We start from the raw sequence: 144,179 nt of genomic DNA on the forward strand, positions 1-144,179 counted from the left end.
CCAACGTGGAACAAAATATAGCTCGTGGGAATTTGTCTTTTAACGTTTACCAAATTCCTGCAGTGGTTTGGAATCCTCTATTTTAAGCAAAAAAAAAAAAAAAAAAAAAGAGGGAAAGTTGAGAAAGAAGGAAGAGAGAAAAATAAGAAAGCTAATCGAATGACTTGGAAATAAAACAAATTGGCTGAAGAGCTGGACTGTAGGTATGGAGAAAAGAAGACTGGATCAAGGGGTGAAGAGCTACGAGCAAGCCTTGGAGGTGCCACTTGGAGATGGTGGTGATTGGCAGCCGTTACGAATTTCCATGGACTACAGGTAAGAAGAAACGCGTTTGTGCGGCTAGAGGACCTCAGCTGGATATCAGGAAGAATTTCCTGACCGTAAATGTCAAGAGCTCTGGTTTACAGGATCAAAGGGAGGCTTCTGGGATGTGCCTATCCTAGGACTACTTTGTAGCCTCAAGCGAGAGACTGGGTGGTTTCCTGCAGCCCCGAGGATGGGCTGGATGGCCTCCCCACAATCCATCAGTCTCAGGTTGCTGAGAGGCGTGCCATACACACTGCTGCTTTCTTAGCCTCCTTGCCAGCTACCCACTCCCAGCTCAGAGGCTGTGGCGTTTTCGCCACAGAAAGAAACAACTAAGTCTTTCACTCCCTATTCCTCACTTGGACCAGTCCTTAGGTGCACACTGGTTTTTCAGCTCTTCAGCACTTAAGCCCTTTCCTTCTGAGCCAAGGGCCTCCTGGGAACAATGTAGCATCTGTGTGTTGACAGTCATAGCCTGGGGGCCAGCGATGCTTGGCCAAACTCTCCCCGTTTCCCATAGGCTGCGTTGCACACCCCACCTGCACCGGTCCACCCTTAGTCAGCCCCAGCCGGCCCCAGCACCAAGTGGCCCCCTCCTTACCTATTCCCCGACCTTTTACCTAATTCGATTCCTAGCTCTTTGGCCACATTTATACCGATCCTCTTGCGGGGTGGTCTCTACCCACCTCCCATCCCACCCACAGAGTTAACAATAATACATTAGTGGCTCGTGGCTGGACACTAAACAGTGGGCACCCAAGGGGGAGTACCCACTGCTGAACCGGGGAGCTGGGTATTTACAGAAGGTTCGGCCCGCGAAGAGATGCCAGCCCTTTCCTATAACATTACGGCTCTTTATTTACTGTGCGTTTGTTGATTTAGGCGGGAGTTAGGAACGCTAAACAAGCATGGGCTTTTCACATAGTCTGTTTCGGCTGAGTTTGGAGACTTGGAAACATCTTTTGACCCTGGCAAAAAGACAATTCAGAAAGGTGTTTAAAGCCTTCTTTTTGTACCTGGCCCTGAGTTCGAGAGGGACATGTGCTTGTGAAGAAAGCAGAGTTTCCAACGCCTTCGTAACGACAAAAGAGCAGAAGCTCTGGTGTGCCTAAGTCCTGTGCGGCGTACAGATGTTACAGCAAATGACAACCCAGAACATCCTCCTTCCAGGGGTGTCTCCCTGTCAAAGGGACATCACAGGACTTCTCTTAAAGGCGTCCTCCGTGGTGTGTGTTGCAGTGTATGGGACTACGCAGTATGAATGCGGAGAAGAAGAGTGGATGGATAGTGAGAGAGCACAGACAATTTAAAAGGAAGGATAAGGAGAGTAAATGAGATTTTAAGGAACAAAATGGAGAGCTGTGTGTGTGTGTATGTGTGTGTGTGTGTGTGTGTGTGTGTGTGTGTGTGTGTGTGTGTGTGTAAGGCCCGGCAATCCTGTTGCTTGGTGTCTCTGAGGTTCGAGTTGCCCTTTTCTCATTTCATGTAAATACTTAGTAGTCTGCAGAAGTATCAGGGAGAGATCAGAGTTCCACCTTTGGAGTCTTTTCTTCTGATTCATGATTTTCTCTCTGAAAAACACCATGACACTGTTGCTTAGATTGCGAGCCCACACTTGGTTTTGAGCTCCGAGATTAGCAAACTGAGCTATTTAACAACTCCCGGAAGTCCTAAATGCACCCTTATTTTTATCTCATGAACTCTTATATCAAGGAATTTGGGCTGTTTCCCATTAATAATGTCAACAACACAGTAAAACTCCCAATTCAGCTCCTTTGAATATGCGCGACGTTTGCAAAGACGCACGTGTACTTCTATTCTCACGACTCTATCCTAGTAAGCATCCCGATCCTCTCCACCGTGGATCCTCATGTACCTTTGCTCTTAATCAAATCCAGTAGAGCTCAAAGACTTTTAAAGGGAAATAAGAGGACACAGAAAGGAAAACTCCACTTGCCGACCCTGGGGTCTCCCACTCACCAGCCGCTTCCCTTGGAGGAATCCGTCACAGAAGTTTTGCACACGCTCCACAGAAACTTCTGCTCCGGCCAGTGTATCCCACGCCTCATCTAGAGTCTGGTAAATTGCCAAGGCGGGCAGTTGAGACTCCTTTAGTTTGAAGAAGGAGATCACTTTCCCATTGGCCTGCACCCCACTGTCCACCAGAATAAAAAGAACCTGCAGTTGGAGAGGTTTGAAAGGGGAAAAAAAAAATCTATCTAAGGTCCGCAGGAGAGACAACGCATGATTGTTGCCATTTGCACTGAGTCAACTTGTGGTCTGTGCCCTATAATGGAATGAATTTCTTCTTCTCTTTCTCTGTATTTTATCCCTTCGATCAGGTTTATTTCATTTTAAGAACATAGAATTGGAGGCAGCTTTAGTGATTAGCTAAATGCGTAAGAATAGCAGATAATACATTTTAAATTCTGTTTCTGGTACTCTCGAGCTGTGTGACTTTGGCACATTACTCAGCCTCTCTGAGACTCGGTTTTCTCATTGGCAAAATAGACTTTTGTTGGAGAGATTAAATGAGAGGATCCATTTAATATGTCCAGTACGGTTTTTAGCATATGGTGAATGCTTGATAAATGTCAACTATTTGATATTATTAAATCAAACCTTCAACCCAAAGTAGAAACCTTTAGAATGTTCTTGTTAGAGCATCACTTACATTCAGAAACACTGAAAACTTCCAGTGTTAGGGAAAGAGCCGCCAGAAAGCTGGCTTATGTTACTACCAGACAGTTGTCAACACTGGAAAGGTCTAGTTTAATGCAGTAGCCTTGAAGTGGTTGAAGATTTACTATTTCAGTGATACCAAACAGAGCTGCACAAGGTAGAGAAGGAACAGAACTAAATAGTTATTGGACATCTGTAGACACCAGGTACATGATGGGTGCTTTATATGAGAAAGAAGTCCCGAGTCTAAAACTTGAACAGGTTATGGCCAAGAATAAATACACTGTGACTAATAGAGGATTTTTATTTTCAGCATCTTTGGGTCTCTATTTTTCTCTCCACTTCTCAATGCAGGAAAAAAAAATAGACTTCCCACTAAGGGAAGATATGGTTATATAGGTCCTTTAACAGTATAAAATAGATCTTTAATTTTAAATCAGAGTAATGTGATTCATTATGTCCCAGTTCTTACTTTGTTATCGCTTAACCATACTCACTTTCCTTATTTATCCTATCTCCCTGGACTCATCTCCTCTATTTTAGTGTCCTGTGTCCTGGTACTGAGTGGTCAGAAGGGTGTCTCCCATTTCAGACTTACCTTTCCCTGGAAGAGCTTGGCTGCCTCCCTGTATCTGTGTAGGCTTTCTTCATATTCTGGGGAGGCCTTGTTCAGTATCAGTAGAAGATGAATCTGGATCATGCTATCAAATAGGCCAATCGCTGTCTGGCAAACGGAAGTGTGTTATAGTGGAAAGAAAGACACAAGGAGAAAAAAAAACACATTAGTGGCAACCCAGGAAATAAGTAGGCTGAAATATAAAAGAGTCCATCCATAACACAAATGGTAACTAGCCTCCCACGTGGCCCTCAAAAGTCTCACCCTCTGGCCGTCATGCAACTGTGTAGATCCCACCTGCTCATGCCGGCTAAGGCTGAGCGGAGTAACCACTGGGATATTGCAGAAATGAGAGAGCGTGACTTCCAAGGTTAAGTCACACGTGACAAGTGGCCTCTGCTTTGCTGTCTCTTCTATCACGCACTCTGGGGAAAGCCAGTCCCCGTGTGGGGCACTCAAGCAGCCTTACGAAGAGATTCACACAGACAGAGCTAACAGCCGGCACTAACTCCCCAGCCACGTGAAGAGGATCCTGCAGCTCGAGCGAAACCTGCAGGTGACTGATGCCAAGAGCCTCCAGATCAGAAGTGCCAGCCCAGCCACTCCCAAACGGTTAACCCACCGAAGCTGTGGGACAGAATCAATTTTTACTATTCTAAGCGGATACATTTGGGGGCGATCTGTTGCACCTCAATGGACGAGGAATACACCATGTAACATATCAGTTACTTTTTTCAGTCCCTCTTCCTGTCCCAAGAGCAGTCAGACACACCTTTGAATGCTTCTCATGTGCTGGGCACTGTTTCCAGGTCTTTACTATAGCTAATTGAATCCTTGAAGTTTCAGTTTTATTTTTTTTCCTTTTTTTCCCTTTTTAAAGATTTCATTCATTTATTCGACAGAGATAGAGACAGCCAGTGAGAGAGGGAACACAAGCAGGGGGAGTGGGAGAGGAAGAAGCAGGCTTATAGCAGAGGAGCCTGATGTGGGGCTCGATCCCATAACGCTGGGATCACGCCCTGAGCCGAAGGCAGACGCTTAACCGCTGTGCCACCCAGGCACCCCCGAAATTTCAGTTTTATTAATGAGGATATGGAGGCACAAACTCTCCCAAAGTCACAGAAGTGGCGGACTGGGAGTCGCACCAGGCGGTCTGGTTCCAGAGGCCAGGCTCGCAATCATCAGGAGATGCTGCCTTACGCATAGCTCATTGCAAAACCCCGTCTAAACCGGCTCAGCCAGAAGCCGTCTACCAAACCTCAGCAATAAGATAAGCTCTTCGGGAGACCGGAAGCATTGGCCCTTTATTTGCTGATGAGAGATGGTGATTTCCCATGAATTTGTCCGTGATGGAGGGGGGTGGGACAGCCATGAGCCAGAGGACAGGAGAGAGTGGGAAACTATGGCATTGGCTCACTTCATTTCTTTTTCCTGAGTGTTCCAAGTGTCTCTGTTTTAAATATATCCCATCCCTTTTCACTTCTCCCTCCTAAATACAGAAAGCACTGCTGTAAAACCAGCGTGTGTACAGGAAGAGAAGAGTGCGGAGGAATAATGAACCATCAGGGCAGACTCCCAGGATGGTGGGAAGGGCAGCAGCTAGGTAGACTTCTGGAAGCTACGCACTGCTCTGTAGAGATTCTCCAGCTCTATCGGCCATCAGTTAGTTCTTTCCCAAGACTTTCTCCCTGGAGTTTAAAGCCAGTTCTTAGATTTTAAATTTGGGAGATTGGATGTTAAACAACCATCTCTTGTTCCACTAAATCCTGCTACTTAAATGTACAGCATGCATCTATCCTCCCATAGCAGAGATGGAGGATGATTTGGGGGAAGGCAAGAAATCAAACCTAAGGAGTCAAAAGGTACAGCTGTCTTAGCATAGAAGGGATTGGGCATCTCGGAAGTGATTAATTTAATCTTAATAGACACAGCCTGATTTTTCACCTTGAAGGCAAGTACTAAGTGTGTGCATTAAAAGTATGCAGCTGGGGGGAGGGTGATGCCTGGGTGGTGCATCATTTGAGTTTTTGGCTTTTCATTTTAACTCAGGTCATGATCTCAGGGTTGTGAGATCAAGCCCTACATCGGGCTCCACGCTCAGTGCAGAGTCTGCTTAAGACTCTCTCTCCCTCTCTCTCTGCCCCTGCCTCCCTGTAAAATAAATAAATAAGCCTTTAAAAAAAGGTAGTATACAGCTGGCCTAATACACGGTTGTGGGTTTCTGCCTCCTCGTTGTCACTGTGCAAACCTCTTCATCAACAGCAGGTGAGAAACAGCTATAGTAGTGGGGGCAGGCCTCCAAGTGAAAAATGTCATTTATAGGAAATGAAAAAAGTCACAATAAAAGTGGGACTTGCTTCTCTAAAGAAATTCTTACCTGATTTCTTCTTGATGTGATTTACCTTCACTACTGAAGTGGAACTTAAAAATAGCATCAGTATTTTGTAAAAGACGAGACGGCCAGGCCTAAGAACTCAGGAAGGCCGGCCCTCACCCCTACCTTCATTCACCTGCAGAACTCCAGGACCCCGGGGCCATAAACCCAGGGACTCTCAGATCATCTCTTCTGCCCCCATGCACTCCTGACCTCTGTAGACATAATCATGAGAATGACGACAGTCTGGGAGAAAAATGCCTGTTTGATTATTGCTGCCAACCCCCCTGGGGTGCCTGTGTTTGGAATCTTAGCAAAAGTAGAAATGGAGTCACCGTTCCGTGAAGACAAGCGCGGTGTGAAAGGTGGAGAGGAATTTAGTCAACAGGAAAAGGGGTGTTTCCTATTGAAAGCTGTGTGGGGCCATGGAATAAACCACAGGATTCAGTCAGGCAGACGAGTCATTGAAAAAGCAGGGACAAGTGCAAAGGGCTGTGTCTGGAGCTCAAATTGCTAGTCATATGGCCTTGAGGAAGTTAGTCCACTTTTCTGAGCTCTCTTTTCTTCTCCTGCAAAACGGAAATAGGCAATATAAACGAATGCATCGTCAGCTAAACTTCCTGCCTTCCATTATGCCTTTCCTGCTTACCATGGGATCCCGAATAAATCACTTGCATCTTAAATGTGCTCCTCCATAAAATGGGTGTAATAATTTTCTCTTTCCTACCTCAAAATGTCAGCGCGAAGATTACATGAGAAATGGTTTGTGAGTTCTAAAACTCGAGATGTGCCTCTCAAGTCGTGTTATTAGAGGATGGACAGCATTTCTGAACTGAGGAAGTCACTGGAAATTCATACAGTATCAGTTTAAGGTCTACATCAGGGAAAATAAAAGACAAGGCATAGAAGGCACCTGTAGCGGCTGTCGAGTGAGACGCGCAGAAGATTACAGAACAGGTGGATCATAACCTTCACCCGGCTTGCGTGCAGCACGCAACACTGAAAGAAGACTAATCTAGAAAGAAAGCTGACCACCGTGAAGGTCTAGGCCTGCGCCGGGAGTGCCAGACCAGGAATTGTTAGTTACTGGTCCACAAGGAGCTAGGGAGAGGTTTTAAAAGCTTTTATAGAAATTTTACTTTGCTGTAACATCCAAATATGTGAGTAGGGGGCCTTATTTTTTAATATGTCGTTTGTCTTTGAATTTACTTTCATTGTATTTGCAAAAGTATTGGTCACGAAGACGCTTGGGGAAAAAATGGACCTTTAGCAGAGATTGTGATTTTGTTTGACAAGTGTGGTCTAGAGGGTTGCTCGGATGGGTTGCCTTTAGCGAACCCTCCCAGGCAGCAAACCTCAGAAGTTTTTGACCAGTTATCTTGGCTTTGCATTCTGGCTCTCTTTCTCACTAGTCGTCTAGTAAGTCTCTCTTTTTTAAAAAAGATTTATTTATTTATTTGAGAGAAAGAGAAAGCACAAGTGGGAAGGGCAGAGAGAGAGAGGGAGAGAGAATCCCAAGCAGACTCCATGCTGAGTGCAGAGCCTGATGTGGGGCTCGATCCCAGAACCCATGAGATCAGGACCTGAGCCAAAACCAAGAGTTGGATACTCAACTGAATGAGACACCCAGGTGCCCCCAATGGGTATTTAAGTTTTATAACTTTGTTTCTTTCTTTGTTGAATAGGGACAAGTCTATCAAACCTAAAGGGGTGTAATAAGGACAGCAACATAAACAACAATAATGACAGTTAACAGGTCAAAAGATGAGAACTCCTGGAGGAAGGGATCTCTGCTATGGAGACAAGTACCCTCTCTGACACAGGGACTTAAGGGTCTAGAAACAAGGTCTATTGTTTACCGCAGGGTTGTACTCTGTCACCAAGTGGAGGCTGTTGATCTCAATGAAGCGGCTTAATTTGGTGGCATCAATGCTTTCGATGTCTTTGCTTTCTAAAGCCAGTTTTTCATTGTCCACCTGGGTAACGCAAAAAGGATAAAATTGTCACTGTTCTGTTTTTATTCATTTATTGAGAAATGTTTCTGGACTATTTACCACATGTCAAACACTGACTAAGGCTCAAAAGACATAAAGGTAAACAGGAAATATGCTCTGCTTTCAAAGAACACACTGTCCTGTGGGATACAGAGAAGTGAACAGAAATGTCATCACAGGGGAATAGCAGGCCCATATGTCACCTGAAGGAAGAGCAGAAATCTTCCAGAAAGAAGCAACTCTTGAAAAGTAGCTAAAACTTGGTCAGGTGAATGAGGACGGGGATGGAGTTGTAAATTAAAACACAGTATTTGCAAGGCAAAAAAAAAGGCAAAAAGATGTGAGATGCCATGTTCTGGAAGCTGCCGCTGGTTTGCTATGACTATAACAGTGATGTTAAGAGTTAGTAGGAGACAAACTGAGGGCTTCAGAGGGGAGGGGGTGGGGGATTGGGATAGGCCGGTGATGGGTATTAAGGAGGGCACATATTGCATGGTGCACTGGGTGTTATATGCAAATAATGAATCATGGAACATTGCATCAAAAACTGGAGATGTACTGTATGGTGACTAATATAACAAAATGAAAATTAAAACAAAACAAACAAAAAAAGAGTTAGTAGGAGAGAGACAAGGTTAGCGGGGTGGGCTGGGGCAAGCTTCCAAAGGGCCTTGAAGCTGAAGTAAATGGATTAAACTCTAACCAGATGGCATTTCCGTGAGTAACAACTTGCGTGTCCTCTTTTATGAAGTGCCTACACAAATCACTTGCCTGTTTTTCTGTTGTCTATCTTTTTCTTGCTGGTTCGAAGATATTTTTATACATTCTATACATGAGCCCTTTGTTGCTTCTATATTGCATTATCTTCCCTCACTGGGACCTTCCCTCTTATTAGTTATTGCTCATAAACAGAAGGTGATTTCAATGTAGTTGTGGTTATTAATCATTTCCCTTACAGCTGGTGTGTGTTTTTGTTTTATTTAAAACTCTTTGACTACACCAAGGTCATGAAGATATTCTCTTATATTATCTTCTAGAAACATTACTATTTTATCTTTCACAATAGATTGGAAATCTAACTGGAACTCATTTTTCTCACTTTAAAATGGATGCATTATCCTTTTCTAAAATATACATTAAGATCTACACGTTTCCCTCTTACAGGGCTATAAAGGCATTCAGAAATTTTTTATGTAGATTTCTTATCATTCAGTCCAAAATGTTTTCCAATTTCTGTTCTTATTTCTTCTCTAACCTACTGGCTATCTAGAAGTGTGTTTCTTAATTTATCTTATTAATTTCTAACTTAATTTCTACATTTTATTTATATCATTTGTCAACTTCTAGATATGTTATACGTATCCTTAAAATTATGTATACTCTGCAGTTTTCAAATACAATATTCTGTATATACTAACAGCTCACTTGGTTCATTTCGTGGTTCAAATTTTCTATATCTTATTGATTTATTTAATCAGTTTATTCTATCAAGAGACTAGTATTAAAATCTTCCACTGTGATTGTGCATTTAATCATTTTTTTTACAATTCTGTCACTTTCTGCTTACACGTTTTCAGGCCATTTATTAGATGAATGCAAATTTAGAATTGTTACATCTTCTGGCCAAATTGAAATATGTATCATTATAAAGCATCATTCTTTATCTCTTGTTGCCTAAAAGACTACTTTGTCTGACATTAATATGTTTGTATCAACTTTCTTTTGGAAGTACTTGCATGGTATAGCTCTATCCTTTTACTTTTTTTTCTTTAGGTAGGAATTACTTTAAAAAAATTTTTAATTTAAATTTTAGCTAGTTAATATACAGTGCAATATTGGTTTTGGAATTCAGTGATTCATCTCTTACATATAATACCCAGGGCTCATCACAAGTGCCCTCCTTAATACCCATCACCCATTTAGCCCATCTCCTACCTCCCTCCCTCCCTCCATCAACCCTCAGTTTGTACTCTTATGTTTTTTTTTCCCTCTCTCTTTCTCTTTTTCCCCCCTTCCCCCGTCCGTGTGTTCATCTCTTTTGTTTCTTAAATTCCACATATGAGTGAAATCATATGGTTTGTCTTTCTCTGACTGTCTTAATTTGCTTAGCATAATACACTCTAGCTCCATCCTCGTCATTGCAAATGGCAAGATTTCATTCTTTTTTTTTTTTAAGACTTTACTTATTGATTTGTCAGAGGTAGAGAAAGAGAGAGAGAGAGAGAGAGAACACAAGCAGGAGGAGAGGCAGACAGAGGGAGAAGCAGGCTCCCCTCTGAGCAAGGAGCCTTATTCGGGACTCGATCCTAGGACCCTGGGATCATGACCTGAGCCGAAGGCAGACGCTTAACCAACTGAGCCACCCAGGAGTCCCAAGATTTCACTCTTTTTGATGGCTGAGTAATATTCCATTGTATATATACATCACTTCTTTATCCATTCATCAGTCCATGGACATTGGGGCTCTCTCCATAGTTTGGCTATTGTTGATAATGCTGCTGTAAACATCAGGGTGCATGTGCCCCTTCAAGTCTGTAGTTTTGTATCTTTTGGGTAAATACCTAGTAGTGCAATTGCTGCATCATAGGATTTATCCCTTTATTTTTAACCTATTTTTATATTTTACATGGGCCCCTGTGTTTTAAAATGATATGTCTTTTGTAAAAAGCACAAAGTCGTATTTTTTAATCCAGTCTGCTATCTTTGTCTTGTGATTGCATTATTTTATATAATGTAAACACAAATACATTTAATTCCATGTGCATTTCCTATTGGTTCAGCCTGTTCCAAATCCCACTTTCTTTCATTTCTGGACAACTTTGAATTGATTGAGCACTTTTTATTATTCCTTCTTTCCCTTGATTGGCTTAGAAGTTATACGTGCTACTGTCATTCTCTTGAGGATTACCAGCATGCATTACACAACATGCATTCTTTAATTATCTGAATCTAACTTTAACTGGCAATTTTGTCTCTTCTTGGACAATGCAGACATTAGAACACTCTAATAGTTTTCCTCCTTCCGACTCCATTCCTTGACCCGACAGTGAAGACTTACAGGTGATTATTATTGTGTATTTTAATTCTGAATCTCACAAGGTTGAGTCTGAATTCTGAATCTCACAAGTCACATATGACTGTCATATAGTCAATATCCATTTACACTTATGCACATTCCTATAGTTTAGCTTCTTTTCCTTTCTTCCTGCACTTTTGAGCTTCCAACGGGGATGTTTTGCCTTTTGCCTAGAGAATAACTTTTAGTGTATGTAAGATCCGTTGGGCGCCATGCCTAAAATATCTTCATTTCAGCTTTACTTTGGAAGGCTATTTTTGCTGGAGGTAGAATTCTAAGTTGACATTTATTTTCTTTCAGTTTTTGAAAGATATAATTCTTTATATGTAGCATTCCTCTCTTTCTACTAAGAAGTCATCTGTGAAACTTAGTATTAACCCCTTTGAAATTACTTTGAGGGTAATCTCTGATTTAAAATTTTTCTCTTTTTCTTTGAGTTCCAGCTATTATACTATGGCACAGCAAAGGGTAGATTACATCTATGATACATGTGTATAATTATGTATGTGTAGTGGTGTATGTGTGTTGGTATATATGCATGTATGCATGGGTATATATATATTTATATATTCATATATAATCATCTTAATCCAATTACAGGGATTGAGATGATTTAAATCTGTTGCAGTCCTTGGGAGGGCGGATCTACTTATGGTACATCCTCGTTCTTAGGGTACTGTTCTTTAGGGTCGAAAGAGGGGCAAATGGTGTTTTACTAAATCTACCTCCTAGTTCTGCTTCTGGGCCTTGAATTTCGATGTTTACTTTTCTGGCTTCTCGAGGGTCTTAAAAAAGCTAGTGAACTTCTCAACCTCTTGACTGCTTCAAGAACTGGCAGGAAAAGCTCCCCAGACAAAAAAACAGTCCCAATGCAGCATTTTCTTTTTGGATTTTCATCTTTTCCTGATCTTAGTTTAGACTTTTCTCCCTCTTTTGCTTGTTCTCCAAAGCCTTCCTCCCTCCTTTTCTGCTTGCCTGGCTTTTAAAATAAATTGGTTTTGGTGGAAGGGTTATCTAGTCCATTATCCCATATTTGCATTTAGAGCATTCAGATATATTAAAACATAGGACTTCATACTGTCCATCACTGTTCCAGAGTTTTCCATTCCCCTTCCCCAATCTACTCATGCCCATAAAGGCATAAGATTATGCTTCTATCACCCATAGCAGCTATGTCTATAGACAAATGTTAGCTCCTGAACGGTTCTGTTTCCTAAAATAGTTTGAGATCCTTGGGCCACCAACCCTTGGACATCTCAACCCCTTTCCCTTGTACCTGCTATCTCATATAGGTCCTACCCGATCTGATCTTGCACTGGATCGGAACCATTGTTTTGGCCCCAAGATACTTTCTCTCATTCTACCCAGAAACGTCAGAGGTAAGTCTCCTTTTAGTTTATGCAGGAGGGAATTCAGACAAAGATAAAGTCACTAAACTGTAGGAATCTGAGATTGTTCCTTATCGTCATTTCCATGATGACTCCCATTGCCTATTTTTCTCTTCTTTTGTTCAAGGTGGTCTCCCATCGGGTTAGTTAAAAGCAATATGCACCTTTAAGAAGCCCAATGCACTCTATGGTTAATAATATTAATTCTGAATATACCCAGTCATTCTCTTGTAGCACCTTGCGAATGAATTATTTGTCCAGTGCCTGCTGTATGTTAGGCACCGAGGCACAGGAGTGCTTGACATTCACTCAGTTAGCAATTTAACCACTTTATTTTATGCTGGTGCTCACAACTCAAATTTATGAAACAAATAAACGCTGAAGTGCATAAAAATGTATTTCAAAATAAGAGTTTTGAAAAAACATCACCGAAACCATAGGATATTTTAAAATGTGAACTCCCTCTGTATATTTAATTGTTTTAATATTCACAAAGTTCTGAGCAGAAGGCTTGGGGCAGAAATAGCAAAGCAAGAGAAAAAGTCTTCCTAGGGGAGAGTCCTTGCCTGGCGGCCCCTCCCATCCTACTCTGAGAGTCAATGAGAGTCAGGAGAGAAAGAAAATGAGCACACAGGGGCGCCTGGGTGGCACAGCGGTTAAGCGTCTGCCTTCGGCTCAGGGTGTGATCCTGACGTTATGGGATCGAGCCCCACATCGGGCTCCTCCACTATGAGCCTGCTTCTTCTCCCACTCCCCCTGCTTGTGTTCCCTCTCTCGCTGGCTGTCTCTATCTGTCAAATAAATAAATAAAATATTAAAAAAAAAAAAGAAAAGAAAATGAGCACAGTCTCTGAGCTGCGGCTTTGCCAGCTGGCATGTCTCCTTCACACTTAAGGCTTTGCTAATTGCAAACATCAGAATCATCATTATTATAATCACAACCGGGGCCCTTTTAATATTTCATGTGTCTAAATACTTCCTGATTATTTGTCTAGGAACTTGCAGGCCTGGTGGCCGCGCCTCAGCTAACAGAGCTGCGCTGTGGCCAGCAGCCCCTCCCTCGCTGCTCTTTTCCAGGCAGTCCCTCACCATTTCCCAGAACAGGGAGAACAGGAAGTGCCGGTTACTCCAGGTGTTTCTGGACGTCAGGAATGCAGTATACTGGAGGCAGAGGATGTTAAGGGGTGATAACATTCTCTAAGTAGCAAAGAGTTTTAATAGAATCCGCTCTCCTGAAGTCTCTCCAGTGTGTAGTGCTTCTTTTAAACAAAACATGGCAGATTAGTTCACCATGTCTAATAAACTCTGGAACATTCATGTGTAGGGTTTCTGAAAACATTTGAACAGGAAATCTCCCTTCTGTAAAGGGAATGATTTGCATAATGCACTGGACAGAAAATCCGACCCTGAAACCAAGAGTTGGGGAAAAATTTTTTATATATTTTTCCAGGTTTTGGAAAGAATTTTACTTGAGATATCATATTTTTTTTTCTCCCCAAGAAAAGAGGCACCAGAAGAAAAACAGAAACAGTAAGCCAGAAGGGTTGCCACCTTAAAATATAATTTTGAGTCTTCCCAAGAATATTTGAAGTGGATTGTTTTATGTTTTAGACACTGTATCATACCAACCGATTAGTTTTTTTCCTGTTCGTTAGTACTTCAACAATATTCCTTTGAATTCCTGTGTATTTCTCTAATTAAGAACCTAGTTTTTCATAAAGTGTGTCAAAGTCGTCTTGGTTTACGCCATAGTTATAGTATTAAGTGTCTTGAATAGCACTGAGAAATCATTTGTGAAACAAATACCCTCACGCTCCTGCGTTGGTTTTCATAAAGTGCTTAGCTCGCCATGTATTCGGTAAATATATACTTTACAAAAAAAATACTTCATAATTTGACATATCTCACTTTTTGCATTTATTAGCTTATTTTTACGCACTAGTTCCTTTTGATTCTCTTTGTTTGGCAAGGTGCATTTCTTATAATAGGAATCCAGCACACAACCGTCCAAGGAATGAAAGAATGCCTTCACTGTGTTTCCATGACTATCCCACTGGGTCAAAGTTAGGCTAAGTATAGTTCTTAAAATAGAGGTGATTGAGGAAACCCAAAGCAGGGTAAACATTCAAATAATATCTGAAATTCCATTTTAGAACAGGCTCATGGTTTATTCAACCCAGGATTCCGTCTCCGTTAGGGCAACAAGGAGGGTGCTGTCAGAGAGGGTGGAGGGCCTGCCTGCAGTCATACTCACAAAAGACAAGCTGTCATACACACCAAACAGGTTGTCATACACAACTTTTTATTGTTTCACTGACTTGAATTCTTTCTGATCACGTTTATGTAGTTGGCCGGCACTGTTTCTGGAGAGCGATGTGTTCCATGCATATATAGCATTTGCTGGCTTTGGATCGCTCTAACATTTCAAAGCATCCAGCAATGTCCACTCCTTACAGTCTTCCTGTTTTTCCCCTTACCATTATGCCAGCTCGTCTCTAAATATGCTCTTACAATTGAAAATTCTCTATGTCTACATTCTGAGATTTCTTTGCCAAAATATGTAATGCCTCGATTAAATCTCGAGAAGTAATCTTAGTGTTTAAGTAGTTCCGGGGGATAGAGAAATGGTTTAGGAGAAGGTTTAAACAAGTAGGCTTGAGAATGAGGAGCCTGATAGAATCTAGGAGTAGAAACAAATGTTTTCGTCAGGCATAAGTACTTCAGAAAGTCACCATAGTATCACAGAAATGGCATGTTTTGGAGATAGCAACGCTGGGTATGAATCAGACGTCTGTTTATTCTACAGCTGTGAGACTATGCAGCATGGAGCTTTAGTGTCCTTATTGATAATGCAGGGATAATAATAATTATTTCATCAGATTCTTTTGAGAATTAAATGGTAAAACACTGACAAACACCTAGCATCGTGTCTATCAGAAGTTAGGCACTAAAGACAAACAAACAAAATGGATAGAATGAACTATACATTTAAGATGAAGGCAGGTACCCCAAATTTCACAACAGGTTCACTTTTCCCAATTTATAAAAGAATAGTCTTGATTGATGTTCTTAAAAAAAAAAAAAAAGAAAGAAAACGTCATCCCAAACTCCTAAATAATAATTCTATTAAAATACAGACTAAACTTTTGAAAGTATAAACTGAGAAAAACATGTTTCTCTAAAAGCTGGCATGGCACAGGTGGAACTTCTCCCGGACCTGCCAGTGGAGTAGGGCCGGAACCAGGCTGTTTGCTCTTGGTATGGCATATCAATAATCTCACGCACAGGTTCCCAGGAGTTCAGTCAGAGGAGGTCTGCCACTAGTGCTAAAGAAACGTGAACTGCCCTGGGAAGTCCTCAACAGGGCTTTATAAAGAACACATTGCGAGCTAGGCTAATGCACCCATTAGAGGTCGGAAAGCCTGTAGAGACCTTGGAAGCAACAGCACTGCCTTTTCTTCCCCACATGTGTATCTTGGTAGTACTATTTATTTGTTTGTTTGTTTATTGAATTTTTAAATATTTTGAGTGCTAAGACTTTTAAATCAGGCCTTTGTGAGATTTAGAAACACCGAACTGGGAAAGAAGTACTTGTGGACATGTAGCTGATGAGCATGTCTATGGAAGGGTTACTCCCCGTGGTTCCTCAGTCACATAAAAGGCATTAGCTTAACCTTCCGTACCTGTCTTACCAAAGCTTTTCATGGAGGAGCTCAGTTTAATCCTATTTCACAATGGTGAAACTAACAACCTGCAGCTGCTGTCCAGGTAGACCGAGGATTAGGGACTCAGATGGTCTTTGGGATGAGTCAGTTTCTCGGGCACTTCTGAGTGTCCTCGTGACCAGAGGCATATTGTGCAGCTTTGGAATAAAATGTGCATAAGTCGTGGTTCCCGCCCTTGAATAGTTCATGGTCTAATGTCACTATTAGGTGAGACAGACACTGAGATACATGACATGCACTCTAAGGCGGTAAATGTAAATAAAGATATGGAACTATAGAAGCATAGGTAGGCCGATTTGAAGATTCCATGGAGGTTTTGTGAAGGAGACATCCTGAACTGACTCACGGGGATAGGAGTTCGCTGGGTGAGGCTAAGTGACAGGGGCCATTGAGGGCGGTGGCATTCTAGTCGGGGGCCTGTGTGAAGTCATGGAATTGTATACTTGCTTAGCGAGCAGGTAAAGCCTACCTTGGGAATGTGCTAGAAAAGGGATTAGAGAAGCAGGTAGTGGCCAGGTCACAAAGACTATATGTACCATTAAATATCTTGGTTTTTATCTTGTAAGAAATGGAGAATACTGAAGAGTTTTTAGGAAGGGAGTGTCACAGTCAACTTTCCATTTTAAATATATCATTGTGATACCAGTCTAGAAATTGAATATGAAATAGCAAACGGAGACTAATTAAGAAGCTATTGAAATGGTTTCTGCCATAGACGCTAGGAGCCTAAATGAGGAATGAAGTAGAAAGAGTGAAGGAGAATATAGATTCAATCAGATTTGAGGTACATTTGGTAAAAATTAGACTAAATGAACATAGCTGATCAATAAAAGTGTTTTAGAGGAAAGAGCATAATTTAACAGGTGCAGATGATAAATTCAGTTTTGAACATATTGGGACGGTAACGCTTAATGAAAGTATCCCAAATAGTTATATACAGCAAGCATTTGAATCATGAGAGAGGTCCAGGCTAGAGATAAAACATTTCAGATCCTCAGCAGACACATAATAGTCAAAAAGAATTGCATTACCTAAGGAAAAGATAGTCATTAATTCATTGATTCACTCAACAAACACTTAATGGGCACCTGCTCCATGACTGACACTTTTCTAGCCTCTGTAGTTGAAGTGGTGAACAAAATAGTCTCTGCTTCTACAGAAGGCAAATTCTATTACCCAGATTGGGAAGAGCATTGGGGTGAGGAAGCAGTGTACATGGAGCCAGAGGCCTCAAGGAGACTAAGAAAAGAAGAAGAGGACCAGAAGTAGGTTCCTAGGAGTTAAGGAAAGAAAGAATGTTAAAGAGACAGTCAACCATGTCAAATATGGCAGAGATGTTCACTTAAATAAGACCTAAAGCACATTCATTGGGTTTGGAAATATGGAAGCCATGCTGACCGGGAAGAAATAAGTTTTAATGGAGTGTGGGGCATAGATTAGATAGCAGGGTATGTAAGAGCTTGAAGAAAATTGGAGACACTGAATATAAAATACATTTAAAAGAGATTTGGATGGGAAATGAAATATATAGGATGGAAGCTCGAGGGGGAAGGCCATGTAGTGCAGAAATCTTGAAAACTTTATCTTTTGTCCTGATTTTGCATTTCCAGTAGATTCCATCCATCTTTATCTTGATATTCCACCAACAATACTAACTTAACTAACTAAAGCATCAGAAATCCCTAGTTTTGTGTAGGACCCTCATTATTCCTACATACTCTGGCTTTAAACTTTGCCTCCTTTCCAGAAATTTTATGTTTAATCATCAGCAGGACCTGTCTTTTCTTCACTTTTTTCTTTTTCTTTAAATTTTAAAAAAGATTTTATTTATTGATTTGAGAGAGAGAGCCTGAGTGCATGAGCAGGGGGGAAGAGGGAAGAGAAGGATGAAGGGGAGGAGGAAGGAGTAGGGAGGAGGAGGGAAAGGGGAGGAGGGAGGGGGGAGAGGAAGGGGGGGGAGGGACAACCTGACTTCCCACTGAGCAGGGAGCCTGATGCGGGCCTTGATCCCAGGACCCTGAGATCATGACCTGAGCCTAAGGCAGACGCTTAAGCGACTGAGCCACCCCTTGTCTTCATTTTCTTTTGTCCCTTCTCTACTGCAGACCCTTCTCTGCTACAGACCCTTAGTGCATGGTTGATTTTGTCAGCCTAACAAAAGTCCTCTCTACTCTTGTGTTTTTGCTTAACAATTCATTCTAGACATCGCTGCCAAAATAATTTTCAAAAACACATTCCTGTTCATGCTATTCCCGGATCTAGAGTCTTTAAGGGCTTTGCAGTCCAACCAAGTTAAATGCAAACCCACTAACCCTCAAGTTCTCCATAATATGGTTTCAATCAAACTTCTCATACATTTTTTTTTCTCCAGACATGTGCCCTGACATCCAGTCAAATTGGCGTCATCACTGTTTCCTAAGCTTGACATTACTCCCACCTTGGAAATGAATTCTCCTCTACTTTGTCCAAATGTTACCTATCCTTTTAAATCCCAGTTCAGTTGTTTCCTTCATCATTTTTTTTTTTTGCCAGAATCTCTACTTTGCATTTATCCTTTTAACAACTGTCATACTTTATCCATAGTGATGCTCTTTGGATTGTAGATATTTGTAAACTGTGTTTACATTCTCGACTATATTTTAAGACCATGAGGGCAGAGAACATATTTAACATGTTTTTATTATCAGCATCTTGCAGAGGGCAGAGTGATTGTTTAATACATGTTTGGTGAATGTAGGGGAGCTCCCAAGGATATAAAAATAAAAAATTTTGGAGCTCAAAATGAACTTAGACATGATATGGTCAAGCTCTTTTATTTTACAGATGAAGGAATTGAAGCTAACAATGTCAAGTGACTTGGCAAGTCGCACAGCTGGTCAGAGACAAAGCAATGCTACAATCCTACCTCTTGACTCTCAGTCTAGTCCCCCTTCCATCTCACGGCAACACCTGTTTGGGAAGCTTGAGCGGAGCCTCCATCTTTGTCATCATTGTCTCTGACTCCTTGGTCCCTGGTACTATCACTAGTATTAAAGACATAGAGCACTTTCTAGGCTCACAAGTTCGTGAATCCATAACCTAAGGAAAAACTGGAAGAAGGCTCGAGCAGCCCACCCAACTTACCAGGCGAAAGAGGGAAATGGTGTTTCCGGTGATGTTGTAATGGGCCAGAACCTCAGAATCAGTGCTGATTCCAAATGACACGTCTTGGAATTTTTGCACCATGCTATGAAATAGGGACACTGCTGGTACTTCTAAATCCTAAAAACAAGAGGAAAAAAACCCCACAGGGATTATATTGGAAAGGAGAGACATAGACAGAGAATAGGGAATAGAAATATGCTCACTCATATAAAAAAATCATAGACGTGATTTAGTGTCCGGTGAAGCAACATTTACCTCTCAGAATGCAGGCTCAATTTGCAGTGAGATTGTTGAATGTTCCAGGCTGGGTGGGCTAATAGGTAACTACAAAATTGTAGCTCAGCCTGAAACTCCTGTCTGGCCTTACCATAAAGCTTATAGTTTATTAGCAGAGAGGAGCCCCTAAACCACAGAGGCCTGCAGAGTGTGGCTGCACTGTCATTCATCTACCCAAGGAAGCAAATGTTTTGGGAACAATTTGTGGAGGAAAGAAGAAATACAAAAGTAAGAAATAGGTGCTGTCAAAGGGCCAAAAAGGAAAAAAAAAATTAGAATAAAGGAAATTAAAATGGAAGCTCAGAAGTTTTATTAACAGAGCTTTGTGCAGGATGTGGAAGAATGGTCTTCCTCCCCTGCATTAAGCCTGAGGTATTGCCTGTGAAGATACTGTTCCTGTGTTGTTCCAGCTGTAGAACTCAGGCCTTCAGGAGGAAGCAGGGAAGCCATGTCTAAGTAAGGATTCCAGTCCTTCCATAACAAGCTGGCTTCATTTTCCCTGTCGTCACAGGACCTTTGCCTGGAAGCTCCAGGCAATAAACAGGAGGGAGCATGTCCTTTTCTGACATCTTTCTGGGCTGGAGGGGGAGAAGTACAAAAAGAAAAGAAGCTGACTAGCCTTGCCTCTGGGGTCAAGCCGAGGGAGTTGGTATCTTGCTCATTGGAAAGGGTGTGTGGGGCTCACTCGAGGCTATGAACAATTGCTAATCTAGGCTTCCCCTTTTAATTCTCCTTAGCATGGAATTACTCATGGATCAAATGACGGACGGCATCTCGTGGCTGCTTAAGTTATTGCAAATCCCTCCATTCCCACTTTCGTTGCCTTCCCGAGGGTGGCCGTTGTGGTCTCCAGCTCAGATTTCTCATCCTGGAGAATTGCCACCCCCCCCCCCCCAGTCTTCCTTCCCCACTTGCACCTCATTGCAGCCATTTGAAGCTGTGTACACAGAATTGCCAGAGTGATAGCGAGTTGCAACTAACTAATGGAAATGATTAAGAAGGCCTGCAATAAAAGTAGGGGCTTGATCTGTGAGAATAACCAGATGTTTCTTCAAAGAAAGATAAAAATGCCAGAGCGGTGCCCTTTCATGTATGGCTGCTTTCCCTGGCCAGGCAGTCAACCCGGAAGATGGTGGCTAACACCTTCAATATTCAAAAGGTCATCCTTTTTTCAACATTTCACAACAAACGAAGAGACAGAAGGATGAAGGACTCCCTATTTGGTAAGGCTTTAGAGAGAGATTAACCCTTGGCTACTGTGTTGCCTGGATGATAGAAGTTGGGTTTGCTCTGGCCCCATCCTCAGCAGTCCAGATACAGATTTAAGTTTCAAAGCAGTCCTAGATGAAGAGCCTCAGAGCTCTTGAAGCAAGTATGAGAAACACATAATTCAGAGACTGGGAACGTCTTTGAATTGAGAAGTCTTGACCGAGAAGCTGAAAGCAGACTCTGTGCCCCTTGACTTCTAGTGCAGTATCATCCGGCCAGCAGGTGACTGTCATGGCTGCTCTGAGCTAGGATGTTCCTGGTTCTTTGGGGGTAACAGAAATGGGGTATCTGGACAAACCTGGAAGAAACCTATGACAGCCACCTCAGCAGCAGCAATGAATTCCATGGTCGCTGGGACATCTGTGAGTGACACAGGATTCTGGGAAGCAGCAGAACCATCTAGAGAGAGAAAGAAGCAGAAGGTGTTGGGGTATCAAGTGGAGGGGAGGAGTTCTAAATGCTGAGGGCATCTATACTTTTTCTCTCTATACTGTGGCCAAAGAGATCACGGTTTCTAGAGGCACTGTCATCATCCCGAGGCCTTATTGTTTTACTAACATATGGAGGGTTGACTCCACCTTATGGTTTCTCTCTGAAGGACAACACTTCTCTTTTCTCCACCGGGCAACACAGGCCTTTATCCATTTTCCATTTCCTAGAAATGTTTTGGAGGAAAAGTACCCAGAGGCCTCCCATGTCCCCTTCCCTTCCCCTAACAACACTTTCACCATATGGTCACCCAAGTGCTTTTTTCTTTTACCTGAAGATTCCTGAACTTCTGCAGCAACTTCTGGGGACAGTCGCCATGTGAGAAGAAATAATAGAAACAGAAGTCTGGATTGGTCAGCTTCCATTGTTCTTTCCCTGCTCCTTCTCCACGCCCTGGACTTTGTGTTTTGGGATATCAATTCAGGACAGCCCACTCCTGGTAATTGGCTGTGGTGGTGTTAGTGTTCTGGGAACTGTGCAGCTGACTCTATGGGAACCTTCAACTTCTGAGATAAAAGACCAAGTTCTGTGACAGGATCTCAGAACATAACCAACCAGAATAAAGTTAAGTCTGTTCACTTTGAATTTTTTTTAAAAAAAGGAAATATTCTTTGCAGGTATTGATCTAAGCACTAGCACACATACAAAGGTAAATATGATCCAATCCAGCCTTTCCCAGCTTAGATTGTTAGTGTGAGAGATGGACAAACAGATCATTTAAATATAAAACGGGAAGTGATTAAAATTGAGAAACTCATAAGATATTATGAGAATACAGACTTAAGGGCATGTAGGACAGTGGCGGGGTTCAGGGAAGGTTTTCTTCCTACAGTGGATGCCTAAGCAGAGTCCTCTGTAAATAGGATGTTGCCAGGCAACAAAGGGGGAAAGAGAGTTTCATGTAAAGAGCCAAACATGGAGATGCAAATGTAATGTGTGAGAGAATTATTAGTAATTGAATTTAGGCCAGATTGTAGGGGCATTATACAATAAGCATAGGATCTTATTCTCTAGGTGATGATGGGATTACGTTGAAAAATCATACGCAGGAAAGAGGCAGGGTCTGACTTGGCCCACGGGTGCCCTGGGAAATCCAAGATGGGATTCCCATAGACAGTGGGCTATAAAGGTCTCAAGCTCAGAAGAAAGTTCCATATGGTACTACTATAAAGTAAAATAACTCAAGATTTCTACTACTCATATTCTGAATATCCATTGCTCATTGCATTGGAACAGGGAGACCAAACTCTTCCCAATGATGTAAATACCTTCTCTACGGTGTCCTGCCCACACGCTCTCTGAGGAAACTCATGAATGTAAATGATTTAATTATCATATTTGTTTGAAGGAAGAAAGCAGGGAAATGAGGGTCTCAGTCAGATCATATATTGTTTTATTTACTCTCTTGTGTTGTTTACAGTCTCCCAGAAAAGAAGAACCTCAACGGGTAGGGAATGTGATTGGGGACTTTCACTGAGCCAGCAGCAACCACAGAAGAATCCAGGGATGGGAATGAGCTACTGGAACCCAAGGCAAAAGGACTGTTAGTGATGGTTTGCCTATTTCCTGGCCTCTAGTTGCTCAAATGGGGAACATAGAAGGAAATATTAAATGACGGTACTGAAATGAAGAATTTTGAGGATCTGGCCATGATGGGGGACCAGAAGGAAGGGGTGGGATTAAAGCCTGGGTTTTAAGCATCTTGTGCTAGGGAACACTTTGAGAGATGCTGCGGGAGAAGATGTGTCGATAACACAATGTGGGGAGCATTGAGGAAGGGGTCCAGCTGTGAACAGGGGGGAGGGACAGGGTGGTGAACATGACTGAGAGGGTACTTCTGGGTGGCAAGGTAGGGAAAGGGACGGGCAGATGCCCTCATTCTGTCCACTCCTTCTTAATGGACAGGTTCCACTCCCAGGTAAGGTGGTCGTGCTTGTCATCATCGGTGAAGAAGGACTTGTTGTGGTAAGTGCCTCGGGCCAGCATGCCCTTGGGGGCCTCCTCAGTCGGAGTCAGAAACTCATACTCCTCTGGCCGAGGCCCATAGCTGCCAACCATAAATGTTGCTTTGTCCACTAGGAAGAAAACAAGTTCATTAGGGTAAGTGTCTGGCAGAGGAAAAGCAAACACAGAAAACTGGAAAATTTGGAGCACGGCCTACAGTGATCAAAACCAAAAGCCATAGTTTCCAAGCCTACCTCAACATCAGATTTACATGGAGCACCTTTCTTTTTTTGTTTTTTGTTTTTTTTTATTTTTTTTTAATTTAAAAACAGGTTTTTATTTATGTTTTAAATATGTTGTAAGGCCTTAAAAGACCAGCAGTTTTCCTCCACAGGTGTATCTGTGTCTATATTTCTCTCAGAATTTCTTTTTTTTTTTTATAATGATTTTTATTATATTATGTTAGTCACCATACAGTACATCCCCGGTTTTCGATGCAAGGCTCGATGATTCATTAGTTGTGTATAACACCCAGTGCACCATGCAATATGTGCCCTCCTTACTACCCATCACCGGCCTATCTTGTTTTTTTTTTTACTTTAAAATATATATATTTTTAAATTGGAGTGCCTTTTAATAATACCGTTTCACGCTCAGAGACTATGGGTCAGTAATCTGCTATGGGCAGTGCCAAGAATCAGTGTTTTTATATTTATTTATTTATTTATTTATTTATTTATTTATTTAGTATGTATGTATGCATTTATTTATTAAAGATTTTATTTATTTGAGAGAGAAAGAGTGCAAGCGAGAAAAATCACAAGCAGGGGGAGCAGCAGAGGGAGAGGGAGAAGCAGACTCCCCACTGAGCAGAGAGCCGGACACATAGGGGGCTTGATCCCAGGGCCCCGGGGATCATGACCTGAGCTGAAGGCAGGCCCTTAACCCACTGGGCCATCCAGGCGCCCCAAGAATCAGTGCTTTTAAAAAGCCTCACAGCTGATGCTAGTGGGAAAGTTGGGAAATCAGTGCCTCGAATCTATGGGGATCAAGACTCTTCTTTTATGGAGATGTAGCAGGTTATACTATTAAAAAATTTCTCATTAATTGAGACCTGAGTTCCAGTCTTGGCTCTGCAACCACTTATGTCACATAATATTTCTGGGTCTCTATTTCTTTCTCGATATGATGAACTTCAAGGACTTCCTATCTGCAAACTATCATTCAATGAACATATCCATTGGGGGAGGTAAGGTAATAGCTGGTGATCAGAATGAACAGAACTCATGGATGGAAGAATTGGATGGAAAGGGAAAATCAATAATTTGGTTAAAAAGAAGTGAAGAACTGGGACAAATGTTGAAAATAGACAACCAAAGTTATTAATAGGTGAATAACTGGGACATATATTAAGAAAAATAGGGCTTTAGAAAAGATAACTAAAGGTAGGTGGGGAGATAGGCACGTAATGTGTAGTTAGCTGTTAAATGTTACGAATAAGTTTGGAGAAACAGCTATAGACATATCAACATCCTTGCCTGAGTGAGGGAACATAGTCTCTATATCCCAAGGAAAACAGGAAGTTGAACTATTTTTTTCATGAGACTTGGTACTGGAAAGACCAGTTAAGATCTTCCAGGTCAACAACCTTCTGTGGGATTTGAGTAATTGAGTGGTAGTCCAAGTCATGCAAATTTGTCAAACAATTTCCCCTCAAGTCCTTTGTTTATTAATTTGGGGGAACTGACCTGCCTTACTGTTTCCCACACCTGGAAGAAGAGAGCCCCCATCACCTTTCCAAGTTTCATTTCTCCCTGCCCGTAATAATGGAAGGAAACTGAAAGCAGTTCCCCAAGGCATATAGTTTAGGTACAACTTGTCAAGAGAAACTGCAGCTCAAATAATGTTGTATTATGTCTCAATCATTGCTTTTCTTAATTCTAGAAAGAATTCTATTTCTTTGTTTTTAAAAATTAAGTGCTACTCCATGTTCCCCCACTCCCACTCCACACCTGCCCACATACTACTTCCAGCTCCCCTTCCCAAAAAACACACATGCCACTGGATAGAACCTTCCAGTCTTGGATTTCTCTGACACTTAGGTTTATACCCGTGAACTGCTATTTTTTTTTTTTTTTTTTACTTTTGGGAGTATTTTAATAGACTCCATTTTTATTCAAACTTATCTTGGTTACTCTTTCCCTTTATGCATAATAAACTTAAATCACAGAAGCCAAGTGCTGAAGGTTAGTGGTTGACCGAGTCTAAACTAGATCTCTGAATGTAGGCCTTGCCACTAATGTCTAGGTCAGAGGTATAAGTGTGCTCTTTCCTGGAGGGAGTGTTCACAGCTTTTTGTCAGATTCTTAAATGACTCTATGACTAAAATTGTTAATAAGCAGAAGTTTAAGTATCAGTGGGGAGCCGAGTTTGGGACTGTAATGTGTGGGTCCCTTACCTTTCACCCCAGTCCGGTAGGTATGCTGAACATATTTCAGGCCCGACACAATATCCCTGTTCACCTGTAGGTGGGAAGGATCCAAGCAATTGAGATTAAAAACGGTCTTTCCTTTTCCCTTATCTTTCATGATTATCCTAGCTAGCTGAGTCTTCTTTGAGGATGAAAGAAGGTTAAGATTTAGTTCAGAATAAGTGTTGCTATTATCATTTAGTGTGGGTGGCGAGGCAGAGATTGGAGAGAGGTCACAAGACTCAACATTGCCAATCTGTGCTGTTTGGTTTGGGGGGGATGCTTAATTAAAACGTTGCCTCAATGTTCTTCATTACATCTCTCCTTCCTCTAAAGGTCTAAAGAATGGTCTTGAGCCCCCCTTCCCTGATACTACTGGCCAGAACACCGTCCTTGTCTTAGGAAAGGCTACAAAGGTACCAGTGGAAAATGTTATGTGAGTACCTGAAAACCCTAACCTCAGAAATGACCCACCTAGCATGAAAAACAAACAACAAGGAGAAAAACTGTAATGGAAAATCAGGTCTAGAAGAGGGTTGTGCCCGTAATGTCGCTGAGATTGGAGTCTAAAGATGAGGAGTTTCTGACCCCCAGAAACATCCTCCCCGCCTATAAATAATGGGAGAAATCCACTTGTGTGTGGCAAGCATTTTGGATGTCTGTTCTTTTCAGATGTTGTCTGAGATGTCACCACTTCCCCAAGCCTTTCAAAGAAAGGTCACTACAGTGGGATGAAAATACACCCAGCCCAAGCACTTTGTTTTTCCATGATTCATTCTACCTAGGACTGGACTGGGTTGTCCGTTAATTTCATACAGCGCTCGTGTTTATACGAACACAGCGGACGTTGCGTCAGTAGCTGGAGAGCCTGGTGAATTGTTGGCCAAGATGAAGAATGAAAGCACCTTCACATAATTTCTCCCCACAGTAATTATGGCTGCCTTTTTGTTTTGGACAGAGTAATTAAGCCGATTTATCAGGGCTACATTTTGCTTCATTGGCAGTAAACACGGCCAGCTTAGATTTTAGAAGGTCACTCAGGAAAATCTATGGTTCAAATCTATCAAAAGCAGACAGAATGAAAACAGCTTCATTGAAGAAATTGTGCTAAAAATGACACCCAAACTTTCTGATTACTGTACCAGATGTGGCTCATGCAAATAGAAAAAAGTGAATGCATTTTTCTAGAAGTCTCTAAGCTCGTCCTTTGGGCCTCATGGGAGATGTGGTCTGGTGGCACAAATATCTCAAAAACAGGAATGGTGATTGCTACCCAGCAAAAAGGCTTAAAAACAGAGACCCTGTTTTTTCTACTGCTCCACGGAGGGTTCATTCTATTTATTTATGTATTTTTTAGAGAGGGGGGAGGGGCAGAGGGAGAGGGAGAGAAGCTTAAGCAGGCTCCTTGCCCGGCCTGGGGCCTGACATGGGGCTGGATCTCATGAGCCTGAGATCCTGACTTGAGCCAAAATCAAGAGTTGGATGCTTAACTGACTGAGCCATCCAGGTGCCCCGAGGGTTCATTTAATATAAATATGTTTGAGATGGATAAGAGAAAAATATGAATATTCATAGTATTCTCTTCCTCCATCAGCATGCCTCTCCCCATTGCTCCCCTTCCCACCAGGAGAAAGCAGCCTTGGTGACATATGAGAGTTCTGGAAGTCAAAATTTCCTTGGGAGACAGAAGGAAAAGGCGAAGAAACTAAAAGGACCATCGCAGGCCAGGATTTGGAGAGAGCCATGAAGCTTGTGCGGGAGAAAGAGAAGAACATGGAGGGCAAATAAGAGAGAGATAACGCAAGAGAGTTTTAGGATGTGTTGCTGGTGTTAAACATGCAAACTGTCTTGGGTATTTTTCAACAGATGTCAGTAGAGATTTAAATTGCTTCTCAATTATTTCCAGTTTTGAGCTGGCTTTTCTGCTAACGGTAGCTCCATGCTGGGACCGGACACAGGTTGGTTAAACTTTGCGTGGGTTATACCGAGAGAGTGGTTTTTCTCTTGTTTGAGAAAATACTAAGCCTCTGCAGCAGATGGGACTTGAAAACCCCTTTCTGTGCCCCCTCCTCCAACACCCTAATGCATAATACTGACCACTACATTCTCTTTGGCCTTTCCACACATAGCTGAACCCAGGCCCCAGACCTTTCCTTCTGATCTTATTCTCATCCATATTTACCTCTCCTGTTTCATTTGGTACAAACCAGCTTACTAAAATGATAAATTAAGGTAGGAGCATTAATGATTAAAAACTCAGCTGGTGTATAACCCATTCTAAGCATATTTGGATACAATGCCTTGGATAGAATTCGAGGCATATTTGGATGTAATATTAAACTCTCAGGTGCTTCAATACTAACTAATACCATAGGAAACAAGCAAGTGAACCATAGTTCAGTGCGTATTATAGAGTAAGCAGCAACACATATTTTCAGAATGAGATTATTTTGAGGCATATTTATATGTGGTACACAGTGATCCTGAATCAATCCTGCACCGGGGGGAAGGAAGAGCCCACTGTGCAAACACAGAGGGCAGATGGGGTCTTCCTTGGTGGCCCTGAAGGGCCCTGAAGGATATGGTTGAGAAGGGCAACCAAGGCAAATATAAGCAAATAAGAACAAACAGCACATTTCTGACTTACTTGGTTTCAACCAAGATTATTTTTCTTTTTGCCCTTGGCCGTTCATTGGCGTAGGTGTCTATTCATTATATGCCAATTTATCTCCTGGTTAGGTTTTGCTCTTACCTATTTACTTGCTCCACAACTATAATTGTGATTTCTGGTTATTGACCAAGGTCCACACTCCCTGGATTTATATAATCATTGAGCAATTAGGACTGAGCCTCTATTTGTTCTATTTTTTACTATTAATTCATTCATTCATGTATCGATTTCTCAATACATATTCACTAAATATCACTTACAAAGTTTTGTGTAAAATGTTGGAAAGAAGAGATACATCATCTCTCCCTTTCTCAGGGTACTTGGGCTGTACAGGGAAGAAATGGCAAAAACGGTACAACATAAAACAGGCTGCGCTTCGCGATGGGGAGCTTGCGGTGTTCATAGCGACAGGGGTCCTGTCGGTTAAGTGATCAACGGAGAGTTCAAGGAGAGGGTCCTGGCAGGGAAAAGGCATGAAGCAGGGGTGGGCCTCCAAAGGTAGAGCTCAGAGCTGGGGAGAGGACAGTCCAGATCCAGGGGGAAAAAAAGAAACAAAAACTATGACAACAAGATAATGCAAGACATTTGATTTTTTCTTTCTCTGATTGTAGGAAGAATGTAGACTTATAAAAACTTACAGGGCAAGCAAGATACTTACTTTGAAGTGAATTTTGACTCTGTATTCAACACCTTCCTTTAGCACAAAAGTTTCTTTTTTGAGGGCTTCAAGATCCCCTGTAGAAGTAGATTTAGAGAGAGTTTATTCTCCTCAGAAGGAGAAATACAAGGAGACGAATGGAGTTTAAACTCCAGAGCTGTTTGTTGGGCCCATCAGAACAACGTGGTCTACATGGTCCTCAATTTGAAGAATGTTTGAGATTACACACACACACACAAACACACACACACACACACTTGAAATGCCTGAAATCTTACAGCTTAGATATGAAAAAGATGTGATAGCTCTCCCTCCCCCAAATTTGATGATAACCCTAAAATATAGAGGTATTATCAGTAATGAGTTATGTATGACAGTGTCTTTTTTTTTTTTTAAGTAGGCTCCATGCCCAACATGGGGCTTGAACTCATGACCTCATGATCGAGGGATGTATGCTCTACCAACTGAGCCAACCAGCCACCCTGACAATGTCCTTTCTAATTGTCAATAATAAAATTGTCAATAATAAAAAAAAATTAATCAGCCATCCTCGAGGGAAATCTGAATTATCTTCCATTTTCTCTATTGAAAATGATATTACATAAGTGGCCTAACAAAAAGATGATTAAAGACTGTGTCCCTACCCCTCAAATAATAAATAAGAAAAATATTATGTAAGAGCACAGCTATTTGTTTTTGTAGATTTGGTGATGTTTGTGGCATTTTCTAGCTTTAAAAAATTTACTTGTTTTGGCTCCCTTTTATCATTCTAAATATAAATTCACTTTTGTATTTAATTTTGCATTTGCATTTGTTATCTCATATTATTTTTTTTTAAGGAAAGTCACGTTAGTGATAAAAACTTTTGGCCCCATGAAACCAGGATCTGACTCTAATTCCTATACTCCGGTTAGAGGGGTAATCACTCTCTGTTCTTCTCCCAGTGTGGTCCTGTATCCGCTGACATTCAGGGATGAATGTGTGTCTGTGTGTGCTTTGTATAGCTCTGTGCATGTGTTTTATACCGTAAATATGTGTGTGCAAGTATATTTATACACACACACACACACTATGTGTATATAGTATGTAAATAATATACTATGTATTTTGTATATATACTATATAGTATGTGTATTATGTATGTATATATACTGTATATATGTATATGCATACACACTATGTATATGTGCGTATAATATATGTACATAGTGTGTACGTATATTATATGTATATAATATATACTATATATTTTGTATATATACTGTATATTATGTATATATGATGTATACATAATGTATATATGTATATATACACACTATGTATATAGTACATATGTATATTAAATGTATATAATATATACCATATATTTTGTATGTATTATGTGTATTATATATACGTGTGTGTCTGTGTGTGTAGTGGGATTCACCTCAGTAGCTTCTTGGTGACAGAAAACCAAATTTGGGCATCCTGATACTAGGAAAGTGAAAGAGACTGAGTTTTCCCTGCAATGTGGTCAGGCCCTTAGATTTCCTTAGCGCTAATTCAGACCTCATCTCACGAACTGACGGTTGTACCTGCTAGCATTACACAATTTCACACAGGAAGAGGCCTGAGTCCTGGTAAGAGAAAGAGAGAGAGAGCTATTCTCCCAGAGAGATGCTAGAATGTGGGGGTAGGTGAATTTGTGTCTGCTGTAATGATTTCAATTGAAGAGGAAGTGTGTCTTCTCAGCCTCTGATTTCCTCCTTCAGAAATAAGGCCATATAAGGTAAAGAGTGGATGTGTCCTGTGAGAGGGGAATCACCTAGCTGCCGAGCCTACCATTCTGGAGTCATGCTTTGCTCTGTCTCACGAGTCCACCTGTTGAATCTGGGGATAATTTTTTCGCCCTGAAGATCTGCCTTGGATGCCCCCAACCTCCGGGCCCTGTGGCCCTTCCTTCATTCCTCTCAGATGCACATTTCCCCCATAATACCCACCTTCTCAGCCTCTCTCTATCTCCTCAAGATTTAAGTGCCAGGAAAGAACTTGACCATTGTCACAATAAGTGGAAAGGAAATAACGTCTTAATGTGTACACCTTTAGTGGGGAAGTTGCTTATATAAGAATCAGAGCTTTAAGCTAAAATAGTACGTATGTAACAGTGGAATTGCCAGCACTAATTAAAAGATTTTGGATGGCTTCTTGCCTTCATGGAAGTTCTCCAGTTGATATAAGATCAATATTCTCTGATGTTTAGATTGTATAAACATTACATTTCAGAAGCATACAGCTTGCTTCTTAATATTTCCATCACCAGTCTTTTTACATGAGTAGTAATTCCCCTGCTGCTGCGTGGAGATAAATATGATAATACAAGTAAATATATCCAATACTTATGACTGCGCTGTTTTCATTTAAATAGAGACAGCGATTGGGCTTTTCCTTAAGTGTGAACTAGTCCCAGCATACATGCGTCCGGGAGTTCACCTTACCGGTGGTTCTTTTTGCTGGGAGAGGAGACAGAGACTAATTTCCCCCCATCATATCACCAGGCCCCTGGGAACAGAACAGATGTGTCCACTTACCAGTGAGGTCCATGGTGATTGGTCCCGGGGCACTCTCACAAACCAGGGTAAGCCGGGTGACTGTGACATTGGGGGCTGTTGGGTCTGCAGGATTCAAAAAAGAATGTAAGCCTAGGGGAGAGTCATGTGTGCACAGTGTATGTGTACATTTCAAGTTGGAGAGAGAGAACATAAGAAGAAAAGTGCTATCTCTGTCTGGAGTGGAAATAGAAAGGGAAGCGACAGATTCACCATGTCGGTCTCAGTGGCCCTTATAAATGAGAGCAGTGCTATTTCTGCTTCAGACCCTTGGAGGCCGACCTTAGTTATCAACAGCAAACATCTCCTGGGTGGCTATGGGCAAGTTCCTCTGCTAGATGGGCACTGCCCCTCTCTATCTTACTCTGCTGCTGTGTTCGCGGAAGAGATGAACAGTTAGTGGGGAAGGAGTGAGAAAGAGAAGGAGGAGAAGGAGAGAAAATGTGAGAGCATGGAGAGAATACAATTCTAGGTCGTCATCCGGGGTTCTTTCTAAATCCTCCCTGTGTGTAATTTTTGCCTATTTCCATGCTGACTTGCACTTTATCTCCAAAAAAGACTTCATCCTACAGTCCATAGCTTTATGCGGCACATAGAGATTGTGTCTCACTCGCTTAGCTCTGGCAACACTTGGTAGTCTGTCTTCTGCACCTGCTCCTGAATTGCTGAAATATATGCCTTATCGGGCACCTTGCACCTGCCCCCCATCCCCCTCCACACACGCACCTGCCACCACAGGGCCGTCCCCCAGGAGTGTTTTCTTGTACTTGATTAGACTTTCGTCATCTTTGTCCATCTCCTGTAGCTCTTTCAGGGACTTCTGAGGTGGAGGCTTGTAATTGAGTTTGCTGTCCAGCTCATCGACATCCTCCTCCAGGTGTGTTTCTGGGTCCTTTTCAGTCATTTTGATCTATTTCAGAGAGTGTCTATTTCAAAGAGAGAGAAAGAGAGAGGATGATAGTCCATTAGCCAAAAGTCAGTGGATATGACTAAGTTTGTGAGGCTGCTGGTAACACCATTCTTGCCCTAATGGACTTCTGTAAGCATCAGTGATTTTCCAGGACATTTTTTTCCCAATTTAATCTCACTATTTTTTTATGCAACGAGCATATAATGCATTTGGTCTTTTCGCTGACCTTCCTCAATTTCTCTGTACTGGGACAAATGTCTCCTATTCACTGAATAAAACCGACCAGAAAGAAAATGCTTGTTTGTGAATAATGGACAAGTGAAACAACGTAACACAAGCGGTCCCACATAACGAGCAGATAGCCCCAGTTCAACAATTATAGCAATAACCACAGTCCGCTAAATCCAGCCACTCCTCTAGTGTCCAAGCTCTTCGCATTGTACAATCCCTGTTGTGATAGTTTCAAAACACAGGGAGCCAAAGAAATGGTTGGCTTCTTCCCATTAATTGAATCTTTCCCTACTTCTGCAATACTTCAAAGGTAAGTCAAGCAACATTTTAGACCCCCATGACACCTGCCTGAGGTGTCTGAATGGTTCCCATCCAACACTGCTAATAACTCCCTGAGGGCAGGTACCAGGTTCTGTGCTGCTCTTGAATCTCCCATAATAATTGAATAGTTTAGACATTTTATAAACCCCCATGGTTTGATTTATTTGGCTCTATACCTAAAGATCTTCTGTTTTTTTTTTTTTTGAAATGACACAAAATAACAAAAGACTCTTGAAATTCCTACAGACAAAATGGGAAAGATTAGCATGTCTTTATTTTATTTTTACCTCCCATTGATCTCCCTTTTCTGGATCCCCTTCCCTTTTAGTATCTCCCTCCCCTTGCCAGAAGATTAGGGACTTTATGCTCTAAGGCCTCACCTGGGCATACCCTGGAGTCTGTCTTCTTCCCTCATCATCTACATTTACTTGCTATGTGTTAAAATATTGAGGGGAGATTCTAATAAAATGATTTGCACTTAATTGTTGAGTGACAATAATAGATTTAAAAGATTATTCATTTTAGGCCATGTATAGTCAAGAGGTTTTCAGAGCAGAAAGGAACCCTAGAGGTGAGACATTCCAACCCGTCATGTAATCATCGAGAAAACTAAAACTCAGAGGTTAAGAGAAATGCCCAAATTTCCATAGCTGGGTGAACTTCAGTGTCCTTATAAAGAGGAAGAAGTCTCTACTGGAAGAATTTCAGGCCCGTGGCTGGCAGCAGTGGAGCTATTTGGGGAAACACGGGAGGTATTTGGGCAAGGAGAAAATTTCCTGATTTCCTGCACTCCTCCCCCAAGAGTGTCCTCCCTGCCTGTGGTTAAAGACTACATTGTTCCTAAGGGCACAACTCTGAGCAGTATCTAGCACATCTCATCCTGAGTGACTCTGCAAAACTCTCTCAAGTCCCCCAGGGGGTGAAGCTATCTTTGCCCAAAATCAGCTGTGGTTTTGAGTTGCAATGTCTCCATCACTGGCATCAGAAAGGAAAATAATTTGGAAGTGAAGTCAAACAAAAACAGTTTTAACAGAAAAAGAAGGAAAAAACAGAGAATAAAAAGAAATGACATCTCTTGGCGCACCCATCTTCTACCAAAATGACAAGCCAAACACCATGAGCTTGATCAAGGCTGCAAAAAGCGTTGCAGTGCCCAAGTCCACTTTCTGTGCAGGAAGGAAGCATGCAGGCTTGTTCCTATGGCAACTCTTGCCTCAGCTGAAGACTCAGCACCACTCTTAGTTGAGCCTCTCGAGAACAGCATAATAAACATCGTGACCAGCTCCACTCGTCTTCCAAACAACACTCAGGGAAAGTGAATGAACTGGTTGGAAAAATAATGAAGGGTGCAAGAGGTGGAGATTGTAGGTTGTGGGCAGCTTGAGGACAATCATTAAGGAGCAGATGAAGAGCAACCCAGATGAGATTAATCAGAAGAGAGAGGTTCTCTTCTGGTGACATCCAGGAACCTGACCAGATACCCAGAGTGGAAGTCACATAACATACATGTGGACAAGGCCTGAGTGATGCAGTCAGTTAAGTGTCTGACTCTTGGTTTGGGCTCAGGTTATGATCTCAGGGTCCTGGGATCAATCCCTGCGTCCGGCTCCATACTCACTGCAGTCTCCTTGTCTCTCTTCCTCCCTCCTCCTCTGTTCCTCTTCCCACTCTCTCGCTCAAATAAATAAACAAAATCTTTTAAAAAGCACGTAAATTTGGACAGATCATTAGGAAGCCTATCTACAGATGAAGATGTCTTGGCCTTCTTGGACAGGACTCTCTGGAATATATCTCTTGGTTCTAACAAGTCATCTGCTTGAAGTCTGACCATCAAAGGATAACATCACACCGACCCACTACTTAACTCGAGGTGATTTCCATAACCTGAAGGAAACTCTTATTCTGCACGCTGAAATCTCAATTTTGAAAGGAGAATGAGAGAGGCGGAGAGAGAGAGAGAAAGGGAGAAAAAAAGGCGAAGACATGATCTAGGACAGGATTTGACAACATCTGTGTGATCATTGGCAAGTCAATTTCCCAGTCATCTAGATCTTGATATTCTTATTAATAAATCTGCGACTTATGTCAATTCTAAATTGCCTTGATCCACTGCAAACAGATATACAATAATTGCTTCATAAAAATGAAACAAATTTATTTAAAAGACAAGAGTGGAAGATAACATGAGATTCTGTATAAAATTGCTGCAGTAAAGAGGAGGAAATTCAGGACCACATTAAAAATAATTTGGTTTAATTATATAACATATGAAAAAGAAACATGAAACCAGATGACCCCAAAGCAGCTCAATCTGGAAAGAGATTAGAAAAAGATGAAAAGATAAAAATACAGCAAATAAAGAACGGGAAAAGCAATTCTCAAGGAAAGCTTCTTTAAAGCATATTTGGTGAGCACCTACTGTTTATAAGATACAGTACTTTACCACATACTGGTGTTTAAGTTACTCTCCGAAGTGGAGAAGGCGCGGGGGATGGATAACCACCATGGTTTGATTGATAGTTCTTAATCTTCTTGAAAATTACAGGTCCTTTTAAAAATCTGATGAAAGTCACAATCCTCATAAAAGGAAAAAAGGAATATGCCCATGAGATGTTGCATGCAACTGAGAGGCTCATAGACTTTACTGGAGTCCAAAATTAGAAACATGACCTTGAAACTGTGACTTCTTGGAAACATGAAGCACAGAGTTGAGTGTTACGGTGCAAGCTTGCTTCTTTTGGAGGCCTGGCGGCATCAGTGACCCAACCTAGCTTCCAGCCAAGGATCATGTCTATCAAACCCCAGACGTTGGATATGTAAAAGCAGAAGGACATATCAGGTAACATCTGTATCTGAGAGAATGAGTACCCAGCCTGGCAGAGGAGCAAAGGTGCATAGGGCGCAGCTCTTAAGGAGAAGAGTTCTGAGGGCAATCTACTTGATTTTGGATAATTATCTCTTCATTGAACTAGGTCTCATCGTGCATGGGGGTTGGTTCTGGCTTTGCTACTCATCAGTTGTCCCACCCTGAGCAAATGGTTCACCCACTGTGGATCTTATTCCCCTTCTCTTGAGGTTTGGGGGGTTGGAGCAGACCACCTCTCTGTGCTTTCCCTTTCTACGCTCTCCATCTGTAGATTTGTCCTGCCCTGAGGTCATGTGTCAGCTGAGTTGAAGACATTCAGTTACCTTATTTCACTTGTGTACGGAAGAGACTTATCCAATCTCCTTTTATTATCCCAAATTTGTGTGAAGTCCCAAAAGAAATGGCATTTTTAATTTCACAGTTCATCTCTGGGGAACCTCAGATTCTGCCAAAGCCTCAACCACCATGGCTTATAGAGTTTGACAAGGATTTCCCAAACTCTATGTGTGTGCATATTCAACCACACGTATCAGTCTTCTCTCTTTATCCCCCCCTTTTCTGGTGGGCTATGCCTGCGAAAGGGAGACTAGGCATTTTACGGAAATTCTACAGACTACCTTCGGGTATCCTCTAAAGAACAACTGGCTTTATTATTGATGATGATTATAATAGTTATCATACATAATGCTAAATGCTGTCGTGAGGATTAGCTCATCAGTCCTCACTACAGCTTTGAGGCCAGGCATTGTCATCATTCTCTTCTATAGATTGGGAAACTAAAGCTCAGATGAGTAGCTTGCTGAAGATGACCTATTGTGTAAGGGGCCGAATTAGTGTCTGTGCCAGGTTGTCCGGCTTGCAGGCGCTATGCTCTGTTGCTCTAGCTGTCTTTAGCGAGAAGTAAAAATGAAATTACAGAACCCATTAGTCATCTTGGGAATCTATCCTGAGGGTGCACAGGCAGTGGGAAATGCGCTTATTGCAAAACTCTGCAGGCTTTAGCGAGGCAGGGAGGCATCACATAAAGAGGGTTTCAGGGCCACTCTGCCCCGTGTCCCCTTGCACAAGTCCCTGAACCTCTCTGCGCTCCAGTTTTGTCCTCTGCAAAATGAAATCATTGCATTAGAAGGAGCTCTGAGGCCTCTTCCTAATTCAATGACTCGAATGCTCCTTAATTTAAAAAAGCCTCTGAAATGAAAAAAGAAAAGAGGAAGTGGAGGTGGGGTTGGGGAGAACCCAGTCCATCTGTGTAGAACATTCTGGCTGGCCTTTTCTCACCTTCCTCTGCAGCTCACCCACTGTTCCACAAAGAGCAGAGTTGTTTTGTTTGCTTGGAGGTCGTTTTGACGTCGTTTTTTTTTTTTTTTTACACAGTAAAAGTGAGATGCAGACTCAAGAATTATATGTTTAACAAGGTTAGTGTGCACTCCATCAGGACCCAAAGCACATACTGGTGTGTGTGTGTGTGTGTGTGTGTGTGCGTGTGTGTGTGTGTGTGATTATTATCTTTATCTTTTGCTTCACAGATGCCTCCACAGATGACTTTTCACAGTGAGCCCCTCACACCCTCACGTTTGCTATGCAGCGAAGCAGTGTAAGCATGGGGCGTGCTGAGATAGAAACTTAATCCTCTCCAGCTCAATTAAAATGCCACATTGAATTAGGACGCTTACTCATGGCGTGACTACGCCGTAGCACAAATTGGTGGTTTTGCTTGCAAATCCAATGAATTGTCCAAGATCCTGAAAGTGAAATACACTTAAGAATTTTCACCAATCTCAGGGTAGAACACCCTTGTCTGGTTCATTAATGTAGTTCCAAAGAAGCAGAGGGCAGGAAAAGGTGAAACTCTTGAGTTCAGATGAAACAGATTACCTGGTTAATTCATAGAAAGGTGATCTTCAAGGCCTACTAGGATCTGGAATTTGAGTCCGCTGGGCCAGAGATTCAAAATGTGATTCTGCATTGCCTTATTGCAGGACCTAAATAAGCAAATGATCGACCTCGCTGAGCCCCAGATTTTCCACCAGTAGTGTGGAAATAATGATCTTTCTTTATGGGGTTGAAGAGTTGGAGAAAACACATGAAAAGTCCTCTGACGATCCTGGCCGATAGTAGATGTTCAATGAACTACCCGTTCTCTTCCTCGGCTCCCTGTCCTGTGGGGCTGTCTGTCGTGTTGCACAGCCTCTGTGAAGTGAGGTAACTGGCTGCCTAGGCACCAAATGCTTTCCCTTGGCTCTGCAGTGTTGACAATGCCCATTCCTTCCATCTCAAAAATAGATTTTGTTTCTTTGAGGAGTACGGAAGACACGAAAAGTTCTGGGAATTGCGAGAACTGTTTATTAACTGAATCAAGCTTAAAATGGGAATGTCACTGTTATATTTCTTTAAAAAGCTTCCTCATGAACAATTTAATTTTAGATTCTATTTATTGCTCCCTTTCCTAATTGAAGCCAGAGTTCACTCAGTGAATGATGAGAAATGACAAAAGACAACAGGCACAGCCAGGGGAGAGAACTTCCTTTGGCTTTGGAGCAAAATACGGTGGAGACTGAACTCATGTTCCAAAGTTGCCAGATCGTGCATCTCGATGCACAGGTCATGAATATGAAATAGAAGAGGTGGGGATGACAGAGGGACAGAGAAACATGGAAGTACCAGAGGTAGGGGGATTTCCGTCAGAGAAGCACTGATGCAAGCATTGGCACTCTCTGTCACTCTGTCACGTCCTCTCCGTGATGATCAAGATACGGCTCACTTTCACCAAACCTGGGGCTACCGCTGTAGAGTGGGTCGTGGAGAGTTGGGCCATCCCTGAAGGATGGCCGACATGTCCGAGCCAGTCAAGGATTTGGGTCTGCTTTGCTGCCTGCCTGGTGATTGGGCTTATTTGGGTAATCCAAGTTGATCCCTCAGGACACCAGAAGCTGTCTTGGCTGTGGAGTCCTCTGAGTTTTCTCAATGTTCCTTAGCAACATGGAGGGATTGGTGCCTCAGTCTCCTCAGGGCTGCTCCCTACCATCTTAGCTCTGTGAGGAACATCTGGAATAGCAAAGTTGGATGAGGAGAACCAACCCAGTGCCTGAGAGGGCAGTGTCTTGTTAGATACAATAAACCTTAAAATCAATCCAGAGAAGGATTCAGATGACCAGAAGCAGAATTCTTTAACATTTCCCTGGGTGAGAGAAACCATACATTCTTCCTTCCCTGTGTGTTCACCATACACTCTTCTAACTCGGATTCCTATGCAAAAGGAGACAGAACTCAGTGGACCATTCAGCTTTGCTGAGTGTCTGCTGTGTGAAGTTACCCTGCTCGGTATTTTCACACATATTTACGTCAAATAATCCTTGACGAAAACTGCATCAAGGAAGCCATTATTAAGCAAAAGACTAGACTTCCTAACTCGATACGGTCACAGAAGTTTTAAACGAAGCATGAAAAGAAGTAAAGACGTGATCTGTAACCACGGGTGCTGAGAATATCAGCCCCTTTAAGAAAGCTCAGGTGCATTTGTACCAGCTCTGGCTGTGGACACCAGAGTATGACACAGCCCAGAGTGATTCGGGAAGTGCTTACAGAAGCGATAAACGTTGAAGTTGCAGGAGTAACATGAGAGCCATCCTTGAGTATGCCAGGGCAGACTTTGATCCAGGGCCCCCAACAGCATGACACTGCCTACGAATAAGGATGCCCAGAATGTGGGACTAGAGAAAATTTCCCCCATGGGACATTTCCTAAAATGTCCTTCTAAGGCACTGTAGCTGTTGGTTCTCCCCCCCCCTTTTTCTTTGTGACTTTAGTCAAATAATTACACACTTCTGAGCCTTACTGTCCTCTCAGGATTCAAATTTGTCAGTTTCTACCATCGGGCTTGACATACAGAAGGCACTCAACAGATGTTGGTTCTCTTTCTCTCTCTGCTTTGTTTCTAGTCCCTGGGGCTTCTCTCTTCCTGCTAGCTGAAATTTGTACTGTACTGTGCTCCCCTAAATTGGCCCAGGCCGATCTTCTGGGCAGAGTGACTTCGCTGTGCTGAGCTTCCACTGAACACAGAACCTCAGTGCTGCTCCCAGCGTACTTCCCTAGGGACAAATGCATGCTCTCCCAACCAAGGAAGGACTAAATCCCTGTCCCTCGGAATGTGCCAGTCAGCTTTGGTTCAGCTGTAACACGGTTATTCCTCACGTGCTGGGTCTGGGCAGCAGGAATGGAGAATGAACTCTTCTCTCAGAACTCTGCACATCTCACAAAAGAGTAAGATGATCTTATTACTACGCTTGTGTCATATTTGGATTTGGGAGGGACATTTTCTTGCATACTTAGTAAAACAAAGCAATGGCAAAGATCAGTGATGTCTGCCTGTGGCCGAACCTGCTGGGCCAGCACAGACCTCTGATTTCCCTTGTTCGATCATTCCTGCAGTGAGGCTCCAACATGCTAAGCCTGATTTCAGTGGCTCTTGGTTTCCAATGTGAGGGGGTGACTATGGGTCGGACCTCTCTGGGAGAGCAGTCTGCCTTCCCAGACCTTGCATGGAAGAACAGCCCGGGGTTGATCAGACCCAGGCCACAAGTAACCCTAAGTCTAGAGTTTAATAACAGACTACGTTTGTAAAACATGCTGACTGGGGCATCCTCTAAAGGGAAGAATTTCAGATTATGCCTAAAGCCAAATTCAGTCCTTGACATCTGAAGGCTCGCGGATCAGGTATCCTAGCGGGGCTAATTGGATTTTTGTAGAACCTCTCTCTTAATAAATTATTTGGTGCCTTCCCTGTTTGCTTTTAGTCCTCTCAGATGTAAAGAGCTATTTTTTTTTTTTTTTAGCAAAAACAGCAATGAACTTTCCGCCCATCTGACTGCAGGAATTTTTAAAGATTTTTATTTATTTATTTATTTGTCAGAGAGGGAGAGAGAGAGAGAGAGAGAGAGAGACAGCACAAGCAGGGGGAGCAGCAGGCAGAGGGAGAAGCAGATTCTCCACTGAGCACAAAGCCCGATGCTGGGACTCGAACCCAGGACCCTGAGATCGTGACCCGAACTGAAGGTAGATGCTTAACCCACTGAGCCACCCAGGCGTCCCTGACTGCAGGAATTTAGTAAGTGGTCTTTGTTAGCAGGAGAAATGGATCCCTCTGTGACCGATGAGTAAATAACAATGTGTTCTACCATGCCTCCTCCTTGATTTTTAAATCCCATAGTACTTGAAGGGAGACTTTCATTATGCATTTCTCTTATATCACCAGAAAAATTCTTTAGGGGAAAACAGTTTAATGTTTGACAGCTTTGAGTCTTTATCTTTTTTCTTTTCAATCAGTCTCTTTACATCTACTTAAAAACAGGAAACCACATATCTCCACCCCAGCAGCAACCCCGCATCTACAAGCATGTTCCACACCAGTTTGGGGGGCAGCCTTTTTGCTTCTGAACTTGGCTGGATGCCCACTCCTACCTTGCAGGAAACCCCTCCGGGCACTCCCCAGGAGTTACACCCAGAGCGCTTTTCCCAGACACTCAGGATCTCATCTCTGGGCACACCCCCCCTCCCTCCCTGAGCTCTCTCCCCTGAGTCATTGCTAAGATTCCCTGCTCTGACTTCCCCTTCTCTGCAAACTGTTCCTGCTGCCTTCTTAGTACTTTCTTATCTGTTTCAAAGATAATCTAAAAAAAATCAACTGGAGAGGGTCCTCGCCTAGTTGAGAGATCGCCTCCATTTCCCTGTGCCCACCTATAGCCTCCCCTACCCCGAGGTATTTCAACTTACATTCAGTGGCTCACAGCTCTCTGGGGTGCCTCTGTCTCTCACTCCGACTTCTGAGTACTGGCAGTTAGAACAGGAAGGAAGTTAGTGAGGAAAAAAAATGTTTTAAACCTACTAGAAGAGGAAACCCTGGGCTGTCTCAAATCCTGTTCCTTTGCACTGCATATCTCTCGATCAGTCAACTGAACAGTGTTCTTGTCAATTTAATGGCAAGGTGGGAGCATGACTGCCCGTGTGAGTGTGAACACGGATATGAATGAGTGTTTGTGCAAGGGCATCGAGGCCATAGCCTTTGAGTTCTATGGATCATCGTGCAGATATGTCTAAAAATCAAGTCATCGCAGTGCATAAGCTTACTGAGGCAAGTAGCCGAAAACCAGTAGCAAAAAATTCGCATCAGCTTTACTTCGTATCACTGACTTCTGTTCCTATGTGGTCTCTGCCAGCTTTCTTATCTGCTAGATATCTTGAAAGTTTGCTGGCCGCGAATGCAGACTGCTAAGGAATTATAAATGTTAACTGCCTATACTTGGCCCTAAACTTAAAAGATTTGCCCTCCAACAGGTTTTTGGAGTTTTGTTGGTTGTAATTTCAAAATGTAGCTTTGCACTGTAGCACAATCAAGTGTTACTTGTTGTAGTTTTCGCTAATTTTTTAATTAAAAAAAAAAAAGCACTGCTTTCTAGTAAACCTAGGAATGAGGATTACAAAATAGCGTAAAACTTCATTAATTCATAGTCTCGTAACTCAGAATTTGTGGTAACTTAACAAGTACTAAGGCTGACTTCGTACCATATTTAAGGAACTGGTTTGTGAAGTAATTTAAATGGGAACAAGTTGCAGAGGCCATATTTAAACGCTTGAAAGGAACAGTTTTCAAGCAGTCAAGCCACATTTATTCCATACATTTCCGAAGCTGCTGTCAATAAAAACTGCTTATTTATACAGACATTTCAATATTCAACAATACACATTGTTTCAATATGTGTGGAGCTGACTAATTAAGCAAATATATTTGGAGAAACTGACATTTATTTCCCTGTCATTTAAACGTGCTGCATTTTATTCCCTTTATTTTGTAAATTGATGCCACCAAATCCATCTTGTCTTTAGTCACTGGAAATGAAACAGTCGAGATGATGGTTATTTGGTGGGAGAAAAGAGATTAATCTAGGAAAATATAAAAAGGAAAACAGTATATAATTAAAATTAGCAAAAGTCCTGCAAACTCAATACAGACTTAGTTTGTAAATTTCAAAATGATACAGATAGAAGGCAGCCCTCAAAAGTATCCGGCTGTCTTATAAATTGAAGCAAATATTAATTCACATGGAAGAGAGTAAATTTTGTAGCTTAGTACTTGCAAGCTGGGACACATTTCTTCTTTCAGTAATATTTGTGGAGCATCTTTATTTTCCCAGCTACTGTTCTAGGCACCAGTGAAACAGCCATAGACAATAGACAAACTCTCCGCTCTCTTGTGGAAATTATGTTCTAGGTGAGACGGAGAATGAAAAAATAACATAGGTAGAAGAAATTATTTAGAACAAGGAGGATTTAACAATTGGGAATGGTAGATTCATAGTTCACAGGCCACTCCCCATTTTTCATGCTATTAGAGAAGATGTCACTAGTCAAACAGGGCTTTTTTTTTTTTTCCTATCAAGCCCAACGTGTCTCCGCAATTTTTCTTAATGCACTTCATTGGGTATGGACACTGGAAGGTAGGGGAGCCCCTAGAAAGTGTCTGTAACTTCACTGTGCATGTGTGCAGTGTGTGTGTATTTATTGGGGGAGGAGAGAGCATTCATAACTTTCAGCAAATTCTCAAAGGAGTCCATGGCCTCAAAAGGATTAAGAATTGCTCATTTAAAGGCACTTCTTGATGATACAGCAATGGGCTTTCAGTAAGTTGGAGGACACCTGCCATGTTCTCCTAAAATACCTCCCAACATCACAGTCAGGGCAGAGATCTTGGCAAAATTCCCATTTCTCATTTTTCTTTGTCACCGTTCACTGTTACCTGCATTTATCAGCTGGGAAAACAGACGAAGAGACTCTTTGAAGAGGCCTAGGATGGGAGACACTCTGCTTCTAGTCCATGCTGACACAGATGTGTTATGCACCCAGACTCCCTTCCCAGTATCTAAGCTTTTCCAGATGCAGGATAATGCCTGTCATGACAGTAAGGGTGCTCTTACTCCAAGGATCTTAGCCCTGTGCTGCCAAATGAAATCAACAGAACTTGGAAACCTGCACGGGAGTTTCCAGAACAAAGATCAAACAAATTTTCCAGCATTTCTTTGTTGTTACAAGCATACGACTGAAAGGTAAATTCGAGACAACTCTTCCGTGGGGTGGTGCCTTTGCCATGAACCTCAAAAAGTGACAGACTGTGGCAGACTGCTAAGACTTCCCCTTTTTGCACAGACATATTTCTTTGAGGCTACAAGTTGAAACAATAAACTCTCAGAAAAGGCTTTCAGCCCTGAAAGCTGTCCATTCTGAAATGCGTCCACGAGGCACCAATAGCAGGCTGGGGACAGGGGAGGGGGGAGCTACAGTTAGACAGATGTCTCTGTGTCTTCCCATCAGTGTATCTGTAGGCCATGGTTTCATTTCTCTGAGCCTCGGTTTGCCTGTCTGTAAAACAGGAATGATATTAACCTTCAGCATTGCTGGAAGGGTTGGAAATAATGTGTGAGAAAGCATCCAGCAGGGTTCCTACCTTAGAGTAAGTGCTCAATACTCAATAAATGATCAAGCCCTTGCCATCGTCAATTCCACAGGACGCTTCAATGCTTATTTTTGCAGACCACATAATGAGATTGACTAGGAGACAGTCATTTTCATCTAAGGTCTCACAATCAGCCCACACACATTTCACATATATATATATATATATATATATATATATATATATATATATACACACACACACATATATATAGCTTAGATATTACCTTCTTATTCTTTTTAAAAGATTTTGTTTATTTATTTGACAGAGAGAGAGCACAAACAGGGGGAGCGGCAGAGAGAGAGGCAGACTCCCCACTGAGCAGGGAGCCTGATGTGGGGCTCGATCCCAGGACCCTGGGATCATGACCTGAGCGGAAGGCAGATGCTTAACCAACTGAGCCATTCAGCACCTATCTTCTTCTTCTTTGAAGCTTTCCAGCATTGATCCAGGACAAGTGTGTTATATTCTTTTTTTCTGAACTAGAGTGTGCAGTGTTTATACAATATAATGTAGGACTTTAGTAGGCACTTCTTTGTGTTAAGTGATTCTTTTCTGAATAGCAGAGTTATTTCTCCATCCAAATATAAAACGTGTGAGGAAAGGGCTGTGTCTTACGTGCCTTGTATTCCTTGGAGCAGTTAGTGCAATACTTGCCTGAATCATGCAAGAAATTGAGTGAAGTTCTTTAGTAGATATGTATCTGTCTAAATTACATAGAACAAATGCCTACATTCTGCACCCCCACTCCATCTCTTTCCTCTGGTTAGAGTGTTGCCTTGGGGAAGAAGGAATAAGAATATGAGTATAGTCATGTGTCATTAGGGGTCACTGAGACCAATTTTTCTTTTTCTTCCTTCATATATATATGTTTATGACATATGGAACTACATTCTGAAGGGGTTCACAGCCTTGGCATAAAGGTTCATTTCCAAATTCAACAAGCCCTTAAGAATTCTCAGCTGTATTCCAGGACCTGTGCACAAGGCCAGAGATAAACCCACTTCTAAGGCACAGTCTTAGACCTCATGTTGCTACCAATGTAATGAGGAAGACAGAAATAAGTTAAACTTTTTGTGTGTGCTTAGGAAAAGAAATGTACGTTGGGTACTATGAGAGAAGCTAGTAAGGACATCAAGAAAGTCTTCTTGGAGGAAGTGATTACAGCGCAAAGTCTACACAGGAGAGTAGACTTTGGCTACTTGACATGGGAAGGGATGGAAGTGGAGGAGAAGGCATTTGAGGAAAGCGAAACCATGAGCAAAGGCGTGGCATCTTAAAGTGGTGTGGCATGTGCAGGGACTTGTAAAGAAGCAGTTCAAGGTTGCTGGACTTCAAAGTGAACATTCTATAAGGATAATAAATGTGCTGGAGCAGGGCAGGCGCAGGGTCCGCATCACAGCGACCTCTCATGCTATGTGAATAAGGAACTTGGTCTTGACCCTGTCAGCGATGGAGAGCCGTTGAAAATAAAGGAGGCGCAGGAACAGCTTTGTGCTTTACTCTATAGTTTAGTCCGTTTCCTCTGGTAGTTGTGTTGATGGGTTTGCTGGAACGAAACCCATTTGGAGACTGTTCAGGCCTGAAGTAGAGCCCTCATAGGCGGGATAGGCAGAGGTGGTCAGCTCAAGAAATACTTAGGTGAAGTTGGCATGACTTGGTGATTGGAGTGATGTGAAGGACGAAGGTGAGGAGTCATGGGGGAGGAGTGAGGACTTATGGGTTTCTTGCAAGAATGACAGGGTCTGGGGCGCCTGGGTGGTGCAGTCGTTAAGCGTCTGCCTTCGGCTCAGGGTGTGATCCCGGCATTCTGGGATCGAGCCCCACATCAGGCTCCTCCGCTGTGAGCCTGCTTCTTCCTCTCCCACTCCCCCTGCTTGTGTTCCCTCTCTCGCTGGCTGTCTCTCTGTCAAATAAATAAATAAAATCTTAAAAAAAAAAAAAGAATGACAGGGTCCTTGGTGGTATCATCAACTAATACAGAAAATACAAACGAAAGGCAGATGTATTGGGGGAGATTATGACTTGAGTTTGGACATGTTGAGTTTGAAAACAACTGTGTCATTTCTAGGAGGTGATTTTGGACAGAAAGATATATAAGCTTGGATTTCAATTCTAACCTCGTGATTCGTACTTCATCAGGCTCTGGATAGTAGTTTCAACCAGGCTACCCGAAGTGTGGTCTGTGGATCCGCAGATGGGCATCACCCAGGAATTTGTTAGAAATGCAAATTATCAGGCCAACTCCAGACCCATGATATCAGAATCTCTAAGGTGGAAGTCAGGAATCTGTTTTTAAAACACTCTGCAGGCAAGTTGTGACATTTGAGAAACACTGTTTTAACCCATATAAATGGATGAGACCACCCTGAGAGAGTATAAAAAGAGAAGTTGGCCACATTTAGGAAAATCCTGTTTTACGCAAGCTCTACTTTCAATATATAACCTGCTGACTACTTCTCATCTCCTCCTCTGTAGCAGCCTAGCCCTAGCATCACCATGCCTCCAGAGACTTTTATAACCGCCTCCTTGTATGTTTTCCACTTCCACAATAGCCTCACAATTTATTCTCCTCAAAGTAGTCCAAGTAAGAAGCACACTCATGACCAGATCATTCCTTCCATCTGAAACTTCTAGGGACATTTTACCCATTTACAATAAAATGGAAGCATTTGCCATGGTCTGCCGGTGTGCTCATTGTGGTAACCAGCCTCCAAGATGGCCCCCACGATCCTGGTGTCCACAATGATCACATTGTGTCAGGCTTGGTCTGTGGGACCAATACAGCATGGCCGAAGTGATGCGATGTCAGTTCTGAAGCTATGTTTTAAAAGACCTCATGCCTTCTCTCCTGATTTCTTGGATCAGTTGTTCTGTGGAAAGCTAGGTGCCATGTCATAAGGACACTGAAGTGACATATGAGCGACATGCAGAGTCGTCTACACGGTGAGAAATGAGGATTTCTGCCCACAGCCGTGCGAGTGAGCTACGTAGAAGGTGAATCCTCCAGCTCCACATGACTGTGGTCCCAGCAGCCTGACTGTCACCTCATGAAAGATGGAACCACCCAGCTATACTACTCCTGAACAGACCTCAGAAACTGTGGGATATAACAGATGTTTATTGTTATGAGCTGCCCAATTTTGAGGTAATTTTTATGTTATTCAACAACTAATGCACTCATGATCTGGCCCCTCCCTTGCACCACTCCAGACTCCTCGCCCTACTCTTTTGTTCTCTCCATTCTACCCTGCTCCCTGCTAATCCTTACAAGAGAAGTAGGTTCCTGTTTCAGGAGTTATTCTCTCTGAGAATATTCTCTCCTCCCAGAGAGCCATACTTGATTCATTTCCTCATTGTGGTTTTAATTTGTGTTTCCCTATTGAAGGAGTATGGCAAACATCTATTTATGTGCTTATTGCCATCTCTATGTTCTCTTCAGTGAAATGTTTCTTTGTATTTTTTCGTGCATTATCTAATTGGCATGTTTGCCTTTTGAATATTGAGTTTTGAGAGATCTTTGTATATTCTAGAGGCAAATCCCTTGTTGGGTGTGTAATTTGCAAATATTTGCTCCCAGCATGTAGTTGGTCTTTTTATTCTCTTAACGGGGATTTTCACAGAGCAAAAGTTTTAATTTTGATGAGGTCAAATATATCAGATTTCCCTGTGAAGTACTTTTGCTGGCAAGTCCAAGACCTCTTTGCTTAGTCCAAGGCCCTGAAGATTTTCTCCTATTTTTTTCCTTAATCTTTCTAGATTTACATGGTACATTTACGTCTGTGATACACATTGAGCTAGTTTTCATACAAGGTGTGGCGGTTAGGTGTGGAATTTTAGGTGCATAAAGTCTGAGATTTAAGATCCACTTTTGTTTTGTTTTGTTTTGTTTTATGATGTCCTTGGAAAAAAGTCAATACCCAGCACCATTTGTCCAGGCTTTACATGTTCAGTCTCCAGCACCATTTGTTGAACAAGCTACTCCCTCCATTTAATTGCTTTTGTACCTTTGTCAAAAGTTAATCGGGCATATTTGTGTGGGTCTGCACCTGGGTTCTTTACTTTGTTTCCCTGATCTGGGAGTCTGTCCCTCTGTCCATACCACACTGTTTTGACTACCGTAGCTATGAAGTAAGCTTTAGCATTAGGAAGAGTGATTTCTTCCTACCCTACTTTTTTCTCTTTCAAAATTTGTTTTGGCTCTACATTTTAGAATAAACTTATCTACGTCCACAGAAAACCTTGCTGGAATGTTGATAGGAATTGCAATAATCATAGATCAATTTAGTGAGAATTGACATCTTTACTATATTGAGTCTTTTAAGCTATAAGCATGGTATGTTTTTTCGACTATTTAGGTCTGCTTTGATTTCTTTTAAATTAGATTTTGTAGGGTGCCTAGGTGGCTCAGTCAGTTAAGCGTCTGCCTTTGGCTCAGGTCATCATCCCGGGGTCTTGGGATCCAATCCCGAATCAGGGCTCGCTGCTCAGCGGGGAGCCTGCTTCTTCCTGTGCCTTCCTATCCCCCTGCTCATGCTTGCACGCTCTCTTTTTAAAAATCTTTTAAAAAATGGGATTTTGTAGTTTTTAATCACACAAATCTCGTCCATGCTAAGTATTTCATTTTCTTTAGAGCAATTATGAATGACATTACTTTTTAAGTTTCCATTTCCATTTATTCATTGTTATGTATAAATGCAATTGATTTTTCTGTAATTAGTCTAGTATGCTTCAACCTTGCTGAACGCACTTATTAGTTATAGGATAGTTTTAAAATGCAGATTCCTTAGGATTTTTCTATGTAGACCATCATGTCATCTGTAAATAGAAACAGCTTCATTTCTTCATTTCCAAACTATATGGTTTCTATTTTTTTCATGCCTATTGCATTGGCCAGAACTTTCAGTACCATGTTGAATAAGAGTGAGGAGAGCACACATCCTTGACTTGTCCCTGGTCTTAGAGAACAAGCATTCAGACTCTCACAATTAACTATGAGGTTAACTGAGGGTTTTTTTGTTTGTTTGGTGGGCTGGGTTTTTTTGAAGATGCTCTTGATGAGTTCCCTTCTATTTCTAGTTACCTGAGAGTTATCATAAATGGGCACTGGGTTTTGCTAAATGCATTTTCTGTGCATTTCTATGTCAATTGATACGATCATATGATCTTTCTTCTTTAGACTGTTGATATTGTGCATTATGTTAATTAGTTAGGCTTTAAATAGTCTTGCATACATGGAATAAATCTCACTTGATCATGGTATATTATTATTTTTGTATATTCCTGTGTTTGATTTGCTAATATTTTGTTAAGGATTTTTACATTTGAATTCAAGAGAGAGATTGGTCAGTATTTTTCCTTTTTACTGTCTTTGGTTTTAGTGTTAAAAAATTTTATGAGGCGAAAACTGGCCTTATGAAATGAGTTGAGAACGGTTCCCTTTTCCCTATTTTCTGAAAGGAGTATTGTATTTTAATTAATACGTTATTTTTTTCAAGATTAGCCATGTTGTTCTGGAAAATGCATAAATATCACGGGATATGAAGAGAAGTTGGGGACAGCCTTCTACCTTCCTTCTTCGCATTTAGGGTGTTCCTCTCTGAAGTCCACTGTGTACTAATGAGAGTGGGAATCTCAGTTTAGTAGAATCCAAATGGAGAGGAAATGTGTCTTTGATGTGTGTCTTCCTACTCAAAGGTATTTTAAGAAACACTAAAGAAGGATTAGAGATTAGCGCTCGTTTAAGGAGCTTATAGGACGGCTAAAATTGTAATTACTTTCTAATTACTTAGTACCTGCCCTTTAACTCTCTTTCTGTATGTGATTAATAATACTTTCCCATCTGTCAGAAAGTATCCAGAACCAAGGATTACAGAGCTATGAAACATAATTTTTAAAAGTATTTTTATGATGTTTCGTTTTTAAATTTGCATGCAGTAAAACTCCTTCTCTATGTGTTTTGACAAACGCGTGGAGTTGTATATCCGCCACTACAATCAAGATACCAAATAATTCCACCACCCTTTAAAACCCCTTGCCTTGTCCCTTTACGTGCAATCGACTTCTCTCAACCCCTGGCCGCCACCGATCAGTTCTCTAACCTCGTAGTAGTTTCGCCTTTTCTGAATGTCATCAATGAAATCAGATACAATAGGGCCTGTCAACTCTGGATTCTTTCACTTAGTAAAATGTGTTTCATATTTATTGATGTCATTACATACACCAATGATTCTTTTTCTTTTCCCAGTAAGTTTTCTGCTGGCTTGATTTCTTATGTCTTTGAAATCTTAGAGTGTCCAGCACAACCAAGGTTCATCCAGAGAAATTTTTTGGTCATCAGTCACCTTGTTTAGAGCCATGTGACTCCATGACCTGGTTGATAAGGTCAGAGATAGACAACTGATCAAAGGTTAGCCCTGATGCGGTTAGCCAATGACCAACGAAGTAACCTGGTAGAATTGTTCTGTCTCACAGAGGCAATGTGTACTTAACTAATTAGCCAGGCTACTCAAATTCTCTTAAGACTCAGTGGCAGCAGGAGTTGTAGAGGAACAGGTAGAAAGAATAGCCACTTGGAACGGGGAACAATGGGTACCGTCCCTGAAGATACAAACTGACCAGATCTTTAGAACTTGACAGTGTCTCCAACAGTGTTTCAGTCTCCACAAGGCCCTGCTGAATGTGGTTGAGTTTCCTGTCTTGCACACATCCCCTTGTATCCCATGTTTTCTCATTTTTCAGTGTTTTTTCTTTCTAGATGTTCAAAATTTTCGTTTTCAAAAATTGTTATTTCCTTTCTGTTTAAAGAACTTCCTTTGTCATTCTTCCAGTGTAGTTCTTCTGGGAGTAGATTGTCTTAGTCTTTGTTTATTAGGGTGTTTTTATTTCCCTTCATTCCTGAAGGATAAATTCACACACAGAGGTGACAGTTCTATTTTTATCAGGACTTGAAAAATGTTGTGCTTTCTTCTGGCCCCATGGTTTCTGATGAGAAATCCTCCATCATTCCATTTTTTCACCTCTAGGTAAGGTGCTATATGTATATTTTTTAATTGCTTTCAAAATTTGTTTTGTCTTTATTTTTGCCATTTGATTATGATGTGCTTTGGCATAGATTTCTTTGGGTTTATCCCATTGGGGTTTGATAGCTTCTTGATTCCATAAGCTTATGTCTTTCATCAAATTTAAGAAATTTTCAGTCATTATTTTTTCAAGTACCTGTGTTAGCCTCATCCTTTTCTTCTTTCCTGGAACTCTGATGACATGCATGTTAAATCTTTTAGTTTCTGAGGTCTCTGAGGTTGCTGTTGTTGTTGTTTTTCTTCTTTTTTTTCTTTTTCTCCTCCTCCTCCTCCTTCTTCTTTTCTTTTTATTTTCTCTTTTTTGATCAGACAGGGTAATTTCTATTGTTCTAGTTTCAGGTTCACTGATTCTTTCTTTTGTCTTCTTTCTGTTGTCAAGCCCATCGGTTGACTCTTTTGTGCTGGTTACTGTAGTTTTCAGTTCTACAATTTTCATTTTGTTTTTCTTTAGGTACCTTGTTATTGCTGAAGAGTGGTGAAAATTCCCCACTTGGCCTCCTCTGACACCATTCTGGTAGGAAAGAAGAGGGTGCCTCGCTATCACCGCTTGGAGATGGAAGTCTAAGATCCCCATGTGGCCTTCTGTGAGACTACTCAGGTTGGGGTGGGGTAGGTTTACCTAGTTATAGCAGGGCCAGATGGAAGTCTAGTTACTCAACCTGTGCTGATGGGGTTGATATTGGCCTTCCCCCCCCCGCCCCACCATGATGTTGGATTTGTTTCCATGGCACAGGCTGATTTTTGTTTAATTGTTTTCTGCCTTACTAGATTACATCTTTCCTGGTCATTTGTCTAGAAAAAGTAGGCTTTTTTTTTTTTTAATATTTTATTTATTTATTTGACAGCCAGCGAGAGAGGGAACACAAGCAGGGGGAATGGGAGAGAAAGAAGCAGGCTCCCAGCGGAGGAGCCTGATGTGGGACTCGATCCCAGAACGCCAGGCTCATGCCCTGAGCCGAAGGCAGACGCTTAACGACTGAGCCACCCAGGCGCCTCAAAAAGTAGGCTTTTTGAGAGGATTTTTTAATCTGCTCCTGTTTGTGTTTCTGGGTTGCTGCCTCTCTTGCCTCTAGTTCAGGACACACAAAACTAAAAGAGAACTCAAGGAATGTACTGCCACATTATTCCTAGGGTGCTGAATTCCCTATTTGGTCTTTCTTCTTCTCTTGACCTTTTAAAATACTCTTATGTTTGTTCTATATATAATATCTAGGAATTTCAGCTGCTTAGCAGAGGAATGGGAAGAAATCTCTACTCCATCTTGGTTCAGAACTAGATGGAAAATCAATTTTTAAGTCTTTAAAGCAATTAAAGAATTTTCTAATCATAAATCCTTGAGAGCTAAATTAGAATCACTTCAGAAGAGTTTTTCAAACTATATACGTGGTCATACATCCACTCCTTACATTCCATTCTTCTGGTTCTCCCTGGGAGGGAGAAGAGTTTTGGTACAACACCCTCCCCCTTCTTCCAACATTGAGAATCACTGGTTACAAAGCCTGTTATTGATCAGGGTGGTTTATCTTTCTCAAGTGTGTTGAGATGGAAAACATTGAGAAGTTGGCACATTATGACATAAGACATGAAGAAACTGAGACTTGAAGAGGTGGCAATCTTGTCACATAGCAGAGATGTGGTGAAATAAAGCCTGCCCATGGGTCTACAAATAATACTAAGCAAACAAATCACCTTGATACCTTGTTAAAAATGCAGCTTCTGGTTTAGAAAGTCTGGAGCTGGGCCTAAGGTCCTGCCTTTCTAACAAATGCTCACGTGGTGTGGATGCTGTTACACTTCGAGCAGCAACACTCTAGAACATTCAGCTTATTGCACTTTTCACTGCCTCTATGAATTGCAGTCCTTCAACAAAGAAATAGAGAATGGGTGAATCTCAATATCTATGCTCCTGGTGTGTAAGAGGGAAGGCCTGAACGGTAATGGAGACACAGAGGTGGGAGTGGAAAGACTCATCCAGACACCGGACACTCTGCTGGCTCTGCAATGCATTTGCTGCTTCAAAACTCCTCTCATTTTGGTGAGGACCAAAAGAAAGCCTATAAAAAAAAACAAACCCATAAACTGTGTAGCTGCCCGTGTAATCTGCTTGGGGCTGTCAGTTAAGACTCTTTCCCTGCCTGGGAAGGATAAATTGACCTTCTTTCTCTGTAATCTTATGGAGTGCCATTCTCTAACAAGTGACAATTCGGGAAAGGCACATTACAATTCACTGGCAAGGCATGAGAGAGACCAGCAACACATGCATCTTGGTCTATTCGGCTTTACTGTAGTATAATAGAAAGATAGCAGAGTGTGCAAGGTGTTCCCAGATTTGGGCCTTGATCCTAGCACCACTACTAACTTTATATGCAGCCTTGAATAAATCACTTTATTTCCCTAAGATAAATCTGTCAAAAGAGCTTAATGACACTAGCATATAGACTAAGGTCTATACAAAGTGATGTACAAATGAATACTACTGGCTCAATGTAATGGAAAGCCTGAAGCCAAGTGTACCGATGGATTGAATTGTAGCTTGAGCCCTCTACCCCGAAGCCTTTGATATGGAAGATCCAGCAATCAGTTTTCAAATAAATGCCAGCAGCTAATAGTTATCTCCGATAAGCTGGGCTCCTTCTCTATCAAGTACCACTGAATTTTGTGTCATTTTTGATTTGTGGTTCCATCTTACTGAGGAAATATATACAGAACCTCTTAGGGAGAGATATTGTATACTTTTCAATGTCATTGCTCACACAATCAGCATCCCAGTGTCCCTACTGCATCAGGGGACACGTTGATTCACTCTCTTCTTTCCAGTAATGTAGAGTCCCATAAGAATTATGACATGAAGTGTGTGTGGTGGGGATTGACTTATGATTGAGGGTGTGTGTGTCAGGGAAAGGGAAGGAATGAGAGACAGCAAGGACTAATGGTGGGAATGGAGGAAGACGAGAGATATTGAATCACCAAGTACGAATATACCCCTGGATATCAACACTTGGTGTGCATTTGTGCTTTCAATAGCTATTTATTGACAGGAGAGAGCACAAGTCAGTTTTGTGAGAGTATTCAATTATCAGAAAACTCCTAAGCCTGTCCCAGTCTCACCTCTTATTCTTCTAACTTCTTTGCACCTGGGTTGGTGCTCTAAGCTCATAACAGTGGGATTACAAAGCATGTGGTATTACAGGGAGATAAATCAGGATGCAAAGATCCTTTATTCATCTGCTTTGAAGAGGGCAACTGGGCAGTTTATGGGAGCAACATTCAACGCTGTGAGTATTTCTCAACTTCTGGTGTTTAAGTAGGCTGTAATTGAAAGGCTTTGTGGGTGGTGGAGGGTTGATCTGGCTCTAAAATAAAGAAATGGAAGAAAACACACTGAACCAGTGGGCCTGGACTGGGGCAGGGAATGAAACTAGGAGAACACATGAAGGAAATACACCCAAATTGCCTTATAATGTCATGCAGCCAACTAATAAGCGAAACTTCATTATTACATTATTATTACTGCAAAACTTGATTACTAAACTTATTTTGAAAGAACCCCGAACTGACTCCTTCTTTTTTGTGGCTCCCAGTTTTCTGGGAAAGGAGGGATCTGGGTCACTAAATGACCACAGAGCAAACAGTCTGTACTCCCACGGTGTGCTTGAAAAAGACCAAAATATAAGAGGGGGGACATGAGAGTGTGAGAATAAGGAGAAAGAGAGTCAAGAGCCAGCCAGGCATGACCCCAGTGCAGTGTGGGTGGCTTAGCCTTCTTCTGAGGTCGAAATTTTTGCTTTTTCCAATCTGAAGGAAGGTACTTACTGTACTTTTGTTTTTGTCTTTTCATGGCTTTGGTTTGGGTCTTCCTTGGCTCTCAGCAGGACCCTGGGGACATTTATGGGCCCAACCCCATCAGTGCAGGGAGACCACTCCTGCTCCTATCTCCTCCCCACCCCCTTTCTTGGCCCCTCAACAATAGAATTGTCTATTTGCCTATATCTTTGCTGAGAAGGAGAGATCTGGAAGTCTGGGGTGATAATAGCAGCATCAGAGATCCTGACTCGGGACCTCTGAAACTCTCTTCCTTAGCTGGGATTAATAGATAATCACACTCTGTCGCTTCCTCCAGCTGAATTCCATTGCCTTGGGTCCAAGGTGACACTAACTCTGGTTCCCTACAAAACTACGTCTTGACGGATTACTTTGTTGCATCCACTTCCTTCTGCAGAACAACAGTTCAGACTCTTCAAAAGGGGAAGGGCTAACATTGCTTTAAAAATAGAAAGCCATTCTGCCTCACAAAGGAATGAACTCCTTGACACTTTTGGGAGGCAAAAATGTGAAACATCTTCTTAGAGCTAAAATCAAGTCTGACACTAGATCGAGGATTATTTAGCCTGAGGGATGCCCTTTTAATTCCTGGGAAAGCATGACCAGGATAAATTTAGCCTTTGGTGATATGTGTGGTGGACAAAAGTGACTTCCAGGGCAGGAAAAGGTCATATTTGTTCTGCTCTTCCCCACGGTTTTACAGGGAGAACTGGAGGGCAACTGCAAGTCAGTTGATTGTCCTACATACTCAAAAATGAAATATTATACATGAAATGCACGACAAACATAAAATTCTTACCCACAGCGCAAAGTCTGAGTTTCATGAGGATCCAGGGATTAACCAGGCCACTGTTATGTAACACTTTCTTTTTTTTTTAATTTTTTTTTAATTTTTTATTTTTTTAAAGATTTTATTTATTTATTTGACAGAGATAGAGACAGCCAACGAGAGAGGGAACACAAGCAGGGGGAGTGGGAGAGGAAGAAGCAGGCTCCTAGCGGAGAAGCCTGATGTGGGGCTCGATCCCAGAACACCGGGATCACGCCCTGAGCCGAAGGCAGACGCTTAATGACTGCGCCACCCAGGCGCCCCTATGTAACACTTTCTGAAGAGAATTCCTTTACATAACTCATCACACCTAGACAGGAACTCCGTCTGAGCCTAGAGGTGCAATTTCACAATTAAATATGTAAATACGCAAAAGAAATTTACAAGAAAAAAGGGGAAGTATAATCAAGGAAAGATGCAAGTCAAGTGTGATTTTTAAGTTCTTTGGGGCTGCTTTTGAGGATGTCAAAGGAATCCAAGGAAAGCTTAAGACAGAATTTCAAGACCAGGCATAAATTAGTAGGGTGTTGGAGGAATGCAAAAGATTACCCAGCGAGTGCTGATGACAGTCACCTCTCTGGTACATGACAAGGGCTCTTCAACAGTTGGCCCAGGAGAAAGGGTGTAGGGAGGGCAGGTGAACCTGTGTCCCAGTCATAGATTTGTTTGCCTGGCTTCCTTGACTCCTAGAAGGTCTATTACATAGTTACTGCTTTTTTGAGCACTTTGCACTGAGCACTTATTTACATTATGCCCTTTGCTTTTCCCCGTAACTCTAAAAGGAATGTATATTTGATCCATTTTATAAATGGAATGAGGTGCAGATAAGTTATGCAATTTATCCAAGGTCACATAGACAATTTTTGTGGAGCAGGGATTTGAAACTATGTTTATTTGATTCTAAAGCACATAGTCTTTACATTGCATTGCCCCCAAAGGGTAATTTGATTAGTTTACCTTAGGCCCTCATGTTATAGACTCTGGATCTAACGTAGTAGGATCCTTGATAGAACTGCCAGATAAAAATAGAAGATACCCAGTAAAGTGAGAATTTCAGATAAACAACAAATAATTTTTTGTATAGGTATGTACCATGAAATATTTGGGATATACTTATAACAAAAACCCCATTCGTTATTTATCTGAAATTAAAATTTAACTGGGTGTCCTGAATTCTTATTTGTTAAATCTGGTAATCCTAATCCTAGTAAGCTCTCCAGATGAGAGAAAGGAAAATGTGTGCTCTCTTACTACTTTGAAAGAATTAAGAAGTCCAAAAATCTTGATCTGAGAGAAATTCTCTAGTTTTCCTCTGTGGCTTTGTCCCAGCTGGGATGTGTCAGTTACTGATGGTAAACTCCGAGAATAATGCTGCTCTTGGCTGCCCACCAGCAGTTTCCATGGTCCCAACCACACTTGGAAGAGACACAAACTTTGCCTGTTTACCAGGGCAAGAGAGGGTCCACAGCACAAGAACTGGATTCAGTGAACAGGTGAGCTGGCAGCCCATTTCCTAAAGTCACGGAGAGCTTTGTGAGGTGAAGACCAACTGATGCCTTCTCTGTGGTTTGGTGGAGAAGTCCCAGGGTCAGGATCTCATGACCCAATGTTCAAGGTCTTAGTTCAACTTCTCCACTTATTTGTTCACCCATTTGACAAATATAGATGGCATAACTGCTATGGGCCAGGCACTGTTCTAGGTTTCGAGGCCACAGAAATGAACAAAAATGGAAAAACAAGCCCACTGGAACACATTCCAGTGGGGAATTAACCCAAGATCCATGGCATGAGCAAGTGATCCAGAACCCTGGCCAGGTTCACCATCCCTGGTACCCACTCACAGATGAGACAATGCGTTTCTGTTGAAGAAGTTGAGAACTAGCAGGGAAAATGAAAATACTACTTGGGGAAAAGAAGATAAGGAAAAAAATATCTTTTAGGCAAGGATAATAATTTAAACTGATTCTGAAAGTAATAAGAAAGGTTGATGAAATTGAAGTCATACAATAGAAGATTTGAGGCATGTTCAATGCGGTAGGGAAAGAGAAAGATGGTTAGCATAGGCCAAACATGGTCAGGGAGAGGTGAAGCTAAGAATATTAGCATAAATCTATAATGTATAGATTATATAAATAAATAAGCCTTCCAGGTATCAGAGCACAGAAGGTTTTATCTCAGGGAAAGAGATTAAGGCTACTTAGAAGGTCTTCGGAGTTTTTAGAATCTTCCTTCCCAGGAGAAGTGTTATCAACTTTTGTGATAGAAAAGGAGAAAGAAACAACATCATCCTTTAGCTTAGCGTACTTACTTTCATTTTTTATTTTTATTTTTTGAAGATTTTATTTATTTATTTGACAGAGAGAGAGACAGCCAGCAAGAGAGGGAACACAAGCAGGGGGAGTGGGAGAGGAAGAAGCAGGCTCCCAGGGGAGGAGCCCGATGCGGGTTTGATCCCAGGACTCCAGGATCACGCCCTGAGCCAAAGGCAGACGCTTAACGACTGAGCCACCCAGGCGCCCCAGCATATTTACTTTTAAAATTTATCTTGTTAATGCATCTGTATTTGCACTCAAAGAATGACAATGTATATTTCTATAGCTGAAATCAAAGTCTGTGAAACTCATATGGGTTAAGTCCATGATTTGGATAGGAAGAAATGTTGAACATTTCAGAGAAATGGGTTCCTAAAGAACTTCGTGTCTGACTATGGAGTGAAAGCACAAACTTACTGCGTAATCACCCTCCCTTGATCATTGATTTCCCTATTTGTGTGTGTGTGTGTGTGTGTGCGTGCATGTGTGTGTGCGTGTGTGTGTGTGTGTGTGTGTGTACTGGGATGTATCACATACTACATGGGTGTTACTGTCTCTGGTTCAGAGCTCCCCCTGTTCAGATGACTCCATTGTTATCCCCCAGAACGAGGAGAGAGGTATCTTGATTACATGAGGTTTAAACAAAATAAGGATTTACTTTACGGTAAAGTAAAAAGCCCATAAAATGTGAGGCAATAAACACTAAGAGTCAGGTTATTGTGTAGCTGGTTGGAAAAATATCTAAAGCGTAAAGAACATATCAGTGCTGTAACGACTGTAATAGCATTGAGTCCGTTTCTCTGTGTTCACAGATGGTGGAACTGGTCCTCACAGGAGGGAAGTACATATCATAATAATTTCACATAGAAAGCTAGGGACGATTGAAATAACGCATCTACCTAGATTTTTGATTTGTAAATCTGTCTGTTGTCAGTCTACATCCCACTACATTGAGTGCCTCCACTGATTTATACCATATTTTCTTGAAAATGTCTTTAAAAGATGATAAGTTCTTCCCTTTTGTGCCAACACAAAGTCCTGAGCTTTTCTGCTGTTTCCAGTGAGAGTCTAAGAAGCAACGGTCCCTGTACCCTGAAGGGCCTTTTTTTCCCTCTCACCATCTAAGGAATCTGACAGAGAACCATCAGACACCCAAGGACATCAGAATGAGTGACAACACTACTTTGGCTCCTCCAGCTTCAAACCAGGGTCCCACTACCCCACGCAAGGGGCCCCCCAAGTTCAAGCAGAGACAGACTCGCCAGTTCAAGAGCAAACCTCCTAAGAAAGGTGTGAAAGGGTAAGACCAAAATGAAAAAGAAGACTTTCTATTTTTTTGAGAAATTAATGCTCCCAATATTAAATACACTTACAAAGATTTCCACCCCATTCTCTATTTCCCTCTCTACCACAATCTTTGCTGAATCACGTTGTTAGCCCTAGAATGCTTTCTTTCTCACCCCCCAGGTCTGTGGTCACATTTAACATGGCAAATGGAGCCTGTCACAGCAACCTTTGACTTGACCTTCCAGACTTTTCTGGACTGCTCCTCTTCACCAGCACACCCTGCAGTTTAATTTGGAGTACTAAAACACTGGCCATTGCCAGAACACAGAGTTTATTTTTATGGCTTCAAACATTAAGTCTTCAGTTTTTATTTTTCTCTTTCTCTTCTTGGCAAAATCCTATTTACTCTTTAACGTACACTCATATGTTAATTTCTCTTTTGAAGCCATTACTGACTCTTTTAGACAAATGTGATCATGACTTCCATATTTGCATTTCGTACGTTCAGCTGTCATAACTTGTACTGTTTTACATTACATTTGTTTATTTACATCTGTTCTCTGAGATTGAAGTTCCTCAGAGAAAATTAGTTTTTTCCTAAATTCCCTATGCTTAATACAATGCCTGGCACATAGTAAATGCTTGATAAATGCTTTTGGGTAGCTAACCAAACGGATGAATTAATCATTTTAATGTCTTTCGTACTGTGTTTTCATTCCAATTTCTTCTGTTTTTAAAGATTTTATTTATTTCTTTATTTGACAGAGAGAGAGGGAGAGCACAAGCAGGGGGAGCAGCAGAGGGAGAGGGAGAAACACCAGGGAGCCTGATGTGGGGCTCGATCTCAGGACCCTGGGATCATGACCCGAGTGGAAGGCAGACGCAGACCCCACTGAAACACCCCGGAGCCACCACCCCACCCCGTTCCAGTTTCTATTTTTAGAAGTGGAGCTTGACTAAATTGCCCCAGGGATAGTTCTATCTGGCTCTCAGTTGTCTTAGGCTAAATTTTTACAGGGGAAAATCTCTCTCCATTGGGACACACCGTCTGAAACCAGCCTGAGTGACCTTGTCTTTGCCCCAGGTCAATGCAAATAAAAGATATTTCTCAAAGACAAAACCTTAAACCTCTTCTTCCCTCTTAGTCAGAAAGCTCTCTATATGCATCATTTCAAGATCCTTCCACTCTGATAACAGCTAATTTTTCTTTTTTTCCTATAGATTTGGAGATGACATTCCAGGCATGGAGGGTCTGGGAACAGGTGAGCCACCCAAGGCTGTGGACTTTCACTTGGAAATTTCACCACTATCCATACTTCAGGCCTCAAAGGGCCATGAAAAATTACAGAAAATAGTTAAGGCAGCAGTTCCTTGAAGACATAAAAGTGTGGGGCTTAGTTTACCCTCCTAAGTACATGTGTGCCCAGAGGCAAAAACTCTAACAGCAACCAAGCTATGGCCCAAAGATACTAAATCCTCTTGTTCTGTTAAACCACGCTTGAGGACATCTAATGGTGAGTTGTAGACTTTCATGGTAGAAAGATTCTCAGGGTTTGTCTATCCCAACTTCATCGTTTCTTCGGAAGAGAATTCTGAGACAGAGAGGAGTTAAGTGACAATCTGAGGCCACAGAGCGAGGTATTGGAAACAAGGGAGGGGCCTGGAGAAATTTTTCACTCTACCAGACAAACCACTCCCTAACCAACTTCCTCTTTTTACATAGTCTCCGGCACCCAGAACAGGGCCTACACACTGAATGTATCCAACACAATATTTTTTAGTTGGCTAGAATAATTTGATTCATTGGATAATGAATGAAAATGACTGGATCTTTCTTTTAAAAATACTAAACTTTATTTTTTAGAGCCATTTTGGGTTTACAGAAAGCTTAAGCAGAAAGCATGGAGCTCCTATATACATCTGTACATAGTTTCCCCTATTCTTAGCATCTTTTTTTTTTTTTTTTAAGATTTTATTTATTTATTTGACAGAGAGAGAGACGGCCAGTGAGAGAGGGAACACAAGCAGGGGGAGTGGGAGAGGAAGAAGCAGGCTTCCAGCGGAGGAGCCTGACATGGGGCTCGATCCCAGAACGCCGGGATCACGCCCTGAGCCGAAGGCAGACGCTTAACCGCTGTGCCACCCAGGCGCCCCTCCCCTCTTCTTAGCATCTTGCATTAGTGTGGCACATTTGTCACAAATGATGAACCAGTATTGGGACCATTACTATTAACCAGCATTCATAGCTTTTATTAGGATTCATTCCTTGTGTCGTCCGGGTTTTGACAAATGCACGGTGTTGGGTACCCGCCATTGCAGGTATATACTAGAATAGATGTCCTAAAAATCCCCTGTGTTCCATCTGTTCATCCCTTCTCCGGCCCTGCACAAACTCCTGACAACACGAATCTTTTTACTCTCAGAAGTTTTGCCTTTTCCAGATTGCCACAGAGTTAGAATCATGCAGTATATAGATTTTCCAGTCTGGCTTCTTTCACTTAGCAATATTTATTCATTTAAGCTTCCTCTATGTCCTCTATGGCTTGATAGTTCATTTCTTTTTTAACCACAGAATAATATTTCATTCTATGGCTGTATCACAATTTGCTTATCCTACTAAAAGACATTTTGTTGCTTCCAAATTTTCACGATTATGACTAACATGGCTATAAACATTATTGTGAGATTTTTGTTTGTTTTTTTTTTAATTTTTTTATTGTTATGTTAGTCACCATACAGTACATCATTAGTTTTTGATGTCGTGTTCCATGATTCATTATTTGCGTATAACACCCAGTGTGAGGTTTGTTGTTTTTTTTTTAAAGATTTTTATGTATTTATTTGAGAGAAAGATAGTGAGAGAGCATGAGCCGGGGGAGTGGAGGAGAAGGAGAAAGAGGCTCCTGGATGAGCAGGGAGCCCGATGTAGGACTTCATCCCAGGATCCCGGGATCACGACCTGAGCCGAAAGCAGATGCTTAACCGACTGAGCCACCCAGGTGCCCCATTGGGCAGGTTTTTGAGTGGACATGTTTTCAACTCTTGCAATACAGTTTTGATAAACAGTGTAATCAGTAATCAGTGTCCTTCCAGGCAATTTTCAGTGTATTTGCTTTTTACAGTCAAATGCCACTCCTGGGATCTCAGATACATTTTCCAGCTACTTTATAAAGCTCATTTGCTATTCTCCTAAATCAACTGCTTCTGTCGTTTGGCCAGATGTATATAAGACCAGCAGATATATAAGACAGCCAACATATTCGGAATACTGGAAAGCACTTTATGCTGGGGGGAGATCTGAGATCTTTGACTTGGTTTTAGTCCCATCTCTATAACTCTGATTTTTTTGTAGGTATTTAATCTCTTTGGGTTCCAGTCAGCTTCTCTGTAATTCAGGGATAATAATATTTTATTGCCTGAAGCAAGAAATTGGATCAGTAGATGCCTGGAGATTACTTCTCAGTATGCGACTGGATATAGTAGGCATTTCAAAATATAAAGGAACTAAAGATTGAGTCAGAGAAGCCCCAAGGAATGCATCTGAATGGGTAGGAAATAAGAAGGCAGTGAATTTCCAGATCATGGGAATTTGAAATGCCTCTATTTCTCATTCTAACCCTTGGCCTGACTAGAATTCCACTTGTGTTCCTTCCATAGTGGTTGTACTTTGAGGAGACCCCGTTTGATCAGTGACCCGCACCCCCTCAGGCTAGTTCCAGTCAAAAGCCTTGGGTCACCTCCCCAAAAAGGTACAGAACGAAACCAATGAAGATGCCTACCTAGGGGGGCCTGTCCTGGGGCATCAGAACCCTGCAAGGGATTAATTAAGCAATTGGTCTAATCCTTCCTGGGTGGCAGGGCCATTCTAGATAACTTCCTGGTTTCTGAGACAACAAACAGGAGAGAGGAGTGAGGTCTGCGCCGAAAGGATGTCTTCTTGAGCAGAAGACGCTCTGGGGCCCCAGGGGAGTGAGGTTGGCTTACAAGTTCTTCTTCCCTCTCTTGCAGATATCACGGTGATTTGTCCCTGGGAGGCATTCAGCCACCTGGAATTGCACGAGCTCGCTCAGTTTGGGATCATCTGATGACCAAGTTTCTTTGCCATTCTCAATATCATCAGCTGTAGTTTTGATTACTTTTGCCCTATTGAGCTGCCAGAGTCTTGAAATTCAGCTGTTCGGAAGTGGTTTCTTAGCTTACACAGTCATTTCCCCTAAATTGCTATGAAGAGTTCTCTTAATGTCAGACTCTCTCTTGCTATATAGTTCAGCTCAGAATAGTGGATGCAAATTGACTTTCGTTAGGGTCTTTCAAACTTGACCACCTTTTCCTATCAGCCAGTTAGAATTCGTTGATAGTTCTCTAAATTTTATTTGTTAAGTCCTTCAAATCTATTTGTACTAGGCATTCCCTGTAATTAGTAGTAGCTTTTTAAGATAACACTTACGTCACTCCCTTCCCCTACTCATTTAATAAAGGAGATACTTACCTTGAATCTGATGGCGCGGTTGTGTTAATATCTGACGCCCTGTTCTGAGAGCCAATTAAGCGAAGAAGGCACAGTCCTCCAGGAAACAAGCACAGGACATGTGAAAGAGCATAGGAATTAAGAGTCAAGCCCTGATTCTGCTCTGCAACTTTGTAAGTCATGCACGTTCCAGGTGTAAATTGTATTGAACTGGGTTATCCCTGAGGTCCCATGCAGCTGTACAAATTGGACAGCCTTATGTTGATGGAAGACTGGCAATTTAAACTCAGGAATCTGATAATGTGAGCCTTCCATTCAGTGTCTTGGCTCAGTTGATTGAAAAGATTTAGATGCTATTAAGTTTAGACTCAGATGCAAAGGACAGGTAGTTGAACCCTCTAAATAAAATGATGGGTTGCTTCACCCTTGAGGTTGTGTCAAATGTAATGTGCACATAGTATCTTTCCCCAGTACTTTCAAGGCAATTGTGCAATTCAAAGGCTGCCTCTGTCTGACTTGGATGCTTTGGGTACTAGCTGCATTAATTTCTTCATTTCAGTTTTGTAATCTGTGGTAAAAGAATGGAGTAAATTAACTGAAAAGAGAGGCAGGATTATAGAGAGGAAAGAGATCTGGGTTCTAATCCTAGCTCCACCAGTAAATTACTCTGTAATTTGGGGCTAGCGACAATGTTGGGACTACGTTTCCAACCCTACACCTGACGGAACCCCAGAAGGTCTTCTCTATAAGAAAGGCCCCCAAGAGGGCTGTCGAAGGACGCAGCCACCCCACAGTGATCCTGTGTGTAATCAGGAGGGGGTGGGGTGAGGCTTATCACTAACCCAATGTTACTCTCCTCCCATTCTCTACTCTCCTGTTGATGCCTCCCATTGGATAAACCCCATTGGAAGTCAGAAGACAAAGGAGCCCATTGATGTGGTCTGAGGTTCACTTCCAACAGCAGGGATCAGGTGGAGAAGGGTGGAGAGCGGATGTGAAGGGGGAAATGGGAACTATCCAGCAGGTATGAAAGAACAGAAATCATGTCCACCAGCAATTGTTAGCTGGAGTTGGGAAATAAGGCTGGGTATGTTAAAACCTGCGAAAGTAGAGGAAGGACAACGTCAAATAGAAGAACACAGTAGACAAAAGAGAACACTTGTAAGCGGAAGTTATAGGATTTTAGGGTTTGAAGAATTTCTGGAAATGTTCTGACACGTTCCCGATAATAATAACCACTAAGGATTTCTTGTGAAAAGCACAAAATTTGGGCCCCATTCCAGATTTTCTGAATAAAGGTCTCCAGGGGTGAGATCTCAGAATCTTTTATTTTCAAGAGGGGCTCAAGGGGATTCTTATAATTGTCTTGGTTTGAAAACACTGACGTGGTCCAAGCCTACATTGTGAACGTTAGAAATTAGAGAATTCTCTTTACCACCCAGGTGACTGATTTAGCTGGGTCCACGTGCCCCTTATAACATATGTAATAGACGTGAGAACAAGAGCTAACATCCAGGTGTCCTGACTCTTGGATTGATAAAATAGACATGCCTTGCGACTTCAGACCTAACCCAGTGAAATGCTTCTCAGATTACACAGAACGTCAGAGAGTTTGGAAGATTAAGTGTTAGACTGAAGCAGTTCCAAGAACTATAGGGCCAAACAGGCACCACGACTCTCAGGGTGAACCTCTTGCCATTGTCTCACGTGGTGGTCACCCTTACTCTGCAGCCTATGTCTCTCCCTGTCCTCATCTTCCTCCTCTGACTGGAGTAAGAGGGACCCGGCAGGGAGAGAGCTTTGTCTCAGCAGGTGGAGGCAGTGACCTTCACTTATCCTCTACCCCTTTTCTGTTTGTTCACATTATCGGGTAGAAGTTGGGGTTGATGGTGCCGGTGATGTAGCCTCCTTCTGGAGCTCAACAGCGTTACTTCGGAGCAGAAAATAATGTATAAGGAGAAAATGCTCCTCTGGAGTGCCCCACCGTGGGCAAAAAACCACAGTTCTTATTAAACAATTAAAACTGTGCGCTTGACCTCTAACTTCTTTCTTTGTGCGATGAGAAAAACAAGAATCACCGTAAACTGAGAAAAGGAGGGAAAGTAATTTCTCTACAACTAACAAAGTGAGGGGACAGCACACATAGACAACGATGATCAGTAAGACTAATATTTTGCACAAGAAAAAAAAACAATCACTTGAGACTGACCAACACAACAACTAATATTATGACAACCAAGCAAATATGACACTGAACTCTCTTAAAGAGAGAAACAGAAAAGGACTTACATTTTAGAAAAGCCTAGAGGGAAAGACTTAGGCCACAGAAATTGTGTGCTTGTATAAACGAGCGGTGCTTTCTGCAACTCTAAATGAGTTATTTGCCTCTCCTTTTACTTTTTAAGGGCAGAGGCAGACTGATGAACACGGATTTAAAACAAGAATCATAAACTGATGACCCACGTTAATCTTACCATGCCCTTACTGCCAAACACTCGGGAGGCGTGGGTTCCGCCTGGCGGGGCTGCCTAGGATCTGCGGGATATCTTCTTGGGCTCAGTGTTTGAGAATAAAGCAAAGACGTTGGACTAAATAACGGTCGAGGTCCCTTGCAATATAAAATTCTAAAAACCAAGTAATAAATCTGAGCATATTTCAAACATAACAAGCCATTCTCTTTCTGGCCACAAGTCCCTCGTTCCCAGCTCTTTTCATGTGTAACACTGCCACCTTGCGGTAATGAATGAGCACTTCAGGTACGCTTGGAGGACCGTTTCTACTGGAAAACTTGTAAATCCACGGAGCTGGTTCGGAACGTGTTCCCAGTCACTGACCAATTTCAGTTGTGGCGCTCCTTGGCTATTCATGAGTATCAAGTGCATGCTTATTCATGCCTAAGATACATTAAAGGAGTATACACAGGAGCAAGGGAAGTCTCCCTCTGTCTCCTGCCCATTCTCAGGCTATCCCCGATACTAGTTTGTTGTGAACACTTCCAGAGACAATCTTAACGTGCATCCATCTTTTCCTTTGCACGATGATCACATACTAAAGTCACTGTTCTATACCTGGTTGGTCATCTAGCTTATCTTGGGGATTTCTCCATGTCTGTACATTTTCATGTACCTCATAGATTCCATTTATCTGACTGAAGTCTAATTCACTTCTCCAGTCTTCTATTGAGGAACATTTGGGATGTTTTTATTTATTTATTTTTTTCTCCTCGATTATTTATAATTTGGTGGTGAGCCTGTGAAACAATGACACTGAAAGAATATGCATTCATTGGGATGTTTTTAGACTCATACACCTTTCTTTAATTATCTGCACGTGTCTGACACTTTTGCACAGGCTTATCTCTACAGTAAATTCTTAGTAGTAGAATGGATGGAGTTTAAAGGAAAGAGATTGCCAAATTAGCCTCCAAATAATTTGTGATCATTGACGCAAAGTACACAATGATATACACTTTCCCTAACACTCTCGTCTACATAGAATATTAACAAATTTTTATTTTGTCTGAGATTGAGCAGGTTTTCGTGTTTAAAAATCACTTTTACATCTTTATGAATTGTCTTCTTATGTGCTTTGCCTGTTTTCCGATAAGATGATTGAGCTTTGTACTGAATCTTAATAGATTCGTCTTTATTTGACTGTCAATCTTTCTATCTGAAAGGAAGTATTTGTCTTTTATGTGTAGCAGATTATTTTTCCTATTTGGTTTCTTAGTTTTTAATTTTCATTTATATTGTTTTTTTTTACCATGTAGATGTTTTAGATTTTAGATAGTCCTATTTATAAGTTTTAATGACTTCTGTGTATTTTTGTTTTACTTAGGTCTTTCCCATTCCAAATTTGAAAAAAAAATATTTTCTCCAAATTTTTCTTTCATTTTTTTTTTTACTTTAAATCTTAGATTCATCTGAAAGTTCTTATTGCAGAGAATATTTTTCCCAGGTAAAGAGCCATATAACCTAATGGAATTTATTTATTTCATAATCCATGTTCCCACTACTTTATTGAATTGCCATGTTTATCACAGAGGCTCTATTTCTGTTACTTTACACTGGTCCGTCCATTTTTAAATAGCTACCAACTTCAGACTATGTTGTAATTAGAATCAGCTTGTCTAGCTCCTTCCGCTCCCATCCTGAACATGAACCCCCCTAAAAAATTATCTTGGAATTATTTTTATGGTGGTTAAAAAATGTGAAATTTACCGTCTTAAGTTTTTGTGTACAATATTGTTCACTATAAGCACAATGTGGCCCAGTGGATCCCTAGAAATGCCTCCCCTTATATGACTGAAACTAAACCTAATAACTAGCACTTTCCCATTCCCTCCAGCCCCCGGCAACCACCATTCTGTTTAACATAAATGGAATCATGCAGTATTTGTCTTTCTGTGACTGACCTATTTGACTTAGCTTAATATCCTCAAATTTCATCCATGTTGTAGCATATGACAATATTTCCTTCCTTTTCATGCCTGAATAATATTTCATTGTATGTATATACAACATTTTCTTCATTCATATATCAATGGACATTTAGCTTGTTTCTACTTCCTGCTACTGTGAATAATGTTACAAATAAACGTGGGGGTGCAAATATCTCTTTTGAGATCCTGATTCAAATATTTTGGATATATACCCAGAAGTGGAATTGCTGGATCATGTGATAGGTCCGTTTTCTTTTTTTCTTTTTTGAGGAACCTCCATACCGTTTTCCACAGGAGATGAACCATTTTACATTCCCGCCAATAATGCACAAGTCTTCCAATTTCTCTGCATCCCTGCCAACACTGATTTTCTGGGGGTTGGTTTGTTTGTTTATTTTTTATAATGGTAATTCTAACAGGTGCAAAGTAATCTCATTTGTGGTTTCGATTTACATTTCCCTCAAGGTTAGTGATGATGAGTATCTTTTCGTGTTACCTGTTGGCCATTTGTATGTCTTCTTTGGAGAAATTTGTATTCAAGTCCTTTGCCCATTTTTTAATCGGGTTACTTGGGATTTTTTTTTTTGTTTGTTTGTTTTGATTTTTAAGAGTTCATTATTTATTTGGGGTATTAATCTCTTATCGGATATATGGCTTGTAAATATTTTCTCCCATTCTGTAGATTGCCCCTTCACTCCGGTGATTATTTCCTTTGCTGTGCAGAAGCATTTTAGTTTGATGGAGTCCCATGTGTCTATTTTTGTTTTTGTTGCCTGAGCTTTAGGGGTTCTATCCATGAAATCGCTGCCAAGCTAAATGCTAGGAAAGGTGGCCCCTATGTTTCCTCGTAGGAATTTTATGGTTTTAGGTCTTTAAGTCTTGACACCCATTTTGAGTTGATTTTTAGGTGTGACGTAACATAGGGTCCTCTTTCCTACTTTTGCATGTGGTCATACAGTCTCCCCATCACCATTTGTTGAAGGACTATCTTTTTCCCATTGTGAAGTGTGGCACCCTTATTGATCATTTGACTGTATATGTGTGGCTTTACTTCAGGCCGTTCTGTTCTGTTCCATTAATCTGTATGTCTGTGGTTATGTCAATACCACACTGTTTTGATAACTGTGGCTTTGCAATATGTTTTCAAATCGGGAAGTCTGGGGTCTCCAGCTTTGCCCTTTTTCAAGATTATTTTAACTACTAGGGGACCTTATGAATTTTGAGGTTATTTTTTATATTTCTGTCAAAAACATGGTTGGGATTTTCATAAAGATTGCATTGAATTTATAGGTTGCTTTGCATACTAGATACATTTTAACAATATTAAGTCTTCCAATCCATGAACATAGGACATTTTTAATTTTTTTTAACCCATTCAGCCACTTTATGTCTTTTGGCTGGAGAATTTAATCCATTTTCATTATTGATAAGGAAGGACTTACTGTTGTTTTTTCGTTACATGTTTTCTGTCTTGTAGCTTTTTTGCTCCTTTCTTCCTCTCTTGCTGCCTTCTTTTGTATTTCATTGATTTTATGTAGTGCTATGTATTGATTTCTTTCTCATTTTCTTCTGTGCATCTTCTGTAGGTAATTTTTTTCTGGTTAGCATGGGATTTTCATAAAGCATCTTATAGTTATAACAATCTATTTTAAGCTGATAACGACTAACTTCAATGGTGTACAACTACCCTACACTTTTACTCCTCTTTTCTATGTTATTGATGTCACAAATTACATCTTTTTCTATTGTGGATCCTTGAACATATTTTTATAGTTACAGTTTCTTTTTGCTTTTGCCTTTTAACTTCCAAACCAGAATAAAAGTGATTAACATGGGGCACCTGGGTGGCTCAGTCAGTTAAGCATCTGCCTTCAGCGCAGGTCATGATCCCAGGGTCCTGGGACTGAGTCCCGCAGGGGCTCAGTGGGGAGTCTGCTTCTCCCTCTGCCTGCTGTTCTCCCTGCTTGTGCTCTCTCTCTCTCCCCCATGCTCTTTCTCTCAAATAAATAAAGTCTTTAAAAAGGTGATTAACATACCACCATTACAGTATTATAATATTCTTTGTCTATATATTTACTATTACCAATAAGCTTTATATTTTCATATGCTTTTGTGTGGCTGTTTTCACTTGAAGGACTTCCTTTATTGTTTCTCGAAAGGTATTATGTCTGCTTACAGATTGTTGGACCAAATAAAGTGCTGACCTTGAGTAGAATAAGTTATTTTTTTGAAAAGAAGATGACATTTGCCAAAAGAAAAAATATATATACATCCTTTTATTTTCCAATCCTCCCAACTTGATATAATGTTTTTGACTTGAATGACATCATGGTGTGAGGTTGTGAGATGCAAGGAAAGTAGTAATCAGAACCAGAAACAGAAGCAAACAGTCTGCTTGGTTATATCAATTCAATAAACCCGCTGGTTGACATTGTTGGAGGCTTATTATGGATAAGACCCAAAGCTCTGGAGCCACAGAAATAAATGAATTGCTTCTCTAAATGCATTTTCTCATCTGTAAAGCGGAGAAAATAGCATCTATTTATGGGAGTGTTTTTTGAAATTATATGAGATAAGAGTGTAATGCCAAGCTCATAGTAAACGCTCAGTGATCACAGTATGATCGCTATGGTCATTGTTATTATTATTACGAATCTCTTGCTCTCAAGGTGCTTATAGCCTAGCTCAGGGACTAAGTTTGATAGGAGGTCATGCTGAAGGGAGTCATCAGCTGCATGACGGTACTGGTAGATATTATGTCTATGGAGCAGTTATAACTGAAGTTAGGAAGAGTAATAATTTGGGCAAATATGCCATAGCTCTTCATCTCCATTGTCTTCTGGATAAATTATTACAACCACTTTCAAATAATCCTTCTGCTCTCACCCCTGCCCCCCAACTCATCCTTTAGATTGCAGCTATAGTGTGTGTTTTCCCAGAATTCACAATGTAGACTGTGTGAAAACAGTGACCTTAAAGTATTATTCTTGGCTGTGTTCTCAGTGTCTGGCATGGAGTCAGACAGACAGTAAACACTCAATAGATACTTGTTGAATTAATGAATAAATAATGAACTGAAAGACTCTGGCCCTAACATTCCTATCTTAGTCTAAAGGCAGCCTCCTTCCTGTTGACTTTGTATTCATGAGAGGCAAACTGGCAAAATACTAGGCTGACCTAGATGTCTGTAGAATCAACGCTGTAAATTCAGCTGAAATTTCTACATACACTCTCTCTCGTCCTAAAAATCAAGGAACTTCTTGAGAAATTTCAGTTAAAGACATATCTTCTAGCACCTTGCTTGTATATCCTTCACTGGCTTAGCAGAATTCTATTGATCTATGTTTTTAAAAATCCCCATAGTGTAAATGAATGTTTGTTTTCTATTAGAGACCACAACGTTTTAGAGCACGTCAGCTTTTGTTTTTAGCTCTGTTATGTAACAGTCCATCTAGAGATAGAGAGAAGGGCATTGGGTGTAATTAATTGTGGGGTTAATTCACAAAGTCTCTGGTTTTGTTTTTTATGTATCTATTGCTCAACATTGTTACTAATACTCTTGAACACTCTTAGGAAAACATCGTGGTGGCCAATTTTGTCTCCCACTTAAGTGTCTGATATGGCCAATGGCCTTGATGCTGAATTATTCTCATTTTTAATTATGTGGTCTTACAGATCTGCCCTTTGAAGTGGGATGTCTTATTTTACATGTAATGTCCAGAGACAGTGAGTAACATCCTCTAGAATCACGGAAAAGCTAAGGGTGGGTTATGAATGAGGACCTGGGAGATGACTAATTCCCGGCTTAATGCTTTAGCTTCCAGTATGAATTTTCCCTTTTTTTTTTTTTTTTAGATTTTATTTATTTATTTGACAGAGAGACAGCAGCGAGAGAGGGAACACAGGCAAGGGGAGTGGGAGAGGAAGAAGCAGGCTCCCAGCAGAGGAGCCTGATGTGGGGCTCGATCCCAGGGATCCAGGATCACGCCCTGAGCTGAAGGCAGACGCTTAACGACTGAGCCACCCAGGCGCCCCTCCCATGTTCTTCATATCCAACATGGTCAGAGCAAATATATATATTTATACATACACATTTATATACAGATACTATATAAGCACAAGTTTATATATACTGTATCTACATTACCCGTGTGTGTGTGTGTGTTTTCAGATGAGGCAGCAGAAAAATTGTCATACACGTGAAAGAAGAAATGGATATTTATATAACACTTCCATGTGTCTAATGATTTAGATTACTCCCTTTTAATCCTGAGAATAACAATACAGTATGTGCATTGTAAATAGCATTTTACACTATAGAAGAGTAGGTCTAGCAAGGTTAAAGTAGCAGAACTGTGATTTAAATGCTGGTCTTAGAATGCAATTGGAAAGTTCTTTTCATTACACTTACTATTTGCACAGGGTGAAAAGGGACTTCAGCTACGTTGAACATTCAAGTGTAAATGACCAGCTCCACGGAAATGTAAAAAAGGACTTTGGAGGTATTCTGGTAATAAGATATATATGGCCTCAGTTAGAACATACTCAGTTATGTGGGGTGCCTGGATGATTCAGTTGGTTGAGTGACCAACTCTTGATTTTGGCTGAGGTCTTGATCTCAGGGTTGTGGGAGGGAGGCCCATGTCAGGCTCTGGGCTCAGCAGGGAGACTGCTTGAGATACTTTTCCTCTGCCCCTCCCCTTCTTGTGCTCTCTCTCTCTAAAATAAATAAACAAATCTTTTTAAAAAAGGACATATTTAATTATGTGATGACATTTCTGCTTGAAATTTGGAGACATTTATATAAATTTAATAAACATTTTCAGTATCAACTATTTTTAGAACTCTGTGTGTTAGGGGTTGAACTGTATCCCCCCCCCCCCAAAGATATATGAAAGTCCTAATTCCCAGTACCTGTGAATTTGCCCTTACTTGGAAATGGGGCTTTTGAAGACGTAATCAAAATAAGATGAGATAATACTGAAGTAGGGTGGGCCTACAACCGAACATGACCACTGTCCTTATAAGAAAAGGGAATTTTGGACACAGACACCGACACACAGGGAAGATGGCAGTGTGAAGATGAAGATAGAGATTGAAAGTTGGCTGCCATGGGGCGCCTGGGTGGCACAGTCGTTAAGCGTCTGCCTTCGGCTCAGGGCGTGATCCCGGCAATCTGGGATCGAGCCCCACATCAGGCTGGGAGCCTCTCCCACTCCCCCTGCTTGTGTTCCCTCTCTCACTGGCTGTCTCTCTCTCTGTGTCAAATAAATAAATAAAATCTTAAAAAAAAAAAAGATGAAAGTTGGCTGCCATAAGCCAGGAAACACCTGGTACTGTCAGAAGCTGGATTAGGCAAGGAAAGAGCCTTTCCTAGAGGCTTTGGAGGGAGAATCGCCCAGCCATTCACATCAGATACTAGGCTTCAGAACTGTGAGAGAAAAAATTCCCATGAAGCCCCCAGTTTGTGGTACTTTGTAATGGTAGCCGTAATTGCCTTTGTTATGGTCTTACATTAGGAAATTAATACACTCTGTTAGGTCTTGAAAAGGATACCAAAGCTAAATATTCATTTACCATCTTTTTAAAGATATATTTATTTGAGAGAGCGAGAGCAGGGGAGGGGCAGAGAGAGAGGGAGGGAGAATGTCAAGCAGACTCCACACTGAACGCAGAGCCCCATGCAGGGCTCAATCCCAGACCCCTGAGATCAGGACCTGAGCCAAAACCAAAAGTCAGATGCTTCATCAACTGTGCCACGCAGGTGCCCCATCATTTCTCAAATTTTTTGAGCATTGATTTGTGCCAGGTACTCTTGCATAGGCATAATGCATGCGGCAGACATAGTAAAGGACAAAACCAGATATGATCCTTGCCTTCGGGACACTTACACTCTAGTTGGGGAGAAATATAATAAATACAGATGACATATAGAGAAACAAAATTTCAGCTGTGGTTAGGTTTATCATTATCTGTGCTACATAAAAGTGTAAGTGTATATAATGGGGAAACAGCCTGGTAAGGTGGTCAGGACAGACGTTCTCGAAGATATGACAACTGAAGTGAGATCCAGAGGAAAAATCTCATGATCTAGATGACGGGGTAATGAAGATGTGGTGAAATATACCAGGCAGAGGGTACAGCGCCTTCAAAGGCCCAACGGGGAGTAAGCCTGGCAAGGTCAAGGAACTGAGCAGAGATGGTTAAAGCAGGAGTGTAGGGAGGATGCAGGAGAAACACATTACAGGACAATACTGGAGAGACAGAGGGAGTCAGACAATGTGCCTTGCAGGCCATGCCAAGAATTAGTTAGATCTTTATTTATCCATCCTAAGAGAATGTTAGAGAAAGCCAAGGCATACAAGTTTAGTCCAAAGAAAAGAGCTAGTGGCTGACAGTGTGTTTGTACAAGACTATGTCCTGGGTTTTTCCCGCTCAGATTATCCAGTGTCCTGAGACCCAGGGAAGAGAGGCTGTAAGCGGAGCCTGTGTCACTGAGATCTGGAAGAAGCCTTGAGAAGACAAGGGAGCATGAGTATATTCAAAGCCTGGGTGGCTGTCACTTTAGTGGCTTGGAGTGCTCCAGAAACACTATGCAAGAGCAATACCAGCAACATCTGCATCTTTAGGAGCAAGAGAAGGAGGAAATGGCAAAGAAATTGTGATGGTTGGAGGCACCTGGGTGGCTCGTTGGTTAAGCACCTGCCTTCAGCTCAGGTCATGATCCCAGAGTCCTGGGATCGAGTCCCGCATCAGGCTCTGCTCAGTGGGGAGTCGGCTTCTTCCTCTCCCTCTGCCTCTCCAGCTGCTCATGCTCTCTCTCTTCCAAATAAATAGCATCTTTTAAAAAAAGGAAAAGAAATGGTGATGGTCAGTTCTATGTATCAACTGGACAAGGCTATAGTGCCCAGTTATTCAACAAAACATTAGCTAATAGGCTAGGTAGGTGTTCTGTAGCTGTAATGAACATCTTACAATCAGCCGATTAAAAGAAAGGAGATTATCCTCACGAATCTGAGTGAGCCTGATCCAATCAGTTGCAAAGTTGAGAGCAGAACTGATGTTTCCCTGAAGAAAAATTTGGCCTGTGGAGGACAGCACCAGTTTCTGCTCGAGAGTTCCCAGCCCGCATTAGGATTTCCGGCTTGCCTAGCCAGCCCCCACAACCACATTCATCAATTTCTTCATAAAAATGTCTTAATGTTTATATCCTCCTCATTCTGCTTATCTGGCAGAACGCTGACTGATACTGAAGTGAAAGCGCTAAGAGGTTTGGTTGATGAAGCACCTGCCAGGGATCTCAGAAATAACCGGAGGGGTTAGGGTAGCGAGCAGCAGACTGAATTTCCCACGGTGGGAGTGGAAGTCCAAACCAGAGAAATACGTTTTGGGGATTGTTATTTTGACACTCAGGCTGTTCGTGACCTGAGGCAATGCTGTTCCACGCTATTGGAGAGGTTTAGCGATGGTGGAAGGTTGTGGGGAGTATGCCCGTCCCTGAATGGTATTTATGGCCTGGTGGAGCTTTTCCTCAAAATATTTCGCTTAGTTCTCTGTGCTCTGTAATTTCTACCAGCAAGACTGGGAGAATAAAAAAGAAAGCTGACTTTCTAGACCTGGACTTAGACTGCCATCTTGTGGATATTTGGCTTCATAGCCTAGTGGGGACACAACACACATGGGTACAAATATTCTTAGGAAATGTTAAAACTGGAACAGACTTTACGTTATTCACTGCATGCCCTCATTTTACCAAAGGAAAACTTGAGGCGCAGAGCATAAAATGATGGGTCACTCATAATGTTTTCATTTGGCCAATTTGAGGAGCCATTTTGGTGTACCAGGGGCATGGTCCCCCAAGCTAATGAGGAGGTAAGACGGGGTTAAAGGCACAGGTTGGACAGAGACGAGATCTGGAGTGTGAATAAGGCTAGGATGAGGTTCAGAAACGGATGACGCTGAGGGATGGTTCTTAGCACATTATTTTATTATGAAATTACTGTTATAAAATCAGTGTAAAATACGTATTTCATAAAATCAAAGAGCTTATTATAAATAGCAAAAAACCCATCATACCCTTTCTGTTCTCCACTTTCTAAGGTCAACTCTTTATATGCTTCTACTTTTTTAATCTTCTCATGGTTACCAGCATAACTTTAAATTTTAAGCTTATACCTTTATTTAAACAGTATTTACGGAGTCATTGCTATAAAAGATGAGATACTAACATATCATTGGCTACTTTCCCTATGTATTCTCATTTCCGAAATTCAATACGTACTGTTTTTAGATCTTTTGTTCATTATCACTATACTTTGATACAGTTCAAGTGATGTTTTTCTTCTATCAGCATTCGTCATTACCTTGAATCTTTGCTTTTTTAGGATGAGACGATCAGTGCCTTCACCCCTTTCTCCAACTTTCTTCCCTCTTTTCCCCATTCTGTCAGCCGCAACTTTTACATTCTTGGGATTTTTAGTATGAACATTCTGTTCACTAGCCCTACATGAACCTTCTATATTTTTCCTATGGATTGGTTCTAAAAACAAAACTAATCAACAGCAGTTACATTATTATGACTATACAGTTTTTTTCTTCCCCAAAGTAGGGCCAAGTAGTATGCTTAATAAACACGTCTTCTCTGTCCATTTAGTGTCTACATTTCTGGACTGGTCAGGGGAACATCTTTCCAGCATCAAGGCCAAAAGAAATCTTGGGGCATCTGGGTGGCTTGGCTGGTTAGGTGTCTCACTCTTTTTTTTTCTTTTTTTTTTTCAGTACTGATCTAGCTTTTTAAAAAATTTTATTATGTTATGTTAGTCACCATACAGTACATCATTAGTTTTTGATGTAATGTTCCATGATTCATTACTTGCGTATAACACCCAGTGCTCCATGCAATACGTGCCCTCCTTAATACCCATCACTGGCCTATCCCAATCCCCCACACCCCTCCCCTCTGAAGCCCTCAGTTTGTTTCTCAGACTCTTGATCTCAGCTCAGGTCCTGGTCTCAGGGTCCTGAGTTCAAGCCCCATGTTGCGCTCAGACCTGGGTGTGGAGCCTACTTAAAAAAAAAAAAAAAAAAAAAAGAGGACTCTCTCCCTTAAACATCATACATCACTTAAAGTCTTGTAAAGTCTTTGTTTTGTTTATTTCTCTCTTGTTTTTCAAATTATCTTTTTTGTTTTTTTGTGGGGTTTTTTTGTTTGTTTGTTTTGGAGTTTTTTTGGGCAAAGAGCTATATGTCTTTTCATACTCTCATAGCTTACCTAGCTACATGATTATTGTGTATATTGGACCAAGTCCTCTGACTCCTTAGGGGAGACTTCCCTACCAGAGTGTCTGACCTACCGGGCGCGTCTGGACTGGCTGTTTTCTAAGCGTGTAGCACAGCAGGTCACATTCATGTTTTCCTTCCCGGAAACATTCGCGATTATTTTTTTATCATTGGTGCTCTAAAATTTACAAGGAGTTTTCATTCAGTCTACCTCAGCAATCAGGAACAAACTCTTTCTCAGCTGAAAAAGTCTTTCTCAATTTGGGGGATTTTTTCCCCCTGCTGTTTTTTTGATAATATTCTTTCCCCCATTTTCTCTGCACTCTCTCTCTCTCTGAGATTCTAAGTCAAAAAACGGTTTCTCTATTCCTCTTCTGTTTTCTCTCATGTTATATTTCTGCTTATTGTTTTGCTTACATTTTTTGATACTTCTGTCCTTTATTTTTCCTATCATTTTTATTGTGTTTTTTTCTCTCCTATTTTCAACCTCTTTACTGGTCTCTGCTTTCTCCTTTTTCTTCATATCCTGCTCATGGATGTCAAATCTTTTTGTACACCAGAGTTCTCTTTTATCCTCTGTCATGATTTCGTTGTTGTTGATCTCTCTTTCTTTCTTTTTTCTTTTTCTTTCTGCTGCTGGGTTTTTTTCTCACATATCTGGTCACCTTTGGTTTGTTTCCTCGTATTTAGGAATGAAGGATAGAAATTGGTAAAAGCATCTCCCCTGTTATATTAGTTTCTAGAATTGGCTTTCAGACAGCAGCTCCACTGCGGAGCTTGTGGAAAGGCAAGCTTAGTTTTAGATGAGAAGCTGGAGAGGTGGCTGTCAGGTATGCTTTCTCCAAAAGCCAGAGAGAGGAGACTTTACTGCAGGTGCCAAAATCACACTAGAAGTCTTAGCCCCCTCGATGGCTTGCAAACGTCAGCAATGAGGGAGGACGAGAGAACAGAATTTAACTGGCATACCTCTTCTCTGTTATATTTCAGTAAATCTGTCTGTTTCCAGGCTCCTGACCAATCTCTCAGCCTGAGCCCCTCTGAGATTCTGGTTGGAAGATGGTGGAACATCCCAGAGTATGACTTCTTTTTACCATAATCCATCAATAAACTCCCATCTGTGTTCTGTCTTCTAGGGACTTACTGAAAGCTCTCATCTATTGGTTATTCTTGCCTCTATCCCTGCTGTTTTCTTGACTTTGTGTGTGTGTGTTTCTGAAATATGTCAGTCTGTTCTGGGAGATATGGGGTATAAAGGCATGTGTTCTTGAACAGTCTGATTCCCTTTGATGTTATTTATTTATTTATTTATTTATCAGAAAGAGAGAGAATAAGCAGGGGGAGCAGCAGGCAGAGGGAGAAGCAGGCTCCCCATTGAGCAAGGAGGCCCATGGGGGACTCGTTCCCAGGACCCTGGGATCGGGACCTGAGCCCAAGGAAGACGCTTAACCGACTGAGCCACCTGGGTGTCCCTGATTCCCGTTGATGTTAAAATGTTCTATTTCAGGGGCACCTGGGTGGCACAGAGGTTAAGCGGATGCCTTCGGCTCAGGGCGTGATCCCGGTGTTATGGGATCGAGCCCCACATCAGGCTCTTCCGCTATGAGCCTGCTTCTTCCTCTCCCACTCCCCCTGCTTGTGTTCCCTCTCTCGCTCGCTGTCTCTATCTCTGTCGAATAAATAAATAAATAATCTTTTTAAAAAATGTTCTATTTCACTAGTGCTAGTGTGTGCTTTTCTGATTCTTAATAAAATACTCTTCCCTTCATTTGTTTGTGATGTTGGTTATTTCACATCTGTTTTGTTGAGGAGGGATTGTCAAAGGAACTTGGAGATAGTTTCTGTTCTAATTAATAAATCAAGGACAGGTTGAGGACCTCTATGTGTTCTGAAACATGATATGCTTTGGTATATAAAAATATAGCAGATTGTTGCTGCCTTCTGGGAATAGAAATGATAGTGGCAGGGACAAAGCTATTCAGGAAAACAAGAATCAATAAAAGAGATTATATAATTAAATCCCAAATTGTATGAAGTAGCCTGATGGTCTTTAAAGCTCTTTCAGCAAGCGTGAGAGCCGTGAGGACAGGAGACAGCACGGGTGGCTCCCTAGAGGAGCTAGAAGCTGAGCCAGCATGAGTGGGACCACAGTCAGACAGAAGGTGGGCAGATGGCCACGATCAAGGCACAGTCAGAGGACCCAGTGAAGGCCAGCCTATTATGGTCTAACGAATGAGGCAAACCCCAATCGAATGTATGGAATCACCTCTTTAGTCAATAAACACTAATTAAGCATCTCCTGTGTGCAAGCAAGGGATTGTGTTGGGCCCTGGGTGGGTAAAGCAGGGAAAGCAATCTTTGTCCTTTTCTGTTTGTATAAATAGATACAGTTGATTTGAAGCATGAATGCTTGTAAAGACAGCTCCCATTTTAGGTCTTCCAGGCGCCTCACTTGTAAAACAAAGACGTTAGAATCTCTAAGCTTTCAATGATTGTAACTTATTCAAGAATCACATTGAGAAGTACTTAAAGTTGTTGGCTTATTCTATTTCAGATCTAGGAGCTTTCAGATTGCCGCAGAGGCGCGGCAAGAACACGCAGGTCATCAATATTCATTAGTTTTTGAAAGATAAATATTAGTGGATAGAAATATAATGATTAATCTTTCACCACTGTAATTGGTTTTGTAACATTGTAACAAGGTATTAAAGCACTTACTACTAAGACAGTCTTATTGTGAAGATACAGAGGGACCGTAGATTTGGACAGAGTGACACTTACTAGTTGCCCGTCGAACAGATGCGAAGGTCACTGGGAAACAGGAAAGGGAGGGAAATCACACCCAGTTCAACGATGTTCTCTACAGTGAAAGGAGCTTAATTAGGGACCTCAGTATCTATTCAGGAGCAACGGAGAAGTAAATTTTTAAGTCTGTTTTTTTTTTTTTCATTTTCCATCAGGGTAATTCTTAGTGTGTGTCCAGGAGGGAAATCATCTGAAGACTGTAGAGAACCCTGAGAAAATATACTTTGGTTTCTGACACCCCACTCTTTCAGATCCAAGGTGCCCTGAGTACCTTTACAGTCCCCATCCCCACAATGTGCTTATCAGAGAAACTATATTCCAAAATCAGGTTACTTTAACATCTGATATTTACTGATTAGCTACAAGGAACAGGAAATCTGTTGGTTTAAACCTTCTTTAAAAAACCCTTCACTTTTTTTTAATCATGAAAAAGGAGATCGAAGGGGTATAGTTGCTAGTGACAATTCAATTGCTCCAAGATGTCAGCATTGCTAAAACATGTCATAGCTGGGGCCTCTGGATTTTCAGGTCCTTTTTTTTTTTTTTTTTCTCATAACTACAAGATGTTTCAACACCAGTCATCACATCCATGTTCAACATAGGATGAAGGAAATAGGAGAAGAAGCAAAAACAGCCAGAGAGTACAACACCTATTCTGGTCCCCACCCCAGCAGACTTCTGCTTATAGATCGGACTGTATCACGTGGTTACCTCTAAGCAAAGGAGGCCGTAAAGATTTCCAGCAGCTATACTAAGAGACCATAAGGATGAAGGGCTTGGGAATGGCTTTTGGGAAGCCAATCGCCAACGTCTGCCCCATTATTTCATAAATCGGCAACATAGTTTGAACAAATAAATGCTTAATATTTCAGATTTTCCCCACAACTATTTGCCAAGATAGTTTACTGTTCGATATTCGTCTATTTCTCCATTCAACAAATATATTACTCTGAGTCAGGCATGAGGCACAATGTTCAGTAAGACGTAGTCTCTTCCCTTGGGGATCTTTCAGATGAGACAGATAAACTAGAACAAAGGGAGGACTCCCAAGTCAACCTGAAGCTGGAAGGGACTGGGAGAAGGCGTTATGGGGCAGGCACTGTCTTAAGTCTGGGAAATACAAAGACAAAAAAAACCTCTTGGTCCACCGGAAGGAGACAGATAAGTGGCATAAGGGATCAGAGAGAGGTTCCTGTCCCTTAGTGACACCTTAATCCTTCCATTATTCAGGCCCGGGGGACCAAAGAATCATTGCTTTTCTTATCCATTTTATTATTTTATTTTATTGTATTGTATTGTATTGTATTTTAATTTTTACTTGTTAGAGAGAGTGAGAGAGAGAAGATGAGAGGGGTGGAGAAGGGGCAGAGGGGGAGGGAGAGAGAGAATCTTAGGTAGGCTACATGCCCAGCATGGAGCCTGACACAGGGCTCGATCTCACGACCCTGAGGTCATGATGTGAGCCAAAATCAAGAGTTGGACACTTAGCAGACCAAGCCACCCAAGTGCCCCCTCTTATCCATTTTAAAAGAGGAACCTCAGATGTTTTGTAGATCTAACATCTTGTACACCCACGCTTAGGCCCTTAGAAACAATATTCTTTCTAAGCTTTATGGGCTTCCCGTAGGTTTTCTGGTAAACACACACACACACACACACACACATGCTTTCTTCTGCCTTCAAGTTCTATGACCTGAAGACCTCCTATCCTCTTTGTTCGCTCCACATCTTCTTTCCCTTCTGTATCATCCTTCCCTCAATAGTCACCTTAAATTCATGGAGTTTCATGAACCTTCCCCTAAAGAATGCACCTAGGTCTGATATTCAGTCAATATGGCCGTATGGGTTGTCCACATATTGACATTTCCATAACATAGGCAAGTAACTACTGTGTTGAGCTCCTTAGATGTCTCCTCCACCCCTGCACCTTAGCCTCTTCTCTACACAGTCAGAAAGCAATGGGCTAATACCTAACGCTGTGTGATACCTGTAGGACCTCACCTATTACCTGTACCTTTTTGTTTCTTAATTATGTTTAATATCTCTTCTGAGCTATTCAGTAGCGTATAGAGTCTGTAAAACTCAAATGCCTCCAGAGGCCAGAAGGTGATGGAACTGGGTGCTGCGGGGTGAGCGGGACCAGAGGTTGGGCCCCAGGGACAGCATGCTCCCATTGGAGGTCATCTTCAAGGGCAGCTGCTGGAAATGGAGTGCCACTGTTACCAGATTCTCTGAAGAAGAGTCAGATTATGGGTTTTAATGTTAGCTATGAGAAGGAATATGGTGAGAAGAGATTTTTTAATCCCTCTGGAAATAAAGTTTCTATTTATAGCATTTTAAATAGTATATATAACCTGCAGACGTTTTATAGAGTATAAATTAATTAAGGACGAGTAAATGTATGCTGGAATCTTAGTTACTTTTGCTAACACAAGTTACCATAACACACACACACAGATCTGATTAATAGTCTCCATATTTTAATCGTCACGGCACCTAGAAGAAGCAAAACAAGACATCTGTAATTTTTATTTTGCCCAGAGTAAAAATATAACAGAGCTAGAATAACCGTCTTATGATATTTTTATGTAGGCAACTCACTGTATGCTAAGCTACCAACAAGTGGTTTACCACGGAAGCGTTAAAGAAAGGACAAGTCCCTGAAACATCCCGGGGCTTTCATTCTCCTGCGTAAGCTGGGCCTGTAGCTCGTCACTAAATCTCTTTGAAAGGATCATGTCAGACAGCACGGGGTATGTGCAGGACACAAAAACATCCTCCAAGAGAGTGTCCCGCCGCCCACCCACCTCAGTGAGCGGGCCGAGCTGAGGTGTCTGTCTTTGGCTTTTTCCAGGAAGCAGAAAATCTTAGGTCTTGTTGTTTTTATCAGGGACGTGTTGTCAGCCCGAATGCTTAACACGAGCTACTGACAGCTGCAACCATGGCGTATGAGAAACAGAAAGTTAATGTAACATGCCAACCTAGGTGAACCGGAGTAAGTAGTTATTCTTATAAAATATTCCATGTGTTCATCACATTACAAAAAGGAAGTGGATTGAAAACCCCTTCCCCCCCACCATGGTCCTAGTACTATTGGCCATTGGTTATGTGTTTGTTTGCTGTCCGTCTACCCCATTAGAACGTAAGCTCCACGAGGACAGGGAATTTGTCTGTCTTATTCGCTGTTATAACCTAGAACAATGCCTGGAAATGGACATCAACAAATACTTCTTGTTAAATAAATACATGAATAAGTGTATGGGATGATTATTTGTGCACATGGATGGCTGGAAAGATCAACACGGCACGAACAGGGGCTTCCTTACTCCAGACGCAGCAATGCTGTTCTTCGTTTGCAAACTTCAGATGCCTATCGAGGCACCTGCTGTGATTTGCAACTGCCTCAGTTTCCTTGAAAAGGTTGCTAAGAAGATACTGCGCTGATTCAGGAAGCTAGTCTCTGCTCCAAACCCAGCTTTCTATCCTCAGCTTTGTGACCACCGGGCTGAGAGCCTCGGAAACGTAGTTTGGGCTGCCTGGAGGAGGAGGCCCTGGGGGCATGCCGTGAGGTAGAAGGAGAGAAGGAAAAGTTCTTATTCCTGTTCCTGTCAAAGCACACCCAGCAGCAGCTGCTCTCTCTTGGCAGCAGTGACCGTTCCATTCTGTTCTCCAGTTCCTTCCACGCTCCCCCTACTTCTGCAGAGCGGTCAGCACCAGCCAGGCAGTCTTCTCGGCAGAGGTCTGGTGAGATCCAAGGGTCCCTTCTCCATTCCTAAGTTCTTCCGTCGACTGCACCTTCCTTATAGTGGTTCCTGCTTCTGGAAGTTCTCTCTGTATTCATTACTTCAATATCTCCTTTTTTGTATTTTCCATCCTCTAACGTTTACTTAGAAATTCCTTAATTGATTATAATTAATTTATACTCTTTCTATCTGTTAAATCATTAGTATGCTTTCCAGTTTCCTAAACTGGACCCTAATGGGCAAAGAGTCTCATTATGTTCTTTATCCTAAAGATATATGTGTTTCTACAAATTCTGTATTTTATTTATTTTTTTAAAAGATTTTATTTATTTGAGAGACAGAGAGAGAGAGAGTGCGTCATGTGGGGGCAGGGGGTGGGAAGGGTGGTTGAGGAGCAGAGGGAGAAGGAGAGCGACAAGCCGGCCCTGCGCTGAGCGCGGAGCCTGATGCAGTTGATCCCAGGGCTCTGAGATCACGACCTGAGCCCCTATTAAGAGTCGGGCCCTTCACCAACTGAGCCACCCAGGTGCCCCGACAAATTCTATAATGGCAAATTCTATATTTTAAAGCTCTAACGATTAACCACAAACTTGCGGAACTTTTTAAAATTTAATTTAATTGTAATTGCAGGATTTCTTTTAATTTAAAAATATTTTTCCAATGATGAGTATTTAACTACATAAAATATATGGAAGCATGTACAGAATATAAATACCATTATTCCATTTATCCATTTTAACACACTTCCATTGGATCAATGTATTTTTTACTCTTAAAATCATCTCTTTTCAAAAGTACAACATAAAAAAAAAAAAAACAAAAAAACCCCACAAAACTATGACTGGTCCATGAATTCTGAGCTCATCGTCTCTTTCCGTGATAATGGAAGAGAGAAGAACTTCCTATGGATTTATAATCCTATCCCCAGACAGGTAAAAAAAATTTTTTTTCAGATTGAATAATTTGAGGAGTTTTCAGGAGGGCCTAATCTCTACAGACCACTTACTTGTTCCTGCCAGAGTCTATTCACAGCAAGAAGGGTGTAGGTACACAGAATTTGGGAAACCAGTTTTCAGAAACCATCCTTTCCTGCTGGGTCGCAGTCAGGGTAGCTTCCAAACAGCTCAGTAGAACTCCTGGGCTGGGGCCAGAGCAGGGACAGAAATTGCCATCTACAGTGGCTGAAATTCTGTGTCACCTCGCAGTTATGCTCCCAGTAGGCTTTGTGCCTCAGAATTGTGACCTAAGGTCCAGCAACCCTTTTGCTAATAGTAGTATTTCCTTCTGTTCTGCAAAAGATGAAAATGTGATACAGTGGGAAGGGTCCAGCCAAAATAGAGAGTGTGGCTTGACCTGTGAAGAAGGCACAAAAACATTCCTCTCTCTCTCTCACCGATTTCTATGGCTTCCATCGGCCAAGTGCCTCTTAGATGCAAAACGTTACTGCAGGCACTTTTCTCACACATTTTCTCTCTTCGTTCTCCACAAACCTGTGTTGTCAATGTTATGATGGCAGAATTTATCACGATTCTTGAGCCCAGAATTGAATTTGCACAGCTAGAAAGTGGCGGAGCTAGTCCTCGGTCAAGTCTAAGTCTAAAATCTGACGTTTTGCCTTTTTATTTTCCCTCCTTCTGCTATAACAGATTGGGCATCATCTCGCAGGGACATTTTTCCCATGTTCCATTATTGAAGACCACAGAGAACTTAGTTTTCTAACAACTCCTTTTTTTAGTTGCATTATTTTTCCATTTCAAAAACAGATATCATGCCATTTCTTACATTTTTCAATAAATTTTATGGCATCAGTATTGATTCCTAAGGATGTCCTTTAGAGTTTCAGATCTGAAGCCATTTGATCACTCAAAAATTCCTCCTTTAATTTTAGTGTCACATTGGTCCTTAGAACTTCAGGTTTCACATTTGATCTGTGAGTAGTTTTCCAGCAGAAGATGGGTGTTTCCTTCACTGTTTTTCTTAAAATTATGTAATTTGGGGGGATTTTCTTTGGCAAATATTGAAAGAATATTTATTATATGTTTGTTATTAGACTGTAATTCTTACTGCAATATGACCTAAAATAGGTAATATTGAATAGGCCAATTTATAAATAAGAGACACTGAGGCTTAGGAAGTCATTGCTCAATGTCACCAACTAGACTAGAAGATAGTGGGGCAGTGCCTCAAATGCAAATCTATCCAAAGCCCGAAGCCTGTTCCCTGAAGCACTAAAATCTATCAGCCCCCTGTTCACTGCATCATACCATTGCCCAAAACTTGACTCAGAGCGGGGGTCTACAGAGCGCATGCCTGATGCTCGGCTGGCCCTGTTTGTTCACTCCGGAGCCGATGGTACAGTGCGATGCCCATAGAACAATGATCTAATCCTGTTGTCACTGACTGTTTCTGTCACCGCAACTTGAGGAGTGACAGGCGTGAACAGGGCTTTTTCACTGTTTCATTCCAGCACTTGGCATAGTAAGGAGCCCAGAATTGGGATTTAACAAATATTTATTAAATAAATGGATGAATGGTTCTAGGCTTGCCAAACATATGCTCAACTTCGCCTTCTGCGCCTATATCCACCTGGGAGAATTTCCATCTGCTTCAGGCACCAGCAGAGTTCCATAAATAAACATGTAGTCTTTGTCAAGCCAGTAATGGGTATTTGTTGTTGACAAAGCTGATTAAGGGATGTGGAGAGATTACTTCTCTGATTATCTACAGGAGCGATGAGAAATGTTCTCGAGTGGACATTTTTATAACAATACATTTTACTGAGATTATGTTGGCTGTGCCTTTTTTTGTGGCAAGTGGCATAAACCCAACTGACACTACCTTAGCCAAGAGTATACTTATAACTTCTAATGTGTAGCTGGGAAATGGAGTGTTGAGGCTGGCTTCAGACCCTGATGGACCGCAGAGCTGTACAATCTTGTTTAGATTTCTCTCCACGTGCCACTTCCTTTCCCTTTATTTCATGGCTCTGATTCTGACTTCTTTCTACAAAAAAGCTCTCTCCATTCGACCAAAGAGGAAAACCAGGAGAGGAGGAACATAAGTCAAAAGTTCTTAGAGTGCTTCCAGAAGAATCAGCGTCACTTGGGAGCTGGTTGGAAATGCAACTTCTCGGGCCCTATCACAATCCCAGACCCCATTGACTATGAAACTCTGAGAACAGGGACCAGTAATCTGTGCTTTAATAATCCCTCCAAGCAATTGGGATACACACTGAAATTTGAGAGCCACTGGAGTAAAGGATGGAAATTGAGTCATGAAATAAATGGGCGCCACCCAGTGACCTTTCATGTACAGAAGTGGAGGAACAAGGAGATGGCCCCAAAGGAGAGACGTATGCCTGGAATTCATTGGTGGTACAAGTCACTCACTTGAGAAGAGCCAATTAGTCCACCTTAATTACGTCTTTGTCCCTATTTGGAGGAGTTTTCAAACAGAGAAGGATTTGGTGAAAGTTTATTAATGGATGATATTTTGGTAAATTCCATCTTTAAGACTTATAAAAGAACTGGAGGACAGTGGGGTCTGTGCTCCACCCAAGAAAGGCATTCAGGGTCAATCCCAGACTTCCAGAAGAGCTGTGGGAACTTCATAGCTTCCGATTTTATTTTTTGCTAAAAAATTTTTTTAGCACTGTTATTTTACTGTATAGTAATTAGCAATAAAATTGTTGGATGAAAAAGAGTTGTTTGTTAATTTGGGGAGATAGCACAAAGAGGAAAAGGTCAGGGAGAATTGTAATTCCCTTCTGAAACCGGTCTTGAGCAAAAGGCGTCCATGTAAATGAAAACAGAAGCCCCAGCTCAGAAGAAGAGAGGAAAACCACCTAAATTCATTGTGCTTCCAAGAATAGAGAGCCCCCAGGGACTACAAAGTGTTCCCAGGGACCTCAGCTCCCTTAGAAGCAATAACAAGTCACTTAGAATGCTGTGTTCTGTGCTGTTTGCCCCCCTTATCTGCAGGGGATTCATTCCAAGACCTCCAGCAGGTGCCTGAAAATGTAACTAGTGTTGAACCTTGTATAGACTAGGTTTTTTCCCCAGACATACCCAACTATGATAGAGCTTCATGTATACATGTATACAGTAAGAGATTAACACCAATAACAAATAAATATACTAGCAAAAATTATGTGCATGTGGGCCCTCTCTTTCTCTGAATATCTTACTGTACTCACTATTCTTGCGATGCCATGAGGTGACAACAATGCCCACATGAGGAGATGAAGTGACGTGAGGGATAGAGGCCTTGGGAGCAGTGACAGGCTCATCTCGACCATCAGAAGGAGGCTCATCCGCTTCCCCACTGTGACCGCAGTTCACTGAAATTCGGAAAAGCCCAATCAGGGGTAAGGAGCGACTACTGTATTATCTTTCTGTTTGGACTATACTTGTTTTTATTCTTGTTTAGTCCTTTAATTTCTTTTTCTTTTTTTTAGAAGACATGCTCCCTCTTCCTAGGGCTGATGAGAATCGTCCTGGCTGGGGCCGTCGTAGAGAGAAGGTTGTCGGGACGCCGCTTCAGGACAGTAAAATTGGTGGCGGCCGCTTGGCAGTTCCTGAGCTAAAATTAAGACAGCAAGAGCTAAGAGAGAGCTGAATAATAATTCTAAATAATGTAATACTTCAGAATTGAATAATCTTAATAATTACCCCAGATAAAATAGTTCTAAATAATAACAGTTCTATAAAATGGCAAACACTTCTTGATCTTTTATGGTCTGCTGGGTCCTTCAGCTGTGTTAACTCAGTGAACGTTCCCAGCTACCATCCATTTAACAAATGAGAAAAAACAAAAACAAAAACAAAAACAAAACCTGATACAGCTTGTCCAACTCAGTTTTTTTAAAGAATTTATTTATTTGAGAGAGACAGAGAGAGAGAGCACGTGGGCATGAGTGGGGGGAGGGGCACGCAGACACACCCCCCCCCTCTCAGGGAGCCCTGTGGGGGTGGGGCTAGCGAGGGCTCCATCCCAGGACCCTGAGATCATAACCTGAGCCCAAGGCAGATGCTCAACTGACTGAGCCACCCAGGTTTCCCCCAACTCAGTTTTTTTTAATTCAAACCCATGAAGTTCTGTCCTCAGACCTTATGCAGTTTATCATTACATAATGCTACTTCTCCAGAGAAAGTGAATTTTATCAAAGCATGCAGATGTCTGCTAACATTTAATACTCCTTAGTGTTGAGAAGGCCACTGCACATAGTTTTCCTTAGGACTCCCATTGTATGAGGATGGGATCCTACTACCATACCTTCCTCATCATGACACTGTCCCGACAGCTAAGACATCAGAGTGGATGTGAATGTTCTCTTCTCCAGAAGCATTTCCATCTACTGACCCTATATAGAGGTCAGCAGTGCTACCTGTGATTCATATTCTTCTTGAACTCTGCCCTGAAGGTTAAAGGCTCTTTCCCATCTGAATTGTTTTCATGGGAAAGCTAACTTGAAATGAACTTGGGAAGAAACACATGAAAGTGTGGCAGAGGGGAAGGCTGAGTAACTTGTAACCTGACTTCTTTACAAAGCAACTGACATTCACATGTTTGGTTTCATTGTAATTTGTCACTTCTCAGACTGCTCAGAATGTTCAATTGCACTTTAATTTCACTGCTGGTTTAGCTGATGAATTCAGCTGTTCTTATCTGAGCAGTAGTGGAGTCTAGCAAGATCTTACATCATTCTACAGGAATCAATTTATAAACTTTGTTTACTTCAAGATTCTGGTTGACACATAAATTTAACAGCTACAGAATTACAGATAGCATTACAAAAAAGCTATTAGCTATTCTCTTAGAGATAATATTTATACATGAAATATTATTACTGCCTGAATGCAAACTGTTTCCAGAGCTAAAAGCAACAAGCCAAAGCAATAAAGAATTTACTATTAGTTCTCCTGGGAGAAGGAGGCCACCAGCAGAATGAGATAAAGGCTGGGTTGAGGCGTGGGGCTGGGAAGGGGAAAGTAGAAAGAAGACAAGGGGTTCAAGAGAGAAACTAGGCTCTTCCAGACAGTGAGTATGTTCCAGGCTGTTCTAAGAGAGCAGAGACTGGCGCCTAGAAAGAGCTAAAGTCTTCTGCCATCACTAGGAGAAGATTTGTTCAAGTAGTTTTCCAACCTGATAGAAACTTTCTCATGGGAATGCTTTGCTCACAGATGTTTTCCCAAAAGATGCTCTCTTTCCTTTTCCCAGATAACTGGATTAAAAAAAAGAATTAATTAATTCAATCTCAACAAGCTAGATAATATATAGTCTTTGTCCTTGAAGTTTAAATTCAGTTCAGCAAATGTTTATTGAGCAGCTACTATGTGCAAGATACATTTCTAGGTGTTTCAAGAGATACCAAGATGAATAAGATATGATTCCTATCCTCAAGAAACTTAAGGTTTAGAAGAGAGACAAGCCATGTAATACTGTGATTACTAATATTAGATATTCGGTGCCAGGCATTGTTGTTAGTGCTTTATACATACAAACTCATTTTATCCTCACGGCAACTCTGCAAGAATATGTCATCCCTATTTAATAGATGAGAAAACCGAGGTAGAGCATTGTTACAACTTGTCCAATGTTGCACAGCAAAAAAGTTAATTTGAAACTCGGGATATGGGGAGATGACGCATTTGCCTTGAAGTCATATGGCAAATCAATGTCAGAGCCTGGGCTAGAATTCAGATGCAGTCTCCTGACTCTCGGCACAAGGCTCCTTGTATTAAACTATGAAGTCTTTTTGTTTTTTCCCCTTAATAATGAATGGGACTAGAAGGGATTTCCACACTCCATCCAAGACTCCTGCTTGCTTATTCTGAGAAAGCAATCAACTTTAGCTCTAACTTTGTTTTTCTAAAGAGCCCCGAAAAGTATTCACTGAGGGTTTTATGAAACCTTAAGCAAAGAACTGTTTGTACAAATACCATTTTGAAAGAGTTTTCTGGCTAGAACGAATATAAACGTACATTGACTGTTGACTTTAGGAAGGCCTTCATGTGAATATCAGTGTTTGAAGTTTATTTATTTTGCAAAATCACTCATTTATCTAAAAATGTGTGTTTTGACTTAGCATATCACAAAGTTTGTTCAATGTTTTTATTGGGAAAATTGGCTTTATTTACATAAAATAAGCAAGCTAATTTTCCTAAATGATTTTTAGGACATCGGCATGGCCGACTATCATCAACCTGGACCCTTAGACGGAAGTGAGCAGCGGCGGTCCCACCTCCATCTCATATTTTGGACCCATCATCTCCAGCTTGTCTTCCTCTTCAGCTCCTAGATCGCCATATTGGTCCTCCAGCCACTTGGGATGTCTCGCTCCTGTGTTTTTGGCAGTCACTGAAACTTCACTGTTTTCTATTTCATTCTTTCAGATTTTATGCTTTTTTCAAGTGTTCAAGGAGATAACTACATGGATACATCAATTAGTGACCATGGGTGTATTCATTTCTTAAGGCTGCCATAACAAAGTGCCACAACATGGGTGGCTTAGAACAGCAGAAATTTATTCTTTCCCGTTCTGGAAGCCAGAAGTCCAAAGTCAAGATGCTGGCAGGGTTGTGCTCCCTCTGAAGGACATGGGGGAGGAAAATTTTCTTCTTTCTTCTGCGTGTCTGGTGGGTAGCTGCATCACTCCAGTTTCTGTTCTTTATGTCTCCTCTATGTCTCCATGTCTGAATCTCCCTCTCCTTCTCCCTTCTCGGTCTCTTTTTTTTCTTTTGGGAGGGAGAGAGAGACAGAGAGCATGCATGCACAAGCACCTGTGAGCTGGTGGGGAGGGGCAGAGGGAGAGGGAGAGAGAGAATCTTAAAGAGGCTTCATGCTCAGAGATGAGCCAGTGCAGGGCTCCTAGGGGCTCAAGCTCAGGACCCTGAGACCAGGACTTGCCAGAATCAAGAGTGGGATGCTTAACTGACTGAGCCACCCACATGACCCTCCTTCTCCCTTCTCTTAGAGAGATTCTGGTCACTGGACCTAGGGCTCACTCTAATCCAGGATGACCTCCTCTTAACTAATTACTTCTCTTTATTGCCTTATTTCCAAGTAAGGACGCATTCTGAGGTCCCAGATGGACATGAATTGTGGGGGCAACTATTCAACCTAGTACAGTGGGTTCAGTAAGAGAAGGTAAGAAGAAAGGTCTACTTGTCCAAACAAGTTTTGGTTTATTTTCAGAGGAATTGTAAGATTTTATCTGCCCAGAATTCCTTCTATTATTTTGTCATAGTTTCAGTTTCCTTTTATGGCTGGTTGGAAATGTCCAATCACCTCCTTGGGTCGGACATCATCACAAAAAGCCATGGTAACAAGTGCCTATGTTACTCAGGAGAAGAGGAGGGCTAGCTTTGGTTGGATTAATTCATCCACTTCACTAATTATCTTCCAAAGAGCAACAGAATTCAGGATGTCTTGAAAGGAAATGATTGTTAAAAAGCAAGCAGGTAAGCAAGCAACTGGAGCATAGTGTCTTTACTATCAGACAAAACATTTAATTCTTGGTACTGCCATGTACCAGTTTCCAAATCATGGGCAACTCTCTTAGCAGCAATCTCTTGGACAACTAAATTTGTACCCAGGGTTAGTTATTATTGAGACTAAAGAAAGACACAGTAGGGGCACCTGGCTGGCTCAGTCGGAAGGACAGGAGACTCTTGATGTTTGAGCTACATGTTGGGTATTAGAGGTCATTTAAAAAATAAATAAACTTTTAAAAAAGGTGTAGTAGGTATTCAAAAACAATAGCTAGTATGTTTCTAATAATAATAATAATAATTAATAATAATAATAAATGTCAAAAGGGAATGCGGTTGCCCTCTAAAATGCATTTTACCTTTTTATATTTTTGAGGAAGTTAATCCTATATTCCACACCCAAGAAAGGGACAGTAGAATGCTAAAACAAAAGATTTAGTATTTACTGGGCCGGTCAAATTTCCAAACTTCTCATCCTTTGTAAGCTGTGGTTCAGCTTGCCCACAACTCACGTTCGGCAGAGTGCCAACGTTGGGCCTGCTAACCCCGGGGCCCAAACCCAACCCTTGCCCAACATGGCACAAATTCCATCTTTACTGCAATAATTCTTTTGTGTAGGTAGTGTAATTCTAAAGACTAAAAGGTGAGGAGATGCCACTTACAAAGAGAAGGTAATGTGGGGTAGTTGGAGTATTTCTGAATTCCCAGCTAGCTGTTCCAGAGGGGGTTCTGACTGTCTCCATGAATCTCGGGGCGAGGGGTGGGAGTTGTTTGTTTATTTTACCACCAAGTGGAAACCAACTTCTTGCTCACTGCCTCTCAGTTTCTCCCATCAGTCCCCGGTTTGCAAAAGAGAGTGCCTAGGTCATCCGTGGACTTGCTCTGGCTTAGGCCTGGGCCTGGCTTAGTCTGCAGAATCTATTAACCAGGAGATGCCTCTAGGAGTAGTCATTGAACGCCCAGTTTTGCTCCCTGGATTTCGTGTCTCTGATCTTCTGTCTCAGGCCGCTTGGTGGGTTTCTGGTCTCTCCTGATTCCCACTGCACATGGCCACCACCACCACCACTGCCACCACGGCCACCACCACCCTCTATCTGGCCCCGCAGGTGGTCACCCTGCCCATGCCTGTGGTAGGGTTCAGGCAGAGCTGTCTTTTAAACAAATGCTCACTAGGGAGCAGCACATCGAAAGGTTTAAAGCCATATGTACCCTTTCACGGAGTGGATTCATTTAACTCTCTAAACAGTTATTTATTATAAAGGGAAACATGAGCATTTTGAGATGAAATTCTTATCTGAGTATTTTTATTAGACTTCCAGGACAGAAACAGTCAGATAATAATACTTTCCTGACACTCACTGGTTATAGAAATTTAACTAGGCTCTGTGGGAAGGCAAAATACTACAGTGTTTGCTTCAAGGAGGTCAAAACACATATTTTTCTCATCCTAAATGACCCCCCATTCTTCTACTTTGAGGCAAAAAAATCAAGGAAAATGTTCTATCACATAGTACTTTCCATTTCCTTCATTCCATCCTTCTTTGAAATACCTACCACTAGCAACAGCAAAGGATTTTCTAAGCAAAACGAAAATGTGTCCTTGCTGAAGGAAAAATAAGGGTCAACCATGGGAGAGACTCCGGTAGAGAACTGAAGCTAATGCAGCCCCGAATCCCTCTGTTCTTAGCATGATCCTTGTACTTCGAATCTTGAGATGGAAGAATAAGTGGGAATTGTGTAATGTTCCATGTGCTACACTACCCAGTGTCACAGACAGCATCTTATTTATTTTTATTTTATTTATTATTTTTCAAGGGGGGGAGGGGCAGAGGGAGAGAGAGAGTCTCAAGCAGTCTCTGCACTGAGTGTGGAGCTGGACGTGGGGATTGATCTCACGACTTCGAGATCATGACCTGAGCCAAAATCAACCGAGAGTCGGACATTGAACTGACTGAGCCACCCAGGCGCCCCACTGACAGAATCTTATTTAAGAAAAAGAACTTCTATCACCTTTAAATACCTAAAAATAATTTCCTACTTTTTCTCATTCTCTCATAGTGACACACACACACACACACACACACACACACACACACCCTGCATGTAGTTTTTCTCAAAATTGTGGAAAGGAGAAACATTAGCCTGTAACTGGTGGGTTACCATTAACTGGGAGGAGAGTTCAAAATAAATGCAGTTTTCCACATGTAGTGGCAACTAGAACTTATGTCCTCCTTTGGTTCCAAAACTACAGCACACGCGGAAGGAGAGGACGTGATGTAAGTGTATGTAATGTTCTGGTAACACAAAGAAACAATAAGAGAAAAATTGAGGGCATCTGCAGCCGAGGCTGGAAAGTGGTCAAGCAGAGAGCACAGAAAAGATGTCAAATGTCAAACTGGGGTCCAGAAAACAGATAACAAAGAGGGGGCCCTGGATTCGGCCAAGTGGGAAGGGAGAAATTCTTGGGATTGAGAGAATCAGACTTGGAAAGTAAAATGTTGAAGGAAAATGTTCTTTAAAACATGTCTTAGAATTAAATGATGATCACTCACTCAAATGTTGTAAATCCATGTCATGAACGTGAAAGTGGGGGACAGCGGGGTCAAAGGACATCTCTGTCCTTTGAGCTAGTTCCACGTGAGGAGAATGGACGAAAAGATGTCCGTCAGAGAAGGACATCTGTCAGAGAAGGACGGAAGGAAGCTGTAGCCAAGAGCAAATTGTTCTTTGTCCTTGAGATGAGATGGAATTTTGCACAGTTGGTTAGAAACGTGCATGGCACACGTCCCAGAATGAATTTTTTTTAAATGTCTTATTCTACAGATGGAATGGAATTAGATGACCAATGGCTCTGATAGGTCAGTGAGGGCGGAGTGTGGATCTCACACTCACATTCTTACTTCTGCAATGTGTTCCTCGCCATGGGATAGCACATTAACAACATTTTTAATCTTTTAATCCTCAAGGCTTAAGGCTATTGCCCATCACATAATCATCTCACGTGGTTCCTGGGGACACATTTGAGAAGAGCTCACCTTCAGAAGCGGAAGTCCCAGCGTGGGGCATACTCATAACAAGCCTTCAGTGTCTCTGAGACAGAGACCTCTGGGCTCATTGGCTTTACTTCTTTCTCTTCACGGCATGGTTCTGCTCTGTTGCCATGGAGCAAACCTGCAAGCTTAATGTGGCCTTATGGTATTCAGAGTAATCAGTAAACACAGTCTGAATAGGTTATTGGTTCCATGACCTGACTGAAAACACCGCCATACCCTTCCACCACCCCCACCTCCTCTGCTGAAACCTATTATTTTCTCCCACCACCATGGTGATAAAAAGGCTTGACATTGGCTGGTTCTTTTGGGTAAATGCTTGTAATAGACATTGTGGGATGGGATGTGTTATTGCTCTAAGCCACGGCTTTGCAGCCTTGGCATTTGGGGCACTATTAACATTTGGCTCAGTAATTCTTTGTCTTGGGGGCTGTCCTGTGCCTTGTAGGATGTCTAGCAGCACTTGGTCTCTACCAGTTAGATGCCAGTAGCATAAAAATATCTCCAATATCTCCAGACACTGGTAACGCTCCCCTGTGGGCCAAAAATCACCCTGTTTGAGAATCACTGCCCTCAACTATTATGTGACGTGGCTCCGAGAGCCTAGCAGAGCATTGAGAGAACAAGAGGTTTCTGGAGCTCAGGAAACCCAGAAGCTCCGGAAGCTGTAGGAAGTGACTACACAGAGTAAATGTGAACTGGCTATTATGAGGCAGAGGAAACTTCCGGAGAGCCACAGCCGACTGGATGAGGGGAAGACAAGGATGAGGGGACAGAAAGAAAGAGAACTGAAAGGAAGATGGGATATTAAGAACAATGTGCCTTTCCCTATGGGGCCTACACAGATAACCAGAAGGCAAAACCCACAACGGACAGTCAGAAAACCTAGGATCTGGCCTCCACTCTGCTCACCTCTTGGTCTTTAGGTCATGGCTTTACGCTTAGTTTCCTTATCTTTAAAATGTGGCTGTGTTTCTGCACCTGATTATCTCAGATTGTTGTGTTAGGGTGACGCATGAGAACCTATCTTGTAATTGTGTTTCCTATAAAAGTGCCAAGAATTATGATTTTTGTATGGCTGTGCCTCACATATAAGTCGAGAGGCTGGGAGGATGTAACTCAAAACTGTGGAGCACCTGGGGGCACAGGGGGTCCAATCCATCCTAGGGGAGAATCGTGCTTCACAGGGCCATGCTTCGTAACCGAACCCCGGACTCCTGGCTCAGGAGCATTACGAGGGGCATCCAAGAGTGAACAGTTATATCTGAGTAGACTGGAGCGTAAAATTCAACTGTTAGCATCTTCCATATAAAGGAATTTCTGTTAATCTCAATGTGCACGTATGGGTCTTCCCAAAAAGGAAACCTTAAATCTTAGTAATAAGATCATGATACATATATCCTGCTTGTGTTCCATGGTGGAAAGAATACTTGCCTGGCAAAAACTTAGAAAGATATTTTCAGTAACTCTGTACACAGAACAATCATGGATCCCCCCCCCCCACTTATACCCTGTATGGAGAGCTGATAAAATCTTTCTTAAAGCATATATATATATATATATTTTTTTTTAAATATATATAAATATATATATAAATATATATATAAATATATATATAAATATATATATAAATATATATATATATTTTTCTTTCTTAAAGAAAGAATATATATATTTTTCTTTCTTATATATATATAAATATATATATATATAAATATATATATATAAATATATATATATATATAAATATATAAATATATATATATAAATATATATATAAATATATATATATAAATATATATATAAATATATATATAAATATATATATTTTTTCTTTCTTAAAGCATATATATATATATTTAAATATATATATATATTTTTTTTTTTTTTTAGATTAGAGTTAGCTAGTAGACAACAGAACAAGTGAAAACTTACCAGGTTGAAAACAACACCTTTTGGAACTTCCTAAAATGTTCTGTTCCTTAACAGGTCAAGTTTTAAGGTAAGATTTAGTGCTTATTTGCTCAACCCTAGTAAAAATAACTAAACATGTTTGCCCTCGGCAGTTTAGACTTTTGTACCAGGCCAAAAGGAAAAACAACATCAGCTCAGATTAACCCAGTTCTTACTGGAATCTACCATGTGTGGCAGAATCGAGAAGTGTAGATATAAGCACAGTGACTGGATTATCCCCACCTTCTCTTTATGTAGAAAGTGAGACATTTCAAATTTTCATTTTCAAACTTTCTGTCGACCAAGCTATAAATAAAAATACGTGGAAATGTGTGTTAGGCTTTCTATATCTGAAATGCTGCTGGAGACGACAGTCACACTAAGTTGGAAGCTGAGAGCTTAATTATAGTAGAATCTAGTAGTGTGGGAGGCAGCAGCTGAGATGCCAGACTGCTTTTCCTTTGTTTTTGGTCTGGGGGGATGGATCCTAACCTTCCTCTTTTATACTTCTCCCTCTTTTCATTTTTCCAAACCAGAAAGCTTCACCTACGTGTGCTCTTGCTGCAGCCACTTCATGGGGGGTGATTAATAAGTAACCACAGTTTAATGATACAAGGAATAGAATGGCTAGTTACCAGAAAGACAGAGGTGACTTGAAGAATGTTCCAAGGTTTTAGGGGAAAAAAAAGTGTTCTAAACTGGCATTAGATAGTTCCTTTATGCCTGTCAAATTCTAGGATTTCTATAAAGGCATCCCCAGATTAGGACAGAAAGTAGAGTATTGTAGCTTTTAATGGTGAGGTTTATTGAAAAGTGCAAGAGGCGCCCTCAAAATTAGTGGGGTCCCTATCCCTGAATGATTCTAGTAAGAAGAACGCTCTCTTCCATGTTAAGGATATCCACAGAATGGATGGACCAACCTTCATGAGTCCTACTTCACTGGAAATTGTATGACTTAGGTGTGTTGCTAGATTCTTAGAACTTTTGCAAGAAAAACACTGAAACCATTAAAAAAAAAAAAGGTCCATTTTATATGGTACACAGGGATGAATCTTGAGGACAATAAGCCAGCACAAAAAGACAAATATTGTATGACTCCACTAATGGAGGTATTTAAAGTAGCCAAATTCATAGAAACAGAGTATAAAATAGAGAAGGCAGCTGGAGGGAGGGAGATAGAGGCAGTTTCTACTCAGTGGGTAGAGTTTCAGGTTTGCAAGATGAAAAAGTCCAGAAGACCCAGTGCACGACAATGTGAATATACTTAATAGTCTAATAGGGAATAGTACAATAGGGAACTAGATGGTTAAAATTGGTTAAGATGGTAAGTTTTATGTTACTTTTTCACAGTTAAACTTTTTAAAGTAGTTAAAATTTATGCTCAGCTATTTCGCAAAGAACAAGAGTTTGCTGTAAAATACTGGCAAGAATAATGGAGCAGGGGCGCCTGGGTGGCACAGCGGTTAAGCACCTGCCTTCGGCTCAGGGCGTGATCCCGGCGTTGTGGGATCGAGACCCGCATCAGGCTCCTCTGCTATGAGCCTGCTTCTTCCTCTCCCGCTCCCCCTGCTTGTGTTCCCTCTCTCGCTGGCTGTCTCTATCTCTGTCAAATAAATAAATAAAATCTTAAAAAAAAAAAAAAAGAAGAAGAATGGAGCAGGAGCACGGCATGTAGGGAGCTGGTGTGGTTGTGTTAGTCTGTCAGATAAGCTTTCAGATCAGAGAGAGAGGACCACTAAATTTTAAGTACAGTTGAGAAGAAAGAACAACAATTCTCTGCTGTTATGTGACCTAGAAAAAGATATGTCATGCAATGATTCAGGAAATATTTACAAGACAATGAGGAGAACCAATCATCATGCTAAGAATTAGGGATTCAGAAATGAACAAGACTGACTTACATTTCACACCTCAGTCTATTGCAAATTCCCCTTGCTGAGGTTACCTTCTAGTTACCTTCCAGTAACTGAATACATTAGAAGCCTGTTTTACAGAGCCTCATTGATTCGTTCCTCCTTCTTAAACTTTTTCTCTCTATTGGCTTCCATGACATCACCCCTACCTGGTTCTTTTTCCACTAGAGCTGCTTCCTCTGCCTGCTCCAGAAGTAGTGGTATTATTCAGGGTTTGATCCTAGACCCCCCCTTTCTTCTCAATGCATACACTCTAGGAGAGCTTATCAATTAACTAATGACCCCAATCTTATCTCCAGCTCAAATATCTTTTTCTGGGCTCCAAAGATGTCCAAAGACATCTTACATGCTACTAGATAGTTCTACTTGAATGTCCCAAACTTAACATACAATTAAACTCAACTCTTTTCTGATGTCCTTCTCTTCTGACACATTCTGTGTCAGAAAATGACATTACTATTAATTTAATTTCCCAAGTCAGAAATGGGGAGTCATTTGATATTTCTTCCTCTCTCAATCCTTACTTAGAATTGCCCAAGATGGTCTATTAATTTCATCACTTTAACGCTTTTGAAGTATGACTCATCTTTTCCCTCATTCTATTATCACCACTTGAGTTCTCATTTGAATGACCTCCTTTTAATTATTTCAACAGATTCATTAGTTTCCACCCACCTAGCCTTGACGTTCCTTAATTCATCCAACATATTACCGTCAGAAGACCTCAGCACATGTTGGGAAGGAAGACTTTCCTCTGCCCTTCAAGGTCCTTCTAGCTGGACTTCCGCTCTTGGAGGTCCTTCTAGAGGATTAAGAATCAAACTGACAAGACAGAGATTAACAGGTGAAAATTATATTTAATTTCATATGTATGGGGAAACCACCCAGACGTGAAATTCCAAACACAGGCAACACGAGGTATAAATGCCATCCTGAACTAAGGAGAAGGGGGTAAGAAGTCTGGGACTTCAAAGAGAAGGAATGCAATTCACAGAAAATGAAAAAGAGTAAATGTTTGGTAAGCAAATGTTTGTTAGGCCACTCAGAAACAATGGACAGAGAGGACTGTGATCGAACAGCCCTTGCTAGGTTCCTCCCTGTCTGCCACATGCAGGTCATATTGTAATGTAGCTATCTACGGCGAGCGCTCTCTTCCTGGGGCAGGTTCTCTATCTAAATTCTTTTTAGGCAGTTGAGGGGAAGGTAAAGAGCTTTTCCTGGATCTGCTGGGTTTTGATTACTTTTAACTCAAAAATGATCTTCATGCTGAAATGGCTCACCTTGGGGCAGCCTGCCCTTGGCCCCACACATCTGATCACGTTGTTTTGCTGTACAAACTTCCTTAGTGGTTCCTGTTACCTGTAAGATAACATCTTTACACTTTTTAGTATCTTTTGGGTTCTCTCTTGGCCCTCTTCTCAAGCACCTTCTCTTATTTATATTATCTTTGTATCCTATCCTTTAGCAAAATTGCTCTTTAATATGAGACTCTACCATACTTGCTTTCACTTCTTTGCCATTGCATATTATTTCCTTTGGCTGGAATACTCCCCTAAAAACTTGCCCGGTGAACTGTTTTATAAAAGAATGTACTTTTCTTAGCCATATGGATCTTAGTTGTAGGTAGCTCATAACTATTGCTCTATTATCTCATTGATTTTTTTTTTAAAGATTTTATTTATTTATGTGACAGAGAGACAGCCAGCGAGAGAGGGAACACAGCAGGGGGATTGGGAGAGGAAGAAGCAGGCTCCCAGTGGAGGAGCCCGATGTGGGACTCGATCCCGGAATGCCAGGATCACGCCCTGAGCCGAAGGCAGACGCTTTAACGACTGCGCTACCCAGGCGCCCCAATTATCTCATTGATTTTAACTCTAGACAAGTATATGGGAACTCTCTACTTTCTGCTCAAATTTCCCATTAACCTTAAACTACCTCTAAAGAAAGAAATAAAGTCAGTTATATATTTAAAAGGTACTTGCCTGAAAACAGACAAGTAATTAGTTTATTTACCATCTATGTCTGCTTTATTACGCACCTGATGGTACTGAGCACAAAAACCTTAGGAAGCTGAAGTAAAGATGATATTAGTGCAACACAGGCAGACAGCTCTCTTGTCATTGTTAGTGCCAAGCATTACGGGGAAAGAACTGGTGGTTCTCAGGATACTCATAAAAATTTCGCCTTTCTATGGAGTGGGATAGATTCTCAAGCGAGCCAGCACGTCTATGCCCCTGGAAGCAAATGGACAATCTGCCATTTAAAGAAAGAAAGAGTATTAGTCAACAGCTATACATCTTCTAAGAAGAATATCCTAAATGATCATAGGCCTACTTTTGAAAAAATAGTATTAATGCTGCTGACGGTGCCGATCATGATAACAGCAGTGAACATTTGCTGAAAGCCTACTATGTGCCAGGAGCCAAACATGTGGTCTAAGAGGTAGGTACCATCATTACTGGCCCCATTTCTCGGAGAAAGGCTCACAAGGTTCAATCTCTTGTTGAAGGCCACACAGCTATAAAATAAGAGTATAATGTAAAAGCTTCTTTGGTATGATAGCTACTACTGACTCTAAGAGAATGTAGAAACAGAGAATTTGGAATCGGGAGAAGGCTTTGGAGGCCTCCCTTCTTAGAACCTGACCCACCAAACATGTCTCATTTCTTGATTCTTAAGCTTTCCCTCATTTCAAGAGATCTGCACCATATCAGGCAGGTGTATGAAAGAGACCTTTGTCACAGTTATTTACAACCCAGATTACATGGGAGATTTAGCTTCATCATCTTTACGTTAAAGCCACAGCAGGGGGAAAGCTTCGAGAAAAATGAATATCGGAGAAGTCTTCTCTGCTTTGAGCAACATCTTCTCTTTGCATGTAAAGAGGAGGGAAAATAGCATATTCCCGTTATGACTGTGGGGAGGGGAAAAATCATAAAACTCAGATGGCTTTGTTAGAAAGTCACACAAAACAACAAAGAGCACAGACAACTGCTTTGTACAGAACAGAAGCTCTTTGCTAGCTGAGGCTGAACCTGAAATGACATGGAAGCAGGATTTGTGAAAAGGGAATTGGATATCTTGATGTTCTTAACAAGACAGAACACAACCACACTGACACTGCTAACAAAAGCCATTTGGGGCTGGTGGCAGGCAGAGAAAGCCTCGCAGGAGCAGGTTAAATGGATGACTCAGAACCTCTCTCTTTCCCGAGGCCAGTCATACCAGGGCAGTGGGATTTCAGAGAGAATTCTTCCTGTGAAAACAAAGGTACAAAGGTTCTGACTTCACATTTCTTCATGCTTTATTCTTTCCCAGCTACTTTCACATCTTATCCTCATGACGAATTTGTGATGGCATTAAGGCAAGTACTGTTATCCTGATTTATCCCAGAAAAAAGGAAAAAAGACCCTGCGAGGTTATTTGTCTTGACTGAATTCAGGGAGTTAATATTTAGGAGTGAGAATTGTATTAAAACCAGAACAGGTACTGTACTCATTGCTCATAATTCAAAGCAAGTAGAAGAAAAGAATGGGACAGCAGATCTCATATAGTTTCAGGGACCAGGTAAGGACAGAAATGAGAAGTGCAGAAACCAGAGGAGACAGGAGACCATCTCAAGCTCACCAATATTCACTCCTAGAATTGCGAGGTTACGTGTCTTGCTTTGGGTTTTTCAGAAACAGACCCAAATAGAAGGATTGCAATGGAAGAAGTTTGATTGGGAGGGGTGTTTTCAAGAAAAAAAACAGTGAGAGGGTGGGAAATCGAGAAAGGGACGGGAAGCCAGCCAATAAAGGACGCATGACCAAAGCCAATTACCACTGTTTGCTCCAGGATCTTCGTTCTGCTGGGGAGCTCCCGGGGAGCTGATGAAGAAGATGCACTTCCTAGTTAGGGGTGAGGGTTAGGGGATGCTGCAGAGATTATGTAAAGGGGAAACTGACTGCTCAGCACTTGTAGCCAGGTTTATGCAGGTTCCAGCCTGTAGAGAAAACCTTCAGCCAGCTGGCAATTGGTTTTCACTCCAGTGATAAAATCATAACGGGTGTGGGTGAGTGCTGACAGTCCGCATCACAGTATCTCCAGCAAAGGTCAAGCGTGGGAGAGAAGTACTCAAAGAGTGGGCATAGAAAATTCTTATTCTTGGATGGAGAAGCATAGTATGATAATTGATTGAGTTTTCTCAGCATCAGAGGTCATATCAGAAGACCTCTTTTTAAAATTTTTAATTAACCTTTGTTGAAAGGTTTGTTGAAATTAACCTCCCTCCTCCCTCTTTCTTAACCCCTGGCAACCACCAATCTGTTCTCTATCTCTACAGTTTTGCCATTTTAAGAATGTTATACAAATGTAATCATATGGTACAGACCTTTTGGAATTAGATTTTTTTAATCAGCATCATTCTCCAGAAATTTATTCAAACTGCATGAATCTATAGTTCATTCCTTTTCATTTCTAAGTAGTACGATAAGAATGTAACACAGTTGCTTTAACCATTCAGCTGTTGAAAGACACTAGAAGTTTGCTAGTTTCTTGCTTTTATGAATAAAGCTGCTATGGCCATTTGCACATAGGTTTATATGTGAACAAAAGTTTTAACTTCTCTGAAATAAATTCTCAGGAGACGACTGTTGGGCTCTGTGGTAGTTTCATGTTTAGTTTTTTCTCCCTTAATTGCCAGACAGTTTTCCAGAGTGGCTTTATCACTTTCTATCCACATCAGCAAAATTTAAGTGATCCAGTTTCTTCGCATCCTTACGAGCATTTGGTGTTGTCACCGTTTTTTCATTTTAACTATTCTGATAGGTGTGTTGTGATAGCTCATTGTGATTTTAATGTTTATTTCACTGACTGCTAACGATGTTGAACATATTTTCGTATGCTTCTGAATATAGGGCCCTTGTCGGGCATGTAATTTAACAAATAGATTTCTAGTCTATAATTTGTCTTTTCTTTCTTTTAACAGGATATTTTGCAGGTCAAATTTCTCAATTTTGATTAGATCTAATTTATCAGTTTTTTCCTCTTATGAATTGTGTTTTGGTGTCAAGTCTAAGAACACTTTGACTAGTCCTAAGTCCCAAATGTTTTATCCTATGTTCTTTTCTAAAAATTGTATAATTTTACATTAAGTCCATAACCCATCCTTGTATAAGTTAAATTTTGTGTAAGTGAATTTTTGTATAATGTGCGATATATGGGTCATATATGGGTCAGGGTTCTTTCTTTCTTTCCTTTTTTTTTTTTTTTTGCCAATGAATACTCAATTGTTCCAGCACTGTTTATTGAAAAAACAATCCTTCCTCCATTGAACTGTTTTTGTTTGTCAAAAATTAATTGAACATATCCATGTAGGTCAGTTTCTGGGTTCTCTATTCTAGTCTAGTGATCTTTGTATCCTTCCTTTAGTACTATACTCTCTTGATGATTTCAGCTGTGTAGGAAGCCTGAACATTAGGGAAAGTGATTCCTCTACTTTATTTTTAATTTTCAAAATTATTTTGAAAAATAAAGGCCTAGAACTTTTTCTCTTCCCATATAAATTTTAGAATAAAATTGTCTATATCTACATGAAATCAAAATTTTGATAGGTATTTTGATAAACAGATACATTTGGGGACAATTGATATATTTTCTATGTGGCATTTTCCAATCCATAATCATGGTATATTCTCACCACGTGTTTAAGCCTGATCCCCCCCCCAGGGTTTTATAATTTTTACAGATTCACTATGTTTTGTTACATTTATATCTATTTCACTTTCTTTTGTGCAATTATAAATGGTACTCCATGCTTTATTCCAGTTTCTACTTGTTCATTGTCAATAGATAGAAAAACGATTGTGTGCTGATCATGGATCCTGTCAGCCTACTAAACTGTCTTAGGAGGTTTGTTTTGTAGATTCCTTGGAATTTTCTATACATACATGATATCATTTACAAACAGATGTCCTTTTCTTTCCTTCCAATCTGTATGTCTTTTGTTTCTTTTTCATGCCTAATTATTATAGTGGCTAAAATTTCCAGGTCTGTGTTAAATAAAAATTGTGAGAATGGATATCTCTAGCCTCATTTCTGATCATATGGGGAAGCATTCTTTCACTGTTAAATACGATGTTAGCTGTAAGTTATTTGTAGATGCTCTTTATGACGTTAGAAAAGTCTTCCTCCATTCCTGGTGTGCTGGGAGATTTTATTATGAATGGAAGTTGAATTATGTTGAATTTTTTTTCTGTGTTAATTGATATCATATGATTTTTTTCTTCTTTAGCGGTTGTTGCATGAACTAAGGGGTTAATTAAATTTTGAATATTGAACCAGCATATATACATGGAATAAATGCCACTTGGTTGTGATGTATTATTTCTTTTATACAATGTTTGAATTGATTGCTAAAATTTTGTTGAGTTCCCAGAATTCTGCTTCTCACTAGGATCAGTGAGTTTCAAATACTTGGAATCTATGACAAACAGATTTTATATTTTTCTACCAGGCCCAGACAGTCTTACTTCTGTGAGGAAATGTGATTTTTGGGATACTGGGAAGAGTCTCACCATACATTTTTCTCTTGCTTGTTGGTAATTAAAAAATTTTAAGAGAAAACAAATTATTTCATTCTACGATTAGAAATAAACAGCTTAAAATGCAGGACACCCATGGGAAAAAAATATATCTGTAGGTTTTAACCTTGGGAAAAGCAGTGATACAGACAACCTCTAGTTTTGGTTACTGTGAATGGCAACATGTAGAAATATCTGGTATTTGCCACTTCTCCTAGCCACCCATTATCCCTGCATTTCTTATCTCCTAGTCTTTATTAACACACACCACATCAAAGCCCCACTGCCAAACGTATCCTCCAAATGTTTAAAATCACAGAAAAGTTTTTTTAAATTTTAACATGGATGTGTAACATAAATAAAACATATAGATCTGAATTGTTCTGGAAGAAGTGGGATGGCTGGGGAGGAGACGGAAGCCCAACCGATTTTTCTCTGCCAACAGTTTAAAGCCACTCTCCAAATGCATTTTCTCCTGAAAAATATGTAGCATGGTTGTTTGAGGGGAGAGGAAATACTCAAGAAAGACAATTTCTTTCTTGTTAAAATTACATAGTTTTAAAATATGACTTGGAAGGGTAATCAAAATCACTGCTAATGTCACTCTTTCGAATGACCTTTAAAACCAAAATAAAACAGAATGTTGGGCAGGGCTGAAGAAGGAGAATGTCTATGCAGACATTATGTTGATGTCACTGTGATGAAAGACATGCCCCACATCGAGTTTTTACTGCAGACGGGAAGTCCTGTGAGCCTCCGGACTCCCTTTCCCCACCTTTGCTGCTGCCCTCCTGCACCAGTGTATCCAGTGACTTTGGAGTCACTACAATCTGTTTTGGGGTGGGGGAGATTTTGAGGAATTCTTGGAGCTCAAGCTTTAGTACTTGTCACTATGTAAATACATATAAAGGATATAATACGAAACCTAGAGGGGATAATCTAACAGTAGAAATTGTGGTAGGGTGGTGAGGTTATGAGATTTTATTTCCCCATGAATTTTGAAAGTAATATTCAAATGTAGAGTTTGGAGCTTAGTAAATTGTATACTTTATGGCTTTAGTAGGAAACAGAGAAGACTTATTGTGGAGGTGGGGTCTTCTGCCCATCCCCTTACACTCCTGCCCCCACTGGAGGGCAGTCACAATTAGGGCTCTGCTAAATATAAAAGGAAAATTTTAACCTAGGCTCCATGATTGTAAAAGATGTAGGAAAGAAGAGTTCTTAAATGGTGGAAAGATTCCTATATTTTGAGGCAGGACGTTTATGTTTAATCCCTGGTCTGAGAATAACTAACAATGTGATTTTGAATAAATCACTTCATATCTCTAGCTACAATTTTGTTTTCTGTGGGACAAAATATTTCCCTCAAAAGGATACATTGTTACCTGCGTTGGCATCTCTCCTGTTAGAGGACAGCAATTTCCTGTATGCAACCAAACAGCTATGTACACTTGGAATTAATCTTCGGGCACTACTGATGAAAACATTCGCTACAGTGGTTCCTGAATTTGACCAAGCTTTGGAAGTTTTAAAAAACAGATTTAGACCCACCCCAAACTAAGTGAATCAGAATTTCCACGGGCAAGATCCAAGACTACATGTTTTCAAAACTGCTCTACTGTGCTTTTGATGATCGCCCAGATTTGGGGAAACCAATGTTTTTCAAATTTTAAAGTGCATATGATTCACTCAGGCTTTAGCTAAAATGGAGATTCTAATTCAGGAGACCTGGGGTGAGGACTGAGCCTCTGCATTTTGCAGGAGATACTCTTCAGGTAGCAAGGGTTAGATGTCCTTCGGGTCTTCCTCTCTTTGAGAGGGTAAGTCACACATTGTCAAGGAGGTTGTCTCTAGGAAAAGAGAAAGATGATTTCAACACAGAGACTCCTTAGTTTGTATTTCAAATGGTGAAGAACCACATAAATTATTCCTGGCAGGACTAAAAAATAAGTGGTTGGATGTGTAATTAAAATGTCAACTCTGAGAAGGTATTAAAAGGAAGAAGGCAGTTGATTTTTAAATATCATGCCTTGTTTTTACGAGATATTTTGGAAGGTAAGGGTGGGAGCCCTGGTTTGTTTTACATATCCATGCATAGGGCAACTTGATTATTATCTTAAAACAATCTAGAATTACTTCGGACAATGATCCAGGTAATAAAATTATTTTTTTCTTTTAATTGGAAAACTCTTTCAACAGTGAAAACTTTTTGGGAAATTCCATTTTTAATTATTCAAATTCAGACTCCTCATAAATATTGAAATGGAACTAGGAAACATTTTAAAAAATCCAAACAAACATCTAATTTCTTAAAATAAGGAAACATCAAAAAGAATCTCATTTTGATGAATTTATGAGGATCTAGTTTCTCATCCTCAACTTTGTATCTTCAGGCACTGTATTATAAAAAATTAACTGTAATATCAACATTCTTAATTTACACAAAACAACAAGGCAATCAGGTACAACAGTCATTTCCTTGTTCTGATCAGTAAAACCCAGATGATTTCGTAGGGAAAATTTACTCAAACTTTGAAAACTGAGATAGCCCCAGTGTTGTTTACGCTATTCCAGTACATGGAAAAGAAATTTCCAAATTCTTTTATTATGTAAATATACCACTAAGGCCAATATCAGATGAAAACTTCACGAAAGAATAACTAATTTTGCTTATAAATGCTGATGCAAAGTAATCAATTATAAAAGCACACAGAATTCAATATACATTACCTTTGGATTCAGTGAGATTTATTTCAGCAATGCAAGGATGGTTTAATATTATGGGTTCCACTCATCCAAACTGTACATTGATCTTTCTAGGAGAAGAATTACATGGTAATCTCCATAGATTCTGAAAATGCATTTGACAAAAATCAATGCCTATTCCTGATTTAAATGAAATCATTGATAAAAAAATAAAACAATATAACATGCACACTCTGATGCCAGCATTTTATTTAACAGGAGAGCATTAAATACCCAACATATTCTTCCTAAAGTCAGAAACAAACCAGAATTTCCTATGTTGTTGCTACTATTTAACATTGCACCAGAAGGATTACCAACAAATTAGACTGTTAAAAGTTATTGAAGACATAAGATTTGTAAAAGGAAAAGTAAAACTAACTGTATCTATAGATGATATACATCTAAAAATCCCACATCAATAGAAAAACTACTACAAAATAAGACTCCTTACTAAAGTAGAATATAAAAATAGTGTCTATCTGTCCTTTGTATACACAGACAATAACCCATTAGACAATATAATCAGATAGAAGAATCCATTCACAATCATAATAAAAAAGTAAGCAATCTCTTTATAAAGAAAGTTTTAAAACACTAGAGAAAAACATAACAATGAAAACTTAAACAAATATACCAAGTTAAGTTAAACAAAACTTAAACAAATATACCAAGTTCCTGTTTAAAATTTAATATTACTTAGTTGCCAGTTCTTTCTAATTTATGTATTTAATGTAGTTCAAATAACAATGCCAACAAGTTTTTATTTTCTTGAACCATACGAACTGATTAAAAAGTTCATATGGGGGGTGCCTGGGTGGCACAGCAGTTAGGCGTCTGCCTTCGGCTCAGGGCGTGATCCCGGCGTTATGGGATCGAGCCCCACATCAGGCTCCTCTGCTATGAGCCTGCTTCTTCCTCTCCCACTCCCCCTGCTTGTGTTCCCTCTCTCATTGGCTGTCTCTATCTCTGTCAAATAAATAAATAAATAAATAAATAAATAAATAAATAAATAAAATCTTTAAAAAAAAAAGTTCATATGGAAGAGTAAATAAACAGAATACCTAAAAAATACTTTGAGGGAGACTAGTTCTGTTATATGTTAAAATATAATATAAAGCCTCCATAATTAAGGGAGTGTGATGTTATTGAATAAATAGGAAAGCTAATGGAATAGGATAAAGAAATTAAAAAAATAGACCATGAATATAGTAATTCTGTATATCATACATTTGGAAACTCAAATTCATGGATGGAAAGGCAGGCTTTTTTTTTTTTTTAAAGATTTTATGTATTTATTTGAGAGTGAGGGAGAGAGTGAGCATGAGCAAGGAACGGGGCGGGGGGCAGTAAAGGGAGAAGGAGAAGGAGAAACAGACTCTGCTCAGCAGGGAGCCCAATGCGGGGCTCAATCCCAGGACCCTGAGATCATGACTGGAACCCAAGGTGCATGCTTCACTGAGTGAGCCACCCAGAAGCCCTGGAAAAACAGACTTTTTAATAAAAGGTTTTGGAACAACTGGTTAGCCATTTGGAAAAAGGCGAAATTCTATCTAGATTATACACTACAAACTAAGAAAAATTCCAGAACAATTAGCACCATACAAATGGAATTGTACAATGTCTTGAAGGAATCATGTGTGAATTCCTTTTTTCGCCTAGGTACAGGGAAAAACTTCCTAATTATGACTTAAAATTTTGATGCAATAAACATTGATACATTTGATCATATTAAAACAAAAACTCCTTCATGGCAAAAAAACAAGAAAAGACAAATGACACACTGGGGAAAAAATGGTGACTAATAACCCTAATATATAATAACCCTAATATAAAATAGCCTCCTAAATATCAATAAGAAAGAAATTTGATTTTAAAAATGGACAACAATATGGACAATTTTCAAAAAAGAATGACAATGACCCTGATGAATGATAAATATGAAAAAATATTGCTCCATCTTTCTCATAATAAGAGAAATGCAAATTAAAGCCACAGCGACGTACTATTTCTTACCATTGGGTTCACAGTATATTCTGTTGGTGTGGCTCGAGGAAGGCAGGCACTCTTACAATTTGTTAGTGAAAATGCAAAATGGGGCAGCTCTTCGGAGAATTTGACTGCACTTAGTGGAATTCCCACTAAAATTTCTCCTTTGATTTAGGAATCTCACTTTTGGAAATCTATCGCAAATGTAAATTTGCAAAAATAGAAGGTGACATTTGTGCAAGATTATTCATTATGGCATTATTTGTAATAGTCAAAGACCAAAGCAACTAGCATGGTTATCAATAAGCAACTGGTTGAATAACCATAACACAATCACACCATGGAATATTATGCAGTGGTAAAAAGGAATAAATGTATTAGAGGGATCTCTATACATTATAACCATCTCCAAAATATATTGTTAAGTAAAAAAAACCCCAAAATACAGAAGAGTATATACAGAATGCTAGATTTTTGTATAAGAAAGGGAGACAGAGGGAAAAAAATATATAATTTGCAAAACATACATGTTTGCAAAAGGAAACAATGAAGGGAAATGTGGAGTTAATGCAAGAATTCTTTGAGATCCCTCACTGGTTTTTAAACTTGGAACTATGTAAATATTTTACATAATAAAATAATTAAGTAATGAGAAAAATAATCCTTTGGTATCATTGAAAATTGAAAACAATAGAAACAAATGAATATAACCATATATTAATTTGGTGGAAACCTTACAAAGAAGAGATTTTTTTTTCTGCTTGACCTTAGAACACAGTCTTGTGACTATAAGTCCTCAGCTATGTATAACTTAAGGACTGAAAACTGAAAGAAATCTTAAATTTTATTGAATACTTTTATTGTTAATTTCAAAAAGCTACATTATTCATTGGAAAGCATTATATGTTTATTGTAGAATAAAACACAGAATTATATTAATGTCCTTAGGAGATACTCAGATAACTAGCATTTTATACATGCAGGGAGAGCATGAAGGGGACCAGCTGCCAAGAGGCAGCCCAATATGGGGGAATGCCAACGTTCCAGCAGAAGTTATCACCGGAAACCAGGCCAAAGCTGGTCTCAACAGACCAGATAATTGGAGGCAGGAAGATTATGTTGGCAAGCTTACTATGAGGCTTGGTCCTTGTTTGATTGTTTCAGGATAAAATGAAATCAACAAACAGTTATGTATTCAATTTATAATTAAAGCAAGTTACAATTGTTTCTGGTATTCGTTCAATGAAACAAAAACATTTACGATTGCTATCCCCTTCTAATAATTTCTTATATACTGAAATACATGATGAATTTACTTCTCAACCCTGCACTCAGATTAAAAAATTAGAATTGTTAGCCTTTTCTTCTCTTTTATTTTTCCAATCCTTTCATTTTCTTCTTTTCAAGTCTCCTGATCTAAAGTTTAATGACAGGGCACAGCAAAATACCATATAAATATCAGTAAAACTTCAAAGATAGATGTAAGAATTCAATAAAGGGCAAGAATTGTGCATATTAAATGGGAGTCAGAGGAGTCATACGAACCGATGGGGTATTGAATCAGCCTGCAGCTAAAAGCAGTGGCTTGGGTAACACTGGCATTTTCAACAAAGCAAAGTTGTCTATGAAATAGGTGCAATGCTATATCCTGTATTCAGAGGTGGGAATGGTCTTTTATTCCCCCTCTCCTTTAAACTGGAACACAGAAGTCTGAAGAAGACATGTTTTGCTCGTGAAAAGTCCTTGTCAGGCTCAGCAGGATTTGTCGGTTGGATTGGCATATGGGAACCACTCCCTCCAAATGTGGAGCCTCTGTTTCTATCTCAAACATGACATGTTATGTCTCCATTTGCTCAAATCCAGAAACATCTGCCTCCCTGGAGTGTTCACGTACCCATCTTGATCTCTTTTTCTTGCCCCCCCACCAACGCTTTTCAACTTCAAGGTACTATGAAGCCCAAGCAAGTAAAGCTTCTTCGAAGCGGATAGCGTTTTCCAGATAGTTATTCTTTCTCTGCTTCATGGAAGTGGAAAAGTGTATATAGCTTTCCTGTGCTTAAGAATAAGAAGAATTACACATAGAAGAAAAAATGGGGAAGAGGTGGAAGCCAAGTAATCAGTCTGTCCTTATTTAGTTTAGAATTAAGATCTATGCTACATGAAATATTTGTGGGTGTGGTCTTAACCATCAGACCCTCAGCGCTCCACTCCTAGTGTATTTAGGTGACCGTTGTGACGTGGCTTGACAAAAACAAAAATTAGAGGCCCCTGGGTGACTCAGTCGGTTAAGTGTCTGCCTTCAGCTCAGGTCATGATCCTGGGATCCTGGGATCCTGGGATCCTGGGATCGAGTGCCGAGTAGGGCTTGGCACTCAGAGGGGAGTCTGCTTCTCTCTCTCCCTCTATCCCCCCCTGCTGCTCGTTCTTTCTCTCTCTCTCTCAAATAAGTAAATAAATAAAATCTTTTAAAAAGTTAGAAAAACGGGGTCCCTCAGTTTGATATGTGTAATATTGTATATTAACTTTCAATTTTCATTTTAGTCCCCATACATGGCTAGGAAATTCAAGTAGCTCCAAAGGCTCATATTACACACACATACTCGCACAGGGCAGTCCCATGACCCATGTCCTTGTCCTTGTCCCCAAGTCCTACTCCCCAGGGAAAATAGTTTTCAACATTTTTAGCTACTGCTCCTAGTATTTACTTTCATATTCCTGAGTAGTATGCTTATTGGCTATTTCTTGATTTATCTCAAGTTAGGATCTGGTGTGATGGCTTCCTACTCGGGAAGATGATTTAGTCCTTTCATATTATACCCTGCTCTCATGCACTTCCACTTCGCCATCATTGCAATGTACTTATTGGACACATTTTGGTTTAATCAGCATTAGGTTTAGATTATTAGAACAAAGCACATGGTGTTCACTGAGGCACTTGGTGTATTATGATTACATTTTTTCTTGTATAACTTTTAATTTCTCCTGTAGTTAACAACTGGCTCTTTTTTCAGTTGGTTAGTTTTTTAATGTATCTAGAAACTTCAGAAGGTGAGGGAAAGCATCGAACCTTGCTGTGCCTCTGAGAGCAAGGGCTTTGGAAGCATTACCAGCAATTTCATGTAGAGAATTGCCCGAGAGTAGGTCTCCAGCTGGCATGTATGTGGGGTCAGTGGGGAAACTGCTCCTAGGAGACAGGATTCATAGGCAACATATGGCAGAGGGCTCGAATGCCTTGGGATCTTACTGGGAGGCAGAAACAGATAAAAAGCCCACAAAGAAAGAAGGGCAGTAAGTGTTTCTTTGAGAAGTTGCAGGTTAGAAATGAGAGGAGCTTTACTCATAAGAAGCACCTGTGGTTGCATGAGAAATAATTTACACAAATTCCATGCCCAGAGTGTTAAGTATGTAGAGCTCAAAGGGAAAGAGGAAATTAAGACTTTTTAAATATGTGGGATCAAGGGGCAAAATTCCATCAAGACTGGAATGTCTCAAATGCTCTGACTGCGCGATAAAGCAGTGCATATTTTTTCCCCTCAGATAGGGGAAGCGTATTATGACACTTTACCTCTCACTGGGAGATTTCCTGGAAATGAGTTTCATCTCACAGATTGCAAGCCTCAGACTACTGCTCAGAAAATGAATGGCATCCTGATCCACTGAAGGCAAGATACACTTTTCTCTTTTACTTCCTATACTTCTGTCTACCCTTCTTTCCAAGATAAGACCAAGCTTTTGCCTTGGTACACTTTCGTAGGTATGGATAATCTCGAGTTCTGGAATAATTTTGTTCCTAGGAATTTGGCCATGGGGGCCAAAAATTTGTTTTATGAGTTTAATGGAGATGAGGTGGTGATATAATCGCCTATATCATTTTCGGTAGGACTGGAAAAAGAGGTATACACAAATTCTAGAGTAGAAATACCAATTTGGGAGGCACCAGCGGGGCACAGCACAGGGTGCAGGAGCTGAAGAAGAAACCCAGATTAAATGAGTGTCCTCTGAGTTGAGCTAAAGAGAAAATGGATTTTGAACTTCAATTTTTTTTAGTGTGTAAGAAAGATACTGCATCTAAAAATTTAATTCTCTCTGGCAACTTCATACTTGGAAGATCTGTATATTATTAATTTTCAGCACATCGTATCATTGGGAAATAATATTTAAGCTGTCATTTGGGTATCACCTATAATCTTGCATGAGTTATAATGGATAAAAATACTGAGCATAATTTGGAAATGAGAAATAGAATGAAGTTGACTTTTTGTACAGACAGCAAAACTTTGAGTTAATGTTCTGTTCTGACCCATATCAAAACATTCCGGGGGGACCACTGAGTGACCATTTCATGAATTTCAGGAGAATGTATCAGGGCATTGAACATAGTGTGGCATGGCCCTGTGAAGGACAGCCAAGAGGGCCATTCACACTCTTGGTTGACCAGAAGCTTGTTCGTACAGTCTCCTGGCTATGATAGGACAAAAATTTGTGGAATCTTACTGACACTGCCTGACACTACATTGCTATTTTGGCCCAGAAGGGAGGATATGTCAATTTTCCATCACACTTGGGAAATAGGAGAGAGTGCCAACCTCTACCGCACATCGTTGCTCTCCTCTTCAGATGGAGGGTGAATAATGAGAGTGTGTGCATTTATTGGGTCATGGCTTTTTACTAGTTTATAGAGTACTTTGCTTTAAAACTAGGAAAATGGCACCACTCGGCCCAAAAGCAGTTGATTTTTCTTGTTCTTCTAGTCCCTTTGAGGAAAAAGAAAGATAGGGGCTTTACCTGGAAGAACCAACTAAGTCTCTGCTTTCTCTCTTCCAGCTTCTTAGCCTGGATCAGTAAATCAAGCCAGTTTTTTTGATGTCTTCAGTTTGGGGGTAGAGGGAAAATGGCCTTTCTTGTTGTTAAAGTTAGTCTTGCCAAGAGACACTGCACTTTAGGGAAATGAGCACCTGACTGACCATAAAGAAAGCTGACATTTTGAGTTCCATTAGCTATAATATCATTGTACCTAGTCTTTCTTATGGAGAAGGTGAATCTTATTAGTCCTTTTGTTGCAAACCTAGGAAAGTAACTTGAACCCTTGCACTGTGACTGCCACCCCTATGACCACGTCTGCAGGCACTTGCTGGGCACATCTGAAGGCCTATGGTAAAATGGGCTTGGTCCTCAATTACAATCACCTGGGGCACTTAAAAAATTATGATGCTCAGCCCTGCTCTCCAGAGATTTGATTTAATTGGACTGACTTGGGGGTCCTAGCATCCATGTTTCTACAAAGTTCTTGGAATTTCTAATATGCAGCGGAGTTGAGACTTAAATAAAATTAGAAGCTGAACAACAAGTGCTCTCACTTCACCTAAAACAGGCAAGGAACACGGCTTCTCAGTAATAAGAACGCTGTTTTAGTCAAGGCTTCTTTTTTCTTCTCCCATCCCCTCACCCCAGTGTCCTCACGGAAGAACTGGCATTACTAATTTATAGACTCTGTGTGTTCCAGGAGCTGCAAAGGGCATAGAGTCTGGTGTTTAATCCTTACCATAATAGTTGTATTTTCCTCTTATCGAAGAATCAAAAGCTAAAGGTGAAATCATTTCCCAAGCCCACCCTGGTAAGTTTGACAAGAAAAATAGGATTAGAACACTGGTGAGTTTGAATTACTCCATTATTTTATTTTCCGACTTATTTGGTGCATAGTTTTTAAAGTTTATATGTCAGGGTTGTATCTGTATTGAAATTATTGTTATCTGCAGCTGTTTTAAGAAAGGGGAATGCGTAAAGATGCCTTCCCTTCACTATCACATGTGGCATCTTGTTCTTTAGATCTTTCTACCCCTAATAACTGCATAGGGGTAGATGGATAGAGGGATATAGGAAGAATTTAAAATAATCCTTACATTTCTAAGGATGAAACTTGCTTCCTGCCCTCTCAAAGAAATAGTAACAGACTTGATCAGTTCAGGCCTCTCTAGCCCAAAGCATCAGCAGGAGATGGCTAAGTTTATGAATTCTGGAGCCAGGTTACCGTGGTTTGAATCCTGGCTCCACCATTTTCTGCAACGCTGACTTGGCCAAAATATTTAGTTTCTCGGTGCTTCTGTATCTTTACCTCTGAAATGGAGATGATAATAAATATCCACTTTCTTGGATGATTCTGAGAGATTTAAATAATTACTACACATCTTAAAAAGTGCTAGGCACATGGGGTGCCTGGGTGGCGCAGTCGTTAAGCGTCTGCCTTCGGCTCAGGGCGTGATCCCGGCGTTATGGGATCGAGCCCCACATCAGGCTCCTCCACTGGGAGTCTGCTTCTTCCTTTCCCACTCCCCCTGCTTGTGTTCCCTCTCTCACTGGCTGTCTCTCTGTGTCAAATTAATAAATGAAATCTTTTTTTAAAAAAGTGCTAGGCACAAGTAGGAACACAACTTATTATGTAATTATAGTTCAGGTTACATTTTTGGTTTTCTAATATTTTTTCTACTACCAAAAACTTGCTCCTACACAAGCTAAATATAATGGTAAAACTTTAAATGAACCTTGACATGCTTTTATATATTTGCTTTTTTTTTTAATCCACCCTATTCTATTCACCCATTCATGGAACTGAGGTAGTTTTATATTCCTCTGGATAAACTGTGCCCTTATCTTCAGCTATCATGGAAAACGTATATTCTACTGGTCACAAAGAATTGTTTTGCTGCAAGACTTTCCGTGTTCTGCCTTGCTTCCCCATTTGCTGAGGAGGGAGGAAAAACAAAGGATTGGCTCCCCTCCCTCTAAATTTCCTTCATTTCTCCCCGCCCCACTCCCGCCCCGCCACACACACAGACATGTTGGCACTGATTTATCTTCAGAAGAATATAATAAGAAAACATGAATAAGGACTTTTAGTCTTCCACATTTGAACTTTTGGACACAACTTTAAACAAATGTGGCATATGTTAGCCATATGTTTAAATGTCAGCCAAGTAGTTAGATGTCTAATATTCAAACATTAGCTGCAAAGTGGAGGATTGCACTAGAAATTTTCCTTTTTGTTCAGGGCTGGGCTCATACTGTTATGTTTTTATGTTGCATGATTTTAAGGGCACCAGCAATCTTTTCCCTCTGTCCAGAAAGTATCCCCTTTTGTCCTCTTGTTCTAAATGCCTCTTCCTTTACTAATTATTTTTGGGGAAAATGACAACTTGCATGCAAAAGCAAGTTAGATTGCTTTCGGTGCAGGCAGGATTAGGAAGCATGTAAACAGCCAATATATTTGAATCTTCAAGTTGAGTAAGAGGAAAGATGGGGAAAGAAGAGACAGAGCCCTGGATTAATTTTTGCCCATATGATTCTTTTGCTTAACGAGTTTCCGTTTTTCACTTATTTTTAAAATTCTTTGAAGGAGTATAGACCTCCCTATGTTATTGGACAAGGAATAGTTGGTTGCCTTTTGGAAAATGGAACCACAAAGTTTGCTGAGGATGAACAAATATTCACTAAAACCAAAAACTATTTTAATATAAGCAAGGACAGGATATTTCCCTCTGCGAAATGATCTAACACTTAGTGTCCATGCTGTTGAAATGAAAAAAAAAATCCACTTAATGGAAAAGAAGGGTGGAGTAACTACTCAATGTTTAAGCTTAAATTATCTCTGTTTCTTTAAAAATGATGTGTTTGTTTCCATGTCTTGTTGTTGCCAAATAAAAGCCATATAGAAGGAAATTAGCAAAGTAGCTGCAAACTGCGTGGGGCCCTATCTCATATCCAGCTATGAGAGACTGACCCAACTAAATATCATTATTCAAAACATTTAATTTCCATTTATTCGCACTTGTGCCAATCATTAAGAATAACCACAGACTAAAATTTTTCTTATTCCAACTTAGCATTTGGAAGCATCTGTATTTCGTATACCCCTTAGACTACAATGTATTCACTAGTCTTATCTCTTAGTAACCAGTTTTTGGGGACTCTTTTTCAACCTTAAGCTGAGGCTGTCTTGATTAGAAAGATAAGACAATATACATTTTGAATCATTATGTTCAAATGCAGGTAGAAGAGCTTTTTAGTCACCTGGCTGCACGTGATCCTTCAGTCACACAGAAAAATACTACCATACATAGGTGACCAAAGCCATTAGGGCTAGTTAAGCGAAGGTGTCATAAGGTACCTTTGCTTTGTGGCAATGAATTGTTTATGATGTGGAAAAGGGTAGAATAGAAACACTATAGGTGAAAAAATTGGATTCAATTGTGGATATGATAAAAAACACAACAAACCGTGGGTCTGACTTAGGTTCAAATCTTGCTCTGCCCTTCACAGTTATATCATTCTAGGCAAGTTACTTAAAGTTGGAACACCTATTTCTTTTCTTTAAATGGAGATATAAAAATATTCCTTGAGAACTAGTGTAAGGAGGGAAGAAAACAAAGTATGTGACATGTAGGCAGGTTGTAGACCATCCGTAAATAATCGATATTAATATTAAGGTTATAGAGTTCTAAATTTTCTTTAATCTACTTACTATCACCATCATGATGATTCCATATACCTCCTACTTTTATCCATGCACTTAATGAAATAGATCTAAAAAATTTGTAACAAACATAATAATGGCTGATTCCCAATGAATGGGTCTTAATTAGCCCAAAAGGCAAGGCAATACCTCTCAGGAGTTTCCATGGGTGTTATGAACCTCCTCATGCCATTAGGATGGCTGCAACTTTGCTTTGTCTTAGAGGGGGAACGTATACCTCTATTTCCTTATCGACTGAACACATAGCTATGCCTTATCATTATTCTGAAAATGTGTAAAAGCAGACTCGAATTATTTATGTCAGCCTTTTTTGTTTGTAAGTTGTGCTACATTGCGAGTATAAGGATATTTAATATTCAAATGGAATTCTCCGGAACCCGTTGCTCTGTAAGACACTCATTGGCGGTATTGTCCCATTGATTTTGGGTGCCTTCTAATACTTTATCTTATTTTAACTTAATAAGTTGGCTGGCATTTCTGTTGAATCTCTATTCAATGGTTCTTGGTTTCCTAAATTCATAGGATATCTCATGACTGGCACTGCCACCTTTTTGGAAAACGAGATTTTGGAAAACGAGCCAGGGAAGGGAGCTACCACCTCCATAATTCCACTCTCCATATTGAAATAGATTCTGTCTCACCCCTGCCTGATGTCCAGTCGAAATATTCAGTAGTTTGTCAGTTGTGTCCCTGACAATCCTTGTCAGGATTGGAATGAAAAAGGAAAGGAGTCTTCATTAAAATAAAGTTTACTAAATTAACTCGCGTGATGAAACTATTTTACAAACTTAGTTTAGATTTCACTGAGCCAAATTTGGGAGAATTTGTTAAGACAGCTAGCATGGTGTGGGGCTTGTTTCTTGCATTTTAGGTGCTCAGTTGATATTCCAATTAAGGTTCAGAGCTGAGTGGAAGTAGCTGCTTCCACTTCAAAGTAATGGGACTATTTATCTTCTTTGAGCTATAGATTTAAGCCATTCATTTTCTGACTTTAAACAATTTTTAAAAATCAATGATTATTCCTGTTTAGAGAATGTCATATTTTAATTTAGTGTGCATATGGAATAAAGTTAAAATGAGTGATAATAGAACTGATCTATTATAATCCTAGGTTTTTTTTTTTTTTTTAAGATTTATTTATTTATTTATTTGACAGAGAGAGAGAGACAGCCAGCGAGAGAGGGAACACAAGCAGGGGGAGTGGGAGAGGAAGAAGCAGGCTCCCAGCGGAGGAGCCTGATGTGGGGCTCGATCCCATAACGCCGGGATCACGCCCTGAGCCGAAGGCAGACGCTTAACCGCTGTGCCACCCAGGCGCCCCCTATAATCCTAGTTTTACCTCTATTTTTTGTTTAGAACCTTTCCTTCTGATTCATTCTGGGTCCACTGTTCTACTTCAAGGATTTAAATTCTTGATCTTTAAGCTTTTGATTTTAGGTTTGCTCTTTCCCTTGGGAACGGGCTTTAATTGCACAAATGAGTCCTTTCTGTGATCATAAACCAAAAGGGCTGTGTGTAGTTTGCTTTTTAAAATATTCCCTCTCGTCTAAGGTCTCTCATGTTCTTTCATGTTACAAAAGGCAGAAATTAGTCTCTGCTATATACAAGATGTGTCTGCAACTTGAAGCCCTAAATACATCTTTTTTTTTCTTTCCTATGATGTGGTTTCTGTTACTTAACCCAGTAACAAATCATAACATTTGTATTCTGTCTTATCATTTGTAAATCACTTTCATATTCTCGTTTGAGCTTTATAATAAGCCTACGAAGTAGTAGAATCACTTATTAAGTCCCTGGCACGTAGTAGGTTCTTAAAGATGGGCTGAATGCAGTGTAGATATGGATGTCTTATTCATAAAAATAGGTACTTGAAGCACTGAGAAGTTAAAATGGTTTTCTAGATTCACTAGGTAGAGTGTGGACTCATTTTCAGCTTTTCTAGATCACGGGGCAAGGTTCTTTCACCATAGCACACCCCATTGATTACCCCTATGGCCTTAGTTGTTGTTAAGGTAAATTTTACATTGAGTGAAATATTCAGATACTAAGTGTACAATTTGAGTTTTGAAAAATGCATTCACCTGTACAACCAACACACCAATGAAGATATTGAGTCTTTTTCACTTCCCCAACATTCCCTGAGGACTTTCCTATATCACCACTAACTCAGGCAATCACTATTCTGACTTTTTTCCCGCCATAGGTGAGTTTTGCCAAGACTAACTTTCTTATAATTAGAATCACACAGTCAATACTTTCTTGTGTCCCAATTCTAACACCCAGCGCACTGTCTGAAATTTACCCACCTTGTTGCATACGTATTTTATTCCTTTTAATTGCTGAGTACTATTCCATTGTATGAGTACACCACAATTTTTTTTTTGTCTGTTCTCTTATTGGTGAACATTTGTGTTATTTCTAAAATTTAGCTATTATAAGTCAAACAAATTTGTGTTTAAGTTTGTAGATATCCACTTTCTCTTGCTTTCTTGCTTTTTTTCGTGGCAACTGGTAAAAGTTACAAGATAGGTGATGGGAAATGAAAGAAACTGCCAAGGTTTTCCCCAAAGTGTACCATTTTGTACTATTTTATATTCCCACCAATACTTAATGACTATTCCATTTGTTTCATATCCTTACTGATATTTAATGTCAGTCTTTTGAATTTTGGCCTCTGTAGTGGGTATGTAGTGGATCTCATTGTGGTTTATTTTGTGTTCCCTTGGTTAATGTGTTCAGCTTTTTTTTCTTGTGTTTATATGCCATTCTTGTATCTTTCTTACTGAAGCGTCTTACCACCCCCCCTTTTAAAGTAGGATTGTCTTGTCATTGAGTTGTAGACACTCTTTATATATTCTGGATATACACCTTTGTCAGATATATGTCTTGTGAATATGCTCTCTGGGTTGGCAGCTTGTCAATTTATTTTCTAAGGCTCTCTTGATGAACAGAAATCTAACACTTTTTCTTTTGTGGTTACTGCTTTCTGTATTCTGTCTAAGAAGTATTTGCCTTATCCTGGGTTGTAAAGATATATTTTTTCCTAATTTTTTTATACATTTATATTTTAATTTGTAAGTTTAGCATTTACATATGTCTGTTTATTTATTTATTTTTCAGATAAATTTTGAGATGAATTCTTTTCCACATGGATAGCCAATTGTTTCAGCATCTTTCTTTAAAAAGAAGTTTATTTGCTTACTGAATAGTTTTATCATCTTTCAAGGCAATTGGGTAAGTATGTTTATTTCTGGGCCCTCTCTTCTGTTTGATCAATTTACTTTCCAACCCTTATGCCAACACCACACATCTTAATTACTGTAGGTTAATAGGAAATTTTGAGATATGGTGGTGTCTTCTAATGATTTTGTAAAAATCATTTTGACTAATGTAGGTTCTTTGCATTTCCATTTAAATTTTAGAAATAGCTTATTAATTTTAGTGAAATCTTGCTGCAATTATAGGCTATTTTCTAATATATATGTCAATTTGGGGAGCATTAACAGTTTAAGAATATTGAGTGTTTCAATCCATGAATATCATATATCCTTCATTTACCTAGATCTTTAATTTCTCTGTGCAATGCTTTGTAGTTTTCGGTATACAGGTGTTTAGGTATTTTGCTAAACTTGTATCTAAGTATTTCGTGTTGATGTTATTGTGAATAGAATTTTACATTTTAGTTTTTAATTGTATGGTGCAAGTGTATAGACATAAATTGATTTTGCATATTGACTTTGTATGGAGAACTTACTAAATTCTCTTAGTATTTGTTTCATGAATGACCTCAAATATTCTTACATAAACAGTCATGTTATCTGCAAATAAAGACTTTACTTTCCTAATTTTTATGTAGTTTATATTTTTCTTGCTTTGTGGCACTGTGTAAGATATTCTTTATGCTATTAAATAGAAATGATGAAAACTGATATCCTTGCTTTGTTCCTGATGTTAAGGGAAAAGTGTTCAGTGTTGCACTATTAAGTAAACTGCAGGTTTTTTTTGTTTTGTTCTGTTTTTTTTTTTTTAAATAAATACCCTTATCAGAGTAAGGAAATTCCATTCTATTCCCATTTGTTGTGAACTTTTATCATGACTGGCACATAATTTTGTCAAATGCTTTCTTATCAGATGAGATAATCATACGGCTTTTCCTTTAACCTGTCAGTGTGCAGACTTAACAGTGATTTTCAAATGTTAACCCAACTTGCATTCCTAGGATAAACACCATTTGGCCATTATGTTTTATTCTTTCTACATATTGCCAAATTCAATATGCTAAATTTGTGAAGGATTTTTGCATGGCTGTTTATGACTCACATTGGTCTGCAGTTTTCTCTTCTTTGTTATATCTTTGTCTGGCTTTTGGTATCAGAATTATGCTGGTCCCAACAATCTGGGCAGTATTCCATCCTCCTCCCTTTTGCTGAAGGGCATTATGTAAAATTGGTATTATTTCTTTCTTAAATATTTAATATAATTCACTAGGGAAACCATCTAGGTGTGGTGTTTTCTTCAGGGAATTTTTTTGTTTGTTAGGGTTACCTTAGTAGGAATAAGTCTATTCAGATTTTTAATTTCATATTTTCTCAATTTTGATTGTTTTGTCTTTCAAGCAATCTAACCATTTCATCTAAGTTGTTGAATTCACCAGCATAAAGTTATCCATGATGTGTCCTTTTTCTCCTTTTAATATCTGTGGTATCTGCAGCTATTTTGTCTTTCATTTATGGTTTTGGTAAATTCTGGTCTCTCCATCCATCCCTTCTTCTGTCCTGCTCCTGCTGTCGCTCCTCCTCCTCCTTTTCCTCTCTCTCTCTTTCTCTATCACCCTCCCTCTCCCCTCCCATTCCTCTCTTCTCCCCCTCCCCTTCATTTCTTCTCCCCTCTCACCCCCTTCTCCTCTTCTCCTCCCTTCATCTTTCCTTCCCCTTCTGCTTTCTTGCCTTCTCCCCTCCCTCTCCCTTCCTGTCCTCCTCCCCCCTTCCCTCTCCCCCTACTTTGATAATCTCTTGGTAAGGGTTTTCCAATTTTATTGTTTTTTCCAAAGAAACAATTTGACTTTTATTTGTATGTTGTATGTCTGGTTTTTATTTTATTGATTTCAGCTTTTTATTTCTTTTCTTCTACCTCCTAGATGAGTAAATTAAGCCCAAAGGATATTGAGAGGTCTTATCTTTATTGAATTCTAATTTAATTCTGTTGTGCCTAAACAATGTACTCCATGAGATATCAACCTTTAAATTTTATTGAAATTTGTTCTATGGTACAGCATATGGTTCATCTTGGTAAATATTTCATATGAAGGTAAAAGAGTATATACATATAGGGGCTGCTGGGTGGCTCAGTCAGTTAAGCATCCAAATCTTGGTTTCGGTTCAGGTCATGATCTCAGGGTTGTAGGATTGAGCCCCGCATTGGGCTCCATTCACAACATGGAGTCTGCTTGTCCCTCTCTCACGTGCACTCTCTCTTTTTCTCTCTCTAAAATAGATAAATAAAATCTTAAAAAAAGAGTATATGAATATATAAAATTCAGTTGTAGTTAGTGATAAGTATGAATTAGGTCATGCTGGTTATAGTGTTTGAATCTTTTTTCCTGTTACTACTTGGTTTATATAATTAATTGCTCTATCAATTGCTGAGAGTGAGGTGCTGGTATCAAACTATTTTTGCAAATTTCTCTTCCTTTAATTCTTTCAATGGATTGCTTCATGTATTTTGAAGCTCTGCTATATTAGGCACACATACATTTATAATTCATAATTTATTATGATTTCTATTGAGTTGGCCTTTTTATCATTATTAAATAACTTTGTGTTGAAGTCTGTCTATTTCATCTGCCATTAATATAGCCACTCCAGACTTATTATGCTGACTCTTTTCAGTGTGCATTGCTTCCATTATTTGTTTCAATCTGTCAGTGTCTTCGTACGTAAAGTGTGTTTCTCAGAGACAGCATTTAGTTGAGTCTTGCTTTTGGAGTCAGTCTGAGAACCTCTCCTTTTTTAGTTGGAGAGTTTAGACCATTACATATGACATAATTATTGATGTGGTTGGGTTTAATATCATTTTGTATTTTTAAAATTTGGTTATTTGTGTGTGTGTTTTTTATCCTCAGTTATTCCTTTCTTCTCTGGTTTTAGATTAATCATTTTTTATCCTATCTTAACTCCTCCATTGGCTATTTAGCTATAGCTCTTTGTTTATATCTATATATTTTTATATTTGTATCATTATATTTTAGTGTTTGATTCAAGGTCTTCAGAATGTATCCCTTTGAAATGATATTTAAACCCTTTACATAAAATGTAAATTTTATGTAATAGTGAATATCTATTTAATAGTGAAATTCTATTTACCATCCCCACTTTACTATTATATGTTTTATATACATACATTTTAAGCCCCACAATAGAAACTTATCTTTGCTTTAAATAGTTGTTTGTCTTTACAAAAAAATTAAAAGAAGAAAATATAGTCTTTTATACTTATAGTCATATTTACCACTTTTGGTACTTTACATTTTTCCTCTAGATTCAAGTTTTCATTTAATGTTAATACCAGGCTTTGAGAAGAATTTCCTTTAGAATTTATTGTTCTGCTGTCAGCAAATTCTCTTAATTCTTTCTCTGTTATTACTACCTTACTTAGAAGATGAAATGTTTTCATTGGACTTACAAACCAGGGTTGCCTCCTCCTACCATTTTTCTCATTTTTTAACACTTCAAAAAATGTCACTCCAATTTTCTTGATAAGAAGTTTCTATGATTCATATAATTGTTTTCTGTATGTATATTTTTCCCTGGTTGTTTTCAATATCTTCTGTTTATTCTTTTTTTTTATTTTAATGTTTCTTTATTATATTATGTTAGTCACCATACAGTACATCCCTGGTTTCTGATGTAAAGTTCGATGATTCATTAGTTGTGTATAACACCCAGTGCACCATGCAATACGTGCCCTCCTTACTACCCATCACCTGTCTATCCCATTCCCCCACCCCCCTCCCCTCTGAGGCCCTCAGTTTGTTTCTCAGAGTCCATAGTCTCTCATGCTTCATTCCCCCTTCTGACATATCTTCTGTTTATTCTTTACTCTCAACAATTTGTCCGTGATGTGCCTAGCTGGGCTTTTCTTTGTTGTTATTCTGTTCAGAGTTTATGGAGATTCTTGGATCCCCATACTATTGTTCTTATCAAATTGGGAAATTTTCAGCCTTTGTGTTTTCAAATATATTTTTCTCCTGCATACTCTCCTCTTTTTCTAGGATTTGAATTGCACGTATATTAAACTATTTGCTGTTGTCCCCCAGGTCACTGAAGCTCTATTATTTAATCCTTTCTGTATCTATTTTTTCAGATTTCTATTGTTCTTTCCTCAGATTCACCAATCTGGTTTTCTCTGGATTAACAATTTTTTTCTTTAAGTCCTAGACCATTTTTGTGATAGATTTTTGAGAGCCACTGCCTGCTGTTGCAGTATCCTATCTCATTTGTTACATGTGCCTTTATTACTCCTGATGTTTGGTCACGTCGTTTTGCTCATTTGCATGTCTAGTAGTTTTTGATTGTATATTGCACATTCTGGATACTGTGTGGTTGTATCTGGATTTATCACCCATCATATTGTTTTGGAGGAAATTAATTTACTGGTAGATAAACTTGAACTTTTTGAAGTTTGTTTTTAAGCTTTTTAAGGGTGTTTCTAGAGTAGCTATCACTTTAGCCCTATATGTATTTGGTGAGGTTTCTCCATTCTGGCTGGTCAGAATTTCTGTCTCCCTATATAGCTCTAGAATTTCCATTCATCTCATAAATCACTAGCATCTCTTTTCTGGATGACCTCACTTATCATTGGTATATGCATGTGTATATTAGTATTTGGCTAAAATCTCAAGAGGAGTCATATGAAGGCTTCTTTCTTTTCTTTCTTTCTCTTTCTTTCTTTCTTTCTTTCTTTCTTTCTTTCTTTCTTTCTTTCTTTCTTTCTTTTTTCTTTTTATGTCTGTAGATCTCTTTACTCTGGTATACTGCCTTACAAATTTCAGCCAACATGGCAACATCAAAGTTGGATTTCTGCCTTACCAGTTTATTGAGACCCTTGGCTCCTTCTTGAAGTCTCCTTTCCATGTACCTCGGTCAGGGAGTATTTCCAGTCAAAAGTCATGGTCATTGTGGGTTCATCTCATCAGTTTTCTTCTCTGAGGGATCATAGTCCTATACTGCCTGTTATCCATCATCTGAAAATAGATTCCTCCTATATTTTATCCTATTTTACAACTGCTTACCTTGGAAACATTAGTTGGGTACCAGTTACTTCCTCATGAGCAGAAGTGGAAATCTTTCATGGGCAGAACAGAAGTTTTAATTATTGATTGTTTTGGAGGAACTTTTTTCCTATTAGCTATTAACAGCTTAAAACAGATGTTTAATCATACTTTCTACTTATCTTTCTCACATAACATAACTTAAACTAGCTTAAACTTCTTCTTGTCCTTCTCCCTTTCCTCCTCCCCCTCCTCCCCTTCCTCTTCCTTATTCTCAAATAAATAGCTTAAATTTCTAGGAGAATTTTCTTGCTTCCCTAGACCAGTCGTGCTCGAAGTATAGTCTTAGACAAGCAGCATCAGCATCTTTGGGGACTTGTTAGAAATAAAATTTACTAGCCTCATCCAAGACCCGCTAAATCAAAAACTGTGGGTTTGGGGACCATCTGTCTGTGTTTTTCTTTAACAAGCCCCCAATTATTCTGATGTGCCATGAAGTTTACTCACTACCCTGTCGGGTATCCTCCTATATGTCTCCATGTAACATCTTTTATTCTAGTTACTTGACAAATTGTTGGCTTCCCCCTAAGTTCCACGAAAACGGGAAATGTGCCTCGTATTTACCCGATTCACAAATTGATGTTGATAAAAAATTTGAATACATGTGCTATAGTTGGGTCACTTGCTTTGTCTCCGTTTTCTTAGCACAATTCTTTTTCCTTATATTCTGAAGGACCTACATATCTCCCCTCGAGGTGTCTTTGAACATGGAAAATTTGTTTTTAAAGGATTCTTTTTTTTAAGATTTTATTTTTTTAAAGATTTTATTTATTTATTTGACAGAGATAGAGACAGCCAGCGAGAGAGGGAACACAAGCAGGGGAGTGGGAGAGGAAGAAGCAGGCTCATAGCGGAGGAGCCTGATGTGGGGCTCGAACCCATAATGCTGGGATCAAACCCTGAGCCGAAGGCAGACGCCTACCCGCTGTGCCACCCAGGTGCCCCTGTTTTTAAAGGATTCTAATTGATTTCATTTCATAGAATTATATGACTTTTTCTTTCAGGTAGAAAAAAATTGACTAAAAACATCTGATAATTTCTTTATGGAGTAAACCTGTTTAAAGAAGCATTATCTTTGTAGTTTAAATTTGATTACTCCTGTTAGGTTGAAGTAGGTCGGGAGAAGAGTGCCATTTCAATGGGACTCCTGCTTTCAGCTGAGTTTTATAATTAGACCAAGCCCTGGTGTAGACAAGAATGCTTCCAGATATAGTTGCTTTCCTGCCCCAGAAGTAGGGTCATAACTTCCTAGTATTGCAGGGACCGAGAAGGTAAGAAACTTTTGCTTGGTATTATTGAAAGCATATTCAAACAAGGATTATATGGTGAGGGTGTCTGAAACTGAGCTAAATTACTATGGGGAACTTACGAAACCTTTTTAACCTCAGTTTCATTATCTGTAAAATAAACATGTTTTGGGTCCTTCCCATGTGAAAACTGTTTACTCTCAATTTTCTTGCATCTTCATTCCCACTTCTTCATTCTAAATGTCTTCTTCTTGCCTGGAATATTCCTGTGACCTTGCAGATTTTTCAATAGCTCCAATTTTTTCTCTTTTTTTAACATCATATTTCCCCACTACCCCAGAAGTAGATCATCTTTCAGTCAAAAAATATTTATTTTACCAAGCATTCCATTAAAACTTACTTAAAAGAGGAAAGGATGCAAGTCTTTGAATCCATAGTATGACCCTTGTCATAAATCTCCATTACGAACCCTAATTGATCGTAAATTTTTTCTGAGTTATATATTTAGTGTCCTTCTACTAACCTTATAGCCTCAGAATTTCATGCTTCGCTATGTCATTTATCAGCTCCTACCTTTATTACTGGTAAAGATATATATATATATATGTACACACACAATATAAAAATTTATTGATATAATTTTATATATCATATAAATTAATTTATAATTAAACTATACTTATAAATAATTTATATAATCATATGTAAATTATATTTATACTTTATATATATTCAATTTAAGGAGATATATTTTAACTATTATATATCTTATTATATAATAAAATATTTTGAAATAAAATATATGTTTAGATATCATTAGAAGTTGGGAAGATTATTGCTTTTTCTATGTGTCCTGTCTGCCTGTCCAAATCTACCTTTCATCTTTTGTCTTCTAAATCTAATAAGAAAGCTTTGTTTTACAGATAGTCATACAAAAGATTCAGGAACATAGCTTGGGATCTTCGTTTAAAAATATTATGCTTTGTAATTGAATATATGCATATTTGCCACTTTGTTGAAAATAACCAGAGTATATCATATTTAAACAAATGTTTGCCATTACTAGACATCCTAGGTATTATTTTCTTAACAGCGAATATTGAAAATGTTAGCAGCAAAACTTGTTTATGCCTCAGTTTTTTCTTGTATGAGATCCAGGCTCTATGAATAAAATGAAAGCTTTTCCTTTCTCAGATGAATCTGTTTTCAGTACAGAGAAATCAGTTACCATGACTGCAAGATTGGTTACCCATTCATTCACTTATTAAATTACTGTCTAACAATCGTCATTCCTACTTGCTGGCCCAGGGACACGGTTTGACCTTTCATTTTGAATTGCTAAGTAAAATTATAAATTCATGTATTCATTTTCCTATTTGAAAAGACTGGTATTTATGTTTCCTTGGTTATCAAAGTTAGCTTTTTTTTTGGATTGACTAAACTCGATCTTGTTACATGAACTCTCAGGGGCGGAGTTATAGGTTTTATTGGTATCACAAGGACTCATGAAAGATAATTGACTGCTTACAATGGAAACTGAAGTTTCTTTTCTATGAAAATTATAACATGCTGATGAGTGTCTGATACTGACATTACTACCACTCACATACAGGGTTTTGTATATTTCTTGAAATGAATTGTATCAAATCGCTAGCAAGAGTCAGATATATTGTACTTACTGCTAAAAGAACTCCCCTCCCAAATTAGGTTTGAGATAGGATTGTAGTAGCTATTCATTTTTGCTCTGATGGTAAAAACTATTTATATGAAAAACAATTTTTTTAAAAAAAGATATATATAGTATGTTTCACATTATTTTGATTACTTAATACCTCTACTCTCCTGTATGGAGTCCTGTGAGATACTTAAAGAAAGGTATTGCAATCTTTTCAGCCTCTGGGGGAAGATATAAAATTAATTCACTAAAATGAAACATAATGTAATGCATTATAACTCTTGTAAACACTGAAAGAATGGTTGGAATAGAATTGATTTGGTGATATTGGTTACAAAAGAAGTGAGGAACATTTGGTATGATTGCCTTTATTCAATTTAAACTTATTTTTTGTGTCTGTTAATCTCCTCCTTTGTAAAATGCCTGTGTATGTCATTGAACTCTTTGGAAGAATTGAAAAGGAAATGATGTAAGAGTAAATTCGATGCTGATTATTAGTAAACCACTACTAGTAAACTAGTGCTAGTCTAACTAGCTCAAAGATTAGATTATGGAATCATCCAGCATTCTGACATCTTTAGAAATACCACATATCCTTTCTTGTCTTGGTTTCCTCACTTATAAACTAAGGATGTTGATTGAATACTTTCTGATATTTAATCTTATATTTTGATTTTCACTGATAAGCTGTTACCCTTCTGGCACAGCTGTGATCATTTGAATGTACATAGATCTTCATGACAACTAACTTCAGAAATTCCAAGAACATTTGAATAAAAATGCTAGATATGTTAGACTTCAAATGTATCCTAATTCCGGGGCGCCTGGGTGGCTCAGTCATTAAGCGTCTGCCTTCGGCTCAGGGCGTAATCCTGGAGTTCTGGGATCAAGCCCCACATTGGGCTCCTCCACTGAGAGCCTGCTTCTTCCTCTCCCACTCCCCCTGCTTGTGTTCCCTCTCTCACTGCCTGTCTCTCTGTCAAATAAATAAATAAAATCTTTAAAGAAAAATGTATCCTAATTCCTTTCCTAATTTTGTTTAAAACAACAACAAACTTCAAGTCAGAAGGGAGACATAAAACAATTCTGAAAGTGTAACTGTCATTTTTCTTTTAGATGCCATTAATTATAGATATAAAATGTAACTAAAAGTTGGTTCCACTTGGAGCTTGTGATTATGGTAGAGGAACTTACAGAGAAAGGAAATAAACTATCCTAAACCCCAGCAGTGATGACTAGTATTAAATAGTAGTTAGTGCTAGATCTTTTAAAAAACTTTTATTTGTTTATTTGGGGAGTCGGGGGAGAGGGAGAGAGAAAGAGAGAGAGAATCCTCAAGCAGACTCCCCGCTAAGCACAGAGCCTGACTCCGGCCTCAACCCCAGGACCCTGATACCTTAGATCATGACTTTATTTATTTATTTATTTATTTATTTATTTATTTATTTATGATATATAGAGAGAGCCAGAGAGAAAGAATACGAGCCAGGGGGTGGTGTAGAAGGAGAGGGAGAAACAGACCCCCCCTACTGAGCAGGGAGCCCAATGGGGGGCTTGATCCCAGGACCCTGGAATCATGACCTGAGCCAAAGGCAGGTGCTTAACTGACTGAGCCACCCAGATGCCCCACTGATCATCTTAGAGCATAAAATATCTCTCACTCCTGCCCTTATCCAATGCCCTTCTATTACTTATTTATTCTGGCATATTTTTTTTTATCTGACTAATGAGTAAATTGAGATTGAAATAGGAATGGAAGGGACATTATGAGTAAAAATGTCTGATAGTTGGGTGCCTGGGAGGCTCAGTCGATTAAGTCAGTTGAGCTCTTGGTCTCAGCTCAGGACTTGATCTCTAGGTCATGAGTTCAAGCGCCATGTTAGGCTCTATGCTGGGCATGGAGCCTACTAAAAAAAAATTTTTTTAAATGGCTGATAGGTTGTATTGTTTCTTACTATTTCAAGAAAACAGTGTTTATCTTCTCCACACTGTTTAGGAATAAAACAGCTTTCTGTCAAATTCAAACATGCATATGTGATCTTAAAATAAAGAGGTTTGGCATCCGGTGGGAAAAAGACAGTCTCTTCAATAAATGGTGCTGGGAAAATTGGACAGCTACATGCAAGAGAATGAAACTTGACCACTATCTCACACCATACACAAAAATAAACTCCAAATGGATGAAAGACCTCGATGTGAGACAGGAATCCATCAAAATTCTAGAGGAGAACATAGGCAACAACCTCTACGACATCGGCCAAAGCAACCTTTTTCATGACACATCCCCAAAGGCAAGAGAAACAAAAGATAAAATGAATTTATGGGACTTCATCAAGATTAAAAGTTTCTGCACATCCAAGGAAACAGTCAGAAAAACTAAGAGGCAGCCCACGGAATGGGAGAATATATTTACAAATGACACTACAGATAAAGGACTGGTATCCAAGATCTACAAAGAACTTCTCAAACTCAATACACGAGAAACAAATAAACAAATCAAAAAATGGGCAGAAGATATGAATAGACACTTTTCCAATGAAGACATACAAATGGCTAACAGACACATGAAAAAATGTTCAAAATCATTAGCCATCAAGGAAATTCAAATCAAAACCACACTGAGATACCACCTTACGCCAGTTAGAATGGCAAAAATAGACAAGGCAAGAAACAACAATTGTTGGAGAGGATGTGGAGAAAGGGGATCCCTCCTACATCGTTGGTGGGAATGCAAGTTGGTACAGCCACTCTGGAAAACAGTGTGGAGGTCCCTTAAAAAGTTAAAAATTGAGCTACCCTATGATCCAGCCATTGCACTACTGGGTATTTACCCCAAAGATACAGACGTAGTGAAGAGAAGGGCCATATGCACCCCAATGTTCATAGCAGCAATGTCCACAATAGCTAAATTGTGGAAGGAGCCGAGATGCCCTTCAACAGATGACTGGATTAAGAAGTTGTGGTCCATATATACAATGGAATATTACTCAGCTATCAGAAAGAACGAGTTCTCAGGGCGCCTGGGTGGCACAGCAGTTAAGCGCCTGCCTTCGGCTCAGGGCATGATCCCGGCGTTCTGGGATCGAGCCCCACATCAGGCTCCTCCGCTATGAGCCTGCTTCTTCCTCTCCCACTCCCCGTACTTGTGTTCCCTCTCTCGCTGGCTGTCTCTATCTCTGTCGAATAAATAAATAAAATCTTAAAAAAAAAAAAAAAGAAAGAAAGAACGAGTTCTCAACATTTGCTACAACATGGACAGCACTGGAGGAGATAATGCTAAGTGAAATAAGTCAAGCAGAGAAAGACAACTATCATATGATTTCTCTCATCTATGGAACATAAGAACTAGGATGATCGGTAGGGGAAGAAAGGGATAAAGAAAGGGGGGGTAATCAGAAGGGGGAATGAAACATGAGAGACTATGGACTATGAGAAACAAACTGAGGACTTCAGAGGGGAGGGGGGTGGGGGAATGGGATAGACCGGTGATGGGTAGTAAGGAGGGCACGTATTGCATGGTGCACTGGGTGTTATACACAACTAATGAATCATCGAGCCTTACATCGGAAACCGGGGATGTACTGTATGGTGACTAACATAATATAATAAAAAATCATTTAAAGTATAAAAAAATAAAATAAAATAAAATAAAATAAAGAGGTTTGGGACACGGGGAGAGTCTGTCGAAGTTTTGCAGTCTTCTGTAGTTAGACCCAGATGTAACTATATGTTGATCACTCAGGAAAATTACAGAGGAAACTGATGTCTCCTAGGTTCTCAAGAGATACAATCCTAATGATTGTAGAGAAATAATAATGCCAAATATTCTGTCTATACACTTATGATCATCAATATCTGCATCTCAATTTACTGTAGTGAATAGGATACTTGCAGTCCTCTTCCTTTGGGAAGGGGTATAGTTATGAGGTATTACTAGATGAAAGGGCTATTTATCATGATTTGAGGACAAAAACTCTATCATAGGTTTTTAAAAGAAGATAGATTGGAAAAAATTTACAATGCGTCTGAAAGTTTTATTAATTGCGAGATATTGTGCTATAATCACATTACACTAGACTTAAACAGTTTTGTTGGCCAGTGTAGACTTACGAATCTGTATCCTTCAGGAATAACTATTTATACCTAACAATGATAAAGTTCTATGCCAAACCAGCTTTACCTATCTGTCCCATAATTTGCTCCCAACCCATACAATGTGATGGACGGCCTGCCATTCTCATTCTGCACATTTTTTTTGGTATGATCCTTCTTGAACCAGTTGCCCTCTTTTCATCCTCCAAACACCCACACTGGGCTGACTTTTGCTTGGCCTTCAAGATGCACTCCCAGTGTGCATTCTCTGCCATGAAGCTCTGAGTCATTCTCACACCCATCCTGCTGTGTGGATCTGGTCCTTTATGTATAAATTGCTTCTATCAGAGCACGACATTACATCGATACCAAGAAAATGTTATAATTTATCTTTCTCTTCAAGTAGACTCTGATCTCTGAGGGCAGAAATTTGTTTCATTTATCTTTGTACCATATATGGCACTGTGGTCAACATAATGCATGGTAAGAGATTTATACACAAAATAAAATACCAGAAATAACACTTTTGTCCAGAGGGAACATCAAAATGATGAAATTGTGAGAAAGTCAAACTTTGATACCACTAATTTTCTTATGTATATAGCTATGGTACTTAAGGTACACAGAGGCATCTTAAATTTCTTCACAGAAGACAAACAGAAATAGCATTAAGATGACCAGAGAAGCAATAAAATTAAAAGCTAACAATGAGTTATTGTAACATAACTTTTCAACTTTTATAAAAAAACTAACTATACAGTTTGTTGGGGGAGGAATGACATCTCAGATTTATATAAAAAGGAGTCCTGTGCTGATTCTAAAAGATTACATTTGGGGCACCTGGGGGGCTCAGTAGGTGTAGTGGCCAACTCTTGATTTTGGCTCAGGTCATGATCTCAGGGTCCTGGAATCGAGCCCCATGTGGCGCTCTGTGCTCAGCAAAGAGTCTGCTTAAGGATTCTCTCTCCGCCTCCACCTGCTTGTAGTTTTCTCTCTCTCTAAAGTAAATTAAATAAATAAATAAATTAATTAATTAAATGAAAGATGACACTATAGCTTTACCTTCAGAAATTTAGAACAATATATTCTCTGTAGTAGTTCCAAATTCAGTGCGTATAATAGGGATTACTCTAACAGAGACCCTCCAATTGCTAGTTACACTACTGCCGCTAGATACGACTAGGATGAGATGGTGAAATATCTTCTTTGCTCTGATATTCATGCCATTCGTATTCAACTTTATTCTTTTAAGATTAAGCTTCCAAATTATGTTTTCTAGTGATGTTTTCCCAACCCCTACTGTTTGAGGGCAAGATCAAAGACCATTATAATACCATGAGTAGAACTTCGATTTAGAATTATTTTGCCATTCCACCTCCCGCCGTCCCCATTTTACATTTTAACTTTAAAGAATGTGCCTTGCTAAATGATATGGCTTAAGATAAAAGGACATTTTAAAGCAATTTCAAGTGTATGACAAGATATCTAGAAAACAATTTGCCTCACTTGAAATTTGATTGTCTAGAAGGATAAATTATAAAAACCTGATTTTTAAAAAACTGATTTTTATAATATTTGCAAGTACCTAAAATAAAGTAATAATTTACGTATTAGATACAATTTTATTAGGGCTCTTGATTTCTTTCTCAAATAAGTCTTTCTGAATGGATTTATAATACTTATAAATATTGCTTGATAGTGTTTATATAATGTTTAAGCAATGTTTTTAATGCTAAAGAAAGTTTAATAATATATTCCTGGTTTATAATAAAGTTTTCTTTCATATTTTTTGGTCCATAGTCTGTTAACTTTAGATTTCAATGTATTTTTTAAATTTTTAAAAAGATTTTATGTATTTATTTGACAGAAAGAGAGAGTATAAGCAGGGGGAGCAGCAGGCAGAGGCAGAGGGAGAAGCAGGCTTCCCGCTGAGTGGGGATCCCAAGTGGGGCTCCATCCCAGGACTCTGGGATCATGAACTGAGCTGAAGGCAGATGTCAAACTGACTGAGCCACCCAGGTGCCCCTAGATTTCAATATTATATCATTCATTCATAATTCAAAGTTTGAGTGAAGCACTCCCATATGGCACACACTGTCCTAGGCTCTAGGTAAATTGCCATGACCAAAGTAGATACGGTACTTGCTTTTGTGGAAACTGCAGTCATCTGGACTGAAACTTTCTGGCCCAGAAATATTTATTTTCTGTCTGTCTGTCTTTGACAAAATCTTTTAAATTGGAGGCCTAGCAGGACAAATAATATCAAAGAACTATTTGCTCATGAAACAATGGGAAGTGCTGATCTGTCCAGCACATGGAGAGGCAGGAAGGAAATAGAAGTTGGGGAATGTCAGTCTTCTTCTAGGGCTTTTGAAAGTGCTATGCCTCTATTTCTTCTTTTAAGGTTTTCTTTTTGTATTTGATTTTTAGCAATTGATTATAGAGAGCTTAGGTGTGATTTTGTTTGTATTTGTCTTGTCTAAGGGTTCAGTGAGCTAGAATTTGTAGGTTGATATCTCTCATCAGATTTGAAAATTTCTCTGCCAATATTTCCCAAATATTCCTTCTGTCTCATTCTCTTGTATCTCCTTTTGGAACTCCAATTAAAGGTGTTAGACTTTAAGGAAAGCCTGCATGTTCTATTGTTTCCATCCTTTTTCTCTCTGTACTTCCCGGTTGATACATCCTATCAAATTTTCTTTGCATTCACTAGTCCTCTTTTCTGGGCTGGTCTACTGTTAAATCTATCCAAGGTCTTCATGTCAGCTATATTTCAGATATTACAAGGTGCAGTTCTTGAATGCCCAGTACGTTGTTTTTAATTTGAATTCTGCATTTAAATATTCCATCTTTTAAATCTAATTTGTCCATTTCCTCTATTTTCTTTACACATTAATTATGTTACCTACGAACTTCTGCCTGTGAATCATCTCTGGATCTCATTAATTTTTTAATCTCTTTTATTAGCTTTTTCCTGCTTAATCACATTTGGATGATACATTGTAAGGCTCTACACTATGATGCTTCCTCCCAAGAGTCATGAGTTTTGTTCTGACAGTTAAATTATTGCCAGTTAACTTTGATCCTAGGGGAATTTGATTTTAGGCTTTGGTACAGCAGGTTTTGTTTTGCACCTACTTTTAGGGTGTGACATTTTCTGGGTTTGGAACCCAAAGACTAGAGATTGTTCACCAAGATTTCTGCACACTGCTTTAGCCCAAACTCCAACTTCTGTCTCTTCAGAGCCATGCAGTGTTCTCTGCTGTGCCTCTTAGAATTTTGCTCTAATTTTGTAGGTAGACAGTTTAGGAGTCAGCCAAGGACCAGAAGGGAATTTCAAACAGATTTTTAAAGTTTTTACTTTATTCTCATCTCCAGGACCCTTCCCTCAAATCTTACCTGCCTTGGCAACCCCAAACAATGACCTGTATCTTCTTGTTAGCAAATCCCACTGCTCTTTGCTTGGACTCTATTTCTCTGTGCTGAGGTTTGGGAGATGCCCTCAGTGAGAGCCAGGAAGAACACACGGTTCACCTTGCGTTCTCTCCTTCTCTCAAGGTTGGCGCTCTTCTCTAGTTGCTGTTCAGTGCCTCCAAAGTGTTGTTTATATGTTCTAACTCTTGAAGATTCATAACAAGAGGATAAACCCAATGCCAGCGAACCCCTGCCTTGTGATAATATGAGTTCTTTCAAAAATTTTTATCAAAAAAGTTCTCTTCATATGAAATTCATTATCTTTGTGTTTTAGTTAATTAGATTATCACCTTCTCTCCCAATAATGTTGAAGTAGGGAATGGGCAACATAGTGTAAACTTGATCTTTGAGTTTTTATTTCCAGCCCATTGACCCTGTCAATCTGATTTTCAAGCTCTTCACTCTACGGTATCTTCTGTATAAGTTCAGTGACTCAGTTCATTTGAGACAATAGGTGTATCTCAACTTTCAGCCTCCTTAACCTCTGCAGCATTTGTTATTAGTAACAGCCATACTATTCTTAATATTCTCCTCCTTGTATTAGTTTGTATTTATATCTCTGATAATAGTTATTGACTCTTTTATTTCATGTACCTCATAGATGTTTACAGTTTCTCTTCTCAGAACATATTCTTTCTCTAGTCTCCCTAGTCATTCTAATCAACTCCTGTGGCTTCAACCACTACGCAATGATCTCTTTGATCTAGAATTGTAACTCTAAACTTTCAGGGTCGTGCCTCAAATGTTGACTTCTTTGGAGTTACGGAATTATTGAAATAGTATTAGGATGAGAATTTCTGATGTCTTTTCATAGAAAATTGAGAGCAATTTACCCAACATCTGTGGAAATCTCTCTCTTCCTCCCACGTCCTTCCGCATCAAGAACTTACTAGTTCACAAGATGTGTAAAGACAAAGACAGGTTCATTCATCTGCGTAGACTTTACAGTGCTCTGGACACAGATGAAAAAGATTTTCTTGAGTAAATGCTTATCATTCATGTGCTATTGAAAGTCCTATTGGGTGCCTGGGTGGCTCAGTCGTTAAGCGTCTGCCTTCGGCTCAGGGCGTGATCCCGGCATTCTGGGATCGAGCCCCGCATCAGGCTCCTCTGCTGGGAGCCTGCTTCTTCCTCTCCCACTCCCCCTGCTTGTGGTCCCTCTCTCGCTGGCTGTCTCTATCTCTGTCAACTAAATAAATAAAAAAAAAATCTTTAAAAAAAAAAAAAAGAGAGTCCTATTAATATCTCAAGTACAAATTGTTCTGCTTTTTATGGTTACAAGAGGTGAATATTTTATTACAAACATCTAACACAAATATATCTTTTAGAGGAGATTTATTTGTTTACAGAAAAAAGAAAGCATTGCACATAGTCAGGAAATGGAACTCCTCATCATGGTGGCAAGCAGGAAGACAAGCAACAGACACCATTTTCTTCTGCAAAAAAAAAAAGAGGTAAGAGTGAGGTGAGGAGTCAGGAGATTGGAAGCCTGGGTGCTATAAGGGATAAGGTCATAAGGACTTTTCAGGGACAACAACAGGACAAACAATCCTGTCTCTGACTGGAATCTGCCTTCCTTCAGTGTAGAACATTTTTCACCACCCTCAGAGCTCCAGTTGAAAAGGACTGCATTCCTTAATAATTTGGGTGAGTGTTTTATATTTTGTTTTACTTTGAGCTTTGGAATTTGAAGAAGACTTTGTTTCACATTGAGAACAAAAGATTAAGGATAAGAAAGACAGATTTGCATTAATCTTGGGAAAGAACTGTAGACTTCCAAAGGCTATAGGAATTCTAAAGTATTTTACCTGGATCTGATGGCAGGAAGGGTCTCAGTTAATTACTAGATAATAGTAGCACTTACCAAGTACCACTTTCAAAGTAATGCTAAGCACAGTTGCTTATTTTCTTGGTATATTTGAGCTCCTGAGGGATAGAATCATACTTTATACATTCTTTGTATCTTCTTCTCCCATCTCTGAAATAGACTAGTGATTTATAGGATGAAGTTTACAATTGGTCAGTTCGAATCAATGAAATGAATAAATTAATCAATTTAAGCTATTTTCCCACCTTTCTGAGCCCATAAATGATCGGATTTACTTTGATTTTATAGTACTTTTTTAAAAATTAGGGGCAGGGAGGAAATTCCTAAATGTGTTTCCAAGCGTATAGACTCTGGGCAACAACTAGATCAGTAGTTCTCAGATTTTAGCGTGCTTCAGAATGGGCTGCAGGATTTGTTAAAACATTTTGGGAGCTCCACATAGTTTCTGATTCAGTTGAAGTGGGGTGGGGCCCAAGATATTTGTGATTCTAACAAGTTCCCAGGAGATGCTGTTGATGCTGATCAGGAGATCGTACTTTAAACCACTGATCAAGGTGATTTAAATGTACAGAGTGCTCTTCACAGGTAACATTGCAGGAACGCTTTGTTCTTGAAATGCCTAAAATATCCTTCACTGCCCTGTAGCATAACAAAGCAGAGGTCCCCATATTGTACATCCTTGGCTCTGCCACCCACTCAGGGTGACCTTAGGTAAACCGTGTCTGTTTGTACTTAAGCTTCCCCTTATGAAGGGGTGCATGGTAACTTTTATATTTTGCAAGCTCTTTCCAGTTTTGCTAGAATGAAAACTCTCTACGGAATCGAAAGTACATAAGCCTTATATGAAGAGCATTCACTAAGTGCTAGTGATTCAGTAACTCCCCCCCCCGAAGCTTTTGTTACAATATTCTATCATCAGCCAGACTCTGCAGAAGAGACACACTAAAAATAAGAATAGCAAAACTAGAACTTGACCTTGATTGATCTTTTATACCTTCGATAGTACAAAGATATTGAATGTGCTTGAGTTAGACTGGGATCTAGTCTCTGTCCTTCCACACCACATGAGGCCAGGCTGCATAAGAGAAATGGATCAGTGGCCTTCTTGTCTGTACCCAAGGAGGGTGTGCACATTGATTTGGATAAAACAGTCATCCGAAATGAATGAAATAGCTACCTCCTTCCCCAAGTTCTCAAAGCAAAAGCATTTTAAGTTAAGTATCTTTTCTTCTGTTATAAAGCAAGATTCACCTTTGAAAGTCAGCCATGTGGGGTAAAGATATTTTTATTCTATTCCCTTTCCAAAAAGATTCAAATTCTCTAGAATCAGAATGCCTTTCTAGGGCTCTTCATATGCAGAAATCGGCTTGAAGATGTGTACTAGTCACATAATTTGAAGGTTTAAGCAAGGCCTAAACCATTAATTTTGAGCGTCTCCATATGATGATATGTATGTAATTTAGTTAATTGTGAGCACTTCACATTTATTCTCCATGCTTGTTCATTTTCCAATGGTTGACATTGATTGATACTGTCTAGACGAAATTGATTCTATTTCTCACTCTGCTGGTTGGTGTAGGATAGACAGAGCTTTGAAAGGAATTGAGTTACAACTTTGGCACCCTTTATCTGTGAACTACCACATGCCTTGCAGAAGGGACTCGTGCAGCATCTAGGAATCACATCTGATGTTAGCTCTAATTTTGAGTTTTCTGCTTTGCATACTTGTAAGTTCCGTATATTTAACAGAGGTTTGGATTCCAGCAGGCAGAAGAAAATGATGCAGACGGCAACAGACTGCAAAATTTTAATGAAAATCACGGTACTCTTAGAGCAATACTGTACTTTTAGATACAAAGTATGTTTCCTTGATATTATGGCAAACGTATATTTGTGAGTAGGATGTTAATAGAGGACATTTTGCCAGGGACAGTCTTGGTTTATGCCTGTTTCCTTGGCAAACTTTTTAAGAACATTCCTTTTTGATCCAAAGTGCTTCAGTTTGGATGGTAAGCATCTTATCATCTTATTTACTAGCAAGTGTAAATCATACTCAAAAAACTACTTTCTTGTATGTTTGTTGAAGAAGTAAGTTGTAAACATTTTCTGATTCCTTGTATGCTTATAATTCCTATAACATTGGAATAACAGCAGGCAAATAATTAGCCTCTGATAAGAAGAGAGTTCCTAGTAGACACACTGAAGATATAAGGGACATGAAACGCAAGATGGGACAACTTGGTGACACCAGTCCTTTTGCCTGTGATGGCTGGAAAATATATTGTTTATATATCAGGAAAAAAATGACTTAACATCATACTAAGTATATTTTGAAATATTATTATTGCCGTGTCTGGCACAAATAAATTCTAGCAAAAATTTTTGAATTATTCAGGAAAAAGGAAGGAATTGTAATGGGTGATATTCACAGAGGAGAGGGTCCATTATGCATGGAAGAGCAGAAAGTTTCCTCGTAAAAGGGGTCTTCTCTCTGCTGTCATTATCTATTTATATTTATTATTATCTACTTATGCTCATTATCTGTTTAGGTCACAGATACTACCTCCCAATATCAATAGACATCATAAATTTGTCATAAAGTTATATTCTGACAAGTGCATTTCTGCTTTCAAGTAAATGAAATATTTAGCACCAGCTTCGTTCTTAGTACAGCCTTAGGCCCTAGAGCATATAAAACATAATTGAAAGTTCAGTAAAGAAGTATAGGGCAATTATATAAATGTAGGTTTACAATTAACACGATATATGGTTGTGTTGCAGAACGTATGACTTATAACATTTTAAAGGCGTGTAAGAGGTGGCAACTAGGATTTGCCTGCTATTTGGGCCTTCAAATGATGTACCAAATGCCTGTGCTCGGGGCTTACGTGCCAAATGTCAATGCTTTAGCAGCACTTATGCCAAATGCTTGAAGAACCTGGTGCCAAATCGGCAGGGGCAATTAAACAAATGGCACAACACGGAATCTCCTTTTTATTTCCCAGTCTGGTATGCGGACGTAGGGGCCATTTCACTCCACATGAAATAAAGTTGCTCTCTAGAAATTCTGGCCATGGGGACAAAGGGAGGAAGAGATCAAATAACTAATGCTCTGAGAACATTAGAAGGAATTGTGATCGATATGACTGGCTTTAAATAACGCCATTCTGGAAAAATCCAAATAGCTATCAGTTTTAGAATTGTCTTTCTTTCTTTTTTTTTTTAAAGGTTTTATTTATTTATTTGACAGAGAGACAGCCAGTGAGAGAGGGAACACAAGCAGGGGGAGCGGGAGAGGAAGAAGCAGGCTCCCAGCGGAGGAGCCTGATGTGGGGCTCGATCCCAGAACGCCAGGATCACGTCCTGAGCCGAAGGCAGACGCTTAACGACTGAGCCACCCAGGCGCCCCTAGAATTGTCTTTCTTAAGGTTAAATATCCCATTGAAGAGAAAGTAAATACATGCTGGGAAGTCTTAAAATCCCCTTTACCCTCAGGAAGATTTTAAAACAGAGAGGGGCATGGAACTGTTGGGTTTTTTGCCCTCCACGTACCTGGCAGGCTGAAGATAGCTAGTTAACCTTACCCATGCAAGTAACTTGGCATCAGCAAAGGGGCGGCTTCTAGTTTTCTTATCCTCTCTTCCTAGAAGGAGTAATCTTTCTTTCTTTTTTTTTTTTTTTTAAGATTTATTTATTTTAGAGAGAGAGTGCATGCACGTGCGAGCAAGGGGAGGGGCAG

The 144,179-nt window shown here is 40.1% G+C and overlaps 3 protein-coding genes across 9 annotated transcripts; 1 reads left to right on the top strand and 2 right to left on the bottom strand.

The window, feature by feature from the left end:
- Window positions 1–1,139: 1,139 nt before the first annotated feature.
- ERP27 (endoplasmic reticulum protein 27) lies at window positions 1,140–21,816 on the bottom strand. 2 transcript variants are annotated; one of them, XM_087855652.1, is made up of 7 exons: window positions 21,611–21,816; window positions 21,149–21,249; window positions 19,285–19,422; window positions 7,838–7,954; window positions 3,587–3,712; window positions 2,287–2,382; window positions 1,140–1,877 (listed from the first exon to the last, which is right to left on the bottom strand). In XM_087855652.1, the coding sequence occupies exons 1-7, from the start codon at window positions 21,702–21,704 to the stop codon at window positions 1,830–1,832; spliced, it is 720 nt and encodes a 239-aa protein (XP_087711778.1). In that variant the 5' UTR covers window positions 21,705–21,816; the 3' UTR covers window positions 1,140–1,829. The 2 variants fall into 2 exon arrangements, with proteins under 2 accessions (XP_087711778.1, XP_045637384.1); XM_045781428.2 differs by having other exon boundaries at window positions 2,287–2,484; window positions 21,611–21,805.
- Window positions 21,817–22,715: 899 nt separating this feature from the next.
- On the bottom strand, window positions 22,716–41,918 carry ARHGDIB (Rho GDP dissociation inhibitor beta). Of its 2 annotated transcripts, XM_045781427.2 has the most exons (7): window positions 41,765–41,781; window positions 37,871–37,977; window positions 32,394–32,593; window positions 31,650–31,733; window positions 29,083–29,159; window positions 25,742–25,805; window positions 22,716–23,414 (listed from the first exon to the last, which is right to left on the bottom strand). In XM_045781427.2, exons 3-7 carry the CDS (start codon window positions 32,569–32,571, stop codon window positions 23,215–23,217), a joined length of 603 nt encoding a protein of 200 aa, XP_045637383.1. In that variant the 5' UTR covers window positions 32,572–32,593; window positions 37,871–37,977; window positions 41,765–41,781; the 3' UTR covers window positions 22,716–23,214. The 2 variants fall into 2 exon arrangements, with proteins under 2 accessions (XP_045637383.1, XP_045637382.1); XM_045781426.2 differs by lacking the exon at window positions 37,871–37,977 and having other exon boundaries at window positions 41,765–41,918.
- PDE6H (phosphodiesterase 6H) lies at window positions 39,951–64,305 on the top strand. Of its 5 annotated transcripts, none has more exons than XM_087855655.1 (6): window positions 39,951–40,255; window positions 47,367–47,646; window positions 52,032–52,189; window positions 59,670–59,843; window positions 61,052–61,092; window positions 63,839–64,305. In XM_087855655.1, exons 4-6 carry the CDS (start codon window positions 59,710–59,712, stop codon window positions 63,913–63,915), a joined length of 252 nt encoding a protein of 83 aa, XP_087711781.1. In that variant the 5' UTR covers window positions 39,951–40,255; window positions 47,367–47,646; window positions 52,032–52,189; window positions 59,670–59,709; the 3' UTR covers window positions 63,916–64,305. The 5 variants fall into 5 exon arrangements, with proteins under 5 accessions (XP_087711781.1, XP_087711780.1, XP_087711782.1 ...); XM_087855654.1 differs by having other exon boundaries at window positions 52,032–52,178; XM_087855656.1 differs by having other exon boundaries at window positions 52,032–52,164.
- The last annotated feature ends 79,874 nt before the right edge of the window (window positions 64,306–144,179 follow it).

Source organism: Ursus americanus, chromosome 25, assembly GCF_024610735.1.
Source record: "Ursus americanus isolate L20-20 chromosome 25, mUrsAme1.1.p, whole genome shotgun sequence".
Lineage (NCBI taxonomy): Eukaryota > Metazoa > Chordata > Mammalia > Carnivora > Ursidae > Ursus > Ursus americanus.

Excerpts from the sequence above, each read along its gene's own strand:
- ERP27 (XM_045781428.2), bottom strand. The coding sequence starts at position 21,704 with ATGGAAGCTGACCAATCCAGACTTCTGTTTCTATTATTTCTTCTCACA. Across the intron at positions 2,485-3,586 it reads CCAAGCTCTTCCAGGGAAAG|GTTCTTTTTATTCTGGTGGA; the intron begins GTAAGTCTGAAA and ends CTCCAACTGCAG. Across the intron at positions 1,878-2,286 it reads TCCTCCAAGGGAAGCGGCTG|AGAGAAAATCATGAATCAGA; the intron begins GTGAGTGGGAGA and ends GGTGTTTTTCAG.
- ARHGDIB (XM_045781426.2), bottom strand. The coding sequence starts at position 32,571 with ATGACTGAAAAGGACCCAGAAACACACCTGGAGGAGGATGTCGATGAG. Across the intron at positions 25,806-29,082 it reads GAGTCAAAATTCACTTCAAA|GTGAACAGGGATATTGTGTC; the intron begins GTAAGTATCTTG and ends TCCCACCTACAG. Across the intron at positions 23,415-25,741 it reads CTACCGGACTGGGGTGAAAG|TGGACAAAGCAACATTTATG; the intron begins GTAAGGGACCCA and ends TTTTCTTCCTAG.
- PDE6H (XM_045781429.2), top strand. The coding sequence starts at position 47,615 with ATGTTTATTGTTATGAGCTGCCCAATTTTGAG. Across the intron at positions 47,647-59,669 it reads ATGAGCTGCCCAATTTTGAG|GAATCTGACAGAGAACCATC; the intron begins GTAATTTTTATG and ends TCACCATCTAAG. Across the intron at positions 61,093-63,838 it reads CATGGAGGGTCTGGGAACAG|ATATCACGGTGATTTGTCCC; the intron begins GTGAGCCACCCA and ends CCTCTCTTGCAG.